Source organism: Porites lutea, chromosome 7 (assembly GCF_958299795.1).
Source record: "Porites lutea chromosome 7, jaPorLute2.1, whole genome shotgun sequence".
Classification (NCBI taxonomy): Eukaryota; Metazoa; Cnidaria; class Anthozoa; order Scleractinia; family Poritidae; genus Porites; species Porites lutea.
Genome location: NC_133207.1, coordinates 21,621,818 through 21,726,817, shown reverse-complemented (window position 1 = coordinate 21,726,817; position 105,000 = coordinate 21,621,818). Strand labels below are relative to the sequence as shown.

General features: G+C 39.4%; 11 protein-coding genes across 11 annotated transcripts in view; 8 read left to right on the top strand and 3 right to left on the bottom strand.

Annotated features, from left to right (window-relative positions):
* LOC140943618 (protein TTE1956-like) overlaps positions 1 to 649 on the top strand; it is a 3,744-nt gene extending 3,095 nt beyond the window's left edge. The window contains exon 3 of the mRNA XM_073392735.1: positions 1 to 649. This exon is cut by the window's left edge and continues 566 nt beyond it. The gene's annotated coding sequence lies outside the window, so the exon portion shown is untranslated.
* A 237-nt stretch (positions 650 to 886) lies between these two features.
* On the bottom strand, positions 887 to 6,401 carry LOC140943617 (monocarboxylate transporter 12-like). Its single transcript, XM_073392734.1, has 4 exons — positions 6,129 to 6,401; positions 4,319 to 4,881; positions 2,673 to 3,042; positions 887 to 1,837 (listed from the first exon to the last, which is right to left on the bottom strand). Exons 1-4 carry the CDS (start codon positions 6,304 to 6,306, stop codon positions 1,476 to 1,478), a joined length of 1,473 nt encoding a protein of 490 aa, XP_073248835.1. The 5' UTR covers positions 6,307 to 6,401; the 3' UTR covers positions 887 to 1,475.
* Positions 6,402 to 12,547: 6,146 nt separating this feature from the next.
* On the top strand, positions 12,548 to 20,555 carry LOC140942553 (monocarboxylate transporter 12-like). The gene is made up of 4 exons (XM_073391470.1): positions 12,548 to 12,902; positions 17,211 to 17,797; positions 18,534 to 18,903; positions 20,021 to 20,555. The coding sequence occupies exons 1-4, from the start codon at positions 12,710 to 12,712 to the stop codon at positions 20,266 to 20,268; spliced, it is 1,398 nt and encodes a 465-aa protein (XP_073247571.1). The 5' UTR covers positions 12,548 to 12,709; the 3' UTR covers positions 20,269 to 20,555.
* Positions 20,556 to 22,055: 1,500 nt separating this feature from the next.
* Positions 22,056 to 28,708, top strand: LOC140942552 (monocarboxylate transporter 4-like). Its single transcript, XM_073391469.1, has 4 exons — positions 22,056 to 22,328; positions 23,125 to 23,687; positions 25,078 to 25,447; positions 26,338 to 28,708. Exons 1-4 carry the CDS (start codon positions 22,142 to 22,144, stop codon positions 26,625 to 26,627), a joined length of 1,410 nt encoding a protein of 469 aa, XP_073247570.1. The 5' UTR covers positions 22,056 to 22,141; the 3' UTR covers positions 26,628 to 28,708.
* Positions 28,709 to 28,892: 184 nt separating this feature from the next.
* On the bottom strand, positions 28,893 to 35,248 carry LOC140942551 (monocarboxylate transporter 4-like). The gene is made up of 4 exons (XM_073391467.1): positions 35,012 to 35,248; positions 32,107 to 32,669; positions 31,114 to 31,483; positions 28,893 to 29,212 (listed from the first exon to the last, which is right to left on the bottom strand). Exons 1-4 carry the CDS (start codon positions 35,181 to 35,183, stop codon positions 28,902 to 28,904), a joined length of 1,416 nt encoding a protein of 471 aa, XP_073247568.1. The 5' UTR covers positions 35,184 to 35,248; the 3' UTR covers positions 28,893 to 28,901.
* A 2,075-nt stretch (positions 35,249 to 37,323) lies between these two features.
* Positions 37,324 to 40,523, bottom strand: LOC140942555 (monocarboxylate transporter 4-like). Its single transcript, XM_073391472.1, has 3 exons — positions 39,988 to 40,523; positions 38,231 to 38,600; positions 37,324 to 37,589 (listed from the first exon to the last, which is right to left on the bottom strand). The coding sequence occupies exons 1-3, from the start codon at positions 40,519 to 40,521 to the stop codon at positions 37,330 to 37,332; spliced, it is 1,164 nt and encodes a 387-aa protein (XP_073247573.1). The 5' UTR covers positions 40,522 to 40,523; the 3' UTR covers positions 37,324 to 37,329.
* Positions 40,524 to 46,343: 5,820 nt separating this feature from the next.
* On the top strand, positions 46,344 to 51,668 carry LOC140942554 (monocarboxylate transporter 10-like). Its single transcript, XM_073391471.1, has 4 exons — positions 46,344 to 46,611; positions 47,063 to 47,685; positions 48,582 to 48,951; positions 50,621 to 51,668. The coding sequence occupies exons 1-4, from the start codon at positions 46,440 to 46,442 to the stop codon at positions 50,770 to 50,772; spliced, it is 1,317 nt and encodes a 438-aa protein (XP_073247572.1). The 5' UTR covers positions 46,344 to 46,439; the 3' UTR covers positions 50,773 to 51,668.
* A 2,760-nt stretch (positions 51,669 to 54,428) lies between these two features.
* LOC140943684 (monocarboxylate transporter 4-like) lies at positions 54,429 to 61,133 on the top strand. Its single transcript, XM_073392795.1, has 4 exons — positions 54,429 to 54,631; positions 56,426 to 57,054; positions 57,702 to 58,071; positions 60,002 to 61,133. Exons 1-4 carry the CDS (start codon positions 54,460 to 54,462, stop codon positions 60,841 to 60,843), a joined length of 2,013 nt encoding a protein of 670 aa, XP_073248896.1. The 5' UTR covers positions 54,429 to 54,459; the 3' UTR covers positions 60,844 to 61,133.
* A 3,288-nt stretch (positions 61,134 to 64,421) lies between these two features.
* Positions 64,422 to 70,140, top strand: LOC140943604 (monocarboxylate transporter 10-like). The gene is made up of 4 exons (XM_073392715.1): positions 64,422 to 64,869; positions 65,995 to 66,626; positions 67,457 to 67,826; positions 68,357 to 70,140. Exons 1-4 carry the CDS (start codon positions 64,698 to 64,700, stop codon positions 68,920 to 68,922), a joined length of 1,740 nt encoding a protein of 579 aa, XP_073248816.1. The 5' UTR covers positions 64,422 to 64,697; the 3' UTR covers positions 68,923 to 70,140.
* A 3,429-nt stretch (positions 70,141 to 73,569) lies between these two features.
* LOC140943587 (monocarboxylate transporter 13-like) lies at positions 73,570 to 85,568 on the top strand. The gene is made up of 4 exons (XM_073392696.1): positions 73,570 to 74,015; positions 75,346 to 75,959; positions 83,851 to 84,220; positions 85,204 to 85,568. Exons 1-4 carry the CDS (start codon positions 73,832 to 73,834, stop codon positions 85,512 to 85,514), a joined length of 1,479 nt encoding a protein of 492 aa, XP_073248797.1. The 5' UTR covers positions 73,570 to 73,831; the 3' UTR covers positions 85,515 to 85,568.
* A 9,405-nt stretch (positions 85,569 to 94,973) lies between these two features.
* Positions 94,974 to 103,839, top strand: LOC140944601 (monocarboxylate transporter 8-like). Its single transcript, XM_073393721.1, has 4 exons — positions 94,974 to 95,235; positions 100,013 to 100,638; positions 102,181 to 102,550; positions 103,529 to 103,839. The coding sequence occupies exons 1-4, from the start codon at positions 95,052 to 95,054 to the stop codon at positions 103,837 to 103,839; spliced, it is 1,491 nt and encodes a 496-aa protein (XP_073249822.1). The 5' UTR covers positions 94,974 to 95,051.
* The last annotated feature ends 1,161 nt before the right edge of the window (positions 103,840 to 105,000 follow it).

The window sequence follows — 105,000 nt, the reverse complement described above, 5'->3', positions numbered from 1 at the left end:
TGTCAATTAAGACCCAAAAAAAGTCATCAAAGTCGTAAAGTGCATTATTATTATGCAGGAAAACAAAATTATTAGTGCCTCTTATATTACTTTATGAGAATTTTTATCTTTATAGTGATAATAAGTATTAAAGTATTTTTATTATTTAATAAATGCTTAAGTTCAATTAGAAGGAAAAAATACTTAGTGAAAGTACTTTTACTAAACTGGGTACATGTACCTTTCACCAGAAGAGGTTGCATGGTCAAACCATAAAACTTTCTTGGTAGACTACAAAGTTAGATTATTTAATTATAGCATAATGCAGTGAAAGCTCTTGTGAGCAGAAACCCTCAGTATGTAAAAAAAAGATGTCCATAACTGGAGCTGTCAGCTTATGGAAATGTAAAAATACGAGTTTGTATGGGAGTTGAGAAAAACAGGGTTTTGTCAAGAAGGCCATAAGTAGAGCTGTCTGCTTGCAAAAGTGTCCACTGGGAGAGCTTCCAGTGTAAAATAATGGTAACATGTGAATGTACTGCAGAGGAGGTTTCATATGAATGGTCACACTATATGATTTTGTCAATATGATTTTTTATAGTTAGAACTTGTTTACACAGCATAACACCAGTGTCTATTGCAGATGTTAATATTGCCTCCCCCCCCCCCCCCCTACTTCTTGGCTGGACTTAAAGACATGAAATGCCACATCACAGCTTCCCCTTATTAGATTTCTTCCAGGTGTCATGAGAATTTTTTCTCAAACAGGTTGAAACAACTGAACAAGTCAAATTATGTAATATAGCATAAATTTATTTGCAAAAGCAGTTATATTCTTTAGAAATATAATATATTTGCTGTCTCAAATACTGTAGCTGGTACGATTTTAAATCTTTTTCTAAAATTTTTGTAAAATCTTTGTTTTAATAAATTACTAAATAAATAATAATGCATCTATAGCTTCTGCAAGTTGATGTTAATAGCGTAAAAATGCACCAGCTCTTTAAAAAAAAAGATGCTTGTTCTTGCATCCCTATGGGCGAGCTATTATAAATTATGTATTTATAGTGTAATTAAATATTCACAATGTGTGTTACCAGTAATCAACCTTTCATCTCCCATATTCTTTTTAGCACAAGGGTTGGTTGCACACAGGCTATATTATTCTGTCCACGTAAGGAGGGGAGCGGGGGAGATTATAAAATATTTATAGTGTAATTAAATATTCACTATGTGTGTTACTGGTAATCAACCGTTCATCTCCCATATTTTTTTTTTTAGCGTAAGGGTTGGTTGCACACAGGCTATATTATTCTTTCCACGTAGGTTTTTTTTTCTTTAATTTTTTTTTTTTCCTTTTTGAGTTATTTAGCCTATTTAGCGAGCAATTAATCCAAGTCAATAAACCCCCTGCGGCTTTTTGTTTCATGCACGCGCTCGACAATTTTGAAGAGAAAATAACTGAAATAGGCCACATCGTTATGCACTTTCATTAATTAGTTTGACGTTCTTAAAGGAGGTGGAAGGTTAAACGGGCTTTCCATGGCCCACAAAAAAGAAACTGGTCTCTTGGCAGTGGCCAATTTATTGGTGGATCTTGCAACCACTTCACTTGAGGACACTGAATCCTGCATCACCCACACCGTCGTTGGTGACAGATTATTACTCTCACTATTTTTCTTTATCTGTACTTGATCCCTGTCCATTAGTACTTCTAGGTGCTCTACACCCTCATTTTCCTCGACATTTTTTTGTTTACTGCACAGCAGAAAAAAAGGAAACAGCGATCCAATCACTAGTACTCCACCGGACATTAGGAAAGCAAATGTGTAGTTCCCGTACTTGTCCGCTATCAGTCCTAGCGAGAAAATAAAAACAGACACATGTTTGGTGTGTTGGTTTTAAGATAACCTGTGTTCAAAGAGAGGTTTGTGGTCTCGCACCTAGTTAATAAATAAGTATTTCGCCCTGCATTTCTTCTGGGAATGGCTAACAAGAAAGAATGGTGACTCCCCGATATTAATCATGATACAGGAGTGCTCAGTGGACATTTTCAAAGATATCTCCCCTAAAGGATTAACTGGCACTGACAAGTTATGATAAAGAAAATTCCGTCGAGTAACCAATAGCCTGGGAAAACAGTCAACATTTCACAAGAAAATGATGGAACTGTTGGGTACGGCACTTTCCATATTTTGTCAGAACTGGCTGGCCAGACCAGTCAGTTTAGCAAATTAAATCCGCTTTTTCCAAGAGTATTTGCTGAAAAACCATTTCCTTTGTCCATACTGTTTAGGATTTGCCCGATCTGGCTGGATAGAATTGATTAAAGTGAAATTCTCATTACCACAGGAATGGTCTGGCCAGTCAGTTCTGACAATTGGAATGCGCCCTAAGCCTGATAAACCACCACTGGTTTCCCTCAAAATGAGGACTGAGGAGAAAGCACAAATATGCCATACCGTTGGCATGTCACTACCCAGATCTGGGTAGTGGTCCAGAGTGGTTGAAAATTTGCTTTTCTGCGCTTGTTCCTCAGATGTCTTTTCATGAGGAACCCAGTGGTGATGTCACGAAATATCGGCTGTTTTGACTCTCTAAAAGGCTCCTTAGATGAGCTGCGACAACTCCAATAGCAGCCATTTAAGAATTTCAAAGAAACTAGATTTTCAATAGAACAATGAAATACTAACCTGACAGAGGGGGAGCAAAAAATACAAACACTCCACCCATGAACATGGCAAACCCGAGGCAAGAGGCTCTTTGAGATTCCTTCATGGACTTAAATAGATCAATAATAAATGTTGATATCATCAATCCGTCCGCCAGACTGAACAGAACGATGACAACAGCCACGGAAGCGTATGTCTTTGCAGGAATGAGAAGAAGGGTGGAGGCGCCCACTGTGAACACAGCTGCCTGGTAAAGGAACTGGGAGTTAATGAATCTAATGTCACAAAGAAAGCCGGCCATGAGTCGGCCAGTTGATGCAAATAATCCAATAAGCAGAAAAAGCGTAGTACTCTTGCCAGGAGGAATTCCAAGGTCATCACAGTGTTTTATCTGAAAGAAAATATGCAGGTACCGTAAAAAGAAAAATTCAGTAGGTAGGGATACTTGCTTCTAACATGGCAGCCCCAATGAGTATTGTTCATGTGTCAAGTTTTAAAACAAGGGGAGCTTCAACTGAACTTTGCCCTGTTGTGCAAAGACATGGCCTGTCAATCAATGGAAAGACTAGTAGTGTCTTTATAAATGTTTGCCCTCTTTCCACCACAAAAAAGTGTCATGCTGTACATGTCATTGTGTGCATTACCCTTGGTATATACTGTAGTGTCCAGCATCAGATGGGTTAATTCTTGCATGAGCAGCCCAAACTTTCCTAAATTAAGACCCTTATTGTCTTGCAGGGGATCTGTTGTCGAGTACCCTGACTGACTCACAATAACTCCTTTAGTGGGTCTTCATAGCTTAGCTGATAGAGCTCTGCAGCGCTAACCCAGAGGCCATGGGTTCGAATCCTGTTTGAGCCTCTAAGAATTTTTTCATATTAATTTGCAATTGGGTAAACTCCCATTACAACTGCGATGATCATATCTTCATTTAACAGTTTTGTATTTCTGTAGTTCACATTTGGCTTTGTTAAAGCAGTACTGATATAGTGAGGAAATATACTAATAGGGCGACCCTCCTTCAGTTTATATAATTCCTCTAGAGACATGCAGCAGTGATACCACAGGAAAAAATAACAGATTCCCATTTTTGGATATTTTAGGGTATTTAAAGAATACCCACAAAAATCCCAAATTTGGAAGAGTGAGACAAGTCCCAATCAGGGAACTTGGTTGGGAATTCCCTCGTTGGGACTTGTCTCATTTTGCAAAATTTGGGATTTTTATGGGTATTCTTTAAATACCCTAAAATATCCAAAAATGGAAATCCGTTATTTTTTCCTGTGTATACGGTGTTGCTTGTTGACTTGACGTGTAATAAGGGCACTTGCACCTTTTGTTTTTTACCAGTTCATGGTAACACACTCCTGATTTTCCAGTCGCCTCATGTAAGAGATTCTGGAATCCGTGAAATTTTTGCTTGTGGAATCTGGAATCCTGGAAAATTTAATGGCTTGTGGAATCTGGAATCCTGGGCTTTGGAATCCGGATTACAGCTCAAGCAATCCTACTAATGATCCATTTAAAGACTAAAACTCAGTGCCCAGAATCTGGAATCCAAGGCATAGAATCCAGTATTCAAGACTGTCTTGGATTCCCCTACATGGGTACCATTCCATTGTTCATTTGCAAGGAGTTAGGTTGTAGTAAAAACAATTCATACTCACCAAATGTACGTAAGGTACAATGCGACCAAAATTACTCACAACTGCCATAGCCAACAACATGAGAAACCTTGGATTCTTGCATGCAGAAAAATTCAAACTAAACTTCTTGGCATTCATGTCCTGGCGTTGACCCGACAAAGAACTGTTGCTTTTCACAAAACACCCAGTGAAAGAGGCAACAGCCAACAAACCAGCCAAAATACGCATGGTGTTTCTCCAGTCAAAAGCGTCCACTAAAGCTTGTAGTGTGGGACCATATATCATTGTCCCGAGCCCTGGTCCCGAGGTGGCAGTCGCTAGTGCGAGCGCTCTCCTCTTGCTGAAGTACTGGCTCACAGCTACAGGCGAAGAGATGTATAAGGACGACATCCCGATCCCGAATGGTACACTAAAAGCAAGATAAAGAATTACGATGTTTGGAGCCAGAGATCCCAAAACTAGGCCTGTGGCACAGACCAGACAGCCTACAGTAATGGTGATGCGGCAGCCGAAGCGGTTCACAAAGGCACCCATAAAAGGACCAAAGATGAGAAACACTGCCATGGTGATAGAACTTACCCATGCTGTAAACAAAACAAAAATTTACCAGTCATTTATATTTTATGCCAACTACACACTCAATGTCAACCAAGCACCTTTTTTCACCTTTAAGGGATCAAAAAGATCATGAGTTTACAAAGGAAAAAGCGGCAAGGCTGCAACTAGAAAGAAAACTTAAATTATGACTGAGGAAATCTATTTCGTATTATGACTCTATTATGCAGAAAACCCAAAAAATGCTTTGCAGCAGATGCAGAAAACCCAGTATATCACACTAACCATTAGACCACCTAGGATTTGTTGGATGGTGTGGAAATAATTTAAGTACATATAGCATCAACCCCAACCAAAAAAAAAACCCTAACCAGTTTCGAAACGGTGCTTAACAACCCTAAGTATTAAGGCCTTAACCCTAATGAGAAAAGGGGGAAACTACATTGTGTAAATTTCATGAGGTGTCCGAAGGGGCTACAGTCAATGAGATCTAATGATAACCATCTTATCAAACTGGTAAAATATTATCCAATGCTCCGGAAAACCGCTGAAGATAATGACTGCGGACGAACATCAGTCTGTACGATATTTTTTTCGGAAATCACCCATCCTCCCTGCGAAAGTCGAACGGTCAGCCCCTTACCTCTCTACTATTATACGACCCCTAGAATGAAATTCGTAGAATGCGCGTCTTTACCCCACTTCTAGACTACGAGTAGTCCCCATTTTTCCTCAGGGATAGTAGAGCGAGCGAGCGAAACGGGAGCGCGCGTGAAAATCTCCTCACGCGAGTAAAGGCAACACGCGGCGGGGAGCTCCCCGGTCCGGCCCCTGATCTATCCTACTACTTTCTCAATGTGGAAAGCTTTCTTCTCTCACGAGTACTAAAAATTGACCTTTGTACCATCAGAATCGTGTGAATTTTTGCTGACTGTAAAACCCAATTGTTATCCTCGTGTTATGTAAATGTAACGTTCAAAGATGTATTTAATTAACGGGCTCTGAAAAATTATTTAAAAGGTGGACATTTATTCTTTTTTCGCTGCTAGTAGCATATGTGAGGGCCGTAAGGACATATCATTATTATCTCTGCCAGGAGCCGATACGCTCCTGTCTCAGTGAAAAAAGCCATACGTCAACTGATTTGTGATGAAACCGCTTGTATCTTATTTTACTGCATTTTTAATGTTAAAGGCGCTAATAGCTTTGCTCACTCTGGCAAGAAATCATAGCAGCGGTCCCAAAGATAGCGTGGAAGGCAAATTATTCAACTTACCTGTTCTTTCTCTGCTTTCGTTGAAAGACTCCATAAGAACAGGGAAAAGTACGCCGAGAGCATAGTTTAATCCAACAGACATCATCAGGCATATTGAGCAACAAAAACAAATGAACCAGGACCAAACACTGTCTTGCTCGAAAGAGGAAATGTTCCTGATGCAGTAAACTTGGTTCATGACAGTAAATTCAAAGCATTCTTAAACGATACAAGATATATTAATAGAAATTTAGGTTGCCACTTGGCACCTTGTTGGATCTTGGACACGGAACAATTTTTGCTCTCCTTGTCACGCAACACCAAACTAGTTTCTAGTCTTCTGTCGATAGGACAACGACAACAACAACAACAACATCTTTTGTTTAAAGACGGTGGGGTTTTACAGCTAATATAGCTTATGGGGCCATGTAAAAATGTTAATAAAATAATAAAAATTATTTTAAAAAAAATTAACGTGGTCAATAAAAGGTGAAATATGTACAATAAAAGATATAAATAGCATCAATAAAAGACGAAATTACTGCCAATTTGGGGACAGCCCATATGTCAGGGGCACACAAAGACAATTTTCGGAAAATATCTGTTCGGAAGACGATTTGAGATCTAGAATTTTCGGAACATTTGTTGAAAATTTCTTGCTTGCCTGCCTCACCTAGGATTTTCCAACATCTAAAAACTACTATAATTGCCCATTTTTAACGGATTTTTACCGTTAAAACGTCACCTAGAATTTTCGGGAGCCTTTTTTCTGACTGAAATTTTCGAAAAGGTAAGTTTTGATCCCTATAATTTTCGGATCACTAGACTTTCAGCTAGGAAATCCGAACAGATGAAAAATTTTTAGGGGATAAAAATATGGCTACATCTACCGTTTAAATATTAAAATAAGTTTAACATGCTATGTTTAAGTGGTTTTGAACTATATTCTCGTTGGGTGCCCCTGATATGTGGTGACTCCGCATTAAAGTTCAAGTTTCTGAGGGCGGTGAGACTTTTTTGCCCTTTTAGCATTATCCCTGGCGCTGACAGCGGATGGTTCTAAAAGATTCCAGACAATGGATCCTCTGTTAGAAATAGAGTTTTTCATATAATAAGTTTCAAAACGTTGTGCGCTATAAACACGATGCTGATGACGGAGGTCATACTTAGGCTCTTTCCTTTGGATTAAATGTCCCAAGCATGATGGAGTTATGCGGTTGTAGATATCAATCTGGACGCAGCCGCTTTTTACCCAGGAATTCGCTTTTAGATCTATTAAAGTCATTTTACCCTCGGTTACATATGCGTTACCCCTTTGGGGGTGTTGTACAAATAAAAACGAATTTAATTCTTTGGTATCCATACATTGTAGGGCCACTAGAGTTATATATCATGCCCTCTGAGGATGTAAGTAAAACAGCTAATTGGGACTCTTTATTCGATACTTATAAGGTCAAATTTTTACGGAACCTAGTTAGTGCCACATAATTTTTATCATCAAGTTTCATTTCTTACAAAACTTAAACAATTGCCTTATCGACAAGTCGGAAATTTCCACGCTTATTGTAGGAGGCGACTGGAATTGCACACTATCAAAGATAGATAAAATTGGTGGCACAATTTGGAAACCAACAAATTATCGAAACCTGATTTTGACAACTATGGACGCTTTCGATCTCGTAGATATTCAAAGATTACGTCACCCGAGGCTACGTAAATACTCTTATGAATCAAAAGTGTTAAAACTGAAATCCAGAATAGACTTTTTCCTAGTTGCCAAAAATCTGACACAACATGTGAAGAAAAGCGAAATTTATCCTTCTATAGCACCGGATCACCGAGCAATTTACATTTCTTTGTCTTGGACAACTGAAAAGTCTAGAGGACCCGGACTTTGGAAATTCAACAACACGTTACTGAAAGATGAACATTATGTGTCCAAAATCCGTGAAACGTACTCCCGCACACGCGTTTTTTACTCCAATTTGGCAGACGCACGCCTTCTTTGGGAAATGTTAAAAATGGAAACCAGAGCGGCAACCATTGCTTATAGTAAAAAGAAAGCTAAAGCGACCACTAATAGAGAATTGGAAATTAGGAGACAGCTCGAAATTCTGGACCGCAATATTTGCGACAACTTTAACTCTCCCAATATCGCGCACATCCTAAATGAATATGAAGATCTCAAAATGGAACTCCAATCTATTTACGAGGAGAAAGGGAGGGCAGCTATTTTTAGATCGAAATGTCGCTGGGTCGAAAAGGGCGAACGTCCAACAAAGTACTTTTTCAATCTGGAGAAAAGAAACTACAACAGGAAAACCATCACTGAACTGCGAACAGAAAGTGAAACAGTAACAAACAACGAGTCTCAGATATTAGAAGCTATCGAAAACTATTATAGCGAATTGTACGCATCAGCAAATAATTCACAGGAAAATAATGTTGATGAATTCACCGAACATTTAAAAATTCCAAAACTATCAGATGCAGACAGAGATAGAATAGAAGGTCCATTATCTTATGAAGAATGCAAAAAAGCTTTAGACACTTTTCAAAACAACAAAGCTCCAGGAGAAGATGGTTTCACGGTTGAATTTTATATGTTTTTTTTCGATCTGCTAGGACACGATCTTGTTGCTAGTTTCAATGCGGCCTATGATGCAAATGAACTCACCATTTCACAACGAAGAGGCGTTATTACTTTAATTCCCAAAGAAGATGGCTCGCTACTAGAACTTTCAAACTGGAGACCGGTAACACTGCTAAATGTTGATTGCAAGATAGCAACTAAGGCAATAGCAAGGAGAATAGAACCATTATTACCAAATCTAGTGCACACTGATCAAACCGGTTTTATCAAAGGAAGATATATCGGGGAAAATATTAGGCTAATAATCGACATAATGGAACATACGAAGTCAGAAAGCATACCTGGCATTCTAGTATCTCTAGATTTTCGGAAAGCTTTTGATTCTCTAGAATGGTCGTTCATGATGAAAGCACTGGATATATTCAATTTCGGAACAAGTATAAAAAGATGGATCAGTACATTCTATACAAAAATTGAGAGCGCGGCGATAAACAATGGTTTCATGACCAACTGGTTTAGACCGTCAAGAGGAGTGCGACAGGGGTGTCCCCTTTCTCCGTACTTATTTGTGCTTTCCACGGAGATATTATCCAGCAAAATCAGACAAGAACCAAGTATAACAGGAATCAAAATATTCGGGCACGAAATCAAATTGAGCCAATTCGCAGACGACACAAACCTTTTCTGTGCAGATTTGATCTCCGTTGAAAATGCTTTGAAAACGGTGGGAGATTTTGGGAGGCTAGCGGGTCTCAAGTTAAACATAAAGAAATCGAAAGCAATTTGGTTGGGAAAATGGGAAAAAAACAAAAGTTATCCTTTACAACTAAAATGGTTACATAGTCCGGTTCGCCTCTTAGGAATTCATATCTCTTATGATGAGAAGGGTAACAATGAATTGAACTTTAATCTGAAAATACGAAAACTTCAAACAAAGCTGGATACGTGGAGATCTAGAGACCTCACACTATTTGGGAAGGTACTGATAATTAAGTCCCTAGGATTGTCACAATTAATTTATTCAGCTTCAATTCTTAATGTTCCTGAAGATATCGCAAGCACAGTGAAAACAAAGCTTTTTAGTTTCTTATGGAAAAACAAAAGGGATAAAATCAAACGAACTGGGCTCTATCAGGATCTGGGAAGAGGCGGAATACGTATGGTAGACATCGACATAATGTTTAAAGCTCTAAAACTAGCCTGGATTCCAAGATTACTGACTTCAGGGAACCAGAATTGGAAAACAGTTCCTGATTATTACCTAAGAAAATTCGGAGGTTTGAACTTTTTACTGAGATGTAACTACGATGCGAAATACATAAAATCTATTCCATTGTTTTACCGAAATATTCTAGTATACTTCAGTGAATTAAAAACTCTGTACAGCTTTGATCAAGCACAAAATATAATTCTATTCAACAACAAAGAAATACTTGTTGACAGTAAAACCTTTTTTATCAGGGAATGGTTTAAAAAAGGTATCCTGTCAATACAAGATCTCTTACACAATACCGGTCAACCAATGACCTACCAGGAATTTATGAATAAGTATTCCTGTAAAACTAACTTCCTTCAATACTATCAAGTTATTAGCGCTATCCCAAAACACCTATTAGCCAAAGCAAAATCAACGAAGCCAATTAATAAAGAGTTATATTCTGATAATAATCTTAGTCTACAATTAAATGAATCGATAACTCTATATCTGAACAAAATCAAGACTAGCGACTTCTATACGTTATTATGCACAAAAATCCACACAACAGGTCATTCTGGGCCACAGAGATGGAGCAAAGATCTTTCCTTGGATGAAGATAAATGGGAAAAAATATTCACCTCCCTAAAAACCGTCTGTAGAGAGACCAAATTAAAGGAATTTCAATATAAATTAATCCACCGAATTGTAGTCACCAAAAAGGAACTTTACCGCTATGGAATCAAGGAAGATGATGAATGTATATATTGTGGTGAAAAAGACTCTATTAATCATACTTTTAGAGATTGTCATTTCGTCAAGAATTTCATTCAACGGGTTATCAACTGGTTCAATATAGAAAACAAGATCAATTTCAACCCATCTAGCGAAGAAAGACTGTTCGGCATCCTCTCGGACTTACATGAAAAGGTACTAGTAAGGAAATTCAATTATACCATGTTGTTTATGAGATACTACATCTACGCCAACAAACTACACAACAAACCAATTCTCCTCCAAGACTTCGTTGGTAAAATGATAATTAAATACAGAATTGAAAAGCTATAAAATAGACATGAAAAATAACTCCTCTGACCTACTAACTATTTTTTTTTTTGTGTGTGTGTGTGTGTTTATGTGGGTGTGTGTGTGCGTGTGATGTACTAGAATTGTAAGTAGTGTAACCATTGTAATTATTAGTAGTACGAGCATCGTATGGATGGTATTGTCAGTATAGCCAATATTGTAAATAGTGCAAGTATAGTGAATATTGTTAGTAGTATTTAGTTTCAGTAGTGTTTAGTACTGTAAACATTTAATATATGTCTGTAAGGCAAAAAATAAATAAATAAAAATAAAATAAAAAAATAAAAAAAAATCATCAAGTTTCTTTTTCACGACGTTAGTTTTCTCTGGCACGACTCTTTTTTTCGGCACGACTGTTCTATTGGCACGACTTTTTTTGGCTCGACCTTTTGTTTTCGGCACGACTTTTTTTTTTGACGCGACTTCTTTTTTTCGGCACGACTTTTTTTTGGCACGACTAACTTTGTTTTTGGCACGACTTTTTGTTTTCGGGGCGACATTATAGGTCACCGCTGACATATCGTAGTTTCGTTTGATCAGAAAATTCAACATGGTGGCCACAGGATATTTGAAATGTCGTTTTTTTGTTATTTCTGCTTTTAAGATCATTCTCCACATGTACGGGGGTTTTGCCTACCTAAACGCCACCTTTGAACGTGAGAAAATGCAAGGGGTGACAGGCCGCACATCTATACCGGCGTGAAACCTTGTGTTAACCTTTTATATTTTAGCTCTAACGAGCATGTTCTTTAGGGATTTTCCTTTTTTGTAGGAAATGATAGGTGGTTCTTTAAAATTTGGCGAAGTAACGTTTGGTTTTGTATAAGATTCCATTTTTTTTTTTTTTAACTTCTTTTGAAGTAGACACTAAGGGCTGGTACTGTGTCACGAAAGGCAACATTTCTTTTTCCTCTTTGTTGTTGTGTTTCAGGAGTGCAGACTCCCTCTCTGTGAATTTTATATCTGATAGAAGGTTTCCTATCATAGTTTGTGGGTAGGCACAAGATTCAAGGAAAAATCTATCCTTGATGTAAAGACACATTTTGTAAAAACGGAAGCCTTCCAGTACACACATTTCACCTCTTGTCACCTGCCGAGTGTTTGAAAATAGGATTTGTCAAAGGAGAAGCCTTGAGAATCCTACGAACAAACTCCTCAAAAACTACGTTTGAAGATACTATTTCAAATTTCAAAAAACGCTTGATTGACAAAGGATAACCACAAACTATGATGCTTGTTGTCAATGGTTACACCTAACAGCTTAGAACTTGAGGACCACAACAACTGTGAGAGGTGTGGGAGACAATTTACAAAGGCGTAGAGTGAGACTTGCACACCGCACTGCTAGGTAAACGAGGTAAATATTGTTGTGAAATGCTCTAACAGATTCCCTATCCCTAAACTAGACTTTTAGAATACTTCCCGACGTATTTTTACAAAGACTGGGACCGAGCAGAGCGGATAAAGGTTTGCGTGACGGTTTAAGTACGTTTTGCGTTGCGTGTGAGTTGCGTGCATCACGCAATCGCAAGTAGCCAGAAGTTATGTAATTGGAAGACTGTGAAAACTTCGCTGATCGTCGCTTTGTAACTGTGCTGTTTACGTCCAGAGACGTGCCAGACCCCTGTTCTTATGCTGCCTTGTGAAACCAGCGCGCGACCTCCACATGACTAATATTTATAAAGTGAAGCTGATAGGTATAGAAAGACTGACCACATCGAACAAAACATGAATATTTGTAGATCTGTATCGAGATGTTGTCGTGATGGCCATTCATCGCACAAAAAGGACAGCAAATGGGCATGGATGGTTTGCCTTGCGGCTTCCACGAATATGGCGTTCACTGCGGGGTTGCTTTTTTGCTTTGGAGTACTTTTACCTGTGTTCATGGACTATTTCAACGAAAGCAGGGAACGTACAGGTATGAAATCAATTCAGCTGCCATTCCCTTTTGATTTAGAAATCAAGAAAGTTATTATAAAGCTCCAAGCTTTTAAACGATACCCTTCCCTTGCCTCATTGTACATCCACAATTAAACTGCATTCATCATCATCCGTCAGCTTTTCATAATCTTTTCTTATACATTAAGGTTACATGAATATATAATAGTATCAAAACCATCCTCCTCTATAAGCCCTCCCCTTAACCCCCCACCCCCCCACAACTGGAGAAAAAAAAAACAGGGGGCACAGGGGTGTACCCAGCTTTGTGCAAAGCTTTGTGCAAGTGGACTCCAACTCCTCCGAATCATTCACTCAATAAGTTTCGGTTCTTACACAGCAATTCAAAAGACATCAGTGTATGTCATAGGTAGAAAGAGCAATAATTTTTCTAAATTGATTCACACCTCAAGTCACTACTAAATGTGTACTGTTGAAGACATCTGACAAACTGATAAATACGCAAAGTTGCAGACCTTTACCAAAGGGCTCCCTGCAAAAACGTCCCCTTGATAGCTATAGCCCACTCGTACGGTGTATCCCATACTTAGAGGGGACGTTTTTGCATGGAGCCCTTATTTAGGTGCTTTTTATTGATCTGATCAGTTTAATGCACATATCATAACTGTCACACCTGACTTTTTATTTAGAACCATTATTCCTGATTTCATAGGACACATCATATTTTCTATATACCACACTGAATCAAATGCTGGATTACAGTTGTACACATTGATTTACCCATTCCAGCCTTTCAAGGAACTGACGTGAATTTTTTTTAAAAAAAGTGGTCTGAACTTCACGGTCTTCATGTTACCAGTGCATGTACTCAGGCGAGATTGAAAATCTAACCCTAGTCAGCTATTAGCACCTGTTCTCGATGTAAGATTATGTGTCGAGAGTTGGTTTATCACCTTGCACAGATACCATAAACTTCCCTGCTTAATAACCCCTTGCTTATAGGCCTTTATATCTACCTGTAAACAGAAAAATACAGGCGATTATAAGCTACCCTGTATACCAGACCCCTCTAAATTCCTTAGCTTGTTTAACTGATATAAGCGCCATTTTAAAATGAGGAAAAATAAGACCTTTGTTACATATTTAATAAGACTCAAACTATACCTTATAAATGGCACATTTATTTGAAATTGAGCTAAGACATATCTATAAGAATAGCCCCTAACACCTGTTCTTTGATAAGACACGTCTTTGCTAAGTTACGTCTTATTTTTCCTAGTATAAATGGCCCTATATTCAGTATACTCTCACAATACAGGTAGTGACTATTACTTCAAACAGAAAATCAAAAAAAAAAAAATCCGGAATAAAGAGTTTGTTACCACCACTTTATTTTTTAACTTCACATGATTGTAAGTATTATTATCTCAAATACAATAAACTGAAATACAGTAACCAGGATTCAACTTTATGGCAGGATCAACTTAGCATGAGGGGGCTTTGTTTGTGTACAGTATTATTTTTGTAATTATGAAGAGGGTCACTGGTGGTTTGATGTTTCAAACCACTTTGTTGTTGCACTAAATGAATTAACTGTTTAGCGACATCTTGTTCACAGCAGCTGATGAGGATTTTATGGATGATACAGCACTGACTCCTCTCATTTTAAATTGGTTACTCCAACTAAGGGGTTACATTGGTTACATTTTCCCCATTAAATATACTGGGAGGCTTTGCCTGACAGTTATATGTCTTTTTATACTTCAGCTAAATGAAAGGGTAGTGTGTCATGAGTGGAAGTACGCCAAATGTTTTCAGGTTTTTAAAAGTGCCAATTACATTCAAGGAATTAGAACAGATGTACCTTATCGTTGCATCGTTTCATTTATTAGATCTTATTAAATGCTATATAAAAATGACCAGAAAATGACAATCAGTTATGGTACATAAAAGGGAGCTGAACTTTGCTGAGTAGAACCCCACCATCCGTCTTGGATAGTGAACCAGCTAATTTTTGCTCTCACTAGTTTCCATTGTACTCATGTTCACACTAGTTCTTTGTCAAGTTGTTAAGTTTTAAGCTCCTATATTACTATACTATAATTTCGTTTCCATTGAAAAACTTTTCATTTGTTTTTCAATGTAATCACAGGATACCCTACTCAATGGGTTCCTTGAAAGGTTTCTTGACCTCACAACTGATGTAAGCTCTACTGGTTTTATTTTTTCTTTTGTTTTAAAACAGGTTCGTTTCATATTCAAGAAGTATTAATGTATTTTATTTCTTTCGTATTAAAGCTCATGGCGTGAGCTTTTTTATTTTTGGAAACACCAGTAAGGGCCCCGTTAGGGTAAAATTCCGACAAGCGACACAGCCTTCAAACAGGGACAGAAGACAGATGAAATAACGGCAAATGGCAAGAACATGAGTTAAAAATGTGACAGCAACAAGGAAAATCGCAAATACAACAGTAAAATTCCGACAGCGACATGGCCTCCTTTTCGATACGAGAAACGAACGCATTTGAACTTAAAACAAGTTTTGGGACTTAACGTACCCCCTTCCTCCGCTTAGCGTACATGTAGCCGCACCGTTCCCCCCACAAAGGAAAAGCGGAAAACGTGGGGGAGGGTGCGGTTACACGTAGGCTACCTCCGCTAAGAAGGTCTTAGCACCAGTGTTTGACAAGTTCTCTCTGAGGCAACCCGGACGTTCACACGGCATAGAACAAAGTTTCGACCGGCTGAAAAATTTGAGTTGAGTCTTCGTTCACACGAAACCGTTCTATTTTTCTCGCTCTGTTCACACGAGACTTTGAACGAATAGGCTGCGTCTAAATTTTCCTGCAGATAGAGCGATTTTCGTATGACCTTGAAATGAAAACGCGCGAACAAAACAGAAAGAACAAACGAACGGAAATAGAGCGATTTGATTGGTTTATCGAACGGATACAAAAGCGCGTGCATTTTGGTTGGTTAAGCGAACGCTTGGGTGAAAAACCTTCATGCCCGAGAACTTTCTAGAAATCAATCGATACTTCGCTTTGACGTCATACTGCAACACGATTGGCCAATCGAACGATGCCTTCTCCATACAGTTGAACCTTCGGTAAGCGACCACCCAAAATGCAAGGGCTTAGTGGTCGCTTACAAGAATTGAACCCCAGGGGGCCTCTTCCATGAAGTGGTCCGGGCACATCTACTTTATGGAAGATAATTTATTGTATACAATGTCTAAGTTACGCCATGTGTGGGTCCATGTTGTTACTAAAGTTCTTCAAATTTTTTAGGTAGCACAGTGCTCACAGCAAACATAGAGATCAGAGAATATGTCAAGTTGTCGCCTACAAGAGGTTAAAAACGATAGAAAATCATTAAACTTTCAGGCCCAAAAAGTGGTCGGGGTCGCTTACAGGAGGTGATCGTTTACTAGAGGTTCCAATTGTAAGGCTTTGACAGAGAAAGTTTTGGTGTTTTGGATAAGTGGTCGCTTATGGCAGATGGTCGCCTACGAGAGGTGGTCGCACATCGAGGTTCGACTGTATCAGGGTTTTCTTTGGCGGGAAAACGAAGAGTCCATGTTTTGATCTTTTCATCTATAGGCTAACAAAACAAATAAAGAACACTTACCGAAACCACTTTTCAAGGTCATACGGAAATCGCTCTAATTATTAAGGTGGTTCCGTCTGGACGGAACACCGAAACGCACGAATTTTCATCCGGCTGAAAATTCGTCCGGTGCCGTGCGTGTCAACGTAGTCTGATACTTCAATTACTCGACCTTTGTTTAGTAGTCATCTCTAGAGCACACTCTTGGCAAACTAGCTCGACATTCATGCTATGCTTGCTTGCTTCATGATTCTGGACGGATTTTGATGGTTTCGGGAAATGTGTGGCTATAGGTAACGCAAACAAAAAGAAATTGTCAGGACACATACTGCATGTTTCCATGGCCTCTCGATTAATGCTGTGAGTGGTTGTCTTGCTAACAAATTTGGCGAAATTTTTGCAGGTTAACTCTCGGCTCTAAGATGGTTATTCTACCTTTGGGAGCGGCACTTATGTCCGTCTTAGTGTCCTCCATATAGAGTTCAAAGAAAGTGACTGAAAAGCAGCGAGACCTGTGTGTGTGTCCCTTTTATAGAGGTGTCTGAGATTCTATGTTTCGTTAACTTGCCAATTTAGCCAAGTCCGCCGTTTTATTTATTATTTATTTATTTCGTTTATAAATTGTCTACGTCAGGTTCGCGCCAGCCCTTTCCTTCCTTAATTACTGGACGTTTCATTTCCTTGCGTGTTAATTTTTTTTCTTTTCTTTCTTCATCAGCATGGGTTGGCTCTCTTTCGTTCGCCTTCGGTTTGGTTGTTGCTCCTCTTGGAGCTTCTCTCATCAATCGCTTTGGTTGTCGTGCAGTATCGATGGCTGGATGCCTCGCATGTGCATCGGGTTTAGCCGTGGCTTCGTTTGCCTCAAGTTTGACACTTTTATTTGTTTCTTATGCTGTTTTTGGGTGTGGAAGCGGTTGTGTTTTAGTTTCAAGCGTCGTAGTCGTTAGACGCTGTTTTGACAAACGACAATCACTTGCACTTGGAGTCTCTGCAGCTGGCCAAGGTCTGGGTACAATGGTCCTCAGTCAAGTCTTACAATCTCTTGTTACCGTCGTTCATTGGAGAGATACATTGCGGATTTTTGCCGCTGCTCTGTTTCTTAACAGCTTCTGTGGTATCTTGTATGATGCCAACTTAACACAAGGGCAGGTCAGTTCAAGTACCGATGAAGAGGAAGAAAAACATAGAGAGAACTCCAAGAGGTTTACACTCCATTGTTCAGTATGGAAGGTTCCTGGATTTCTTTTGCTTACAGCATGCTCATTTTTTGTTATGTTTGCTCGCATTACAAATTACGTCCACTTGGTAAGATATGGGCGTTGCCTATTTCCTTTTGTAAACGGTCTTTGCCATTTTTAATGGTCGATGCCACCATTTGTAACCAAGCCTTTAGGGGCCGACCATTTGACTTTTGAGGGGGGGGGGGGGGGCGGGGGCATGGGTAATTTCAGAAGAAATATTCTGCAGACGGATTTCAGGGGAAAAAAATCTTGAATACCTGCAAAAAAAATATCCTGCATTAAAAAAAAAGATCTGTTAAGGTCCGGGTTCGACCCTGGGTCGCGTTTTTCTCTCTTTTTCATAGAAGCACTTTCAATAACTGGTCAAAAATTTCCTACGTCTCTTAAAAATAGCAGCGACCGTTTACGAAAGGGACAACCGACTGCATAGGCGTTACCTCGTCAATTCAAGCCTAATAATAATAATAATAATAATACCAGTTGCTTTGCAAGGAAACTGTAGAGAGATCAGAGAACATTTATTGGTTTTAAATTTCAAGGGCATTTCGACCCCAGCATATCAGCTCCAAATCGTACATTTTTGTTTACTTTGCAAATCTCCGAGAAATGTCGTGCAGCACTTTTTTTCACCTCTCCCAGGTGAAAAAAGAGCGTTGTTGTCGCGCGTTTGCGTTTTTGTCCCGCCCCCTGCTTTATTTTTAATCGTCCCGATATCTTGTTATGTTGCCATCATATGACACTTTTGAACGAGAACAAATGTAAACCCCATGGTATTTAGCGCTACATTCTTTTCCATACAGGTAAAGTTCGCGCAAGATCTAGGAACGTCCTTCAGCGCAGCTTCAAGGCTTGTTCTTTACTTGGGAATCACCGCAGTTGTTGGACGCTTTGCTGGAGGTTTTCTATGTTCCATTAAGCAGCTAAAGAACTTGTATATTTTACAAGGGGCAGGGCTTATAAATGGTATCTCGATGATGCTCTTAACATTAGCGCAAAGTTACTCACCTCTGGTTGCGTACGCGTTTACATTTGGGTTCTGCGATGGGGTGACGGCTACAGTTATGAACATCGAGGCTGTGACGTGCGTGGATCATTACAGAGCAGCTTCATCGTTTGGTCACTTTCTTTTGACCATATCCGTAACAACACTAGTTGGACCGCCAATATCAGGTAAGGCATACAGCACTCTAGCAACGACGTTTTTCAGCGACGCGCGTCAACCGGAGGTGATGCTTTTATCCTGGCTTTTAAAATGCCTTGACGCTACCGAATTTTTATTTCTTACTGTCTTTACTTTTATAGAGAGGATTTGCCCGTACTACTACATGAGAAATTTCTGCAATTTGATTGGCTTAGAGCAGTGGTATTTCAGCTTAATTTGAAATACCTACATGTGAAAATTACAAACCTTTTGTGGGTAGTAGTATAAACAAATAATAGCATGATTTGTACGTGATATTTGGCATAAATACCACTCATGATATTTCAAAATCATCTCAAATTTCACTCGCCCAACGGCCTCGTGAAATTACGTATAACAATTTCGAAATATCAGTCGTGGTAATTATGCTAAATATCACTACAAATCATGCTATTACCTATACAAATTTGGGCAAAACTACTGCCCAAGTATACATGAAAGTGTCCACTTCCGGTTACAGTGCGTCGCTCAAAAGTCTCTGCTCAGTTCCAATTCCAGCTCCAGTTTACTTTTCCATTCGGTTATCCTGTCACCAGGGAGTTGCATTTTCGAATTGAGGTTCAACAAATGTAGCGAAACCAACCTTCACTTGCGTGCCCCATTCTCTTGTAAATTCTAAAGGTTATTTTTATCCCCAAATTCTGCTGCTGATCCGTTCAGTAAAATGCATTACCTCATATACAGGGTGTAATTCAGTCATCTAAATCGGGGCCAGAATAGTCAGCTTGCTAGGGAGTTGATGTAGGCGAATCTTTTCTGACCTCACACCCTGTGAATACAGCCGTATCTCCTCGCTCCTCGCAGTTGGCTACTGACGTCATTATTTACATTTCATTAGGGTTGGGCCATCCTCGGAGACCCAGGGACAGTCAGTCGGGTCGGGAGAAAAGGCGCGACGAAAGTTTTCAAATACGGGCGAAGGAGCCCTTTGAAAACTGTTGTCGCGCCTTTTCTCCCGACCTGACTGACTGCCCCTTTGTCTCCGAGGATAGCGTATACATGTATATAGACTTTCATCATATTGTACCCGAGAGACTGTGCTAGACTGTGCTAATAAAAACTGATCTTGATCTCTTATGTTTTTAGGACTTATTGCTGATAGTTTTGGATCATATAAGCCTGCCTTCCTGATGTCCGGCGCCTTTTTTATTATGGGTTCATTAATTCCATTGGTGATTTGTGTTAAGCGCTGGAATAAGAGAAACATGCGAGACTCGCTTGTTGATGAAAGCGAAGCAGGAAAAATACTGGAACAACCTGGTACACCCACCGAGTCAGCCCACGAAAGGAGAAATTCTGACATTAACGTGCATGATTGCGTTTCCTCAGTTTGAACTACAGTTCATTAGGGCCAGTAACCTTGTTCCCAAGGTCCTGGGGCGAGTAGGACGGGACTATGGGAACGAGGTTGAGTGCTCGGTTGTTACTGTACTTTATGTATTTTTAACAGAGTCCGTCGAGCGCGCGTGATAAAAAATAAAAACCGCGGGGATTTATTGACCGCCAGCGCAAGGGGTTAGTGATAGGGGAAGGAGAAAATAGTTCTTTATTTTTCTTTCTCGCGCGCTAGCCGATGTTTTCGAAAAGAACGAAAATAAACTTAAAACAACGTCTCTGTAAAGGCTATGTATTTGGGGGGGGGGGGGGTGGGGGCGAGGGGGGTAGACTCTATTCTATGGATCCGATATCCTATACATTTTTGCATGGTTTTGTCCATGTTTTGGCCAACCTACATTTTCTTTGCGAGACATCAACACGGCACGAAGACTCTTGCTTTCCCGGAGAATTTGTTTGTTTGCGCTCTAATAGACTGCGAGCAGTCTCTTGTTTTTCTTTGCAAAGTTACTGCACGCGAAACCTAAGCACGCAGGCGGCGAAGCCGGGAGCCGCGAGAAAAGAAAATAACGTCGTTCTTTGCAATCGCGCTAGATGAGATAAGAACTAGACGGATTTTAAGAGAAAAGGCGGACTGCAATCAGTCTAGCGCTCTAATTTAAGTGATGATAACATAATTTCCGCCTAAAGGCCAGGTCTAAAAACGGGTATGGATTTTAGAGGTCTGGTCTGCAAACGGGTGTGGAAAATTACAATTTTTGGTCTTAAATAGGGGCCGCATACCCCCCACCAAGAATTCCCAGGAGTACCCCGCCCGGGTGCGGTGTGGAGTTGAGTTGAATTTATACGTAGCACGATCAGCTAATCAGCTTTGCAGGCTTAACGCTTTGCAAATTCATGTTAATGACAGATCTCCTATATTTGTTTGTGGTCCTTTCCTTTTTAATGTTCATTACTGCCGCACTCTCCCAACAGAGATCAGCTGGCAACGCCTATTCATCGACATTCTGATATTCTTATTGGTTTAATTTATGATGTATATACCGCAAATCCCCATTCTTCACTAATGAATAATAGACTGTATTAATCAATCACGACTGTAAAACTTTATGTGGACTGATTCACAATGGCTCCTGGGACAACTGATACCATCGTCTTTGTTAAATTAAATAAGCCCCCCTTCAAGTCTGAAAAAATAAGTCCTTAGGGGGCTTAATAGAGGATTGACGGTATTCAAAACACGAAAGCAGTGTTTCCTTATCAAGGTGAGAGTTAAAAGTTCGAGAGGGAAAATTTTCATTGCATTTCTTTTTCTTTTTCTTTACAATTAATCCTCATCCGGCCTCGAAGACCTTAAGAAAACTTGAATTCTTGGCTGTTCTTCCGAGCGGTTCTCACCATGTGTTGTGTATTACGTATGTTTTACTACACGTTTTTACAGTTAGAAGATTGCTTGCCTGGGCCAGTTGCCCATTGAGCCAAGGTACCTTTGAGCTAGTGTCCATCATGAGTTATTTGACGTGAGTCTGAGGAAAACCGGACAGAACGTTCTTTGAGCCCTTCCCTTTCCTCCCTGGGAAAAATATAAATTCACTGAATAGAAATAAATATAAAAGAAAAATATTTAAAACTGACACAACGGCACTAACGGTTCTCAACAACGACTTGCCGAGAATTAAGGAAAAAATGACTTTTCTTTAAAATCCTCCTTCCCAAGCCTCTGTGCGACCCCCCTGCAGTTGTTAGGCAGGTATTGCGTGACATGACAATCGAAGCGTCGAGGAAGCGCGCTCGTTCTGATGGCTTTTGTTCCATTCGCGTTTTACAAAGCTTGATTACACTCTGCTTCTGACGATTGTAACCGAGTACAGTATGGGGACTGCTAAAGCGTCTCGCTTTTGTGGGAATGTCTCTTCTTATAGTCAAGACAGTGTTTGGTCGTGGTTTATTTGTCTCTGTTCATCGATTTGCATGATGCTGACACTTGGTTTCTCTTTCGCTCTCGGTGTCCTTTTTCCTGTCCTAATGAATTCATTCAATGAAAACCGAGAAAGAACAGGTAAGATGAATCATTTTACAACGTATTTCAAGCGATAAACTAGAGCAGGCTGAATAGAGTTCCCGCTCGTAGTTTACGTAATTTCGCAATTTTATTGCTCATTTGTAATTTTCTGACGTACGTTATTTATACCAAACTTTTCGTTCTTTAAACGATCGAAGGATGGGAAAAACATGGGAATACTGTTTTTGAAATTACTTTATCCTCTGAAAAATGGAGATTTCTATTTCCAGTGGAGGATATATGCCTTCGATTTTATAGTGCTGCGTCCAAATCATATGATTCAAGAAATGCTGCGCCATCATTATGTCATAGAGCTTCATAGGAAACGTGGACTCTTCCATGCAACATCGCCCCCTGACGCAACGTACAGATTGAGCGCTCCGCAAACCGGGAAATTCCAAAAAAGTGAGCAATAGTTTAGGTAGTCGTTTCACTATTCTTATCAAGTAATAATCAAAAAGACGGTGTGCATAATTTTACCTTCCCTGGTGAAGACTTCCGGTTTTAGAGACTTCCGGTTTCGGCCACATCTAATATAGGCGGCGCCCCGAAGAATCCCGCCACATGCGCGCAAGAAAAAAATCCCCTGAAAAAAACTCAGCATACATAGTCTTAAAATCATGATTTCATCCCAGGGCGCTAGAGCTGTTAATACTTAATGGGTCCTTATTAGTTGCCTGACCGAGAATTTTTTGCTTTGCCAACCACATGACCAATAGTGTCTGTAAAAGTTCTCTATGTTTTTATATATTGACGCTTAAAAAATGACATGTTCTTTGTTGTCCATTTTCAGCGTGGGTTTCCTCTATAGTTATTGGCTTTCTCTGTGTTTTTGGTCCAGTCATGGGTGCCTTCCTGAACAAGTTTGGAATTCGCATCGCCACCATATTAGGCTGTTTGCTGTGTTCAGCTGCTCTTGCTGCTGGGTCCTTTGCAAAAAGTTTAAACCTTCTTTACATCTCCTTCAGTTGCTCCTTTGGAATGGGCATAAGCCTTATTTATGTAACTGTAACAATCGTCGCATCTCATTACTTCGAAAAAAGAAGATCTGTTGCCCTTGGTATTATGACAGCGGGGCAAGGGTTAGGGACAATGGTTCTTGGCCCAACTTTACAGGCATTAGTGGACGTGTTTGATTGGAGGAACACTTTCCGTGTGTTTGCCGGGGTTTTAGCTCTTGCATCATTGACAGGTTTCTTTATGCACAAAGGCACATCATCTCCCGTTGAGAAAGGACAGGTTCCTTCCAGGAAGTTTAGCTTTAATCTGTCACTATTTAAGAATCCTACCTTTCTCGTGCTGAGTATAATGGCAGGAGTTTACACATTCTCTCGCATGGTGCCTTATGTACATCTAGTAAGTGTGCCTTGCCATCTATCTTTTCTTATAGGCGCTACAGTGTCAGGGGTCTAGTCCACAATACACTATAAACAGTGCTGGATCCAGACGTTCAGATAAGGGGGGGTGGGTGGGGGGGTGGATTAAAATTTTTTTCAGCCCTGGTCTAAAGATAAGGGGGGCCCGGGGGACCCGGGCCCCTCCCCTGGATCCGCCACTGACTTATTACATACCGTATAGTGCCAGCTATGCGTCCTTATTTTCAATGGAACTTGAGAAACAACTTATGAATTACAAAATCCCAGTCTTGTGTCTAGCAAATATGCCTGCCAAGCATTATTCCAAAAATTACAAACAACAAAAATGAACATTGAGAAAACTGTCGGGCTAACATATTTTCAAAGACCACAATTGCTCCAATCCGTGTCAATCTTCTTCAAGTTTGTCCACCCGAGCCTTTTTTGTATGCCGGTATGTTGTGTTATTTATACCTTCTTTTAACGTTTTGAGCTGCTATTTTTATGTTTTACGCCATTTTTTGCAGTACCCACCGTTTGAATTTTTAGAACGTATGAGTCGTGAGACAGCTCTCTAAGTAACGCGGGGAGGGGAGTGGGGGAAGTGAACGGGGGGGGGGGGGGGTGGGTGAGGTTGGGGAAGCCAGGTTTGTAAGTTGCAGTATGTGTGTCCGTTCGTCACCTTTTTAAAAACTTCCTATAATCTTAAGCAAAAGAAAACTCTTTGCTATTACGATATCAACATGTATTGCTTGAAAAAAGGCAAGTAATGTAATCAGCTGCGGGATATAAAATTACATTTTAGGTGAATTAGCTATTGTTGGTGCGACTAGTCAGGTTCCTAAGTTTGATATAAACGCAAGACTCTGCAAGTAATCTCCTTGGAACTGCTCAGCAGCGTCCTAATTGATACCTAATTTAATTAAGTAATTTATGGTCATGTGATATGTAAAGCTGAGGACGAATTCACGACTTTTAGGAGGAATGAGTGGAGTCTTCGGTTCTATCTCCTTAAGCTTATATGTGAATAAATTCTGTGTTCATCCGAAAGTGGAAGCATCGCACAGAGAGTCTTGTTCACAGTAGGAAGAAGAACTGTTTTTTCTAGCTATCTTACAGGGTTAATCTTGGACCTCTTATAAATGGCTTATTTATTCGGTTGGACTATCCAGCCGGTTCCAGGCGTTCAGTTAGCGGAAGAGCGGAAAAAAACCGGGATCGTGAGAGAGCTATCCCATTTCCCAGGTGTTCGCGTTTCCTCGCCTATTTCAGTCCCCTCGCTCCCTACTATCTGAGCGCCTCAAACAGGTTATGGACTGTCCTATTTAACCGCTCTGTCGAGCATTCATATTGTAATCGTAACCAATGTTGACATTTCTCTCTCCTTTTAGATAAAATACTGTGATGACCTGGGTATTTCCGCAAACAAAAGCTCTACTCTTTACCTCTTCATTGGTATCTTTGCAACGTTAGGTCGTTTTGGAGCAGGCTTCCTGTGTACGTTTAAGCAAGTGAAACCAAGAACTTTGTTTCAAGTCGTTTGCTTCACATTGGGCGCCTCCACAATGTTACTGACTGTTTTAAAAACCTATGGCGCCTTAGTGGCTTATGCCATTGTTTTTAGTTTGTCGGATGGCCTTATGGTAACTTCCTACATTATTGAATTTTTGAATTCCGTAGAGGAATCAAAAAGATCTTCAGCTTTCGGATATTCAATGTTGGTGGGTGGCGCTGGTGCTATGGCTAGCCCGCCCTTGTCTGGTAAGTTATTGGAAACTGTACATTACGGCAAGCTTGAAAAGTACACTTAAAAATGGGCTAGTATGAATGGGATTACTGGCTTGGGCGATGGGTGTCCTGTGTATTTGCGGTCACGCGCACGTTTTAGGTTTATTTATTACGTTCTGCTCGCGCGGGTCCTTCGCTGAAGAGATAAAAGAGCTTGAGGCTTTGACACGACTACGAATGTTGACCTCGTTTCAGAAGAAATTGCGACTTAATATTAGACTATATAAAAGCATTGTGACGATTGGCCATCTGAAGGACACAAACTGCTGTGCCTTTACTTGTATTAGTACCCTGTTCCAGGCTCTATAGTAGTAATGTAGAGTGATCGTAAAATCTGGTGCGAAAAGCGCGCGGGGCTGGGGAAAGCGGAGGCGCCATTGCGCCTGCTTCCCTCAGATCACGTGTCTCATTTTCGCTTGGTTTGATTTTGCGAGGTCCCTACTATCTGAGAGCCTGGAACAAAGGCTACAATATAGTTGCCTGCTGCTCCTGGAGTACTGAAAGGTCTTTTAAAATCTTTGAACGGTATCACTTTGACGGAAAGGGGCGAAACTAATCTTCTGGGGTTTGGTTATAAAAAATACGTAAAAAAACTGAACTTTAATTATATTTGAAAAAATTAAAAAGCTTATTGCTCCTATCCTACTTTATAAAGCTAATGCGCGTAATTCAATTCATATAAATATGTGTTGGTGACGAATCCAAAATATATCACTGAAGAAATTCGCGTTTTCAGGTTCTAACCCTTGCACTACTAAAAGCTGCGTTTGTCAGGAATGAAAATCATTTTCCTTGTAGAGAGCCTTTTAATTTCAGCCCAATTACTAGTAAGAGATTGATACATATTAATCGTTTCGTTTCAGGTTTTATGGCCGACCGTTTTGGTAATTACACTTCCGCGTTTCTCATGGGTGGCGGAGTCGGGGTTATTGCTTCTCTAATGCCATTTCTCCTTCTTTGCCTTAAACAAGAATCCAAGAAGTCTTGTGAACATGATAGTATGCCTCTAGACATCATTGAATGCGAAGACGTTGCAGAAGAAGACCTTACTACACAACAAGATGAAACAAAACTTGTAAACAGTAGCGGCGTGGCTCGAAAGAATTATGAGAGATCAGCGTCTTTTGTCATGGCCATGAAGTCCCCTGTTTAGATAGTACTATGCGATGTTATTTTATGATGATAATAATAATAATAACATCAATAATAGCATTAATAATATTAATATTAAGAGTGATGATGATGATGATGATGACAATGATGGTGTTAATGCCGACGACGACGACGACGACGACGATGATGATATAAATTCTCACTTTTTATCACAAATGGAAACGAATTTCAAACTTTAGAAGCAGCTTTTGCGAATGTGGTTACAGCACTGAATTCGATTAAGGTAGCTCGATGGGGTTTTTCAGGGCCATTTCCTGTCAAGTTTAAGCATTAACTTCGTCGCCATGAACAAAGATATGGAAAAATTACCACCACAGCAGTAACTAACAATGTATTTGCAATATGCAGAAATTTTAGCTAGGGTTGTCCACGAAAATATGAAACTTGGAGACGTTGCCCCTGAATAAGAGGCTCTCACTTGTAAACACGAAATTTCCGACAAAAAATCAGCCCTTATCTTATTGCCTTGCAAGTCATCAATTATCTTAAAACTCAAAGGTCATATAATCAAAGTGAAACCCCTCTTTCTTACGATCGGCTAAAACTATCCCCATGATCTTTTCAAACACGTGAATGAAACAAGTGAACGAAACTACTGTGAGGTAAAGTTGCTACATATATTTATTGTTTTCTTTTCACTTTTACGCCAAAGATACTCAGCTTATTGTTTCATTTTTTTTTAGTCGTCTTTTGCGGGTGACCTTGCTAGGGTAGTTTCTACGTTCACTTGGTATCCTTGGTACGTGGTATTGATAAATGGATCTTATGTAATGACCTTAAACTTACTAACAATAAGACAGAGATAATTGCTTTATGGTCTACCCAAGAACTACTGCAGCGTTCGCCTTTAGACTGATGCCTGGAGAAAACTCGATAGAGAAATTATTCATCATCATCATCATCATCATCACCATCACCATCACCATCACCTTTATCATCATCATCATCATCATTATAATTATTATTGTGAAAGGTTTGAACCCAGGAGTCATTTCAAAAGTAGGTTGAGTTTGATCGTTCGGGTGAACGTAGTCCTGAATAGGGCTGTTGTTGTAGACAGTGACTGACGTTTCGTCAACCTGTGCGGTGGTCATCTTGAGAGTCAAAGTGAGTTGTATCACGTCAGTTGATGGTATTATACTTTGGTTATTGATCTGATTGGTCAATTACGTCGTCAACCAACTTTCTAAAGTAAGACGTTGATAGTAGTTTGTAGAATACGTTATACGTTACAGACGAAACATCAAATTGACTGGGACTCTGCGCAATGTATAACGTATTCTACAGACTACTATCAACGTCTTACTTTAGAAAGCTGGTTGACTAACTTAGAACAAACGCCACTGAACCGTAGCCAACAATTACCAGCGCCGTACAAACGACTTATTGACGAGATCAAGCAAATCTAACTACGAGAGAACGACTGGAGAACTGACAATTTGACTAACAATAGACGACTGTTTAACTGTGACAACAGACGGATCGAAACGCACCAATTACTGATTACGAGTCTTCATAGCCAAAATAACATCACGGCTTATCTGACAGACGACCAATTACATCGCGACGTAAGTTGACCAGTCAGATCAATAACCAGAGTATAATACCATCAACTGACGTGATACAACTCACTTTGACTCTGAAGATAACCGCACAGGTTGTCGAAACGTTAGTCACTGTCAACAACAACAGTCCTATTCAGGACTACGTTCACCCGGACGATCAAACTCAACCTACTTTTCCTTATTATTATTATTATTATTATTATTATTATTATTATTATTATTATTATTGATGTTATTGTTGTTTTACTCCGCTAACATAAGAAAGTAAATAGCAATGAAAAAGCAGATAGAAAATAGAGCCATAATACCATTGTATGTAAAGCTATTTTTATTGTGCTAAAAAGAATCGCCGCTCAATTTGCTAGTCGTTGGTTTATACTTGAGGGTCAGGACAAAAACGCTCGCGCGAACGAGGCCATTGCAGTTTCATGATTTCAATACATTTCATGCAACTGAATAAATAAAATAGAAATAAATTCCAGCTGAATGAACTTTATTTCAGTCTCAGTGTATTTAGCTTAAATAAATATCAAATTGTAGACAATATAAAGCAACATTTTATAGCAGAAAATTGTTAAATAAAAATTATATTATAATATTATAATATTACAGATTGAACTCTCTAAGGAAAAAAAAGATGATTCTGTAAGCAACTGCGCGTTTTTGTGACTGATGTCTCTAAACAGCTTCTAAAGTACAGTTTCTCTAGAAACAATATCCAGTATGTCATTGATTTGTTGTTTAGATCCTTGAAGAATGGAGCTTTTTCTCTTATGTTCTAGAGCATCATCCCTGCTTCGTTGCAGCAACTGTAACTGTCTTTCAGTAACATCACCATATTCTCCTAGACTTATTGAGTCTTCAATATCTGAAACAACGTTTCTCTCTGATCCTCGATTTACACAAACCAGAAGAAATGGAACGAGTGACGCAACGATTCCCGCTCCACCAGCAGTAATAAATGCGGCAATGTAATTACCAGATTTGTCAGCTATGAAACCTGATGAAATATAATTATGACGTCAAATTCGAAAATGTGACGGGCCTCTAGAATGAAATCTTAGGCCCCTAAGTAAGTTTTAACTAGTGACAGAGTTAGAGTTGTTAAAATATCCCGCCCCCTCCGCCATCCCCGGCATATTCCTCCTTAAAAAAAGTACAATACAGGATTTGCGATAAAGCCTGACTAGTGCAATCGACAAAGTCGATAATCGATAACACTCGATAACTATCGATAAAATCGATTGATTAAATTGAAAATCAATAAAAGTTGTGGCCAATCGATAATCATCAATGTTAATCGATTTTTATCAAAGTTATCGATTTTAATCGGCGCTAAAATTTCCATGTGTTTTAGCGGTTAACAATGGTAAAGAACGGGATAATGTTTTCGGAACATTAGTACATTATTTATAAATTTGTAGCAAAATTTATTTTAAAAATTACACTCACTATTCTAACAGAACATCTTCAAATCAACAGGATAAAGAAAGGTTATAAATGAGTAAACGTAAAATCATAGGATAACACCAATCGGTAGCTGTTCGCAAGTTTTTCAAACGAGGCCAAGTGGGTTTTGGACTTCGAAGGCAATGACGATCATGAAATCGATAATATGATAAATAGATAAAATCGATAGCGCTAACAACGAAATAAAACAGCCATCGATTTCTTTTGATTGACCGATACAATCGATATCAAACAAAATATGGTTATCGATAATTATCGATTTATCAATAGGCTCTTTGCATGACTTGATCACGTGATCAACTTTCGGTAAACAAGAAAACAGTTTGCTTTTGAAAATTTTAGCTGAAAGAACATATTGAAATTAGGTAACCTGAGAATTTTCAGCCGTATATCTCAAAAGTAGCGATTGCAACGGCAGCCGAAAGTTAGAAGCATTTGTATAAGAAAAACAACTTTTGCCATCCAGTCACCCCAGGGTCCGGAGGAGATGTGTTTGTCGTTAAAACATCAAAACGCGTCGAAAACCTCTGAAAAAATGGATTATTTTGATCGCGTTGCAGTTTCGTTACACATTCTATAGACCGCAGACCAAGGGACTGAGAGCTCGCAAGATCGGCTTACAGTATGAAATACTTCTTTTTTTCACTCGGCACTTCGTGCCTCGGTCGCCCTTCGGTTACCCTTCGGGCGACGTGCCGTGCGCAAGCGAGGATATGGCTTGCGGTTATTGATTTTCAAAATGGCGAACAACAAAGTCGATCTGGGTCAGATAATAAGCGAAGAAATCGTTTACAGTAGATTCATAAAGATCCCATTGGGTTGATTAATCGTGCTAAGCGACAGGTATAGACATTTTTCAAGGTGAGACTTTAAATAAGTAATTCATTTATTCACACGAAACTCCTCTGGACCCTGTGGTTACGCTTGCATGGTTTTCCATACAAATCCTTGTAAATTTTAAAATTTTTAAACTGTCGTGTAATCTTTTTCTTACGCATTTAAGGGCTCAAATTGTCTGTTATGAATTAAAAGGAGATTTGAGCCCTGTAATGCTTAAGGAAATATTTCATGACAGTTTTTGAAAATTTCGAAATTACAAGGATTTTTATGGAAAACCATGCAAGGGTGACTGGATGGCAAAAGTTGTTTTTCTCATACAAATGCTTCAAACTTTCGGCGGCCGTTGCAATCACTTCTTTAGAGATATACGGCTGAAAATTCTCAGGTTACCTATATTTAATTTGCTCTTTCAGCCTGTGCTAACAAAATTTTTCAAAAGTGAACTGTTTTCGTGTTTACCGAAAGTTGATCACGTGATCAAGTTATGCAAAGAGCCTTTTTTTCAGATAACGATTTTATCGATGGCACTAGTCAGAACCATTATCTCTTGTCAGAACCTAGTCAGCAGTAAATGCATTGAAAAGCACAAACCTATTAATGGCGGCCCCCCTAAGGCAAACACTCCAGCTGATATCATAGTAAATCCAAATGCAGAGGCTTGTTTAGATTCCTCAACCGAGTTCAAGCATTCAATAAGAAAAGTAACATTCCATATTCCGTCCGACGCACTGAACACAATTGAAATAGCCACCAATGCTCCGTAAGTCTTTGCCAGTGTCAGCAATATCACCGAGGTTCCCATGGCAAAAGCGGATGCTTGAACTAATATTCTTGCCTTAATCCACTTTAGATTACAAAGAAACCCTCCTCCAAGACGACCTAAAGTTGCGAAAACGCCAATAAACATGAACAGCGTGGCGCCTTTGTCGGCAGGAATCCCCACGTCATTAGAGTACTTTATCTAAGATCAAATAGAAATAAAGTATAAACCGAATGTAATTCATTTGTCACATGAAACATAGCTTACACAGCTGAGGTAGCCCGGCTTTGTATTAAAGGGGACCATGCTTTGACAAATTTGTTATTGGCATTATGGTTCTACCCGGCAGCCACGGCGTTTTCCCAGGTAAGAGACAGTCAACCGGCCCGTATTTGTGGATTCCAGTATTTTCCCGTACCCTCACACCGGCAATGCTGTGTGGCTCAGGGTCTCTAATACCAGCCGTATGTAACAAGTGAGCTTAAGCAAAGACGTTTTTGAGCACGCACGTCAACCGGAAGTGATCTTTTTTCATTTTTAGGCGGTGGTTTTGCCCAAATTTTTGGACAAATCGTCTCTATAATATAGTAAAGACACTTAGAAATACCAACTTGGTAGCGTCAAGATGCTTTAAAAAGAAAAAAACCTCATTTCCGGTTGACGTGCATCGCTCAAAAACGCCTTTGCTTAAGCTACCTATTACTAGTTCTAGGAGGTGACTTTGTCCTCATAATTATCTTTTGTAGCGCCTTACCAAACATCCTCTCCCCGCATTTCTATACAGTCCGTTCCCGTTCCCCTGAGAACACAACTGACGAGCTTACCAGATAAACGTAGGGTGTCAGCCGACAGAAAGCATATACACTACGTGTTAACATCAGAACGAGCAGGGCGGGTTTCCTCAACAGCGCAAGATTTAATTGAAACGCTTTTGGTGCAACTTCTGCTGGTTCATTTGGAGGAGTAATCCCTTTATGAAGTAACCATCCTGTTAGAGAGGTAAGAGCCAGAAGTCCTGCAAATACCCGGAACGTGTTCCTCCAATCAAAAACATCCACTAACGCTTGTGTAGTTGGCGCTAAAGTCATTGCCCCAATCCCTTGACCTGCCATTAAGAAACCGAGTGCAATGGTTCTTTTCTTCCTGAAGTAGTGGGTCGCAATAATTGGAGAAGTAAGGTTTATGAGCGCATAGCCAAGTCCAAAAGGTAAACTGAAGGCAATGTATAGCGTGACAATGGTGGGAACCAAAGAGCCCATAGCAAGAGCAGATGAGCATAACAGGCATCCTAATATAGTGGTAGTGCGAATCCCAAACCTGTTGAGGAGGCCACCGGAAGCAGGACTTGTGAAGCACATTACGCTTACAACTATGGATGTAAACCATGCTGAAACACAAAAGAATTATGTCAATGTTGACGGCACATTGTTCCCGAGTCGAAACAACAACAACAACAACAACAACGAGAATATAAGCAGTACCAGCACAGTGGTTCGAGCGCTAAACCCCCACCAATGTGGCGTGGGTTTGAATCGGAGGTGAAGCCATGTGTGGGTCGAGTCGGCTGTTGGCTGTTTTCCTTTAATCTTGGACAGAACTGATACAATCGAACAGTAAACGTTACAATAAACACCCGTTAATAAGAACCTACATTTTTTAGGTCTTCTGGCAAAAAGGTTCTTTTATTTGGGGTAGTTATTAGCAATTTAGGCGAAGTAGATTCTTAATTAGATTCTTAATTTCTATGAAGGAGACATAGTTGTTGACTACCAGAAATTAAAAATAAAGAAATTTGAGTTTGGTCCTTTAAACATACAGTATTTATTCACAACCAAGAGAGGATAAAGAGCTTTATCATCTCTTGTTCACAACTGTACATCGCAAACTTCCTTTACGCAAGGTTAAGTGACATTCTATGAATTACATGCTGAATAAGATCGTTGATGTAAATGAAAGCATAGTTTTGCAAACAGAAACAGCTATTTTCTGACTTTTTTCTGTCCCGCTGATGACCCGGTGGCACATTAACTGATATTACTATGTGCAAAAGGCACCAGGGCAGTACAGGCAAACAGAACGCGGCAGTCATAGAGTTGGTTGTAGACAGCTCGAAGAAAATTTCGCCTTCTAATATTAACAAGATTTCTGTTTTCACGGACCCAAAAGATTGTCAAGTTAAACATTACCACCCAAAGAAAAAAGCTGTGACTCTTAGAATTAATCTGGCCAAAAAGAAATCGATGGCTCAAAGAAATCAGCATCTTTCTTTTAAGTACAAATACAACGAATTTGTACTTACCAAAAATTATTTTTGTAACTGATGTTGCAGTTATAACTTTTGAGACTATTAAGTTCGTTTTTAAATTGATCTTTCTGCAAGAGTTTCATTTCTTAAAACCCTTGGATATCTTTGTGACGCTTTTGAAATACGCGAAAAAGATATGTCTGCGAAAAAGGTAACATTGAGGGACGCGAAAGAGGATGTCGATAAAGTTTGTATCGAGGTACAAAAAACTTGAAACAACGCAGGTGGAAAACCTACACGAGGTTCCTCACTTCAACACAAAACATTTAGGGCTCTTAACTACGCCCAAGACTTTGGAACCACAGTGAAGGAATCGCTTAAAAGAACTACGAGTTCGAAGTGGGCTACACTCACGAAAAGTCGAATTGTCCCGTGTCAAATACTTTGAAAGCACGACGTGTTACACGTGATCAACCAAGCCGCTTACAACAAAAACGTAGCCATGGCGTTCCATTCAGAGTCACCTAGAATCCACCTTCTCCATACCTTAACAAGATCATCACGAAATACAGTCGACTCCAAATAACTAGAACCCTCGCTAATTCGAAGCTCGCGCTAACTCGAACCAAAATCGATTTCCCCCTGGATTTCCGTTATACATTCACCGTAATTTTTCGTTTCCCCTCAGTTCATTTTCTATTATAATTTTACCCTCGATAACTCGAACCATGTTTTGAGCCCTTAAAAAGTCGGGAAAAAAGCCGTATACTGGCGTCCGAAACCTTGAATTTTGGACGAATGGTAGGAGTATAGTTTACCAGCGGAAGCTGATGTTGATTGCCACAGGATAATGTGCAGCAGCTTTTCTTCTCAAAACAGTAAAACGCATGCTCTATATAGGCTATCTTTTGTTACGTTACGTTCTGATTTATAATATAGAAGTATCTTTTAATTTTCACTGGACATTTGTACAATTAAATGTGACTAAATTGTTTTTACCTTACTCTCGGCTATTTTCTTCGAAATCCCGATAACTCGCACTCCCGATAACTCGAACGTTTTTTCGATTTCCCTTGAAGGTTCGAGTTATCGGGAGTCGACTGTACCTGCCCATACTTAAATCTTCAAACAGAAACAAAGAAGCTTTTCTACACTAAACGTTACCAGCGATTTTTCAATACTCTCGATAATACGAACCAAATTTGTTTAAGGTGGTTCGAAAAATTGGGATTCGACTGGGTTTGCTCAATTTGTGATTATAATAACCAATGGAATTGTATTTGCGATTTGCTAATTAATGACTGAGTAATGTTTATATTCAGTTTCTTTCAGTCGTGGTGCCCATGCATTTATCGGCCACGCGGCAACCCGCGCGGCCGTTTCGCTTGAGTTGATCGGTCGTTTTCGTAGTTTCAAACGTTAGAAGCAGAACGCCCTTTCTTTGCACTTTTAACAACAATTGCTATAATAATAATTTAACCTACCTGTTCTTTCTCGGCTTTCATTAAACGAATCCATGAGAACGGGGAAAAATACTCCGAGAGAGAACGTTAATCCGTCGACAAAAATCATGCAAATTGTGTAGCAAAAGCAAATAAACCATGACCAGATACTGTCCTGTTTGTAAGAAGATACTTTCCGGAAAAAAAGATTCATTCTTATTGAAAATATAGTTCCAAAACAGCGTCATCGTTTTCATTTATATAATGTATAGTGCGTGTCACGGCTCACGCACTGATTTGCATATGTCGATTGTGTCACGCAACGTGTATCTGTGTCGCAGTAATGGCACAGATGCACAGGTATCCCAAGCGAAATATGAGAGCTTGTATCAGGGTCCCAAAGGGGGATTAACCGAAGCCCGTTGCTTAGAGCCCTAATATTTTTTTACTGTAGAGCCTGGAGCCCTCAAAACGTTTGCTGCGGAGCCCATAGCCCCAAGTATTAAAATTCGGACATTCTAGCTTGCACACAGATAGCGTCATAACGTGCTTTGTTTGTTGTTTGCTGGGAAACGGAACGAAGATAGTAACTGAAACCATCCGAACATGCGAACACTCTACCATTTTGAAACTGCGGTTCCTCCTTCCCGGCTTCTTGCAGCGGTGTATGCTGATTTCTACGGTAAATGTTTGTATGCCAAATTTTTTGGCGACGTTGTGTAGGCCGTGGTTTACGGTTTTCCAGTGCGATCGCCTTCCGAACATCCATTGATTATGATTGATAAATAACTCTAGATAACTGTGAAAAACGAGAAGAGTGGAGAATATAAAAACAAAAAACAGCGTTTAAAAAATAGAAATTGCTGTATTTTCTCAATGATTCTAGGATTTGCTTTTGGATTGAAGCAAAAAATCATAGGGGAGCCTGGAGCCCTTGATCGATTTCTCGGGAGCCCTGGAGCGCTATTTACTTTTGTCCGGAGCCCCGGCATTCCGCTATTTTGAGTCCGGAGCCCCGAAGCCCTAAATTCTTTGGGACCCTGTTGTATGGGAATAGACAGTTTGTGTGGCAAAATATAACAAGTAAATGAACTCAAACGGGTAAAAGTTTTCAATAAAGTGTAAATATTGTTTTCTGGAGCGCTTACTTTTTGTATGGAAAACCCGGCCCGGTATAAATTCTAGTGAGAATTCAAATGGAACAGTTCATTCAGGTGAATATTTTTCAGAAAAAAGGTACTTGCGAAGTATTACCTTTTCCTCGCTTTGACAGAAACGACAATTTGTGTGGACAACCAATTCCAAGCTTCCTTTGGAGAGAAACCGAAAATTTTACAGGTATTTTGTAAATGGCAAGACTCAATCCCTTGCCTGTTTTCGGTGCGAGACAAAAATACCAGTACCATTTGTTAGAAAATTTTCACCGAAATTTCCGTAAAAATGGTAGGCGCTCATGAAGTCGTTGTCTTGTTTTCTAGGAATTATCAGCGCGATTTGAGCACTATATGTCACAATGTAGTATCATCTGACCTGACTATGTATTAAAAAAAGACACCCTAAGGTCAGATGATGTTATAGCTCTCAAATCCACAGGGTCCAGAGGAGATGTGTTTGTCGATAGAACATCAAAACTCGTCGAAAACCTCTGAAAAAGGGGTTATTTTGATCGCGTTACAGTTTCGTTACACATTCTATAGACCGCAAACCAAGAGACTGAGGGCTCGCAAGATAAGAAGCGAAGAAATCGTTTACGGTAGATTTCTATAAAGATCCCATTGGGCTAATTAATCGTGCTAAGCGACATGTATAGACATTTTTCAAGGTGAGACTTTAAAATAAGTAATTCATTTATTCACACAAAACTCCTCTGGACCCTGTGTCAAATCGTGAAAAATTAAAATGTCATTTTAGCCGGGTAAAATATTAGAGGGAACATTCAGTGGCCTACGTAATTAACCTAACAATAGACCATATTAAAAATATCATCTTATTCTATTATTTCTTTAATAAGTTACTCATTCTACATTTAAATTTCTGTTGTTATTTCACGGTTACTTAGCTTCTGAAGATGTTTTAAGAACTTATGAAATTTAAGGCCAAACATGATTACATTCAGGACTTAAATACATTTTGGGGTCAGTGCATTCAGGCCTTCTACAACACTCTGGCGTTAGAAAGGGAAGGAAACATATACCTTTACCAGTGTACCAGGGTGATATTTAGCCAGAAAGACGATTGCAAAGGGGCTCTTTTTCAGCAATTCAATAAATTTCTTTAAAATAATAAATAGAATAACTACATTTATACAAATTGAACTTTCTAATTAAATGCTAGATGATTCTTTGCCAGCCATTTAAATATTAAGTTCCAAGAATAATGGAACTATTTCTGGCATGTTGTACATCATTGTCTCCGCTTCGCTGCAGCAACTGTAAATTTCTACCATTTACATCACCACTCTCTCGTAGGCCCTCTACCTCTTCGATATCATCAACAATGTTTCCCTCTGCTCCTTGATTTACACAAACCAGAAGAAATGGAACGAGTGATGCAACGATTCCCGTTCCACCAGCAAAGAGAAATGCGGCAATGTAGTTACCAGATTTGTCAGCTATGAAACCTGATGAAATAAAATCACGACGTCATTGGATGAGTGTCTACAACAAAATCTTAGTTTTCAGCGACCGAGTCGGAGTCTTAAGGATGCTTCTGATAATTACACCAGAGTCGTAAATAGAATCGGAGTCGCAAGAATCAGAACTGTTTCATTTTGTAACCGACTCCGTTACTGATCTCAGTAGATATTGAAGAAAAATAACGTTTGCATGCAAATTTCATTTTTTGAGAGGCTTAAAAGTGTTGGAAACGAATTTTACTTTCTTTACACTCACCGATGGTTAGCTTAAAAAAAAAAGAGTGACTCGTTAATAAAGTACTATATCAAGGTTACGTGTGCCCTTGAGTGAGCCCGTAAGTTACCACGTAAAACAGAAACTTACGAGAGTGCTAAGTGTGTTCCATGCAACACCCGTAAGTGTACCCATAGCGGATTCGTAAGTGACTTACTTTTAAGTAAGTCACTTAAGTGCAGGTTTTATGCAACCGGGCCCTGATACTTAGTTGCTAACGAAACTGACAACTTATGATCACTTGCTTAAAATCTAGGGTAATCTAGCCTGCAAGTTTAAGCGTTGATCTTAACTTTAGAAAGTGCCGGCAGATCAAATGGATTCAAGAATGGATACAATGATAGACACACACCCGTTAAAGGAGGCGCCCCTAAAGCAACCACTCCAGCTGATATCATAGAAAAACCAACCGCGGAAGCTTGTTTAGAATCCTCCACTGAATTCATGCATTCCACAACAAAAGTTACCATCATCATTCCATCCGACGCACTGAACACAATGGCAAACGCTACCAATGTACCATATGTCTTTGCCACTGACAGCAACATCACAGAGGTTCCCATGATTAAAATGGATGCTTGTAATAATATTCTTGCCTGGAAGAGCTTTAGATTACAAAGAAACCCTCCTCCGAGACGACCTAACGTCGCAAAAACACCAATAAACATCAAGAGAGTGGCGCTTTTATCAGCAGGAATCCCCACGTCATTAGCGTGCTTTATCTAAGATCATAGAAAATAATAACTTTAACGCACTATAAATCACATTGTCACACCTAATTCAGCATTACAGGCAAGTAAACAATCCAAATTAAAAGAAATAACTTTAAGGAAGAAATAAAAGCAGTATATAATGGGCCAGTATGATTCGACCATAAAATGGATGACCTCTTTAATAAATAGAATTATAGATTTCACTTTTGGGAGTTGTCTTTAAAAACTCGGCTTACTTACCGTAAATCCTCTATTAAGCTCTCTCTCTCTCTCAAATAGGCCCCGCCCCTCTTTTCAGGGTAAGAAAGTTAATAAGCGCTCTCCCTCCCCGTGCTCCCCTAATTATTCTTCACTAATAAATGATCATGATAGACTTTATGAATCAATCAAGACTGAGAAACTTCGTGTGGATTGATCCGATCCGGGATGGTTTATTTAGCAACTGGAAGTTTCTGATCCTCGGCTGCGTGACCTTCAACCTTCTTGTACTTCAGCTTTCCCACTTTGTATTCTAGTTCTTTACGGAGAACTGATACCATCGTCTTTTCTAAGTTAAATTAGCCCCGCTTCTCAAATAAACTCCCCGTTTCTTTTAATCTCCCCCTGAAATGAGCGTCAAATAAATAAGCCCCCCGGGGGGGCTTAATACAGGATTTACGGTACTTCAACTCCCTTCACTTATATATCTTAATTTTCTGTTGTCTATATGCCTGACTAACGAAATTTAAATACTCATTGTTTTCATTCTGTTTCTTCCACTGAAAAGTGAAATAAATCCGACCTGACTTGACCTGACTTGACCTGACTTGACTTGATGGGAAGAAAATGCCCATGAGGCAAATACCAAACCTTTAAAAGTGGTAAGGTTAATCCCATCCTTTTTTCCCCCACCACCTAAATTGTTATACAGCTGGAAATTTTTCCCCAACAGCACGCTCCCTCATTGGTTACTTCGAGGTCACATGGCATCTAACAATCAAACTTTTTCCCGCCAAAAATCTCTGAGCGGGCAACACTGCAAAATCTATAACGTCAAAGGGTAACAGTACACTGCTACTCGCGAATACTCACCGAAGTCTGCCTTTACAGCGAGGTTTAATAAATTTCCAGCTTCAAAATATCCAGCTTTTTAAAAGATTGATCCCGAGGGAAACAGTTAATTTTCCCTCGAAAAAAGAAAAAATAAATAACTGTTTCCCTCAGGACCAGTGATTAAGTGTTTGATATTGACCAAACTAAGTTTGTATTTAGCTTCTCATTACTTATTCTCGGGTGTTCCCTTCTCCATATAATTTTGTTTACGTTCCCTTCTTTTTCTAATATCTTCTTCTAGCCTTTTCTACCCACTCCCTTTTTCTTTCACAGAATACATGGCGCATGACACAACTATGCTTACCAGATGAACGTACGGCGTGAGACGACAGAGGACATAGCTACACTGCGTTAATATCAGGATAAGTAGGACCGGATTCCTCAAGAGTCCAAAATGTAATTGCAAACCCTTGGTTGCGACTTCTGCTGGTTCATTTGGAGGAGTAATCCCTTTATGAAGTAACCATCCTGTTAGAGAGGCAAGAGCCAGAAGCCCTGCAAATCCTCGAAACGTGTTTCTCCAATCAAAAGCGTCCACTAGGGCTTGCAAAGTGGGGCTAAGAATCATTGTCCCAATGCCTTGACCTGCCATTAAGAAACCGAGGGCAATGGATCTTCTCTTTTTGAAGTAATGAGTCGCAACAACGGGAAAATTGAGGTAAATAAGCCCCAAGCCAAGTCCAAAAGGTAAACTGAAGGCAATGAATAGGGTCACAATGGTGGGAACAAAAGAGCCCATAGCAAGAGCAGACGAGCATAACAGGCATCCTAATATAGTGGTAGTGCGAATCCCAAACCTGTTGAGGAGGCCACCGGAAGTAGGACTTGTGAAGCACATTACGCTAACAGCTATGGATGTAAACCATGCTGAAACACAAAAGAATTATGTCAATTTCGACGGCAAAGTGTTTCCGAGTCGAACAACAACAACAGTAGCACCAGCACAGTGGTGCGAGCGCTAAACCCCCACCAATGTGGCATGGATTTGAATCGGAGGTGAAGCCATGTGTGGTTCGAGTCTGTTTGTTTTTTTATGAACTCGTGCAGTTTTTCAGACAATGAGAACCAACGATGCATCTAAAGAAATACGTAGACCACATTATGTCGAATTGATCTGCTAATTATCAAAGAAATTATGAAGGAACATAATACAGGCAAAGCGCTGTGGAACGTTTAGGGCGGACATTTTGAACTCTAAAATTTTAAAAAGACATTTTGAACACTTCATTCGCATTTCCTTTGTTTACTTGGGAAACTCGAGTTCGTCGTCCACGGCATGCGTGCGCTTAATTCTCTAATTTTCCCGCCGTGAACGACGTTCTCGATCCAGTCCTTTCACGGCGCAGTTCGTCGTCGATGCTTAAGGTCCCTATTTTAAAACTGAAACAGACAAGTACAAGTCCCAGTTACCCCAAATGAATTAAAACCTGGAAATAAATTATCTTCAAATATTTCTAGAACAAGTTACATTTATTTTCAAACGACTTTATCAAAAATTTTCAGCCCGTTTTCCCCAGATGTCATCTTCCACGTAAGTTGAAGGTACCCATAATTATTTATCATCAGACATCATCATCATCATCATCATCATCATCATCATCATCATCATCATCATGATCATTTCATTATCATTTTTGCAACGAAACGTAAGGCCATCCTCCTTTTTTCCTCCCTTTAGCGTCGTCCGACCGACCCAAATTTGTGGCATTTTCAAAAAAGAAAAAAGTAACGACGTAGTTAAACCATTTTTCTCTTGAAATGATTCTTTCAATCTGAAAAATGAGCATAGTAACAGCATAGAGAAAAACAGGAACAAAAACAGGAACATTTCTTACAGTATATTGTGCATTTTGTTAATCCAAATATGTGAATGTTAACTTTTAACGTCATCCTGAGGTACCAGGGCCTCCTGTCACGCTAGACAAAAGCGTTACATTGAAAATCGCGTGACCCTGCTGGGGCCAAGGTCACTCAGGACAGGACAAATATTGATACAATTTTTCTTCTCTCGTTGGTTTTAATGAAGGAATCATTCTGTTACATCCATATTCTTAAAGAAAAATATCTAAGGCTTACGTAGACGTACATGTTGTGTCGAAAGTGAGAGATTTTCACACGTAAACAAGCGATTTCATGTTACCTATTGCGTAATATTTTACAAGGCTGTTTACAAGAAATCTCGAATAGAGCGAAAGCCTGGGCCAAGAATGAGACTACGCATGCTCCAACTTGCCTGTTACCGCCAGATTCAAAAACTACAATAAATTTGGCGCGTTTTGATATATAATTTATTCCGGTTTGTTGAACTTTGTCAACGTAAAATGGGCATTGAACTCAGCGCTTTGGTGCTGGCTATACTGCTTAGCTTTGCTGCTTTCGTGACGGCTACAGAAGACGAGTCCGACGGGTTCAAAGGTACATCAGGGCAAGGCGATTTTCCCTCGTTTACGCTCCAAATAAACAAGTAAGTAGTCGATCGATCGAGTTAACCATTTTACTTTCTGATTATCCTAATTTTCCCTCATTTTTGTTTTGACGTTAGTTAATAAATTAAGCAGTTTTTTTCTGTTCCCGCTATCTGAAAGTTGCTTTTGGTTGCCCGACCGAGATCACGGGAAAACACATCAGGTTCTATGAGTAATTCTATCCTGACCTCAGGGTCTTCTCGCCGGCTTGACCACATCTTTCTTTTAATAGCTCGGTATAAATGCCCATGAAAAATATGCCTTCTGTCCTCCAATGATTCTTCGCCGAGGACAAAACTTTTCTCCAAGCGGACAAACGGAAACTGTCCACCGCTGGTACTGAAATAACGCCACTCGTCAAATTGATTTCCAAACCCAACAAAATGAATTTTAAATCGTTTCCTTTCCTTGTCCACCTGCACAATCTCTATATCCTATCGTAAAGCTCTTTTTCCGTTTTCGACTTTTTTATGGCATTGCAACGCTTCAGATCATTTTTCTCCTCTGCATAACGTTTTGGGCATAATTCTCTCTTTGGACGATTCGCCATCTTGCAATTTGATACTACTGCGCAACCGCGTTAGTTCCCCATGTATGTAAGAGTCACAAATATCTGATGTCCTTCTGCGTGGCAAATGACTTTGATAGTCCGACCGACCGGCCCAACATCAGAAAACGCATTCGACGCTAAACGAAAAAAACCTTGAAAGGGGATGGCCTAAGTGATAAGTGAATGGGTAATATCACAATCACACTGACAAAACATAAAAGAGATATAATTTTAAATAATAAATTGTTGTTGTTGTAGGTGGAATTAACAAGGGAGAAATTGATAATTTCCCTGACATATTCCACATCACTCCATTGTGTTTCCGCCGGCCAAACCCTGATTGTTATGATACCCGACCTACCTGTTCTTTCTCGGTCTTCATGAAAAGAATCCATGAGAACGGGGAAAAGTACGCCGAGGGAATACGATAACCCAATTGTAAGGATAACGCAAATTGTGTAACAAAGGCATATAAACCACGACCAGAGGCTGTCTTGTTTATAAGAGGATACGTTACGGATAAAGAGAGCCATGCAGGTTGAGGATGTTTTCATATCCTAACCTTTTTTTAAACGTAATTTGCAAACGTATAGTGTACACGAGTGCCTCCTGTCATGACTTATATAACAACTCGTGGTCATTATGCATTGTATGGACTAAGTCACACAAGACTACTTGGTGTCCGCACCTATGACGTAAGCAGAGCAGAGCACCTGGCATGCAATTAGCCTGCGTGGCAGGCGTTTGAAAGGGAAGGAAAAGGGAGCTTTGGGAAGGGAGTTTTAGGCGCGAGGGGCGCGCGAGGAAGGAGGGAGGAAAACGCCTGCCAGGAAACCATTGCTTTCTCGTTTTTAACATATACCAGGCGAATGTTAAAATCCTGATTGGTCAAAATTAGATAAGATCCAAATAGCTTGCTCTAACTGGTCACCTACATGCCATTCAGTAACTTGAGTGTTACCATTCACAACTTAATATATGTCGTTAGTGAAGCGTGTTGAGATTTCTCTACAGGAATTTATCGTTAGAAGGCATTAATTTCAGCTTCAAAGGAGAATACAAAAAAGCAGTTGAAGAACCGTATGAAGGAAAAGGCCTGTCAGCAGATGAGTTTTACTGACTGGTTCTGAAAAGTATTATCTCCCAGCGGCTTGTCTGTTTTACTCGCCAAAAGAAAGAAATGAAAAATCATGCTGCCTGTGTGCTAGCCTGCGTGGCAGGCGTTCGAAATGGAAGGGAAGGGGAATTAGGGCGCGAAAAAAAGAACCCTGAGAATCTTCTTTGAAATCCCTTTTCTTTTTCTATTGTTCGCTTTTTATTTCCTTCATTTGCAACTCCGAATTTTTTTGGCGTTGTGTATAAGGGAAGAAACTTCGATCTCCGGGGGGCAGGGAAAATTTAAAGGAAGTTTGGTTGGATTGTGCTGCTGAAACCCTTCGATTCTGACCCCCAGCTGTTTAAGGCAAAATGCATGGAAAATTGCAACCCTGTTTAAGACGCTAAATAGTGAAATTGAATGCTTTTTTAAAGTTTGAAGATTCCAAAAAAACCTATACCAGGAGCCGATATGGGCTCCTGCCTATACCATACAGAGTGGCACACATACCGAGTGAGCAAAACATGGAAGCTTCCCCCCTGAGCGCGTGCGTCCATCTGTAAACTTCCAAGGGAGACATTTTCCATATATGGAGGCGAAGAAACAATGCATTTGTTATAATTAATGCAACATACCGTCAAGCATTATGACTAATTTCGGTTGCGTCCGTGACAAAAATACCGCATTTGCCCATTTTTCAGGGCAGTTTTCCAAAATATGACAGGCGTACTTGTCAATCGTTTAAAGTCTTCTTGCCTAAGATCAATTTCACTACAATATCGTTTAAAAGCAATACTACAGTGTAAATTCTCACTGATTCCAATGGTGCGTAATTAAACATTACTTTTGTACGTTACCAAGTACAAATTTTAAGACAGATAAATAAATACAACTATAAATCAGATGAATGTATTCCGAGTATTGTTTTTTCTGTCTTTTTTTCGGCTGAGTGCCTCGTTAATTAAGGAAAGAGACCATCCTAAACCGACTCCATTCATGTTTCAATAGCGTCAAGAATAGTGTTACTTTTTATCCTTATTTTATTTTATTTTATTTTATTTTCGTCTCTCCTTTTATTCAACAGGCACGGGAGCCTATGACTGTGATATTTAGAATTTAAAGGTCATAAAGAAATACTATTCAAATTTTTTCTTTATCGTTTTTTTTTTTTTTTTGGTTACGTCTGTGTCATCCCTTTGACGAAATAATTTTATTTTTGAAAAAAAATCTAATGTATTTTTCTGTAATTCCTGATAATTCACACGATACTTTGAGATCATGACGCTAATCGTTCTGTTGTTTCCTAAGAAATAATTTTTTGACGTCATAGATCACGTTTCATCTTTTACATGTTATACATCGATCATGCCTGTCAGGAGCCTACTCGGGAAAGGGTTGACTCCAAGGGCTGTATGGGAGATATAGGCTCCAGGTCATAGGCTCCTGACCCAGTACCCAGTGGGGTTTCTCCGGATTTTAAGTGACAGGGCTGATGGATGGATTTTTTGGGGTTTAAAATATTCTATTCCGGGATTTTTTTGGGTAGGGAAATGTGGCAAGTAATTTTTGGTTGGCTTAGGCACCGTCCACACGTATACGCCGTCTTTGACTGAAAACGGAGATTTTTTTGGCTCCGCAGCCGGATTAGCCCAGTTGGTAAAGCGCTTTACTGCAGAGCGGGAGGTCGAGGGTTCGGTTCCCGGAACCGGACCAACATTCACTATCTTAAAATGACTGAGAAATGAAATTACATACACTGCCTTTGCTTTACAAATGGCTAGACTACGCGTGGCTCGGATAACCACGTAAAATTGCGGTCCTGTGTTTAGTGCCTACATTGACACTCAAATAAAGTGCATTTTTTTATGAGCGACTGACCTTTTAACAATTTACATGAAGCCGTTATCAGAGTCGCAGATTCTGATTCCGACCGATAATTCTGTATTTTGCTGATTTGTATTAACCTTGAATCATGAATTACTGAGACTGTTCACATCCCCTATTTTTTCGTGAGATCGTTGAGATACAGCGCGTCTTACCGTTAATAACGGCCATCTTGATTTTCAAATGTACCGAGGGGGCGGACGTCGAGGATTATAGCTCTAGGGGGAGGGGCAGGGGGGGGGGGGCGAGAAAAATATTTTTCTCGCTCCGAAACCGCCCCCGCCCCCTAAGTAGCTTTAAGCGCTCGACCTCGACGATCTTACGGAAAAATAGATAATGTCCTCAATAGTCCACAGTCAACAGTTCCCCCTTCCCCGTCTTCCCCTGGAGCTCTCTTACAAATAATCTCAAGCAAAATACCCCATCTAGCATCTAACACGTTAACTTTCACGAGCCAAAAAGAAACCGGCAGGCTTCATCCCCGAAGTGAATATAACAAAGGAACACAGCTACAAGGTAGTTTTTGATGTCCAGCCCCTCCCTAGGGCTTGAATTCCCCATCCAGATGTACGGTAAAACTGTGAATCTCCCTCCCCCCGCGCCTCCTCCCCAAGATTTGTCACGCGGTAAATGTTTGACACTCGCTTCCTGTTGATTTCATAATCTGACTGTCGCGTCGAGAGTCTGTCTGTGTTTTTCTTAGACGTATTTCTAGTTTAAAAAAGCATTTGCCGTGAAACTGGGGCTGACGAAGTCATATAATGGTTACTTTTTGTGGCAGGAAAGGGCCATGCAAACAAGACAGTAAATGGTCTGTTTTGGTTTGTATCTGTGCCACTATCTCTCAAGCCTTGTTGATGGGCATCGCGCAAGATTTCGGTGTCTTTTTGCCGGTGATTATGAATGAGTTCTACTCTAGCAGAGAACACACAGGTATTGGACTTGCTTTCATTTATTACGATTGAAGAGGACACCGCGTAGTATATGTTTATATCTTTGTCAATTTAAATGAATTTGATGGTGATTTATAAATTTTAAAGATTACCACATTATCTGATCTACGTTGCAATCGCCTTACCGTTCGGTTCGTAACGCAGGCTTTCCAGTCACAGATCCGTTAGCGGTATATTTTAGTATGGTTTTGTCCATATCTTTAAACAATAACAATCTTTCGATTTTTCTTTATGAGACATCAATGCAAAGTCAAAAGCTTGCCTTGCTTCCATTAGCACGACTTGATATGGCGTGATTCGGCGCGTGTGCGTCCTATGTTTCAAAGGGCTCTTTTAAGAAAAAAACTTACGGAAAAGCTTATTTCTTTAATTTTCAAAGTGACCAGTCCGGCTGACCATCATTGATTTTTCTCTTTTCTACGTATACATAGCTTGGATAGGTTCTATAGGAATTGCCTTGACCTTTTTCCTGTCTCCTCTAACTGGACGGCTGGGTGACCGCTATGGATCTCGTCCCATAAGTATCGTTGGTGGCTTGTTTTGTTCCTTGGGTCTCATCCTGACTTCGTTTGTGAGAAAACTCGACCTGTTTTTTGTGACATATAGCGTCTTGTTTGGTTTCGGCGTCAGCTGTTGCCGAACGAGTAACTTCTTGATTGTTACGAAATACTTCTGGAAGCGTAGATCTTTGGCAACAGGCATTGTGACAGCGGGGGCGGGTCTTGGTGTTTTTACCCTCGCCCCTTTATGTCACCTGCTGATTGACAAACATGGACTACAAGGTGCGTATAGAGTGCTGGGGCTTGTAACGCTTGCGAACTGCATTCTTCCACTTCCGTACGATCCCAACATAAAAGAAGATGAAGATCCTGGAAAGAAGAAAGAGACTTTCTACAACCAAGGAGATTATAATCCTGAAGAATGCACAGCAGAAGCCTCAAGTAAATGGAGGAAACTCATCGACTTTTCTGTCTGGAAAGTTCCACTCTTTACTGTTACGGCTGCATGCAGCACAGCAGTCGGCATTGTGACATATACAGGCCAATTTCATTTGGTGAGTAAGGACCTTAATTCTTTGTAGCCTCCCTTTGTACATTAGAAGTAGTGGTAGAGGGATGAAATTAAGCCCCGTTTTGGCCTTCCCCTGCCTTCCGTATGCCTTCCCTTTATCAATATGTACAAGTGTCTTCCAGCATACTAATTTAGTGCCTTCCGAGTTCCCTTGATTTCATATGCATAAGATAAGGGTAAGGGTCATAAGGGTCGAGTCCATGAGGTAACCCATTGTTATAACCTAGGGAAAAAGTGCTTTCCTCCATACTAATAAGACAGCTTCCAAAAAACAACAATTAATATTAAGTAATACAGATTGAAGTTAATATATTTTTTTAACAATTGAACTAAATTTCTATTTAGAGACGGACAATTAGAAAACTTTTCCGGGGGGGGGGCAAAGTACAAAAGACTATTTTCACTAGTGCAAATGAGAACTAGGTGAAAAAAAAATCATGCGCGTCAAGCAACCCGAACAAAATATTCATTCAATGACCTAAAAAAAAATTCATATAAGAGAAATGTCGACGAAAAGAAAATTCATGCGGCTGGAAAATTCCCCGCCCCTCATAACTTTATTAATGGTCGTCAAAAGCTCTAAAATTTTACCGTCAACCTGTCAAAATTTGCAAAATTTAACCGTCATCCGTCAAAGAGACCCTCATTTTCGTGGATACCCTTATTCCCCAGTAAATGGTCAATATTCACCTCATGTTGCTTTGTGTGTACAATTCAGCTTTGTTGGTGTTGAGGCAAAGTGGAAAAAAGTCTGTTTGGTTCTCTCCAAAATAGTATTGCAGGTGTAACGATTTTTCTGAAAGCGGAAACATTTATGTTGTATTTGTTTTTTCTCATTGTGTTGTAATGAGGTTTTGCTTTTCATTGTTACTTTTTTAGGTTCGACATTGTGAAGACTTGAATATATCCGCTGATAAATCTTCTAAGCTCTTAATGATATTTGGTGTTGTCTCTTGCGTGACGCGAGTAACTGCTGGAAGATTGTGTGACATTAGAGGGGTTAAAGCTATTCACGTTTTCCAAATAGGAGTACTTGTCATTGGTCTTGCAGTTCTCATGCTCGGAGTTGCGTCTACTTTTGTCCACTTTGTCTTCATCAGCGTGTTCTATGGAATCGGGGATGGAATAAGCGTGACAGTTAGTAATTTGTTGCTTCTTACAACTGTAGAACCTCAGAAAAGAGCCTCGGCGTTTGGGTTGGCCAACACTCTTATATCAATTTCCATAGCAACGGGTGCTCCATTAGCAGGTTGGTACAAGCTTGCGCGGTTTATTATTAATCGCTCCTTTTGGCTTTGTTAGTTGTTAAATTAAACCCATTTAATAATTAATAATAATAATTCTAATAATGATAATAATTATTGACACAGTATATATATATATATATATATTTTAATCGAAAGGAATTTTAAATAGTGTTTAACTGAATAGTTTTTTAAGCGAAATAAATTATAAATAGGATTTTACAGTTAGCTTTGTTATCAATAAAGTTTCCATTTTTATAATAATAACAATATTACAGTATATAATAATAATAATGATAATAATAATAATAATAATAATAATAATAATAATAATAATAATAATAATAATTTGATTATCCTCTCCCTTGCCGGGAGAAATAATTCAAATGAAACATAACAAGGTTAAGAATCCCAATGGTAGGACGCAAACCTGTTGCCTATTTACAGGACAGACGTAGCAAAAGATTTGAACTCGCGACTACTAAGAACAAATCCAGTTAGCGGTCAGGGCGGGACTTTGAACTCGGGGCCTCCAAATTACAATTTTAGCGCCATAACCACTCGGCCAAGCTGTCTCCTTTATTGTTTGAGTTCTCGACGGTATTTGAACCCATGACATATAACTGAACTCGGGTCTGGAGCGTCCTTTAGTCACTGACCAATGAAAGAACTACTGAGACCAATTCCTAAGTCCACATATGACGTACGTCATGTATGCAGTAACAACCTGCGACCAAGAACATGTTGTTTTAAGAACCTGTTAGGCTAAAATTTGCCAGTTAGGCCCCCCTGATACAAGAACTTTTTTAGCCTTAAATTTGAAAGAGGTTCTTATTTTCTGGCATCTATAAAAAAAATCGATATAGTTGGCTAATAAGATATAAGTCAAAGTTCACGGTCCTCTTTAAAGACAAAAGTGCTTAATAGTTCATAGTACTCCAACTGCACTTGTAGTATGTCATGGTATGTGTAATCAAATGGTGACGAGTGAAATTATTCCCTAATTTCACGAGTATACCATCTTGATTACCCATTAATATCAGGGGTGACGAATTACCTTAGCAATCTTGGATTTCTGGTATGTTTATTATCCGGGATCGTATCGATCGAGAACTTCACTCTCTCGAACGTCTGGAGCTTAAATTGGGCTTTAGTTGAGGATTTTTGGTCAAGATACCTGTTAGAATCCTTCTTTGATGAGCTCTTTCGTGTGTTCAGGTTTTCTAAAGCGTCTTTTTATACCCTGGCATCTTCATTCATGACATTTTAAAACTTCGTCGCCATCTTGACACTGAGACGTACTAAAGGTTGCCACGGCAATTTTGTAATTTCACATGTGGAATTACAAATTATCGCTGAAATTTCGCGCCAAAATTAAGGAGTAGTTCGTCACCTATGATATTAATAGTATTACAACTCCCCAATTAAAACGGACAGTGGAGATAGTCCCTGTAGTTCTTAAGTGATCTTCTTTGACTCTTCATAGGGCGGGCACCTCTCTTCGAAGGACACTTAGTGTGTCCAGTATTTGCTCAAAAGTACTGATACGTTTCCGTACGAGAGGGTCCTTCCAGCAGTGGGAGTCAGTTGAAAATAATTGACTCAGCAACTGCAGGGACTGACCCTCGATATCCGTATTGCACTCTTGACTCAATGAAAAACTTTTCTTTGCAGGATTTATAGCGGACCAAGCCGGTTCCTATGTTATAGCATTCTATACCGCTGGATCAATGGGCATTCTGTTTGCAGTTCTGCCTTTCATTTTACTCTGTGCAAAACAGGAAACCAATAGAGAGGAAGTAGATTCATTAACAGTTAATACGTGACCTACAGCAATGATTCTCTCTTGAGCTTTTCCCTAAGGTCAGCAAAGATGACCCTCCCCCCCCTCCCCTCCCCTTCCCTGGAGATCAGTACTCCAGAACTATTTCAGTCTTTCTCCGCCCCGGTTACTTCCATCGTCGCCGCTTTTTCATGTGGGTTTTTTTTATGAAGGATTGACAAACAAATAAGAACATTCCATGTCAGAGGAACGCCCGGTTTGTATACCATGTTATTTTGTATATTCACAAAAATATAATACCTTCTGGCGCACTTTGTATGTTGGTATCACCTTCAAAATTTACCAGTCGCCCCAAATGAGAAGCCATAGTTCGCCAGAATAGTGCAACGTTGGCGAGGTTTGACAGGAACAGCAGCTTAAGGTGGCCTGAATCTATGTGGGTGTTGGTTATCGCGTTTTTCAGCTGGGGTGATTTAACGGATTTCTATGATTTTCGGTGTCCTTAAATAAAGAATGGTGGAAATTTTAAGAAAATGTTATTTATTTTCTTGTAGGCATAAAAATGTTTGAGATATTGGCATATATTTAAAACAGCATTTTCACAAAAAATGTATTATAAATCCTCCGACAGCTTTTTTTTCAACTTCAGCAAATAGGTCTCAGAGCTCTCTTCTTTTATATCAGCAAGTTTGAAGTCAATCGTGAACATACAACTCGCTGCACAATATGCTAGTCAAATTTTAAGCTTAGAATGCTACGCTAACGGATTTGTAAAAATAGTGCAAGAGTGTCGGGGGACTAACTCCTATCTGAAAGGGTATTTTTACTCAAAGCTAAGAAACTTTAGTAAACAGAAACCTAGGGCAAATACAGTTAGCACTACAAGAACTACTTTATTGTGACCGCTTTTGTGAAATCAAATAACTTCTATTCATCAAACTGGCTTTGTATTTGTCCCTTTCCTTTCGAAACAAATCTTAACAAAGCAAAACATTAATAGCATATACGGAAATTTCCTTCCAGTTTTTAGCAACGAAGGTTCCCATTTTGAGAAGAAATAAAGTCACTAACTCCAGCACCTCTAACCATCCATTTTTCAGCTGCAATGAAAACCCTTGTGCTTGTTGATTTATTCTAGGTTTTTCGACTTGTCATCACATTCGCACAGGATATTTGCCACTTGGGCATAGAGATAAAGAAAAAGATGACAACCCTCTTATTCTTCTCATTATCCCCATCTGCAAACTGCCCGTGCGAATGGTCAAAGCCAACGCTTTTGAAAAATCACTGAACGAGTGAATAAATAAATAAATAAATAAATAAAACTATTAAAAATGTTTCTACATTTTTGTTTTTCAGTAACCATATTAACGTATGTGAAACGGAGATGAAAAAAATTTACTGTTCCCAACAGATTTACAAAAATTGCTTTATACTTTGGAGCTGATCCCATATCATCAAGCCCAAACGGCTTCTTGAAGCAGCCTCTATTCTACTGACGTTTCTTTTAACAATCCCAACCTCATTTATTTACCCACTGAGCCCCATCAAATTTTACCGACCCGAAGTGGACAGAGAACTATAGAGCATTTTCACATGACGTCACGGCGGCCAAATAGGTGTTCCGAAACATTAAAACGGCGGCCATATAGGTGTTCCGAAACATTAAAATGGCGGCCATGTTGGTGTTTTTTACCAATCCTGTGGGAGTTGATCGCTTTTCTTATGAACACTTTCTTTTGTTCCCATAAATAGCGCTTTCTACTAATGACGTCACAAATTTCTGGTCCCTGCTATGACTCAGACATTAAACCTGACCAGTGTAAGAGTTTAGTATGGGAAAGTCACGTTCGCCAACAAATTTTCGTCGTCTTTGAAGATGTTTATCGTTAAAGGAAACAAAATCCAGCTTGGTTTCGATAATAAATATCCTGAAAATAATCTACTCGTGCCAAGACAGCGTTAAACGTGGAAAAAATTGTACAGATGAGTGGTTTTATTTCTTATGCGGTGTCCTAATGCTGTTGGTAAAATTATGTTAAAATGTGTGGAGAGCAGGGCTTCATAGCTGATCGTGAAACGGTGCATTTGCTTAAATTTATAGGCAAAGGTTGCTCAATTTGTTTTTCGAGTGCTTATGTTACGCTACTTAGCACTACAGGATATAAAGTACTAAAGTATTTGTCACAGATTCATATGGTCTACCTCACTACCTGGCAGCACAACAACAGAACAAACGGTTTGTGCTAATATTGGTGTGCTTTTCACCTTAGAAATTCTGTCACAGGCTTGCTAGAAGCACATCCAAACTCGATTTTCTCTTTAGCAATTTCGGTTTTGGAGTATTACACAGCCAATAATGTTATGTCATGTTTCAGTGCGTAGCGGTACTTTCTGCCTAAGACAGAGAGCTAGGGATCCGATATTTCAGTAGCCTTCTTTGATCGAGTCGCTTTATTTTCTGATTTTAACTATTTATTTAAGTTACTGGACCAGGTTTTGTTCCCAATAGCATTAGTGCCTTTTATATATTGGAATTATGCTCAAAAAACATTTTAAAAACGCTCACTGCGAATTTTATGAACAATTTTCATGTCGGAAACGTATGTTTCTCATACAAAGCCTTGGATTAGAATGCAAAGTTTGTCTGAGTCACGCGGGGGGTCTAAGGTGACAAAACCTATTTTTAGTAATAGTATAAAGCGCTATTTGCATAGATGCTGTTCACGTTGTTGAAAACGCTCTATTGGGAATAGGCCATTTGCCCGATGGTGGCGTCATTTTACTACTACGACCAGAATCCTTTTCGTTTTTCTTTTCATGTTTAAATTTGGTCATCCCAGCGAGATTTAAATGACAAATCCGTAATTTGCACAAGAAAGGAAAACCCTGATGGATTCTGGTCGTAGCAGTAAATGATGTCATCGTGCAAATGGCCCATTCTAATTAAAAAAGGGCTGACATGCAAATGCTCTGCTCTTGTTGACACCCTTTCGCTCTGGGTAAATAGAACGTATCAGACAGTATAGTCAGGCATGACGCAGTGGCATGACCATATAGGTGAGCGAGGGGGCTTAATTATAGCATGTGAAAATGCAGAATTCTTATAGAGCTCACTCCCCGATGGTTTCAACTCCTGGTTCTAGAACTACATTTTGGCCCAGCGACAATACAGCATGTCACACTGTTCAATTATATATTCATGACTTTATCTTATCTGATAGAAAATTCAATGAAAAAATAGCACGGTATGCTTAAGCAAGTAAAATCTAAAGGCCCATCAAACAGACAAGGATACGCAAATTGCAAATAAGAAATGTAGAGAAAAATGCAAACTATAATCTCGGTGTCATAGAATCATGAAGATTATTTGTGTTTGCATGCATAATGAGAACAAAATCTTTGTATAAAACTTTAAATTGTACACGAACAGTATTTCATATACCTGTCGTTCTTATTTTGCATATGTAGAAGGTGTCATTCGTCATTCGTTTCAATACATTTGGGGGAAAAAGGCGGGGGGGGGGGGGGTGCCTACAATTGGGCGTAATTTTTGCGGCAGCTGAATTCCCTAGAGGCCTAGTTATATTTACCAGTATTTACATGTTATGTTACGTTCACATATTTTGTCCTTAGCACGTCTAATTAGGCCCGGGTCTTGCGGTCCTTGGAAAGTATATTCTGATGCTGAGAGGTATTAAATATCCTGACTTCTTGAAATCTTAAAGAAATGCTGACGTTTTGCAGGTCGCAAACACCTCACTATCAAGATGGTCCCTGGTCGTGGCTCGTCTGTTTTGCCGCCACGATGTCCTGGATGGCCGCCGTAGGTTTTGTCTTCAGTTTTGGCGTGTTTTTTCCAGTTTTTATGGAACACTTCAACGAAGATCGAGAGCGCACTGGTATGTATATGCAGACGCCGTTCTCGTTAATTCTGGTGTTTTCAGCAGTGTTTCAAGGCCTTTATTAGCCCTTGTAAAGGCCTGTTTTCTAATCACATGGAAAATTTGCATTCCTGCTTCCCGGGTGTATGGCCTCACGATACCATGATCCCAGCTACCGAGACTAGCTTGATTTTTGTTACGTTTTTCAACGAGCCGTCTCCCGAGAACTTGGCAAAACGAGCCAGCCTTGCAAACCTGACTCAATATTATCAATTAACCTCTACTGAGGGAATCGGGCAACCTTTGTGTCCCTCTGTAGTACTTTAGTAATTTAAATTTTGTATCACTCTTTTAAGGCGACAAGGTGTTGAGGTGAAACCTAAAACAGATAATGTCCCTTATTGGGTTTGTATTTTCGACTGATTGTTGATTATGATCATAACCTCATAGACTTTGTCTTAACCATTTAAACCCTAACATCAAAATTCAAATTCTCTTTTGTTATCCCTATACGTTTTCAATAGAAGTAGTGGGGAGAATTTGATGAAGTATCAATTAGATTCATCTTGTATGATCATATCCTTAATTCTCATGACCACTGTGTTTTATAAAGCAGTGATATTACAAGGAGAAATTTGATGCTGGTCACTCTTAGGGCCTAAAGGGTTAAGCTAAGTATCCCATAAACGCCACCATTTCCCGTTGATTCGACTTTGTGACACTCATCAACCAATTTGATCTTGGATTAAATAACTTGGTTTCCAACGAGCATTGTTTGTGTTCAGTGAAGTGTTTTCTCTCTGACCAACTGAAATATGTGGAAACGAACACAACATCTAACATCAACACAAAAAATAAGGGTCAGCTTTTCTCTGTTTCTCAGCGCTTCTGGAAAACGTAGAGAATGAAGACATATTGTAATTCCTTGCTGTAACTACGTTTCTTTCCTAGCTCCAAGTGTAAATTTACAATTTGAACAAAAGATCAGTATGCCAATAACAAATAGATCCTTTGTCACTCTCGCAAAAGCAAAAGCTGCATTTAAAGTTCGCGAAAACACAATTGGTTAATGATATGCGTCGGGCATGCCGCGTGATGTATTGTCCGACTTTACTACCAGAAGAACCAAATCGAACGTTTTATTAATCGAACTTAATCGAACCCCGGTAATTTAGGTTAATTGTGTGTGCCAAGAAGGCAAGAGCCAGGTTTGTGAATAGTGACCCTAATTAAGGGAAGCAAAAATAAATTTGAAATATCGTCACCGTTTTAAGTACCACAAAGTAGAAATGATATTCTCTAAGGGCAAATCGAAAACCTGAGCTGTTTTCATTGGGTTATTTTACTTTTTTATGATTACCGATTTACCAGAGAATTCTAAAGAAAATCCAGTTGTATTTTCAGTTTTGGTGGAATCATTGCTACAGCACGAAAAAGTGCAACTAAGGTTAAATAAAGGGCAAATATGGTAAATTCCGCATTGGCCCTCAAATTTACAACCCCATGTAAACTGTCAAGCAAATGCGGTATTTACCATCTTTGCTTTTGATTTCCCCCTCGTTTGCACTTTTTTGCATCATATTTCACCGAGTAAATTTGTGTAAATCCAATTTTCGTGCTAGATATATGCTAACAAGCATTTTAGTAATCTGTTCCAAGCGCTCAGAAAGTGAGAACGTCGAAAAATAACTGTGGGCATGAAAAAACAATAAAGGGTGGGGGTAGAGAGAGAAAGAAAAAATTTAAAAGTTATGTTCAGTCATCTATGCTAACGGAACATTTACACATTTTATTTCATTTTATTTTTTGTAGCCTGGGTTGGTTCTCTTTCTATTGCTCTTGTGTTTTTTACTGGACCTGTTTCCGGAATCCTGGTCAACAAGCTCGGTTGCAGGATAACAAATATACTTGGTGGTCTAATTTGTGCTGCAAGCCTTGCCATCGCTTCCATGTCGGAACGACTTGTGACGTTATATCTTTCGTACAGCAGTTTCTTTGGTATCGGAGTCAGCTTTGTTTTTAACGCCGGCCTTGTTATTGTCAGTAATTATTTCAGCAGACGAAGATCTTTGGCTCTCGGTTTCGTGTCGGCTGGTCAGGGGCTTGGGGTGTTAGCTCAGGGACCACTCCTACAAACAATTATAGACAAGTATGACTGGAAGACAACCTACAGAATAATGGCTGGGGTTATATTTGCAATATGTTTGCTTGGAATCACCTTCGATCCTAATGTAAAGTCTAATGAAGAAGAGAAGAACACTGACCCGAGAGGTCCCGAGCAGTCGACCTTGTCTCCCGACGATGCCAAGGCGAATCTGAGGAAAAGAAGACGACGGCGAACATTTGTTGATTTATCAGTTTGGAAAGTACCTACTTTCGTGGCCTTAACTTTGTCTTCTTCCATTGCACAGTTTGGACACTTTGTACCTCAAATTCACTTGGTAATTTTACTTTTTTTTCTGCCTAAGTAATTCAGTCGAACTATTTTTTTCCTTGTAGTTTGTAGAGGAAACAAAGCGATTAAGATCTAAAACCTTGACCGTACTGCTTGTATCAATAGCTCTGCATCTTCCTCAACGGATGATATCGTGAAAAGTGAAAGCTAAAGGCATGCGACTAAAGGTCTTGTTTCAAAGGGTCAGTGTCTTGAGATTTGTTGATCGTTATTAAAAAAAGTGAGGAAGACTACTCATCTGACTGCGGGAGGAAAATAAGACCGAACGGTAGCTTTACCTAAGGGAACCGAGTAAGGAGAGTTTTAAGTGAAAATGAGGAGCGGGAGCCCATAGTCGAAGGAGCTGTGAATGAATCCTCTGTAACAGAAGAGAAAGCAATTTTCACTTGACTCGCATATCAAACTAGAACTTTAACCCAACCCAAAGTAACTGAATTTTACTTTAATTCCCTTCTGGCTGAGCAATTAAGTCGAACAATTTTTTGTTCCTTTGAGAGTTTGATATAGGGATTATTCTGTATCATTTTAAACCCGGAACGAGTTTTAAACAGGGACCAAGGAGGCAAAATGCTCGGAGCAGAAATACATGATAGGGGAGGGAGATTGTGTATATTGTGATTTGTTTTTTTCCAGGTGCGATTCTGTGAGGACCTTGGCATAACTGCTGACATGGCGTCCAAGTTGTACATTTACTACGGATTATCATCAGCCATTGCACGTGTCCTAGCAGGCCGCTTATGTGACATCCGAGGAATAAATCCTGTTTACCTTTATCAATCAGCCGAGTTTGTTGTCGGTCTATCAACGATACTTGTTACCGTGGCAAACGATTACACAGCTATGATAGTATTTGTAGTCATCTACGGATTTTGTGACGGAATATTCATCACAACCCTGAATATTATTCTTCTGACGAGTGTAGATGCATCAAAACGGGCAGCTGCTCTTGGGTGGAACATGCAGTTTACAACAATTTTTATGGCCAGTGGTCCACCTCTTGCTGGTAGGTTTTTTTTGCCCCGGGGTAAAGGAAGCGTTCCCTGCAACAAACTCAAGTAGCTTAAGGCCTGGGTTACAGATTATTCAGAATTTTTAAAGCGGGGGTGGAATTAACGTATTAAAGTATTTTCAAGATATCCCATGACTAAGGCCAATCTTAACCAAGATATCCTCCAATTTCATTTAAATTTTTTTATAACTGCATCACGTGACCAACCAAGCCCTGTTTTATCGAGAAATCCTGTGAGTCGAAATTCCGACCAGATAGAAAGCAAACCGTTTCCCTTAGTAGGTCCGAAAAGTGGCTACTAATAGTCTTCTCGTTTAAACAATCGGAATGAGGTGAGGTCAATAAACGTCTTTCTCCCGTCGAAAATTTTAGTTAGGGGAAGACTGGCAGTAGTCAATAAACACCAATTGCACCGGCCAGTTGGAATGCTTCGAACTATTTCGAGCTGATTTCGTAGACACTTTGTAGGGACATTGTTTTGATACAGAGAAACTGGAGCCACTCGTTTGGCAAGTGGTGGGAATCGTTGTTTACAATTTTCAAACAATGGAGGGCGTGGTCAATCACGTGAACAAATAATTTAGTCTTTTTAAAGTTTAGTTTACTGTACCACATATCATTCCTCATGGATGTCTTTAACCATAGTTTTTAGAAACTATACATAAAAACCATAAATGACTTAGATCCACGCCTTAATCTACTTGAGGATATTTTTTAATTCTCGCTTTCTTTGAACCTTTGTCTCGCCAAAACTGACCACCAAGCACACCGAAACTTTATTAAAAGTTTCGGTGTGTTTGCTGGTCGGTTGCATTCCGTATGTGAGCTGGTAACCGAATGTTTAGGGAAACGTTTACTGACCTCATGTAAGTAATATATAGATTTAGCCAAGGCTAAAAGCGAAGCTCTCGATAATTTTAATAGATTGTTCAAACAAAATATAAAATCATATAATGCTAACCGGTGAAGGCAACGAGAACGGTAAAAAAAGCAACAACAATAGGTCTAATTAGCAAACAAGCCACTTTGCACGTGCAGGACACTTTTTTTGTACATTTCTTTGCCGTTGTTTTGCACGACTGTTACGTGAAACTCCCACAAACTTCCTTCCTAGTTACAAGTTTTATGGAGGGAATGTCGGACGTGTTCTTGTTCACTCTTTTTTCACTCTCGCTCATTTTCACCCTGGTGGCCGCTAGCATCCCGCCGCTACAAAATTTAATTTTGTTCCTTCAACAGAAAATGTCTCCTTTTTTTCCTTCTTTAGTTGTGTCTGCTTCACAAGACGCGGGTGGCCAGACGCTTTCCCGCCAAATTAACCTGACATTTGGCATCGGCTTACATGTAGTGGGAGTACGGACGGTCGTTCGTACGCTACGCAAAATTTTCTCGGATGGATAGTTTAAACAATTTTCTTCCCCTTGGTGCTCCGCTGGTGCGCTTCGCGCGCGAGAGCCTCGCTATCAAGCAAGCCAATGTTATAGATAACTGTCAGATCTCCCTTAACGGACATCTCTATAAGACGGGCGCCTAGCGTTGGTCCTAATATCTTTCTTTATAACTTTTAGTTTACTCTCTATAATATACCCTTGGCCCCGCCTTTCTCTTCTCCTTTTAGTTAATTCTTAAAAAAAAAGAAGGAGCATCTCTCTAAGACGGATACACAGTATCGGTCCCAAAGATGTCCGCCTTAGAAGGAGTTGACTCCATTTTTTTTAAGAAAAACTTTCGAATTCAAATCATACCGTAAGGCCTAATGGTTGACAAATTTAGCTTATATGATGCCTTGCCCTTTGAATGGCTAAAATTAAGAATCCCTTTTGCTGGCCCTATTGTTGATGTTGTTGTTGTTGTTGTTGTTGTTGTTCTAGTAAGAAAAAGCCAGAGTAAGCAATCTTCGATTTCCTCTTTTATCTTTCTGTAGGCTTAGTGGCTGACAAACTTGGGTCATATAGTGGCGCGTTCTACATGGCGGGTAGTGTTGTGATGTTTGGAGCAGTGATACCATTCGCTTTGCTTCTTACTAAAAGAAGAGTAACTCGAAAAAACACTGACCCCGCAGATGACATGCCGGGCTTGGAGAGCATGGTTGAGACTTCAAACACCGAAGAAGCCTCCCGAGGGCCTCATAGTAGCAATGTCACAGATCATTTGATTACGACCTTTCCTGGAACAGTCAAAGACGATAGCGAAAGCGAAAATGCAAGACCAAGAGCCTATAGCCGTAAAGAGTCTCTCCGAAGCTCTGCCCATTCACAAACGGACGATGCTTTAGAGTTATTGGTTAATAGCGACAAAGAAACCGAGCAGTCTGGTGTAAAGGCGAGGAAATCTAGCCTTACAAAGAGGAAAGAAAGCGTTAATAGCCTAAATCGTGATCGCACAGCTAGTGTCAAAAGCTATGCTCGTTCTTTTACGGATGATAACCTGGATGGTGTCAGCGACAGCAGCTGGAAGTCTAGTCGCAATGGGAGTTTCTTGAGTTTTGTTGCTCGTAAAGGAAGCCCCAGGAGCTTTACTCATTCCCTTCTAACTGAGGAGGACTTCCCACCTGACGACGAAAGCGACAGCAAACGGCAGTTTGGTGCAAAGGAACGGCGGTCAAGTGGTAAGGGGAGTTTCAAGGGTAAAACGAGGAGCAGCAGCTCGTTGGTTGAAAGAGTTGTGAATGAATCCTCTGCAATAAACGACGGAGTAATGCTCACTGACAACGACAACCTTCAGCAAGCTGTAATCATAAAGGAAAATCCAGATGAGTCAGAATGATAATTTCACAGGCATCAAATGCCAGAACTACGAAGATAAAAATAGATTTCCCGGAATTCTTTTGTGCGAGGAATTTTGCTTCGACATTATTTTCGATACTGGGGGCCTCGTAACTATATCTGATATCAGTTTGATGATTGTGTGATAAAAATTAACTTGATCGACATTCAAGGCCATAGGCTTAAATCTTTAAGTCCCAAGAGTGGCCAACGTCAATGTTCTCCTAGTAATATCAATATATAATGACGAGGAATGGTTATGAGAGTTAATAAAATGATCACCTAAGGGAAGTGCTTTTTTTTATGAGATTCTTTCATCTTATGCTTGAAGGCAGAGGCTGATCCAGGGGAGGGTCCCATTATTTCTAGACCAAACTGAGGCCCGCCCCCCCCCCCCCCCTTATCTAAGGGTCTGGATGACCGGCAACCCCCTTATCTCAAGGTCTGGATCCGCCACTGTAAGGTAGTGTATTGAGACTTGTCTGTGAAACTGGGTCTTAAAGGATTACGTCAGGTTTCACTGGGGTAAATTAATTAATCTTTACAACTCTTTCGAAATTAAGAACAGTTGTTTGTTTATTTTACCTGTCAAACATAAGCCTCTTGCCTTTGGGACTTTGATTTCTTTTTAGAATTAATTTACGAGTGACAATTTGGATATAAGAGGAAATGATCACTATGATCTCTCAGATATTTAGTTTTTGGTTACTTCTCTAATGCAGCTGTCTATTCCTCGCCATGCGCGAAAATTATGTCGAAGCCTGAAGAATAAAAACACCTTAAATTTTGGCTGAAAATTACAAGATCCACACTATTGCTAAATTTCAGCTTAATTTGTCGCTTAACTGGCAGGGGCTCCGCTGATGTTTCGCGTCGGTTTACCCTATCTGGCTGACGGAGATCTTTTTGGTCTGTCACAGTAATGCTAAGAATGTCTGAAGTTTGACTTGTGTGTGCCTACATATATATGCTAGCCTTAAAAGACAACTAAGATTTCTCAGGCTATGCCACCAAGTCGTACAGTGGCGGCACGAAGATATCAGCTCTGTACAATACTCTAAAATTCGAATGTAAATAAAGTTTATGTATGTATGTGTGTAAAGTAATGTACCGTAGTTCTTGCGAGCCATTTAGCTCCGTCTTTTAGTCAGGATCACGCATTTACCACTCACTATCAAGTGAATCTTGCTGATTATTATTCATTCACCAAATTTCGCCGTTCCTGATTGGTCTTATCCCCCGTCTAATTGTTCATAGCCAACTAGCGCTGACCAAATTTGGAAGTTGCGGGCAATATACAATCACTGGTGTCAGTCACTCGGTCGGCAATGACATGTATATTGCCAATATAAGACGTCCTACAAGATAGTGGCGCTGCAGCTTAGCTGTTTTTGTATTAGTGCCGAGCTCAACTCAACTCAACTACACTACACTAGCTACTCTACGCTGCTACTAAAAGTACCACTACACTACGCTACGCTACTGTAATGGCACTATACTACACTACACTGCGAGTGCTTACATAGCCTACCATAACAGGCGCTTTTTGATTCGCGCTTGTCTCGCGCTTCGCGCAAAATGCCGCCTTCGCCTCGTCTGGCTCGTAAAGCGCCTGTTATGCAGGCTAGTGCCTATTGTAAACTCTGAAACGTCTGCGGGAGTCGGACAATCAGGATGAGGGACGCGGTCGCGATCGCCTTCATGAATAGAACTAGAACACCTCTATAAAGACTGGTTTTTAAATAACTTTCAAGAGGGTCTCGTGCTTCCCAATAGTTGCAAAAAATCGGGGCAATCCGGAACATTCAGGTGGTTTCCATATATTCAGCTTATTTATAGATTTCAGTTCTATGCAGACGGTTGCGTTAATTTTTACCGAATCGTTAATCAAAATCCCGGTTCTCCTTGTATCAGTGCTGATGATGATTTTGAAATGACTCGGGAGATCGAGGCAATCCGCTGAACGATTGTGGAAAGTATAGTCTTAAGTGAATTGGCCACCAAGTAATTAAAAAAGCTTCAAAACTGAGTTTTTAATCGCGGTGCCTTTTGTCATGTGAGCGAATCACCAAAAATATGTATGCTCTGCTCTGGACGAAATAAAATTTTATTTCCATCGTTTTTAAATATTAGTACAATGAATGAACATCAATATCCTGAAAGCTAAAAAACTTTTTAGCCTTGATTATCTCGTGTTTTTTAACTGTAGGGCGCGACATTCTTTTCTCCTGAAACCAATTATTCAGTCTGAATGTTATCACTTGGTGCATTGTCACCGCACAACCGTTGTGGATCACTGGATATACGATGCGTTTAGAATAATTTCATACTTCATTTTCCGCATCATAAATCACAATTTAGCCTTATAAAGCCTTGACGGTCACAAGAAATAACTCGCAATGTTAGTTTCAATAACTCGCGACCAGTACCAGGAGTGTAATTCGTGATATTTTGGCTTTAGATACAGCCTGCAAACGGGTAGGTATAGGCTTCATGCACTACAAAAGAGACATGAGAAAGTTAAAAGTCTCTGTCGTCTTAATATGCGATTTATTTTACATGCGTGTAGCTTTCCCAAGTAACGGCGTTTGTAATACCTAAGGCCCCAACAAATTATCGCTAACTAATAGCAGCGAGATATTAATATTAACTATTTGCACATAAAAAACTTAAAAAAGAACTGGGTAGAAGACTTAGATGCATAATAATCACTAAACCATAAAATGTTAGCATCTGTAAGCAACTTTTTCAAATGTAACGAGTGGAGAGTGTTTACTGACGTTAAGGACGCTATGTAGAACTGCGCACGAGACTAAGCGACTGAGACCTTTGAATTTTGAATTTCTAACTTGCTCCTTCGTTTGGTAGCCAATATTAAGGGGTCGTACATGATTAAAAGTTAAAAGCAGCGGAGTAACTTCCTATTTTTTACGTGCAAGCTGACATGTTTTGTTTACTTGTTTTTTTTTTGCTATACGTACGAAGTAACATAAAAAAGATGGTTTTGCCTGACTATGCTACTTTGCCCTCAAGGAATTTTGCGATGTAACAAAAAGAAAGAAAAAAAAAACAGCAACAACTTCATATAGATGGAGTAGAACGGAAAGAAAACTACCTACTGATAAAAATCAGCTTGAAAGCAACGCCAGAAATTATAAACAGACGTATAAACCTTGACTCGCAAGACTGAATCATAGTCTTTCCTGTTTCTACTTAACCGTTTTGAAATTTGACCAATCTGCATAATTAGGACAGGCCCTTGGGCACCCAACAAAACCGACTTCAGAGTTTCCTTTGTAAAAATTTTTAATTTAAATGAAAATGTGCATGGAATTCAGTTATTTTTTGGTTGATACGATGAACAGTAAACGAAAAGTATAGGTTTGCCGGAAGACTATATGACACTTAGTTGCTAAGGAAGATATAGTGTTTGGTTAAGCGAATAAGGGAAAAAAATCTCAATGAAAAGGCTCATCCTCGGTGTAAGAACCTGTTAAACCCACCGATGACGTAAAACAATGCAAACAAAGAAGTCAACACAATAGAACCTAGAAAAACATGAGGGTGCAAAACAAAGAAAAAGTTCACAACTTCTTACACCGAGGTAAACCCAAATGGAAAGGAAAAAAGGTAAAGAACACCTTCAGGTGGATCACGTCCGTAATGTGAACGTTCTCACTTGCCCACTGTTTGTTGTTTTAATATATATGCTAGCACTTGCCGCTGAGTATAAATTAGTTAATATAAGTCTCTAACATTTTTGCATCGGGATACACTTTTCTTCACTTACCATCGACAGTAGCATAATACACTGCCGGCTGGAAAGTTAACTTCCTGAAAGCCCAGCACAAAGACATGTCGAAGCTTTGTGTATCAAAAGTGGCCCATTCTCAGGATGGTCACTGGTCTTGGCTCGTCTGTTTTGCTGCCACAATGTCTTGGATGGCCGCAATGGGCTTTGTCTTCAGTTTTGGAATTTTCTTTCCCGTTTTCATGGAATTCTTTGGAGAAGATCGAGAACGCGTTGGTAGGTAGCTGTAGGTTATGAAATGCGCTAGTTTATTACCCCCTGTCTAGTAAAAACATGACTCTGAATATGTTATTGGGTCAGACGTTGATAAGGACGGTATAGTTTGAATGTCCTCTGTGAATCAAACTTTCACTGAACTGAGATGCTTCATGTGCAAGAAAACGTCGCCCTAAAATAGCGCACGAAAAGTCAGATTTAAGTTAAAGCTAATCAAATCGTTTGTGTTACACTTTATTAGTTTTCAGTCCATTAAAATTTAATTTGCGTGGTGAGTTCATTCATGCATGAGTCTGGTACAAGGTCAATATTTTTTTTTCGTTTTTGATAGCCCTTATGTATGTTTACGTCAGACGAGTAAATTTCACCACCAAGTCTCGTTTTCAAAATATAAAGTTGCAAAGTTTTACATAAATGAATTCCCAATACAATCCAGTTGAAAAGAATACCCACGCACAAATAGTACAGATGAGAAGAATTTTGCTTACAAACGAGGCTTGGTGACGTAATCCCGCATAAGGGCCATTGACTTTTAGACTTTGCTTTACTTCGTCTCCTTTTCTTTTTAAACCCTCAACCCCATATAAAATGTACTCTCCCCTGGACTTCTAGTCTTGTAGAAAACGTTGTACGCATTGGGTATTAACAAGATAGAATATATAAGTAAAATGTAGATTTTTATCACAGAGCTAACTTATTTCAACAACCTGCCTTCACGTCTTTTCTTAATTGATAAAGATAAGCCAGGAAATACACACACTAGTGGTCATTTTTGTTTTAGTACAGTCATAGCTCTATAAGTAAGATTATAAACTTACTTGAATTTTGAAATACAGCACGTGGAACCCCGCCTTACGCCCTCCTCGGTAACACGGTCACCTCGTTATCACGGGTACTATTTTTTGGCCGCCCGGCTAAACGATCATACATTTTCTTGTAAAAAAAAAAAGAAAAACCCTCGTTAATACGGCCAAATTTTTTTGGCCCCTTGGTGACCGTATTAACGGGGTTCCACTGTACAGTTAGTTAGAAGTAAGACCAAAAGCAAGTTAAATTACCCCTCACTGGGTTTTCACTTCTAAATATTAATATTAAAACACTCTTTTTCAATTCACTTTTCTTTAGCTTGGGTCGGTTCTCTTTCCATCGCTATAGTCTTTTTCATTGGTCCTGTCTCTGGATTCGTGGTGAGAAAGTTTGGCTGCCGCTTAACCAGTCTACTCGGAGGGTTAATCTGCGCATCAAGCCTGGCCTTTGCTTCATTGTCCAGTAGCCTCTTAGCGTTGTATCTTTCCTTCAGCCTCCCATTTGGTATCGGAACCAGTTTCATTTTCAACGGAAGTTTGGTTATAGTGAGTAACTATTTTGAAAAGCGGCGATCTCTGGCTCTTGGTTTCACTACAGCTGGTCTTGGTCTTGGAGTTCTAGTTCAAGGGCCACTTTTGCAGCAGCTGATAGACAAATACGGCTGGATAACAACTTATAGAATCATGTCTGGAGTATTATTCGGTGCCTGTTTACTTGGACTGACTTATGATCCTAATGTTAAGCCTGAAGGAGAGAGAGATACCCAAGAGAACGTCGATCAGTTGTCCTCATCTGCTAAAAATAGCAACAATATTCAATCAAATCCAAGAAAATCACGCATAGGGAAAATAATCCCGGATGTGTCAGTTTGGAAGGTCCCTGCTTTCGTGGCTATAACGTTGTCTTCTGGTGTTGCTCAGTTTGGACATTATGTGCCACAAATTCACCTGGTATGTTGTAAGGCTTTCCCTATGTGAGAAGGCTTTATAGTTAGAGAGAGGACTGACAAAGACAATGCGAGAAAGCGTTGGCAGACGAGAAACCCCCCGAGAAGTCTTTCCTCTTATCCCCAGTCGGAAAGCAATCAAGCAGTCTTTTAATATTTGAGATAAGCAAGAACCATTCCCAGTTATGATGGTTATGTTGGGACTGTAGAGGGGGAAAGAAGGAACGAGGACGGTATTCGGTTTCGCAGTAGATAAGTTTCGTTGGTGCCTAAAGCGGAGGGGATTGGCATAAATATGATTTGCAGTCAGTTCGTCCATTATTCGTTTATGTTTTGAAGCAAAGGGCAATTTCGAGGAGAGAGGTCAATTATAAATTATCAGTTGACTAAGATACAAAATGAGCGGACAAAGACGAAAAAGAAATAGGTTACTGAATTTAAGGAGGCGGAGATTGGAGTAGTATCATCTTTTGCATAACTGTGACGCTTGATGAACATCCGGCATGAAATTTGCGATTTGAAACTTTCAATCAGTTCCATATTAAAACACACTGACAATATTCATGAAATCAGTTTTGACACAAAACGAAGTTTAAACTGAACTTATCACATCATATAAAAGTACATGGTGTTTGTTCATAGATCAGTCTAAATGCTAGAGCTGTAACAAAACAACTTATCTTGGTAACCTGCTATGAATGATAGATAAAAAAAAGAAAGAAATAAAGAAAGTAAACTGAGAAAAGAGAAAGGTTTTTGTAAAGAGTCTGCCATGTAAGATAGTATAGGTAGACTATCAACATACTATTATTAACTTTTTATATAATTATTTAGGTCCAGTTTTGTGAAGACCTTGGCATAACTGCCGACAAGGCGTCCAGGCTGTATGTGTATTACGGACTAACATCAGCCATTGCACGTATTCCAGTAGGCCGCATATGTGACGTTAGAGGAATGAATCCATTCTACTTATATCAATCAGCAGAGTTTGTCGTCGGTTTGTCTACTATACTTGTTACCCTGGCAAGTGATTACACAACTCTGATCGTTTTTACAGTGATATATGGACTTTGCGATGGGGTTTTTATCACGACCTTGAATATAATTTTAATGTCAAGCGTTGAAGGAACCAAGAGGCCCGCAGCCCTTGGTTGGCAGATGCAAGTGGCCTCAATATTTTTGGCCAGCGGTCCACCAGTGGCAGGTATGCTTTCTATTATTCAAGACAGGTATCATTACGATTCGTTCAGTTTAAATAACCAATTCGGTCTAATACCTCTTGCTTTGGGTAAGATAAAAATATAATAAAAATGCAGTAACACAGGAGGAAGAGATCGAATAAGTCCCTCGCCCTCCTTTGCGGCTACTACACGAACCATTAAGAGAAAGGACCGGATAAGCACAGTTGGGTAATTAGTGCACGGCCTTTTGTGCCAGAGATTCCCAGTTTCTTTCTCATGTGTGGCCTCAGATCCTTATTTCGAATTCTTTCCTTTCCGCCTAGCTTTAAGTAGCTTTAACCACCCTTTTAACGATTACGGATGCAAATAGGGGCCAAAATAAGAGCACTGTCGGCCTTTGGTTAGTCGCCAAATGATCACTATATTGAGCTACCGGCATAAAATAAGGACCCCTTTACCTTTATCATAACTCCGAGTTTCTTGTGTTATCCTTTTCTAGCAGGGACCAATCTAAAATATAATGTTGTTTGTCCTTGTTATTTTCTTTCTTCAGGCTTGATGGCTGACAAACTTGGCTCCTATGATGGTGCCTTCTACATGGCTGGAAGTGTTGTCATTTTTGCAGCAGGCATACCATTCCTTTTGCTTTTTACCAAAAGAAGAACAGCTGATCGACGTTTGGCAGTCGAGGGTGGCGTCCAGCAATGCTTGGAAAACACGGCAGCAAACTTAGAGGCTAAGGAAGGCGCTTCAGAGTCATCCAGTTATGACGTCAACAAGTCGGCAGTGATAAAGCGGTCACCTATCATAAATAAATCAAAATTGTCTTGTACAAAAGCGAACGGAAAAGGTGGATTAAGCCGAAAATATAGTTCCAGTGGTGATTGCAGAGCTTATGCACTAAATCTACAAGACTCTCTACCGCAAGCGTCCCAGCTTGCATCAAATGGGTTTGTAAACAAATCGTTTACTATGAGCGATGAAGTGATCTCCCGCGAAATAGAAATACTAAAATTGGAGAAAGACCTCCAGGCTGAAATTGATGTTAGAGTGCCACAATTCGCAAGAGAGGACGAAAAAGAAACGGTAGAACAACTTCAGTACGACACGCGGCTGTAAGTAAGCTAGCTCACTGGCAAATTAGATCTAGGGCCGTGATGTTGCGTTGGATTCTGGCTAGAATCAAGCAGTCTTGGCGACTGAAATTAGAGAAAACACTGTAGTTATCTACTGAACAATTGAGTGCAACCCAGTGAGCGTATGTGCCATCTATTTTAAGGAGATTTAAAATCAAAAGGCTAAGTGAACATCAAGTCTTTCCATTTTGAACATCTCATCTCTGAACATCAAGCCCACTGGTTTTTTCTTTCCGTTCAATTAAGAGACAACTCAAAACATATATTTTTAGACTAGCTTTTACTTGATTTTATTTTTATGGTCATTTTATTCTATCGATGTATTTTTATCAGCATTTTTACTTTTATCGGTTTTATCTATCATAGATTAATTCCAAAAAAGCACTTTTGATCATTTTTATGTCAAAGGGCGCTATTAATAGTTATCTCAAAGATTTTATAGCCACCTAATTGATTTACACAATCTAGACTAAAATGCAGTTTGAATTCTGGTCTTCGGGCTCTGGTAGGTTAGTCATTTTTCTTCTGGGCCTTGGGAATAAATGTAAGGTAAAACAACTCGTTTTAGTGAAGCTGTTATGGTTTAGACCCTCTTTTATATAAACCATATAAGACCTTGATGCACGAACACAGGTAATAATTTAAACCAGGCAAAATGTTAGAAGAGTATTTGCACTTGGATTTTTTTAAAAAAAGCGCTTGCTCTGACTTTCAACCATCCAAGTGAAATAATTCTTTCCACAGGGCGGGTTATTACTGAAAAAGTCACCAAACAGGTGCCCTCAAATCATTTATCCTATGAGAGCGCGCTGGATATGATCGATAAATATCAGTCTTGTGAAATTCAGAAAGACTGTGGAAAATAATTGTTTCTATTAAAGAGAACAACAGGCTGCTGAAGCTGCACTAAAATTTTAAAGGCGCACAGTGATCCGACATCACGGATATGCGCGGGAAGGCTGTTCCACAATTTAAGCGCTGCAGCGGAAAACGATCCAGCTCCTACAGTTGACACCATACGCCCCTTGGGATGTTCCAAAACAATAGAATGATACGATCTTAATGAATATGAAGAACAAGTCCTAATGCTAACTAAATCACTAATGTACAGAGATCATGGCAGGGGCTGATCCAGGATTCTTTTTAGGAGGGGGTGCCCTCGTCTCTTGCTCTACTTCAACACCAATAAACCACATAGTTTTTTTTTGCAGAATACCAGTTGTATTAGAAAACCGCAGGTCATCTCAGGCGGGGGAGGGTGCGCACTCCCTGCACCCTCCCCCTAGATCCGCCCCTGCATGGCTCCCTAACTCTCCCTTGGAAAGCTTCCCTCATATCATTACAAGAAGCTGGAAATATTCCATTGAGAAAAAAAATATATATATATATTTAAGTAGCGTTTTTAAGGATTAAGAAAGGATTGCCCGGAGTTTCGTCGAAGATGAGGCCTTTCCCATTCAGCACTAGACAAAGTTGTGGAAGTTTTATTCTTGATTTTATGTATGTGCTTACAAAGCGTCAACGTGAGCGATCACTGCACTTTGCAAAACTTGTTGCAGTATTGACTGGAGACCTTCCCATGGGCGCAGCACTTGTCGGAGGGTCTCAATGGGGTTAACCGATAGCCGTAAAAAGGCCAAAAATTTAGTCGATAGCCGTAAAAATTGAAAAATTTTAACCGTTAGCCGTAAATCGAGTAAAAAAGAGTTAACCGTAAAAGAAATTGTTCCCTCGATTTGCCACTTTTAAGGGAGTTACAAAACTCACTTATGGTTGCGTTTTTTATTTCCCGGCTAGTGAGACTCCGTACGTACGTTAGGTGAAGCGCCTTTTAGGTGTTGACCAAGACCTAGGCTCCATTTCCTCCACTCTCTCGGGGAACTAATTTTTTCCATAGCGAAAGTGTGGCTTCTTGCTGGGGATTAATATTTGCTATTTTCAGGAGGTCGTGCCCTCAAAACACTAGTGAAACAACACACAGAGATGTCACTGTTTGTAAAACGCGTTGCCGATAAACAATATTTCCCTGTTTTTCTCTGACGCTACGGTAGACATTGCCGTCCCTGTACGGCGTCTTCCCACGCAATCACGGTCAAGGCATTTCGGTGGCGAACTCGCTAGGACCACGTGACCCGAAACGCATTAGCCGCGCGGAATAATGAGGCCTACGGACAAGGCAGCGGTAGACAGTCGTTCCGTACAGTCCTTCGCTATCATTAAAAACACCGGACACGGGAATTTTGTTATTGGCCGTTTTCACGCTAGAGCTAGAGATGGATTATCCGTCTGAGACTAGCCTGTGTAAAGTAGCGCCCTCCTCACAGACACCCCTTCTCCTATTTTTTCTGAGGAGAGGGGGCGGCTGTACACAGGCTATCTGGAACGGATAATCCCGTCTTGAAACTGTCCGTCGAAATTGACGGATAAAGTCAGGCGGATTGTTCATTCAAAATTAATACTATTCCATTTTCAAATTACGAAGTATTACCTACCCGACGCGAATCATCAAACGGATAACCCGTCTCACACGAGTAATCCGTCTCTAGTTTGAAAACGGCCATTTCTGTTATAATGAATGTCGCGCCCCGGCCTTGAGTAGGGCGTTTGCGTGTCCGCTTTTGCTTTTTCACAAAGATTATTTTTAAATTGACTATTGACATTTCTATGTACAAAATAATATTAGAAGTGAAATACTTCATAAAAAGAATGATCTATCAAATATTAAAATTTTCAAAAGAATAGTTTGTTTCATCCCGAGATGATCTGAAGACCTTATTTGAGGGTCTGGGTGGGGTTAACTGACAACTGACAAATGGCCAAAATTTTAACTGACAACTGACAAATAGACGAAAATTTAACTGACTACTGACATTTGCCTTGGGTTTTACTGACAAAACCAAAAGGACCTGATTGTCCGGCCTTAGTTTCTACACCCGTTTTTAAGACCTTAAATAGCATTGTTCCACTCCTTTCATCAGACAATGTGATCAAATGTGCGTTTTTAGGGGTAATCTTAGCAGCAAGACGCTTAAGTGTCATATTTCGTCAATGATTTTACTGTAAAACCCATGTGTGTCATATATCATCTGTTGTAAATGACCTATGATTTCAAATTTACGCTCCTCTGAATGGCTTATCAGAATGAGGGATTTGTGAGCCAGGCGTGAGAAATTGTCCTTGATGCGTGAGATCGTTGTCTTTAGTCCATAGTCGTACGACTAACGCATAATGCGTATCAATATTGTGATGTTATAAATTTTGATTGGCTTAATGATTGGCTGCTATGTTGGACTCTGGCCAGCAAAAACGTTTAAGTGGAGGAGAGTAACACAAGACTTGGGAAAAAGGAGGGCCACTTGAAATGCTTACAATAGCAAAACTGATTAAAAATTAAGGTACTATTGCATCAGTTTTGGAATTTAATGTTTAATGTACATAATATGTGCCTTTTAAACCAAATGTTGCATTAAAAATATCCAAATAAGTTTCATAGCTAATCATTAATAACCATTTAACTGACAACTGACAAAAAGCCCAACATTTAACTGACACCTGACAAATGGCCGAAATTTTAACTGACAACTGACATTTGTACTTCCCCCCATCCAGACCCTCTTATTTCGATTTAAAGATACAAAAAATACAGGTTAATTAATATTTAACTTTTTGAAACAAAGGAAGTTAATTTTTAACTTTTTTGTTAACCGTAACTGAAAAAAATTAACCGATAGCCGTAAAATAGCCAAAATTTTAGCCGATAACCGTAAAAGCCACCACCCCATTGAGACCCTCTTGTCGGACTTACTCTCCGCCCGCACCAAGGGGCATTTTTTGAGCGTATAGATTAAGTGTAGCCACCCCAGGGCATTTGCCACCCTCCCCCCTTAAAAAAAAACAAACAACCAAACAAACAAATGAACTAAGTATGAATTCATCTAGCCTGCGTAGCAAGCGTTTCCTTGCTGTTTCGGAGCAAAGAAAGACCGAGGAATTTAACCCTCGAAACAGCACGGAAACGCTTGCTACGCCGGCTAGAATTCATCACTTTTGAAGTTTTTCGCCGTTGTCACCGACAATTTATGTTTCGTAACGAAAGTGTGACGCGTGGATGACGCGATCTAAATAACGTGTCTTGCAAAGTCTATCAACGGGTCATTCCATCTTCCCGTATTCCGGAATACAAATACGCAAAAGTTTTGTTACAAATCTCTTCTACCATGATTCTTGGAACGTTTAAACGTTAAATACAATAGAATGTTTTATTTCAAGAAGTTTTGTAAATATTGCAACACAGTGAAAGCCGAAAAAATATTATTTATATTTCCGTAAGAGCCGGACTGATAGGGTCCATCGAACACACCCTGAAAAGCACAACAAGTGTGATCCGCAGTTACATCTTAAACTCTCAGTCGTTAGCTTTGAGGAAGCGGATAAACTGACGATTTCCGAACACTAGTACAGTTAAAAAAATGCACTTTAAAGAAAATTTTGCATGCAAATTTGCTTTCAATTCATCATCTGTCATTTTTATTTGTTCTGGCTGTCGCTTTGAACGCATTGGTTCGGTTACCAATATTAAATTTCAATTTGGTAACAAAGGATTGCTTCCAGTCGCTTTTGAGGATCTATGTTGAAGCATACGCAGCCTCAAGCTCCGTAACATTTTTATGTTTTTCCAAGCAATGCTCTTTTGCCTCACGTCTGTCATTGCGGTCTGCGTGATATTTCTCCGGGATATGTATTTTTTTTCTTTCGCGGGTCACACTTACCGGATGTAGTCGACTGGACATATTCCTTCGGTCAGATTTATAGTATAGTGTCGCTAGACTGTCGTTTTCTACCGACTTTTAAGGATTTTTATGCACCCAATCTGTTAATTTAACGTTGTAAAAATGTTTTCTGGCGAAGGTTGCTCCGTCAGAAAAAGACCGAAACAACAAGACGATTGCTGGTCTTATGTGATCTGTTTCTGTGCCACATTATCTCAAGCGTTGATCATGGGTATTGCTTTAGGGACGTTCGGAGTTCTCCTACGAGTTATAATGCAACAATTCAATTCAGGAAGAGGACAAACAGGCGAGTAAAAATGTCAGTCATTTTTCTGCAACGCTGTGGCTAAATGACCGGCAGCCGGGAAGGGTCTTGAGAACTAAGTGCGCGGCAGTCAGTATTTTTTTAGATTTTCATCAAAATCCCTTTTCCTGAATCGTTTGAAGGTATTCTAGCGTCATTTAGAATTACCAAGCGATCAAGAAAACAGGAATTGCGTCGCAGTTTAGCGGTTTTGGTTTCTTGGGCATATAGTGGAGTCGACGTTGTTTCGACACTTAGAAAATTTCGTGAGTAGCAGCGCGTGACTCACGGGCAGGTTTTCACACAAACACTGAATACCCGGCTGTCCGAAAGCCGGCTGGAAAGTTAGAAAGCCTCTTATTAATAAGCCAAAGGATTAGTTTCAGTTAGTTTCCCAAAGCAACAACGAAAACACAGTGCTTTCATTTTGACTGCTGGGCATTTACCTTTTTAAGACCCTTCCCGGTTGCCGGGCATAATAATAGCCACATCGTTTCTGCAAATGATCGAATAGAGCAGTAACATTCGGTGATATTGGTGGGAGGTCAGTTTGTACCGCAGTGCTCCCATTTGCCTTGTATTTTTCGGGGTATTTTTACACGAATCCCTTATAATCTGTTTCTATAACCGTTTGTAATTTTGTAGACTTTCAAAAAATGTCCTTCGTCTAATTTAATATGGCGCGGGACGAAGGTCAACCTTTCGCGACGCTGCCGATCACTTTAGAGCTTCGCGACCTACAAAGTCCGCTTGCTTGCTTGGCGTCGACTTGTGGCAAGTCCTTTTATAGTAAATGTAATCGATTTACTTCCTGCTTTACGTGTGGTAGTACAACGCTTATGTCGCATTAATGTTGCATTTTTCAAAGGCAATTTGCCCATCCCCCCCCCTGATTTGCCCTTTGTCCTTCACGGATTCGTAAATTATGCACACATGTGCAAGTGAATAAGACTTAGAATTAGCCTGGAAGCCGTATTAAGAGATAGACCATTAAAAAAATTTATGGAGGGGGATCTTCGAAGTTTGGCCAAGATTTCCTACGCTTCGCAGGCAACATTTGAGAAGTAGAATCTAACTTTTTAGATAAGGGACGGACTATTAGAGCTGTCACAGGGTCGTTGGGGGTGGGGGGAAGCAAAGTAATTAAAACTATTCGCATAGTGAGAAGGCTAGAAACAAATGCTGCGTTGACTCATGCAAACTGAAAACCTTCCACCCGCTGCTCCCCCCCCCCCCATATAATTGTTCTAAAGATTCATCCCTGTTGGTTACTATCACTACATGTCACCTAAAAGCCTATTTTATCTTATTGTTATTTTCGCCCACTCCTCAGCCTGGATTGGAGCACTAGCAGTGGGTTTGTCCTACTTTGCCGCACCTGCAGTGGGACGCATGTCAGATTGCTTTGGTTGTCGTGTTACGACCATATGTGGAAGCCTCTTATGCGCACTAAGTTTGTTTGCAACCTCATTTGCCAAGTCAATCAGTCACGTGTTCTTGTCGTACGGCTTACTCTTCGGTCTTGGCGCGGCCTTTGTACGAACCTGCACTTTTCTCGTCGTAGCAAAACATTTTAATAGGCGACGTTCTATGGCAACGGGCCTGGTGTCGTCTGGTACGGGCCTAGGGATTTTCGTTTTTGGACCCATTGCTCAAGAGCTATTAGGAGTTTTGGGTTTACAGAATACGTACCTTGTTTTAGCCGGTTTTGCACTGTTTGTTTGCGTCTTGGCCGTCTCATTCTCTTCTACAACTGAGGATACTGAAGAAAAATGTGATAAACACATGCAAAAGGATCAAGAGGCGTATAGTGAGAAAAAACTTAAAACAGGTTTTCAACGATGGAAAATTTTTGACTGTTCACCTTGGAGGACGCCCACATTTGCGGTTGTGACAATAGGTTATGCTGCTATCGCCCTCGGAGATTATGTGCCTCTAATACATTTGGTAAGTACAGTATTGCTGTCATATTATATTTCTAGTGTTTATTGACATGCCAAAAACCTCACAGTGCTTAAGGTTGACTATAGCTACCGAGCGTTGTGCCTCTACACATCTTCCCAATTGTCTGTTATAATAATGATAGTAATATTAATATTAATAATAATAATAATAATAATAATAATAATAATAATAATAATAAGAAGAAGAAGAAGAAGAAGAAGAAGAAGAAGAAGAAGAAGAAGAAGAAGCACAAGAAGAACAAGAACAAGAACAAGAACAAGAACGATGCAAAAGTAGGTACTTCTCGGATTGGCACATATCCTCAGAAAAGTGCTGGAAGTCTGAGGTCTCGGGATGAGACTTGACTGGATATTTCTCCCCAGGGAAAATCCCTGTGCTAAATTTTACATAATAATAATAATTCCTCGCGAAGCGCCGAGCGAAGTGAGTTTAAAATCTCTATAATCTCTGTGGGTCCTAGCGAGCTGCAAACTCACAGCTCTCATCTTTACTTGTATATATCCGATGGTGTCCGCCATGACGTCATACAGTAGTTTGACGTTACGGCGCACTTTTGTTTCTAGGCAACATTCGACTGAAAGCGATTTCGAATTCCCATCATACATACATACATACATACATACATACATACATACATACATACATGCATATTAATAATCACAGGAGTTCAGGCCTCAGAAGTAATCATTGATCGTTTATTGCGACAGTGCTGTTTCGTATGGTCCGAAATTGTAGGACCACACTCATCAGGCAACTTCAACGATTGACCGTTAAAATTAACAGCTGGCAGTAAATATAGTGATGCGTTAAGAGATAGTATCTAGGTAACAGATGGATTGTGTCTTAGTTAAGTTACTCTACATACATACATACATACATTTATTTGATAAGTAGGTTTGTAATAAGCAAGTGTATAGCTAATGTGGACCTACTACTACTAAGTCTAGATGAGAGAACAAAGATTTACAATACAGTTATTTGAGATAAAAAGACTAATCAAATAATTTACAAATATGTACATTCAGGGTTCTTATTATAATTACTGAGCATTCCTTTTGAAAACTGATGTCCCTAACGTAGGTCTTGATCGATTTTAACTTTCTTTTGAAAGAGTGAGGGTTTTCAAGCTGTTTGATAGTGTCAGGTAATACAACAACATTTAACGATTTCCTAAGACTATAAGAAGAAGCGTTTTCTTAACAACTAAACTATTTATATCACCTAACTCTAAATCATAAAAAGCTCTATGCGTTATATTTAGAATACGAGAGCAATAAAAATATTTCAATGGCATCCAACTCGCATTTATGAGTACTGTTTCGTCTTCCATGTCTCTTGGTAGTTTGTGGATAAGTCTTGCTGCTCTGAGGTGGATTAGTTCTAGATCTTTCATCAAATAATCTGAGCAAGAGCCCCACACGGCCATACCATATAGTACGCTTGGGATTACTGTTTAGTAATAGAGTGTTTTCACTCACGTGGCCAGCATCTATGCAAATTTATTGGAACAAAAGAAAGCGTTTGCATAAGAAAAGAGTTCAACTCCCACAGGATTGGTTTGGGACACCAACATGGCCGCGGTTTTATTGTTTTGGGACACCAATATGGCCGCCGTGACGTCATGTGAAAACACTCTATAAATAATGTTTCTAGTGTGGCTTTTGGTAAAAAGCTTATGCGTGTTAACATTTTAACTTTAGAGCTGTATGAGGTAGAGACCGCTTTTACATGGTTGGCCCAGGAGAGTCTTTCATCAATGGCTATACCAAGACATACAGAGAAAGATCTGTATTCAATGGTTTTGTTTCCCCAAACTAAAGGCTTCAGAGGGCCAATAAAGGGTTTTGTATCCAAGAATACTGTATCGCATTTCCCTTCATGAATAATTAATCTATTCTTATGGCACCAGGTTTGTAGCTGATCTAATATCACCTGGAGGGCTATAGCAACCTCATCAGTAGTATTACCAGTGGTATAAATGGTAGTGTCGACAGCACACATGTAAACTTCGCCACTTCTAATGTTGTCTGGAAGATCATTTACATAAGTAATAAAAAGCCTAGGCCCCAACAGGGAACCCTGAAGGACCTCAATTTTTACAGGTTTAGATTCCGAAGATGCGCCATCTGTTTGTGTCAATTGGCTTCTATTTGCTAAATAATCCATCAACCATATCCACATATCTTCTGTTACTCCCAATGCCTTAAGTTTCTCACCCAGAATGACGTGATCTACACAATCAAAGGCTTTCCTAAAGTCAATGAACAATACGCCTACTTTAAGCCCATCGTCCAAGGCTTCTTTCCACACTTCAGTAAGGTGCAACAAAAGGCTTTCTGTAGAATGACCCTTCCTAAATCCCCATTGTCTGTCAGACAAGAGATTGTGAGTGGTCAGATGATTATCAAAAGATCTACAAACCACCCTTTCCAGAATTTTGCTAGGAACACTTAGGAGTGATATAGGTCTATAGTTATTTACATCTAGCCTGTTGCCCTTTTTGAAAACTGCCGTTACCTAGGATTTCTTCCAACTGCTAGGGAATTGACAATCTGCTCTGCTTTTCAGACAAATTTCAAAGAGCCCTTGTACAACAGAGGACTTACATAACTTAAGGTCTCTTGGGGAAATGTGATCCAAACCCATTGCTTTATTTGGGTTGAGGGATTTCTGTACAATCTCCTGTACTATGTCCCACTCCACTGAAAAACTAGACATAGTAGGACAGACTTTATAAATAAAGTTGGTAGCGTCAGAGGGGAGTGGGCTTAAATTCCTGGTTAGATCTAAGGTTATATTTAAAAAGAAGTCATTAAAATAATCTTATTCTATTAAAATAGCAATTCTTAAAACGTTCTGTATTAATTCGTGGTAATTGACTTGTTTGTGATCTTAACTTCTTGGCCGGATGACTCTTTGACTTTCGGCAAAAGGGCATATAATGGATGGTTAACATTGTTCTTAATTTTGGTGAACAACCTGCGGACACACTTCTCTAAAAGGTCATAGATATTAATTAACTCAGAAGTGTAACGTCGCTTATTGCACCTTTTTAAAAAGCATCGATGGTGTGATCTTTGGCAGAACAATAGCGCTAGCCTTAAAGAGATGATCTATCTCTACCTACGTGTATCCATCTTGTTTGCTTCCCGAAGCCTCTGTCAACTCCAAAAATGCATTCAGTGCCTTTTGTGATTCATCTACACTATTCTTACGCACAGTCACAAGAATAGAAGTGTCGTCTGCATGCTTAGTAAGATCGCTATCCTGGCAGTACTGAGCGACGTCAAGATCGTTTAAGAACAGGTTAAACAAATACGGGCCGCTAACGCTTTCCTGAGTAGTACCGCGGTTGACATCCTTCCAATCACAAACAGTATTATGACAGACCAATCTTTGTTTTCTGTCAGACAAGAAGCTGACGTACCAGTTGACAATGTATGGTTTTAAGGGCTCTGTGTTAATTTCTCTATTAATAAGTTCTGCTTGACGCTGTCAAAGGCTTTTGAAAAATCCATCGTAAACAGCCTGACTGCTCGGTTATCGTTGCTATCTAAAGCTTGGAGAAATTCATGCTGTATTTTAAGAAGCGCGTTTGAACAACTGCCTCCTTTCTGTACGCAAACTGGTTATTATTCAAGTTACTCTCCACACCTTCTTTACCAAAGGTGTTATACACTACTCGCTCAAAAGTCCTAGCAATTACCGGTGTAACGCAGATTCCCCTAAAGTCCTGAGGCTGGACTGGAATGTCTACTTTGGGTAGCGGATAGACATTAGCTTGCTTCCATCCACAGGGCCACCTTTGAGTTGACAAGGATAGGTTCCAGATTGCTTGCACTGCAGGTGCCAATATGCAGCCGTCTCCTTCCAGACCCAGAATGGTATATTATCTTGGCCGGTAGATGTTTGCTTTGTTTTGAGCAGAGCGTAGTAAACCTGGCTCAGTGTGAGCTGTGGTGCAGGAATATTTTCCGTAATGTCCATGGGTATGGGTCTGATAAAATCTTCATCGGGCATAAATTTGCAAAATAATGATAATGATAATAAGTTAATCAGTGAAAGGTTCCGGCAATTCTGCTTTTTTACAAAAAGATCAACTCTGCTACTTGAAAAGAGCAGAAAAATCATATTTCTGCATTTATTTTTTATACCTTTTTTGTTAATGCTAGTCGATTAGGTGAGAAGTTAAAAAAAGGTGCCTTTTTAGAAAAAAAGGCGGATATTTTAAACTTTCGGGTGAAAATATTTTAACGTCAATATTGTCCACTTTTCATCCATTTCTCACTTTACCAAACAAAACTTTAAAGCACGAAAAAGGTACCTTTTTTTCAGGTTGAAGCGATCTCTTCAAAAGCGCGAAAAAGGTACCTTTTTTTCAGTTGGAATCGATCTCTTCAAAAGCGCGAAAAAGGTACCTTTTTTGCGGTTTAGAAACGCTCCTATCAAAAGAGCAAACAAGGGACTTTTTTTGCGGTCATAAGCAATCTCATCAAAAGCGCGAAAAAGGTACCTTTAAAAATAAATGACGTTTCAATTAAAGTCTTACTGATTGACAGATGTCAAGCAACCGTTGGCGCCCCTAACGAACGATACACAGACGTTTTTAGGGGACTTTATGTCCCGTTTGTACAATTAAAACGAGCAAAACCCATCCTAGACTGCCCTAGAAACACCTCTATGGGGGGCTGTTCCTCAATGGCCCCGGCTATTTAGCAGAAATGGCTCGGACGCACACTATTTTAATTATCGCGTCGTGCATTATTGGCATATTTTCCAACCTACGTACGTGGACAAGGGTCTACTATGGGGAATCATCGGACTGAAAAAAACTGAAGAGATCCGAAAATGTTGGCTACCATCCAAATGGATGAAATAGCTACTGGTTCTTTCAAACTAGATGCATGTGGAGGACCTAAGCAAGCCGGCCCATTTTTAAGCGTGGAGCGAAGACTTAAAAAAAGTCCTATATGAAAAGTCGAACCATTTTAATCTGCGAAAAAAAAAATATCAGATTCTACGTCGATCTACGACAAACAGCAGAGAAGTGTTTTTTTCCTTTTAAGTCAAAACTGAGCGGGTTATCATAATAACTGTTTTGTTTCGTGGGTGCCTTTTTTCACTCCGGAACGGGTTATTAGAGACTTCAGTCCAGTGGTTTAATAAACTGTTTTTCAATAATGCAAACTAGCTAGATTTCGAATTTGACCTTGGGTGACTTTTGAGCCGCAAGCCGAAGTAAATCTATTAACCGTAAATGCCACAATCCTTTTGAGACCCCCTTACTTACACTAAATTAAGCCTGAAAAGCTTTTATTTCCCCTTCTCAGATATTTTACATTAATAATGCTAGCATTTTTTGGAGCATTTTAGTGGAATTTTCCGTGAAAATTATTATCATTTTTTTTCAGAGAAAATGAAAATGAAAACTTTTAAAGAGAAAATGAACACTTAAAGTCGATATTTAAAAAAGAAGAAAATTCAAATGCCACCCTAATACAACCGTTTATAATAAGGGTTTATCGGTTGTTGCATTAAAATCATTAACTGCAACATATACGTTGTTGTTATACCACTTAATACGTTTTTGATAGCGTAAAATTAATAAAGAAGACTCTGTATAATGAGCATTATCGAGCATTTTAGTGACGTTTTGGGGGAGAAGCGAACATTTTAGTCGAAAAAATGGAGCATTATTGATTAAGGTGGAACATTGTAGTGGGAAAATAAAAGCATAAGGTACAAAAGCCCTGCCCTTCTCTTCAAGTTACTTATAACTGACACCTGTCATCTATTGAAAACCACGTTCAAATATCACGGGCCGCCCACTGAACCAGTGACAACGCTTCCAACGCAACTTAGACATCAAGATGGTTCACACTTATGTGAAAGTCAAACACCGGGAAAAGGTTTTAAAACTTCGGCATGCCACAGTTTCAGTGACAAACTTGGACATGATATTTAAACTACGTTTTATTGTCTTCAATGAGATTCCTTATTAAAGTGACATTGCTTTCCATATATTCCGCCATATTTGTCTCTTGACTAGTGGGTCAGTCAATTCAAGCAAAATAAATGGCGCCAAACGGTTGACATCTGTCAATCAGTAGGATTTAAAACGGCTTTCAAATATATTTTGAAAACGCCATTTATTTTTAAAGGTTCCTTTTTCGCACTTATGAGAACATCGCTTCCAATCGCAAAAAAGGTGCCTTTTTCGCGCTTTTGATAGGAACGTTTCTAAACCCTAAAAAAGGTACCTTTTTCGCGCTTTTGAAGAGATTGCTACAAACTGAAAAAAAGGTACCTTTTTTCGCCTTTTGAAGAGATCGCTTCAAACTGAAAAAAAGGTACCTTTTTCGCGCTTTTGAAGAGATCGCTTCAAACTGAAAAAAGATACCTTTTTGGCGCTTTATAGTTTTGTGTAGTAACGTGAGAAATGGATGAAAAGTGGACAACATTGACGTCAAAATATTTTCACTCGAAAGCTTAAAAAACCCGCTTTTTTTTTTTCTAAAAAGGTACCTTTTTTTAACTTTTCACCTGATCGACTAGCATTAACAAAAAAGGTAACAATTTTGCATGTTGTTCTATGAAAAATAAATGCTGATAGTTAATTTTTCTGCTCTTTTCAAGTAGAAGAGTTGATCTTTTTCTAGAAAAGTAGAATTGCCGGAACCTTTCACTGATTTAAGTTCTCTCACAGAGTCCTCGTCAAAGCTTGGGTTGGATCTTTCTTTTCTCTTTGACAGCGCATCGACCTTTTTCCACCAGGCCTTAGAGCCCATCTTTCCACACGCAAGCGATTTACGATTTTTCGTAACTATCGCGTTAATTCTTTCTTTAAGATTAATTGGGTGTCCATCCGGGCTGCGGCATTTGGCCATGGCTTTTTTCTTAAGCAGAGATTTGGCCAGCGGTGTCATCCATGGTGGATCACGCGTAGATATACCCACGGTTTTAGCTGGAAAGTTTTCATTCATAACGTCACGGAGCGTTGATTGCAAGTAACGAGAAGCAGATTCCACATCTTCGCTGTCAAAAATAACGTCCCAGCTTTGTTCTAGAAGTTTTGCATGAAACGCAATTTTTCTATGCTCCCTGTAATCGTGTATTGTGAATTTGTATCTCATGGGCTTAAGTTTCGCGGCTGCAGGCACAATAACGCCTCTGTGATCAGTCTTTATTTGAGCGTCAAAGGGATAACACTTTGAGAATAAGCTGCAGTTGTTTGTCGGGCAGTTGTCTAGAATAGAAGTGCCCCTCGTGGGGAAGTCAACCAATGCTGTGAGACCACTTAACGCTGAGAGTTTGTCGAGATTTATATTATTCAAATTTCCACCGATCATAACAGTGCCATCCGGAGAACCGTCCAGGAACAGATCAGATATGTCAGGCAATAATGTAATAATGTGACAGGCAAGTGTGTTCAACGACCAACTAACTTCTATCTTTAACACAGAAGCTTGGGCGTAGGCCCACTGCTAGTAAAATTAGAAACCTATGGATGCAATATCTATATATAAAGGAGTTGCTGTTCCTTGTACTTTCAGACTCCTAACTTGGCTAACCTAATTTCGCCTTTTTGGAAAAGGTTTTAAGCTTCTGTAATGTTTATAATTTGAATCTTAAGTTTAGGTTTTTTTATCAACCAAACAAAAGATAATTTGATTTGGGGTTGCAAACCTGCATGTTGAATTCTATTGTTCCTTTCCTAGCATTTGACTGGAAGGACAGAGTAGTATAATCGACTGTTGCTGAGTTACATGTCTTGCTGAAAACTAGGAATATATTATAAAAGAAAAAAGAGCTATTAAGATGACATTTTCTTCATATACCCTTTTTTTTTTAATATATATTTTTTGCCTTGAAGGTGAAACACTGCAGAGAACTGGGTATCGATGGTGATAGTGCAGCCAGACTCATCATGTTTTTTGGTATAGCCTCGTTTGCAGCACGGCTTCTTATTGGTAGATTAGGCGACTGCAAATGCGTCAGCTCCCTACACCTGATACAAGTGGGTTCCCTTGGTGTAGCTATCACCATTTTGCTTCTTCCTTTGGCACGAGCTTACTCGGCCTTTGTGGTGTTTTCAATTGTTGACGGATTTCTTGATGGTTTAATTGGATCCCAGATCAATCTCGTTCTTCTAACTACTGTTAGTCCACAAGTAAGAGCGACTGCCTTTGGTTATGCCAACTGCCTTGTATCACTAACTCTGACGATTGGACCGTCTGTTGCAGGTCAGTATTAGGGGGATTGTGTTATCTCAGCGGGTCACCCCACCTAACATGTTAGTGCGATTTAATTGAAATGAGAAATTATTTGGACGGGTGGGTTTTTGGCGGTTACCCCGACTATGCGGGATACCTCACCCACTGGGGAACTCCTAACTCCATGTATACGGCGGTTGATCTTCACCGTACTAAACCTCTTATTTCATGGGTCCCATATAATCTGCACTTCCATTGTTTTCAGGGATAGGGGCATTGTTTGTCACAATCCCTATTGTTTCTCAAGCCAATCACAAACAATCTTTGAAGTAGGTGCAGATCGCCCCTTATACGGGCCCTAAACAGTCAATAGATCTTTTTAGCTGGTATGTTTTGTTTCTTCCCATTACAGGTCACGTGATGATATTCTAGAGAACTGTTTTTTAAAACTATTTCTTATTCACGTGTATATCTTAGCATAATTTATGAAGAGATAGAGAGTCAAGTAACCCTGGGACACCCATTAGGAAAACAAAGCATACAAGCTAAAGAGGCCTATTGTAAACAAACTTCCAGGAAGCTCCGAGAGAACCGTTATGAGATTTTCAAACCGAGACAAAAGAAATGAAAAGATACATTATTTGATTGATATTTCATGTGTTTTCATTTAATAATGTTTGTATGCATGTATGCACACATGTAATTGAATATAACCCAATATTTCTCTCACAGTATTGTTTACTTTAACTTTTCATTTCATTTTCATTGTTATCATTATTTTAATGTATTCCTAAATTTTCTTTTTTTGTTTGTTCGATTTAATCAATTATTTAATTTTGGTGCGTATATTGTTCGATGTACATTGTCTACAAAATTGTAAACTTGTTAGGACTTTGAAAAACTAACAAGCTGAGCTGCTTTAAAAATTCCCAGTGACTTCAATAATCCGTATTATAACCGTTTTCAAATTTTCAGGCATTTTCGCTTTTTTCGTCTTCAATAACACTTTATAGGTATTCTAGCGGACAAATCAAACTCCTACATTCCAGCGTTTTACCTGGCGGGAAGTGAAGTGCTTCTTGGTTCATGTATTACCTTCCTTTTATGTTTCTCTAAACTGGAACCAAAGCAACGAACAGATATCACCGAACAACAGAACGATGACGAAACAATTCAACAAAGAACGTGTAAAACGACCGAGCTACATGAAGGCAAAAGAGCAGGACATTTAAAAGTTGGGGAGTTAGATAAGGAGCTCGAACGTCCTCTTCCAAACGCTTTTCTGGATGAAGAAACATTGTCGTACAAGTGTACAAGTGTTTAAGTAAGTGTTTCTTTCTTTCTTTTTGCAGTCATCTTCTAATCAGTCCTTTGCTACATGATTTGAAACATCAAAAATCTTGCATCCACTTAACACGGTGCAAAGCTGCTCGAATAAGACGTAACTTTTGGTGAACTTTATTCTTCGCTTACGTAGTTGCTGGAAAAGTTTGGTTTTTACGTGATTGTCTCCGGTGTCACACCCCAAGCAAACTAGTGTGAAATTAGCACTGTCAATATCCCTGTGCTATACAAAATGGTTGTGCCAGGAGTCGCATGACCATTCCCTTTGTCAAACCCTTTTGATCACTGTTTATCGATTGATTAATTGCGTAATGCGCCCCTGTAGGTCTGTATTAAAAATAAGCGAGCAAAATGTCGCCAGCAGAAGAAACAGCAACTCGAAGGTCAAAATATAGCAAACGGAGACAGAAGTGACTCAACGTCATCGCCTCCAGGGTACCGTCCATGAAAACAACGCCACAAAAGTTGTTTGGTAGCAACTTCAGCTTTACACACTATAAAGGTGTCGATTTACTACAGCCAACCAGAGATTCTCTAAAACAAAGCTCTTCGATACTAGCAAATATCCACGGACAAGAAGTTATCAACCCTCTAAGTCAGGAAATAATAACATTGCAGACCTTCTTGCTGCTCTTTCTTTTGTCTTCCATTTTCCTCGCAACCGACTCAACTTAGCACTGGCAGTAAGCAGAGTTTCCTTCCAGTTAATGGAATCATATCGTTCATTAACAGTGATAATACACAACATCTTTACTTACACTCTGCAACCAAGAAACTTTTAGCCAGAAGTTATTTAACCTGGGAAAACAGCCGACAATTCGTCACACCACCACTGGTTTCCCCTTCAAATGACGTCTGGGATAGGAAAGCAAAGCAAAGCAAAGCAAAGCAAATAGCAAGGTAAATTTAAGCCATGGATTTTAAATGCTTGAACTCCTAAACCTTGAATGCCAATTTTTGGAACTCCTAAACTATGAACTCCAGTGTCTGGAGCACATAATCCTTAAATTCCAGATTGTACAAAGTCTTAATCCAAAATTTCAATGTTTTAGAACCCCTGAACTTGAATTACGATGTAAGGAACACCTAAACCGTGAATCAGATAGTTTGATTGAGACGCCTAGACCTTGAATTTTCATGTTTGAACGCCTTGCCCTAAACCCTGCTTAAAAGGTTGGAACGCCTAAACCTTAGATTAAAATGTTTGAAACTCTTAAACCCTGAATTCCTATGTTTGAAACGCCTATTCCTTTCAAATGTTTGGAAAGCCTAACCCCCGCCTGAATTTATTTTCTTGGAAAACCTATACCCTGAATTCACATATTTAAAACCCTTAAGCCATAAATTTGAATTTTCAGTTTGTATAAACCATGGTTAAGAGCCCTTCATTAGTTACCCGCCGGGTAGTGCATTAATTTTAAGATTTATTTGTTTAGCAGTTTTACGGCTCCCATTCATTAAATTACGCCACCTGACAGTTTTGAAGTTGTATCTGTTGAGGAAACTTAGGCGGCAGACATCGTTTGACATCAAATTTTTTGATACAATATTTACCACGCTGAAATGGCAGCACCCAAATTATAGAACGAACCCCCACTTTTTATTAGAAATACATCTTGTATATGAATAGTTTTAAAAAGGGCCTAGCTAGCTTTTTTGTTTTGTTTTGTTTTTTTTTTTCAGTTACTAAATAAGATTTGTAAGTAGGATTTTAAAGTATAATTAGTCATTGTTTTTAGAATTTGGCTAGCTAGAATTTGAGTTGAGGTCGTGATGTTATTGTGAAGCGCGGCATTAGTAGCGAAGAAATTACTGGTAGGTGACAAAAAAACAGCTTGACACTGTCAAACAAAAATGTCTCCTCATAGAAAAACATTGTCTGGTGAAATATTTTGCTTTCTTGAAAAACGTTTGCTAAATATTTAAATTTTGCGCTTTGAGTGACTTAAATTTTTTTTTTTTGCGAAGTGCTGATTGGCCCACAAACAACTTTCTTTTTTCCCTGTAATTTGATTAATATTGGTCAACTTTGTTTAAGTGGCCCGGGATACAGTAGGGTTTGTAAATAAAATTTTGAAAATAATTAGGTAGTTGTCATTGAATTATTTTATTGTCAATGATTTTAGATTTTTTGAACCAGAATTTGTACTTGAAATGTATGTAAAGCGCAGATGAAACTTTTTTTATCGATATCAGCGCAATAAATAATAGCTAATAAATATTAAAAGTATTCACCAAATCAGTGGATATTATAATAACAATTTTCGCGCGTTCTGATTAGCTCCTGTAACTCGGAATATCCTTGGATATTCAAAATGGCATCTCGTTTCGCGAAATTTTCAAAAGTTGAAATTTTAGCGGTAAATGAAGCAGCTGTGCCAACAAATACCAATAAAGAGACAAAATTTTGCTTGTTGGTGTTTACTGGTCGGTAGAAAAAACATTTCTTTCTGAATTTGCAACAAAGTCATAAAAAATGATGCCCGAAACACTGTCATTTGAAACGTAACAAACCCTAACAAAGTGACCTTTATTCACAAAAAGTTTCTTTTTGATTTTTATCCAACTGATTTGGTAAGTACTAAAACAACTATCCCCCTCAGGGTCGGTTCATAGCGCTAGATTAATATGCCTCGACGCTTTAATTTGGGTCTCTGTCGGTATATCCACCACCTCCCCTTCGCGGGATAGTTGTATAATATACGCCATATATACCATACGGATGTCGACCGAAACCGACACTGTAATACAGTTTTCTTAAGGTTATCAATTATTGAATATTATATAAACACGTTCACTCCGCAAATACTACTTTTCGTCTACTCTACTCCAACGATCTGGCGCCTCTACTTAAACTTCCATGCAAATCAGCTTTAATCTATGTTATAACGTAATCATTGATTACGGATCTGCGTTCGTCACTTACGGAAAAATTACGGAAACGAAATCGAGTTGAAAGGAGTCCAGTTTCCCGGCTGAGGTGCCCCTGATAAAATTGATAGCGGCGGCTAATTTGCAGTCGCCCGTGACAGCTCGAAAATGTCTGCGTTAGTGCCACAGGAACACCAGATTAGGATGCGTTCTGACGAACGCGACTAGTAAGCTTTAAAGAATACATTGCTTAAACGTACCCATACCACAAATAAGGCCTCATTCAGTTCATTAAAAGAAATTAAAAGTTTCTGTTAATCCATTTACATTTTGCTAGATTCGGGACCTGTTGTGGTTATGTAAATGGGATTTCGAATTTCAACAAGTAAGGATTTAGTTCAGTAAGATATGACAAGCTGTATCTTTTTAAATATTAAGAGATAAGCCCGTCTAGTACTCTAGGAACATGAAGACTGTTCAACTTATGAGTAATTTTGTTTTCTTGGTTGTCTTCGTCTCAACTGGTAAGTCTTACAAAAAGTTAATGGCGAAATTTTTAATGCTATCAGCACCACACAATTCAGGGTTGATCGGTGAACCATCGGGGGGGGGGGGGGGGGGGGGGTAAATTCAACAAGGAAAAATGCTAGCCAGTCACCTAATTATTTGAAGCTAAACTTTCCTGGAACATGATGCTCTTTAATGTTAGGCCAGTTGTGGTCCTCATGCACAATAAATTATCGATCGAGTTTTTCCCGCTGCATGTATGAACCATGTGTGTGAGCCATAAATCGAGGGTCGGGAAAACGAATAATATGTTTTTTATGTGGCTTAATGTCTTTCCGAAGAACATAAATAGGCGGCTTAAAACTCTAACTTTTTTGGTTCTTGCTCACAAGCAAACAGCTGGATTGAACGGTTTGCAAGTTGCGGAAAAACAGCAACTTACCCGCATTGATTCTGATAGCCTTTTTGTCAAGCGAGACTCACTCATAGCAATAGGATTAAAGGAAAAGGAATTATTTCAAGATCTTTGCTGTTTTTACCGCTTGCCTTGCTAAAATAGGTTTCAGTTTCGGTACGATGTACGAAGCTGTCCGCGGACCTAAACTAGCCAACTGTGCGAGTATTAGAATTAAGCATTGAAAAAGTATGCCTGAAAGAAACCTGTGCTAGCAGGGTATTTACATTTCACCCCGTGTAGCTAGTTCACAGAAAGAAAATCAACCAGTAAAAGAAAATTAAACCACATAACGATCTGTTTGGATCCACGTTGCATTAAAAAAATTCTTTTCTTCATACACATGTAGCATTGAGCCTCAAATGCAATAAATGCTCCAGCAAAGCATCTTGGGTCGACTGCAAGGATGAGCAGTTCACTTGCCCGACCGACATGGCCGATCGCTGTGTTACATCATACGTCAAAAATGGCGACGAACAAACGTTTTCCAAGTACTGTGGATCGAAGGAATACTGCGAATATAGCAGCAAAGCCACGTGCAAGGCCGCTGAAAACCTCGGCGCCAGCGAATGCAAGGTTACTTGTTGCAGAGGCCAACTTTGTAACGCGGGTTTTGCAGCTGCCAAGATCAGCGGTGTCGTGATGTTGACATGCGTATTGACGTTACTGGTGTTTTCAAATTTGTAAATGATTTCATTTGATTGATCTGATTTATGTGTACCATTTTAAAAATGTAACTGATATTTTCCAAGTTTGTAGATAAAAATGTTTCATTAGTCAGTCATAGTTGTAGAGAAAAATGTTTCAGCTTTTTGACAAATATTATCTGTAAAAAGTATTACAACACGAAGAGTGCAATCTCTGAAAGTAACAGACAATCTTGTTCCTTCCCTCACATCCCCAAGACTGACAGTCGACTCACATTCCCAAGACTGACAGTCGACTCCCGATAACTCGAACCAGACTCGATTTCCCGCGATTTCCTTCAGACATTTACTAGAATTTTACCCTCGATAACTTGAACCTCCCGCTAATTCAAAGTATGTAACTGCGCGAACCAGGCTTTAAGCGCCTGACAAGTCGGAAAAAAGTGTTCTGCAGTTCGAAACATTTAAATTATTTCAACAACTATGCACTTTACTTGTTTTAGTCAGTCCAGTTTGAATACAGTGTCCAGCACTCTGTATTTTATATCAAGCTTTGAAGTATGCATTTTACTTGCATTCATTTCCTTATTTCCGGTCATTCGCTTTGATCTCCGAATAACTCGAATTCCCGCGGCTAACTCGAACTTTCTCTGATTTCCCTAGAAGGTTCGAGTTATTGGGAGTCGACTATATATTAACTATTTACAGAACCCATAACAAACTTAAGAGACACGAAAAGCTTTGACGTTTGAATTGTTTTTGTTGTTGTTGTTGTTGTTTTTTTCACGCGGCTTTTATTCATTATAAACAGTCCAGGGACCTACACTTCATAATTTCAGGCGGGAAAGCAGCACGCTAGATTGCTAGGCATGAGAGGCTGTGACGTAGGTATTTTCATTAACGTAACCTAAGTTTATTACTTGGTCCGGGACAAAGGAGGATTTTGCATATATCCCAGCATGCTTTGGTGCAATTTCGTTACGCTTGTTATGAAAATGGCGGGTCGAAGGCGGTCGTCTTTCCGTTAATGAGTGATTTTTAGCCTGCCATTTTGCCAACTTTGGCGTACTCCAGGTAAGTGATTTTACCATTTTTTATGAATTTTTCTTTCAAGTTTTCGTTAGTTTTATTTTTTCGGCGCTTTATGGTCGTCAAGCGTGAAGAGTTCAATGAAACAATAGAGTGTTTTTTCAATAGCGCGCCTTTGTGTTTGTGTTTACAGTCGAGTGGTTCCTATCTTTATTAATTTGCATAATGTTTAATGCAAATATAAATCTCAACGGTAGTTCCATTTCAGAAAGTGAAGGTTGAATATTCAGAAAACGGGTCTTGACCTCTTTTGACCTCTCTAGTTTTAACCGTAGACGACCAAGAAAAGCGTGCAAATTTTGGTCTGTTAAGAATTGACGGTGCTTTTGTGTGATGCAAATTCCGCATGATCTTGTTCCTTTTCCACGTGCTTTGTTTTATGGATTTGCAATAGACATATTTGTATGTATCGTTAGGTTTATTTTGGATTCCTTTTGGTATTATTTGAGATCTAAATCACTAGAAATATTCATCCGACGTCCTGAATTGTTCCTTTTAGGGTTGTTGTTATGGAGGAGGGAAGTCTAAAACGTTGACATGTACCCATGTTCGACTCTCCGGGTGAACCCGAGAGCAAGCGCCGATCTCATGAATCGTCATGGAACACAGATACACCTAGAGCAAGGCGCTCCATCACTTGACTTCACGTCGATACAACAAGGCGATTTTACTCCAGTTAATTTGGACATCACATCATCCGAGTCGGGCAACATTACTAGTTTTCGTTCCGACAAATCCCACATGAACGAAAAGTGGCCGTAAACAAGCTTGACCTTCAAAAGTGGAAAGCTTTTGACTGTAAGCTCGAATCGGCTTTCCAGATCTATACAATGAAGCCATACGTAGCGATTATCTTTGAATAGCTTCACGTCGCACGGCCTTCTCTCCACGGCGTCCATCTTGAACTAACAGTATCACGTGACGAATAGAGTTTGATAATATAGTCCAAACGCAAAGCATGATGGGATATATGCAAACTCCTCCTTTGTCCGGGACGAGCTTTCAATTTTTTTTACATGATGTCATGAGATCAATTGCGTTGTAAGTTGTTTTGCCCTCTAACAAAACCACCGTGACCTCGATATGGACAAAGCGGTCTTGGTTTCTCGCGCAAAAATGTTGGGTTTGAAGAGTTGCTTCACGCCGGGTGTACTTTAGAAATTTTTGGGTGGGAAAGATTCGAAGTGTCGCTGGGCTCATAGAATAACCATTAGCCTGTAAATTCAATTCTGCGGTTCCTTTAATTTAAGAAGGAGAAAGTTGTTCCTTTTTTTTGCTTTAATCTAATCTGAACTTTTAAACGGAAAACGGCGTTTCCAAATAGTTGTTACTAAATATAAAAGTTTCTCTGTACCAACATGATTACAACGACTGTTATAAATATTAAAAACCACACAGCTATACTATGAAAATACAATTTCCCCTTTTTAAAAGGATCAAAGAAAAAGGGATCATGGACTACGACACCTTAGAGATTCTACAATTCATTTATATGGCAACAACTGTGGCAACTTTTCTTTTCAATATTATCTGTATCAGGAAAGAAATTTTAGGGGAAGTCCTGGACATGATACCAAGTGAAAGGAATACGTTGTACGTTGTTCAATTACCATGCATGAAATAGACGTAAGGTTTTTATTTACTTACTTATTTATTTATTTATTTATTTATTTATAAACAACTAACAAGAATGACAATACTTTAGAAACGACGAAAAAAGAAACGGAAATGCAAAAACAGAATTGGGTAGGACGTCGATAAAAAATCAACAACACATGCGATCGAGCAAGCTGTTCAATGGCCGACTAGTGTGGCACTTAATACACACACTCTTAAAGGTCTGGGGGGGTGTCGAGATCAGTCATAAACAGACTCAGTGAGATACCAGTAGTAAATAAAAAGATCTTTCTTGAAATGCGCTACTGATCAGTCAGTGTTCCGGAGGTGGGCTGGTATAGTATTCCAGATTCTTGGGGCTCTACAGTAAAAACTGTTCTCAAAGGTGACGGTGTTGGCCCTAATCGTATTCAACAGCGTATACCCTTGGAGGACTGACAGTGCGCCCGGGTCTAGTGGAATTCAGCTGAAATAAAAGGATCCAACAGACTAACTAAACATTTGAATACGTACATCATATCTTTTTTTCCTTAATTTCAATACCTGCCCGGCGTTTCATGTCTGTATCAATGTTTAAAAGTTTTTCCATTCCGTTAATTCAAAACGATTTGATTGCATGAGTTCTTGAAGAGTTGCTTCGAATTTTTGAAATCACGCGACAAATCGATCCCTACAAATCGTTTTATGAGTCTATCATATACACACTCGCAATTTAGGAGACTTAGTGCGAAATATTAAAATCTCAAGTAAGATATATGAAATATAAAAGGTAAGCTAAGATAAACCAAAGCCAGCCGCCCCGTTTCGTACCTTTATCCGATGTGGAAAAATTCGGGACTTCCCTGTATTCCAAGAAAAAGCTTTTATCAGAACAATTCAAAACTGGATGGTGAATATAGTTAGAACCGATTTGCAAAATGTCTGATAAAAATACCTTTAATAAAAGGGTAATTCCATCTTCCCGTATTCCGAAATCCAAAAAAAAAAAAAAAAATTAAGCAAACGTTTTGTTACCAATCTCTTCTACCGTGATTTTTGGAACATTTTTAAAAAAATGCAATAGAGTATTTTATTTCAAGAAGTTCTGTAAATATTGCAACATATTGAACGCCGAAAAAACGGATTTCGTGATTTAATTCAATTCAGTTATTCTTATTTCCGTAAAGGTGATGTCACAGGAGACGATTTGCAACGACGATTTTCACCGCAACACGGCGTTGCAATGTTTGAACAATGTTGTAAGCATTCGAAACAATGTCGCAACAATGCTGTACAGTAATGCTGTGTTGCGCTAAAAATCGTTGTTGCGAATTGTTCCGTGTAACATCACTTTTATATAATAACTGCTGAAGTGACATGATACGGTCAATCAAACAAGCCCTAAAGGCCTAAGGGTCATCAGCAGTCAAATCTTAAACTCTCAGTCGTTAGTTTTGAAGAGGCGGATAAACTGACGATTTTTAACTACTACTATGTACAGTTAAAAAACACTGCACTTTTAAAATTTGCATGCAAATTTGCTTTCATCATCTGTCATTTTTATTTGTTCTGGCTGTCACATTGAACACACCAAAATTAAAACTGAATTTTGTAATAAAGGATTGCTTCCAGTAGGCTCTATGTTGAAGCATACGCAACCTCAAGCTGATTTACAACGACGATTTTCACCGCAACACGGCGTTGCAATGTTTGAACAATGTTGAAAGCATTCGAAACAATGTCACAACAATGCTGTTGCGAATTGTTCAGTGTACAGAGTGTAACATCACCTTTATATAATAACTGCTGGAGTGACATGATACGGTCAATCAAACAAGCCCTAAAGGCCTAAGTGTCATCAGCAGTCAAATCTTAAACTCTCAGTCGTTAGTTTTGAAGAGGCAGATAAACCGACCATTTTTAACTACTACTATATACCGTTAAAAAACACTGCACTTTTAAAATTTGCATGCAAATTTGCTTTCATCATCTGTCATTTTTATTTGTTCTGGCTGTCACATTGAACACACCAAAATCAAAACTGAATTTTGTAATAAAGGATTGCTTCCAATAGGCTCTATGTTGAAGCGTACGCAACCTCAAGCTACCGTAACATTTTTACGTTTTTCCAAGGAATGTTCTTTTTCCTCACGTCTGCCGCGGTTTGCGTGATATTTCTCCAGGATTATATCCTTTTTTCTTACGTGGGTCACACTCACCGGATGTACACAAGTATCATTTTAATATTCCTTCGTTTTTCGTGGTCAGATTCATAGTATTAAGTGCCGCAAGACTGTCATTTTCTACCAAATTTTAAGGCTTTTTATACACCCAATCTGTTAACGCTGTAAAAATGTTTTCTGGCGAAAGTTGCTCCGTCGGAAAAAGACCGAAACAACAAGACGATTGCTGCTCTTATTTGATCTGTTTCTGTGCCACATTATGTCAAGCGTTGATCATGGGTATTGCTTTAGGGACGTTCGGAGTTCTCCTACCAGTTATAATGCAACAATTTAATTCAGGAAGAGGACAAACAGGTGAGGAAAAATGTCAATTATATTTCTGCAACGCTGTGGCTAAATGCCCGGCAGCTGGGAAGGGTCCTGAAAAACTAAATGCCTGGCAGTAATAATTTTTTTTGGATATTCTTCAAAATCCCTTTTCCTAATCGTTTGAAAGTATTCTATCTTCAGACAGAATTACCAAGCGATGAGGAAAATAGGAATGGCTTCGCAGTTGAGCGGTTTTGGTTTCTTGGGCATGTAGCCGGGAGTGAAAAGAGAAAAATTTCGTGAGTAGCAGCGTGTGGCTCACGGACAAAGTTTTCGCACAGGCAAAATACCCTGCAATCGGAAAGCCGGCTGGAAAGTTAGAAAGCCTATTATTAATTAAGCCAAAGGATTAGTTTCGGTTAGTTTCCCAAAGCAATAACGAAAATACAGTGCTTTCGTTTTTACTGCCGGGCATTCAGTTTTTTAAGGCCCTTCCCTGCTGCCGGGCATAATAGAGCCACGGTGTTTCTGCAAATGAATAGAGCAGTAGCAGTGATATTGACAAACTGACAACTGACAAATAGACCAAAATTTTACTGCAGACTACTGACATTTGCCTTGGGTCTTACTGTCAACTGGCAAAGGACCTTATTTTGAGAGTCTGGATGGGGTTAACTGACAACTGACAAATAGCCGAAAATTTAACTGGCTACTAACATTTGCCTTGGGTTTTACTGTCAACTGACAAAGGACCTTATTGTCCCTTATTTTCTACAAAACCCGTTTTTATGGCTTTAAATAGCGTCATTTCGATCTTTTCATCACACAATGTAATCAAATGTGCGTTTTTAGGGATAATCTTAGCAGCAAGACCTGTCATATTTTGTTAATGATTTTTCCGTAAAGCCCACGTGTGTCATGTACCATCCGGCTGTAAATGACCTATGATCTCAAATTTACGCTCCTCTGAGAAGGCGCCAGCATAGGTCAGCATATGATGGCTGCTCAGAATGAGGGCATTACAAAAGCAATAACAAGCTTTTACTGAGATGTTCAGAGGTGATTTTTCTTGGTCTTCTTACCATCTACGTCCCAATATTATACCTGCCAACTTTTTCTCAAATGCGTGAGATTTTCACCTTGTCATGACCGAGATTTCCGGAAACGTCCGCTCGCTTAGAAACTCGTGAGGTCGACTTATGGCAAGACTTTTAATAGTAAATGTAATGGATTTACTTCTTGCTTCACCTGTAGTAATACAACGCATATGTCGTATTGATTTATGCACATCTTTAGCGATATATCGCAAAGAAGCAGAAGTTAAATTTCGTAATAGCGGAGCTCTGGCGCGCGAAGCGCGCCTGCGGAGCACCATGGGTAAGTAAATCTACCCATCCCAGAAAATTTGGTAATCACGTGACCGTAAACTGCCCGCCCGCTGCCCGTCCGTCCGCACCAGAGGCATACCAATGTTTACTCTCATACTTTCTAGCTACTTTGGGAGCCCAGGAGAAAGCTGATTGCACATCAATGTTGTCATCAGTTGACAGTTGTCAAAACAGGGTATCCGCTGACCAGTATCACCTGACCGTATCGTGGGCTCAGGTGTCGACCTATCAAGGTCGAGTATTTTTTGAAGTTATCCGCTGACAATTTACTCGTTTTCAAATGATCGCAGGCTCACGTTTACCTTTTTTTTAAAATTCATATCGAATATGTTGTGTTTATGTCAGTATCGCCCCGCACTATTAAGATTTTGATTTCAAACTGACCTCAGACGCAAAAAATACAGGCGGGGAAGACCTTTTCTTACCATGGTCACGTGTTGGTTACGCTCCACGTCCAATTGTTATGCTCTGATTGGTTAAAATTTGACAGGTGAGTTCATGCGTAAAATTTATGCAGCATCTTGAAAGTTGTTTTTTGACAGCTGAAGCTGACAGAGTTTTAAGTCAACTTGTGATGTTTTTAACTGTCTTTTTCCACTGGATATAAAAAATGAAATACAGCTGCTATCAAGAGTGTTCTCTTATTCATGGCTGGTTTGTTTATTGGGTTTTTGGTTGAGAAATGCGTCGCTTGTCAAAGCCGATAATCCGATTTCGGATGGCATCGTTTTTGTTTTTCACCTTGCTGGATACGTACGAGAATTATAAAGGCCCCAGCGATCCTTGCTTTACTTGACAGCTTTCAGGAGCTGCATCTCGAAATATGGTAAGCCTGAGTAATTATTGTATTTATATCTAATTTCATGAAGTCCAGTGGCGCAGTTTATGAAGCTAGTTTATGCACGTTCGCATTAAGATTTGACTGAGACACTGATCTGACCTAGTATGAGGTTTGATATAAACTTAAGCTTACAGAACTTTAAAAAGCCTTTAGTCGATATTAATTCACCGTAAATAGAAAGAAAAAACTTTCCGAAGAATATTCAGTTATAATTTGGCTGTAGAAAGTAAGCTTTGAGCGATTTTCTTGTCGTGAGTTCATCTTTGAAAACAGCAAACACCGGGTAACCGGCGGCTTAAAACATAAAGTTAATCTTTAAGCTTACTAGTAAAGACTTAAGGATTCTTAGAGGCCCTTAAATACTCATTTGTTTTCGTGAATGAAAATTGTTGTCTCTGTAAATGTTCTACGGAATTATATTTCCTTATTGATTGTTGGTAGTCTCAAAAGTGTAATTTTCATCCCTTTGCCGTTTGTTTTCAGGCGTTCATAAACATCGCTTGCAGGAGTGCTCAAAATGCCGAGCGTATCAAACGCTTTTTAAGATTACACATCGTTATAAAACCATTAATAAAAAATAGACTCAATAAATTCTGTATCACGTTGAAGCGAACTCTTTTAAAATTTCGTCGCAAATTTGGCGCTTGTCAAAAGTTAGAACTGGCTGGCCGTATAGGTGATTTTGGACATTTTTTGAACAGTTTCGCTAATTAAAAGTCTACGCGCGCTTCGATGGTCCTGTGTATTGAATGAATGCAATTTGTCTTGAAAAATTGTGAAATACTGCATTTTGTACGAAGTCTGTATGATAAAAACAGCGCCTCATAGTACTCTTTCTCCTCAGATGTGGTGTATAAAAAAATAAAATAAATAAAAGAATGGTTTGCACGCACCCAGATTTATTGGCAAGAATTTGTAAACTTGTCGTTCGCAAAAAATTCGGCCTGATTTTTTTTCCAAGAATATGTTTTCCACGCCTTATCTACTGTGATCAAGAGCCATTATTGCTCTTAAATGTGACCGAAGACGATTTTTTGGGTGTACATATAAGGCTTTATCAACTCGATACAAGATTTGTTTCACTCCAAAATCACTTAGCTTGTCCCTCAAAAGTCACATGAATGTGCCCTTAAGTTAACTGATTTGTGGAATGAAATTATTGTTTGATTTAAGTGACAAAATTTATCAATGGGAGCTTCGATTTTAGCTGTGGCTAAATCTATATATTAAAACATATTCGCATAGGGTGCTTTTTTGTGGGAAAATCCAAATCCGGATTTCCGAATCCAAAAACGGATTTTGCGGTTTTTTTTTTGGGGGGGGGGGGGGTGGGGGCAAATCCAAAAGCGGATCATGAATCCATAAAATCCACATTCTCTTCGGATTCTTCGGATCAAATCCAAATCAGGATTTTTGAGATTCATAATTTGAGCGTTTTTTTTGGGAAAGGATTTGAAAAAAGTATTTTTGACAGAGCGGTTTTTCGAAAAAAAAAAATGGTACGCATGATCACCTATTTTGGTGGCGCCTTATTAAAGGAGCTGTGTCACGAAATTGAGCCAAATTAAGAAATTACAAAATGCCCGTTAAATTAAGAGAAACATAAAAATAACCGCTTAAAACTTTAAAGGAAGGTTAAAATAACATAAAAGAAACAACAGATGTCGCCGATGAGCGGATGGACAAAACTGAAGAAGATTGAAACTGATTGAAATTACGATTTTTGAAAACTGTTCAGCCTAACAGCTTTTCAAAGTTGATCCCTGCTGCTTGCAACTTTAAGAATAAAAATGCTCAGGAGACATATTTGTTCGTCTTGGGTCTCTGATTTTGCCATTTACATGTAATTTCTTTGCTTACTTTAAGTTCCATAGCGATCGAAGGTGAGTAATTGGCAAAATCAAACAAAATGAACTGGACTGCAATGACGCAGCCCCTTTAATTTTGAGCCATTAGCTACATATCATTCCATGTTTGTCATCCATTCAAATTATTGGTAGACTGTTTTTAAACCCTTACTTGTCATGTTTTTGGTACGTATATCAGTGTCTGCTGACGTCAGTTTATTTTACAAGTATTTAAAAAAAAAATCATCGGCTTTAGTTTTAAATTGCTATAACTTTACTATCCTAAGGAGTGTATTCTATTCGAGAAACGTTCATGTGTCTCAAACCGAAATATATACCGGTACATTTCGTATATTCATTTGCAGCTTATGTTGCTTTTTCTTCTTATCTTCACCGTGAGGATCAGTTTGTTATTGTTGTTACGTTTTTGTTGTTGTTGTTTTTTTTTTTTCACGAGAAGCACGGTGATATGCCATTGTTCATGGTAAATGATCCTTTTTCTGATCTTCCTTTTTGCTTAGTAGTGAAGAATCCGTATAATCTGAGATCGCAAATCCGTTTTGAATTCTCCCAAAAAACGGAACCCATAGTGAGTAGGCTAGAAACAAATGCTGCGTTTCTCGTGGAAACTTAAAACCTCCCACCCTCTGCCTCCCATATAATTGTTCTAACGATTCATTCCTGTTGGTCTCTACACACCTAAAGCCCATTTCATCTCATTATTATTATTATTGTCCATTCCTCAGCCTGGATTGGAGCACTAGCAGTGGGTTTGTCCTACTTTGCCGCACCTGCAGTGGGACGCATGTCAGATTGCTTTGGTTGTCGTGTTACGACCATATGTGGAAGTCTCTTATGCGCACTAAGTTTGTTTGCAACCTCATTTGCCAAGTCAATCAGTCACGTGTTCTTGTCGTACGGCTTACTCTTCGGTCTTGGCGCGGCCTGCGTACGAACCTGCACTTTTCTCGTCGCAGCAAAACATTTTAATAGGCGACGCTCCATGGCAACGGGCCTGGTATCGTCTGGTACGGGCCTAGGGATTTTCGTTTTTGGACCCATTGCTCAAGAACTATTAGAAGTTTTGGGTTTACAGAATACATACCTTGTTTTAGCCGGTTTTGCACTGTTTGTTTGCGTCTTGGCCGTCTCATTCCCTTCTACAACTGAGGATACTGAAGAGAAATATGATAAATGCATTAACAAACATGTGCATAAGGATCAAGGGGCTTACAGTGAGAAAAAACTTAAAACATGTTTTCAACGATGGAAAATTTTTGACTGTTCACCTTGGAGGACGCCCACATTTGGAATTGTGACAATAGGTTATGCTGCTGTCTGCCTCGGAGATTATGTGCCTCTAATACATTTGGTAAGTACAGAATTGCTGTTTTCTTTCTAGATGTGCCAAAAACCTCATAATGCTTAAGGTTGATTATTGGACATTGTGCCTCTACACATATTCCCATTCGACCAGTTGTCTGTTGAGTAATAATGCGTCAAGCAAGTGCGTTCAAGACCTACATGTACTGGCTTCTATCTTAAACACAGAAGCTTGGGCGTAGGCCTACTGCTATAAAAATTAGAAACCTATGGATGCAATATCTATATATAAAGTCTGGAGTTATCGTTCATTGTACTTTCAGACTCCTAACTTGGCTAGCCTGATTTCGCCTTTTTGGAAAAGGATTTAAACTTTTGTAATGTGATTTGATTTGGGGTTGCAAACCTGTATGTTCCCTTTTACAGTTCCTTTCTTAGCATTTGACAAGAAGCTCAGAGTAGTACAATCGACTGTAGCTTAGTTAGGTAGATAGATAGATAGATAGATAGATAGATAGATAGATAGATAGATAGATAGATAGATAGATAGATAGATAGATAGATAGATAGATAGATAATCTTTATTTATCCACGGTACAAAATTTGTCAGCTTTAAAAATGCCTAATACTAATATAATAAAAATGTTTAAATAAAAAAGCTGCTTTCCACGAATGCCGTGCCTTACAGTTCTTTGAGTAATCGTTTAAATTGCCCAAGGGACTCTACTTCCCTTTAGTTACAAGAAAGACTGTTCCAGAGAATGGCGCCACTACAACTGAAGCTGTTTTTGTAATAGTTTGTGCGCGGTAATGGAACATTGAGTTTATTTTCAAAGTCCCTTAGGTTATATGCCACTTCTCGCCTTTCAAATTTAGAACTAAGATAGTTTGGAGCCAACCCGTGCAGAGACCTGTAAACCATCGTAGCTCTTTGAATTTGTTGCTGGCAAGCCAGGTTTTTCCACCCTAGAAGTTTGAAAAGGTGACCAGTATCTACGTCCTAGCTTCAGTAGGTCAAAACACGGGCTTCTCTGTTTTGCAGCTTTTGAACCTTATTCCGTAAAGTTATCCCACAGTTTCCCCAAACAATGTTGCAATAATCAAAGTGTGGCTGTATTAAAGGTTGATATATTAGTTGTAAGGTTGCCTGAGGGACAAGGTGCCTTATTCGTTTTATGGCCCCAATACCAGAAGCGACTTTCTTTGTTACTTTCTCGATATGGCCACTCCAATCAAGTCTGTCATCGATGGTCACTCCAAGTGATTTTGCAGTAGTGACCTGGCTAACTTGAAAATCATTAATTGCAAATGTAGGGGACTCTGTGAGAGTACTTAGCCTCTGCCTACATCCGATAAGTATAAATTCGGTTTTAGTCATATTTAGAGTAAGTTTGTTTGCTCTGAGAGAGAGCCTGATTGATATTTACAAATTATATTGTGCTCTTCTAGGTAGGCATATAATTGATCACAGACGATTCTAGAGTTACATGCTTTGCTGAAAACTAGGAATATATTGCAAAAGAAAATAGAGCTATTAAGATGACATTTTCTTCATATACCCTTTTTTAAATATATATTTTTTGCCTTGAAGGTGAAACACTGCAGAGAACTTGGTATCGGTGGTGATAGTGCAGCCAGACTCCTCATGTTTTTTGGTATAGCCTCGTTTTCAGCTCGGCTTCTTATTGGTAGATTAGGCGACTGCAAATGCGTCAGCTCCTTACACCTGATACAAGTGGGCTCCCTTGGTGTAGCTATCACCATTTTGCTTCTGCCTTTGGCGCGAGCTTATACGACTTTTGTGGTCTTTTCAATTGTTGACGGATTTCTTGATGGTTTAATGGGATCCCAGTTTAATCTCGTTCTTCTGACAACTGTAAGTCCACAGTTAAGAGCGACTGCCTTTGGTTACGCCAACTGCCTTGCATCACTAACTCTGACGATTGGACCTTCTATTGCAGGTCAGTACTAGATAGCCTCCCACCTAGGCGTTTTTAGGGGAGGTTGTCTTTCATCCCTCCCCATACTAATGTGGGGAGGGGATGAAAAAGGCCGGCTCCCCTAAAAACGCCCGCGTGGGAGGCTAAGTATTAGAGGGATTGTGTTATCTCGGCGGGTCACCCCACCTATCATGTTAGTAAGATTAAATTGTGAAATGAGAGATTTTATGGACGGGCGAGTTACCCGGACTAAGCGGGATACCTCATCCACTGCAGAACACCCTACATCCATGCATACGGGCCCTAAACAGTCAATGGACTTTTTTAGCTTGTATGTTTTGATTTTTCCCATTACAGGTCATGTGATGATACTCTAGAGAACTGTTTCTTTAAAAATATTCCTTATTCACCTGCATATCTAAGCATAATTTACGAAGAGACAAAGAGTCAAGTTTCGCTGGGACCCCTATTAGAAAAACAAAACATACAAGCTACAGAGGTCTACTGCGAACAAACTTCCAGGATGCTCCAAGAAAACCGTTATGAGATTTTAAAACCGAGACAAAAGAAATCAACACATACATTATTTGATATGTATGTCATGATTATGTGTTTTCATTTTCAAAAATAACGTTTGCATGTATGCACACATGTGGTTGAATATAACCTAATTATTTTTCTCACATTATTATTTACTTTAACTTTTCTATTTTATTCATTGTTATCATTACTTTAGTGTATTGCTAAATTTTCTTTTTTTGTTTATTCGATTGAATCAATTGTCAATGGTATTTGATTTTGGCGTGTATTATTGTTTAGTGATGTAGTAAATTGTCTACAAAATAGTAAACTTGTGAGGACTTTGAAAAACTAAGAAGCTGAGCTGTTTTTTTTTTTTTTTTTAATTTCCAATGACTTTACGTCAATAGTACGTATTATAACCGTTCTCAATTTTACAGATATTTCTACGCTTTTTTCGTCTTCAATGACACTTTATAGGTATTCTAGCGGACAAATTAAACTCCTACATTCCAGCGTTTTTTCTGGCGGGAAGTGAAGTGCTTCTTGGTTCATGTATTACCTTCCTTTTATGTTTCGCTAAACTGGAACCAAAGCAACGGACAGATTTCACCGAACAACAGAACGATGACGAAACACTTCAACAAATAATGAGTAAAAAGACAGAGCTACATGAAGACAGAGGAGCATTGCTTTTGAAAGTTGGAGAGTTAGATGAGGAGCTCCAATGTCCCCTTCCAAACGCTTTTCTAGAAGAAGAAACATTTTCGTACAAGTGTACAAGTGTTTAAGTAAGTGTTTCTTTTTTCTTTTTGCAGTCTTCTTCAGTCCTTAGCTTTGCTAGATGATTTGAATCATCAAAAGTGTTGCAGCCGCTTAACACGGTGCAAAGCTGCTCGTCCGAAAAGACATACCTTTTGGTTGATTTTATCGTTTGCTTACCCAGCTTTTATGAGTAGAGTTGTCAGCAAAGACTAAAATTGCTGGAAAAGTTTGGGTTTTACGTGATTGTCTCCCTGTGTCGCCGCCACAAGCAAACTAGTGTGACATGCGCACTGTAAATATCCCTGTGCAATACAAAATGGTACGTGGTGCCAGGAGTCGCATGGCCATTCACTTTGTCATACCCCTTTGATTACTGTTTATCGATTGATTAATTGTTTAATGCCCCTTTGTAGGTCTGGTTTAAAAAGAAGCGAGCAAAATATCGCCGGCAGAAGAAATAGCAACTCGAAGCTGGAATAAAGTAGATGAAAACAGAATAGACTTGCTGAACGTCATCACCTTCAGGGGACCAAGATAAAACGTCCATGAAAACAACGCCACAACAATTTGTTAACAATTACAGCTAAAAAGAGATTCTAATGATGTGTCACTACCCGGATCTGGGTAGTGCTTCTGATTGGTTCAAACAAATTTCCCTCGCGGCAAAACAAATCAGAACTGGGTAGCGACACGTCATTAGACTAAATATGGAATTTCTACGCTCGTTCTCGACATCATTGCGCAGGGAAGCCAGTGATGGTGTCGCGAAAGTTCGGCTGTTCCCTCAAGCTAGAAGATGATCGGCATCATCCATTAAATTTTTGGGCAAGAACAAATTATTCAATACGTAGTAATTACCTTTTTAAAAAATTATAAAAATTATGAGAACTCCACGACCAAATTTTCAGGGGCGTAACCACCTGAATTCTATTGCGAACCCACGTTCTAGAAAAATGTTAAGAATGAATTTAAAAAAAGCAATTTATATTATTAATAATAGAAAAGCAAAGTAATTTTAAACCTTGGATTCTAATGCTTGGATGCCTAAACCTTGAATTCCAATTTTTTCAAAAGATAGATCACCCAGCGTGCATTGTAAATGTATTCAAAAATTTGATGTCAAACGATGTCTGCCAACTAGGTTTCTTTAACAGATACAACTTCAGAAATGTCAGGTGGCGTAATTT

Coding starts and splice junctions, on each gene's coding strand:
- LOC140943617 (XM_073392734.1), bottom strand. CDS start 6,306: ATGAACCAAGTTTACTGCATCAGGAACATTTCCTCTTTCGAGCAAGAC. Junction 3,043..4,318: donor TTGTACCTTACGTACATTTG/GTGAGTATGAAT, acceptor ATTTTCTTTCAG/ATAAAACACTGTGATGACCT. Junction 1,838..2,672: donor TTTTGCTCCCCCTCTGTCAG/GTTAGTATTTCA, acceptor TTTTCTCGCTAG/GACTGATAGCGGACAAGTAC.
- LOC140942553 (XM_073391470.1), top strand. CDS start 12,710: ATGAATATTTGTAGATCTGTATCGAGATGTTGTCGTGATGGCCATTCA. Junction 12,903..17,210: donor CGAAAGCAGGGAACGTACAG/GTATGAAATCAA, acceptor TTTCTTCATCAG/CATGGGTTGGCTCTCTTTCG. Junction 18,904..20,020: donor AGTTGGACCGCCAATATCAG/GTAAGGCATACA, acceptor TTATGTTTTTAG/GACTTATTGCTGATAGTTTT.
- LOC140942552 (XM_073391469.1), top strand. CDS start 22,142: ATGGGGACTGCTAAAGCGTCTCGCTTTTGTGGGAATGTCTCTTCTTAT. Junction 22,329..23,124: donor TGAAAACCGAGAAAGAACAG/GTAAGATGAATC, acceptor GTCCATTTTCAG/CGTGGGTTTCCTCTATAGTT. Junction 25,448..26,337: donor GGCTAGCCCGCCCTTGTCTG/GTAAGTTATTGG, acceptor GTTTCGTTTCAG/GTTTTATGGCCGACCGTTTT.
- LOC140942551 (XM_073391467.1), bottom strand. CDS start 35,183: ATGAATCTTTTTTTCCGGAAAGTATCTTCTTACAAACAGGACAGTATC. Junction 32,670..35,011: donor TGAAAGCCGAGAAAGAACAG/GTAGGTTAAATT, acceptor TTTGTGTTTCAG/CATGGTTTACATCCATAGTT. Junction 29,213..31,113: donor AGGGGGGCCGCCATTAATAG/GTTTGTGCTTTT, acceptor ATATTTCATCAG/GTTTCATAGCTGACAAATCT.
- LOC140942555 (XM_073391472.1), bottom strand. CDS start 40,521: ATGTGCTTCACAAGTCCTACTTCCGGTGGCCTCCTCAACAGGTTTGGG. Junction 38,601..39,987: donor TCACGCCGTACGTTCATCTG/GTAAGCATAGTT, acceptor CTATGATCTTAG/ATAAAGCACGCTAATGACGT. Junction 37,590..38,230: donor AGGGGCGCCTCCTTTAACGG/GTGTGTGTCTAT, acceptor TTATTTCATCAG/GTTTCATAGCTGACAAATCT.
- LOC140942554 (XM_073391471.1), top strand. CDS start 46,440: ATGGTTACTTTTTGTGGCAGGAAAGGGCCATGCAAACAAGACAGTAAA. Junction 47,686..48,581: donor ATACAGGCCAATTTCATTTG/GTGAGTAAGGAC, acceptor TTACTTTTTTAG/GTTCGACATTGTGAAGACTT. Junction 48,952..50,620: donor AACGGGTGCTCCATTAGCAG/GTTGGTACAAGC, acceptor TTTTCTTTGCAG/GATTTATAGCGGACCAAGCC.
- LOC140943684 (XM_073392795.1), top strand. CDS start 54,460: ATGCTGACGTTTTGCAGGTCGCAAACACCTCACTATCAAGATGGTCCC. Junction 54,632..56,425: donor CGAAGATCGAGAGCGCACTG/GTATGTATATGC, acceptor TATTTTTTGTAG/CCTGGGTTGGTTCTCTTTCT. Junction 58,072..60,001: donor CAGTGGTCCACCTCTTGCTG/GTAGGTTTTTTT, acceptor ATCTTTCTGTAG/GCTTAGTGGCTGACAAACTT.
- LOC140943604 (XM_073392715.1), top strand. CDS start 64,698: ATGTCGAAGCTTTGTGTATCAAAAGTGGCCCATTCTCAGGATGGTCAC. Junction 66,627..67,456: donor ATGTGCCACAAATTCACCTG/GTATGTTGTAAG, acceptor ATAATTATTTAG/GTCCAGTTTTGTGAAGACCT. Junction 67,827..68,356: donor CAGCGGTCCACCAGTGGCAG/GTATGCTTTCTA, acceptor TTCTTTCTTCAG/GCTTGATGGCTGACAAACTT.
- LOC140943587 (XM_073392696.1), top strand. CDS start 73,832: ATGTTTTCTGGCGAAGGTTGCTCCGTCAGAAAAAGACCGAAACAACAA. Junction 74,016..75,345: donor TTCAGGAAGAGGACAAACAG/GCGAGTAAAAAT, acceptor CCCACTCCTCAG/CCTGGATTGGAGCACTAGCA. Junction 84,221..85,203: donor GATTGGACCGTCTGTTGCAG/GTCAGTATTAGG, acceptor AACACTTTATAG/GTATTCTAGCGGACAAATCA.
- LOC140944601 (XM_073393721.1), top strand. CDS start 95,052: ATGTTTTCTGGCGAAAGTTGCTCCGTCGGAAAAAGACCGAAACAACAA. Junction 95,236..100,012: donor TTCAGGAAGAGGACAAACAG/GTGAGGAAAAAT, acceptor TCCATTCCTCAG/CCTGGATTGGAGCACTAGCA. Junction 102,551..103,528: donor GATTGGACCTTCTATTGCAG/GTCAGTACTAGA, acceptor GACACTTTATAG/GTATTCTAGCGGACAAATTA.